The sequence below is a fragment of the Larus michahellis genome, chromosome 4, assembly GCF_964199755.1.
Source record: "Larus michahellis chromosome 4, bLarMic1.1, whole genome shotgun sequence".
Classification (NCBI taxonomy): domain Eukaryota; kingdom Metazoa; phylum Chordata; class Aves; order Charadriiformes; family Laridae; genus Larus; species Larus michahellis.
Window position 1 is genome coordinate 56,594,275 of NC_133899.1, and position 144,179 is coordinate 56,738,453.

General features: G+C 39.2%; 4 protein-coding genes across 11 annotated transcripts in view; 1 reads left to right on the forward strand and 3 right to left on the reverse strand.

Annotated features, from left to right (window-relative positions):
- Positions 1–932: 932 nt before the first annotated feature.
- SCG5 (secretogranin V) lies at positions 933–31,209 on the reverse strand. Of its 6 annotated transcripts, XM_074585002.1 has the most exons (7): positions 30,690–31,209; positions 29,959–30,026; positions 29,190–29,422; positions 14,778–14,927; positions 11,688–11,800; positions 6,155–6,208; positions 933–2,398 (listed from the first exon to the last, which is right to left on the reverse strand). In XM_074585002.1, the coding sequence occupies exons 2-7, from the start codon at positions 29,976–29,978 to the stop codon at positions 2,303–2,305; spliced, it is 666 nt and encodes a 221-aa protein (XP_074441103.1). In that variant the 5' UTR covers positions 29,979–30,026; positions 30,690–31,209; the 3' UTR covers positions 933–2,302. The 6 variants fall into 6 exon arrangements, with proteins under 6 accessions (XP_074441103.1, XP_074441102.1, XP_074441106.1 ...); XM_074585001.1 differs by lacking the exon at positions 29,959–30,026 and having other exon boundaries at positions 30,690–30,988; XM_074585005.1 differs by lacking the exon at positions 6,155–6,208 and having other exon boundaries at positions 30,690–30,766.
- A 1,193-nt stretch (positions 31,210–32,402) lies between these two features.
- On the reverse strand, positions 32,403–46,069 carry ARHGAP11A (Rho GTPase activating protein 11A). Of its 2 annotated transcripts, XM_074584997.1 has the most exons (12): positions 45,704–46,069; positions 43,085–43,155; positions 42,666–42,762; positions 41,871–42,121; positions 41,192–41,352; positions 40,936–41,082; positions 39,141–39,215; positions 38,331–38,498; positions 36,870–37,005; positions 36,413–36,521; positions 35,476–35,623; positions 32,403–35,067 (listed from the first exon to the last, which is right to left on the reverse strand). In XM_074584997.1, the coding sequence occupies exons 1-12, from the start codon at positions 45,833–45,835 to the stop codon at positions 33,482–33,484; spliced, it is 3,081 nt and encodes a 1,026-aa protein (XP_074441098.1). In that variant the 5' UTR covers positions 45,836–46,069; the 3' UTR covers positions 32,403–33,481. The 2 variants fall into 2 exon arrangements, with proteins under 2 accessions (XP_074441098.1, XP_074441101.1); XM_074585000.1 differs by lacking the exon at positions 39,141–39,215.
- Positions 46,070–89,142: 43,073 nt separating this feature from the next.
- RASGRP1 (RAS guanyl releasing protein 1) lies at positions 89,143–133,498 on the forward strand. Its single transcript, XM_074585007.1, has 17 exons — positions 89,143–89,753; positions 92,092–92,261; positions 108,364–108,469; positions 110,632–110,694; positions 112,528–112,659; positions 113,747–113,900; positions 117,189–117,362; positions 117,985–118,101; positions 119,835–120,110; positions 122,393–122,473; positions 123,086–123,190; positions 124,254–124,363; positions 124,999–125,143; positions 125,841–125,877; positions 126,488–126,634; positions 128,425–128,798; positions 130,261–133,498. The coding sequence occupies exons 1-17, from the start codon at positions 89,722–89,724 to the stop codon at positions 130,393–130,395; spliced, it is 2,358 nt and encodes a 785-aa protein (XP_074441108.1). The 5' UTR covers positions 89,143–89,721; the 3' UTR covers positions 130,396–133,498.
- Positions 133,499–134,440: 942 nt separating this feature from the next.
- FAM98B (family with sequence similarity 98 member B) overlaps positions 134,441–144,179 on the reverse strand; it is a 17,534-nt gene continuing 7,795 nt past the window's right edge. For both annotated transcript variants that reach the window (XM_074585009.1, XM_074585010.1), the window contains exons 5-8: positions 142,686–142,766; positions 142,175–142,291; positions 139,638–139,805; positions 134,441–138,130 (exon numbers count right to left, since the gene is read on the reverse strand). In XM_074585009.1, the coding sequence (XP_074441110.1) occupies positions 137,762–138,130; positions 139,638–139,805; positions 142,175–142,291; positions 142,686–142,766 (735 nt within the window). In that variant the 3' untranslated portion in view covers positions 134,441–137,761. The remainder of the gene's footprint in view (positions 138,131–139,637; positions 139,806–142,174; positions 142,292–142,685; positions 142,767–144,179) is intronic.

Genomic DNA, 144,179 nt, shown 5'->3' on the forward strand with positions numbered 1-144,179 from the left:
TAAGATGCATCATTTTATTGTGCAGTGTAAAGGGGTTTTTTTTGCTTGCATTTAAAGACAAAAACATCTCTAAATTGTGTAATTTTTCCTTTGCCTGTTCTGTGCAGAGCTATCATAGACAGAAGGGCAGGTCCTCAGGCCCCACCAGGGTCACAGGCGGCCACTGGTGATCCCTGATACTATCAGGCAAACGTTACTTCTTTGCCCCTCTCTTTTTAATCCCCCCATTTACTGTACACACTACCTTTTATTATATGCTGGTCCTTACTAAGACCTTAAAAAAACGAAATAAATTGCCTTCATGGTTGCTTCGTCTTTGTGATTGAAATGTATTTTACTGAAGCTCGTAAGAACAGAATGTAGCTCAGATTAGTTTAAAAGAATTGATAGGAAAGTTGAGTACCTGAAGAAACACCATTTTCCGAGGAATGGAAATCTAGCCTCTGACCAACTGGAAGCCTTGTGGCAGCACCAGCGGCTGGCTGTGGGGTTAGGTGGGAGGAATCACCATTTCACACACTCTGGACCACTGAGCACCAGTGCATTCCAGTTTCAGAGTCACGCCATGATAGTCCTTTTCTGGTTTTGGAGACAACCTTTGCAACTCTGCAACTCTCAGTACCTGTGTGAAGACTAAGCAGAAGTGCAGATAAAAAGAGTAAGCTTAAGAAGCAGAGAATACAAGTTCTCTCATGTGAAGGGCTGGATTACTCCCATCCCATTCCAGGCACTGGAAGTGGAAGGAGCTCTTCACACAAACTCCTCAATTTTGTGTCACATGTGAGTATAGACCCTACCGCATTGCATACTATTTAGTTTTCTCTTCCAGTTTTTTTTTTCTTAAAGAAGAAATATGAAGAAAGATGTGGTAGTTCAGCCTAGAATGTTACAGCTTTTTGCAATCTACTCATAAATGACGTGAGAGGACCAACTCTCTGCATACATAATTTATTAGAAATTATTAAGTTTCTCATAGAAAAAGCAAATGCCACACACAGTCACATTTGTGCCATCATATTAGCTTTAATCTTACGTAGTTAGGACCCTTAGTTTCTGTTAGTTTCTTATCTGTTTTTTCTAAGGGGTCATCATTATTTTACTGTGTCTTTCTGTAGGACAGGGAAGGAAACTACAATTATTTTTTTTTCCATAAATTCTAAGTCCAAAGCTGTAAAGTAACGCCGTTTTCCATAATTCCAATGCCCCATGCACATGGCTTGAAACATTTCAGATGCACCCTGAAAATAACAATTTTTTAGGTAATTTTATATTCTCATCTTTCAGAAACGGATAACCCAGCTTTCTGGAATATAAAATTCTTCAGTCTCCTCAGGAAAAAAAGGCAATGTAAGCTTCGCAGAGCAACTCCAAGAGCCATGATAGCTCCCAGTGTTATTAGAGTATCATAGTTTTTCAGAAGCTCATCAACTGTAATGACCTTCATATCCTGGATTTAGACTCAGAGGATGTTGACACAACCTTATTAACACAGACAAATGTCTCCATCTTCACTCATAATGTCCCAGGGACACATAATTTAAGAACGTTATAATGCACAAATGCTGGTCTTACTAAGACAAAAAACAGCGGGGGAGATTTATTTCCTCACAACAGTACCATTGATAAGGAAGAAAGATGTGCAAGTGTTCACAAAAGTTATGGACAGGGAACGATTAAAACTAACAGAAAAATATTCCAGTGGATAAGAGTCAAAAAGCAGTGCTTTAATTTTTAAATTTGCACAGCAATAACTGAGACAAGTGAGCCTCTGAAATATTTTGGAAAATGTCACTTTGCAAACCTTGTAGATTGCTTAAATGTTTATTAAAATGGACCAAAAGCCAAAATTCTCCGGGTAAAATAAATACTTTGTCTTTGCTAAGTAACAATATTTGTGAACAAACCATAAAACTATAATTTCCATGTGTCAAACATAGTAACATTTAAGATTAAACGTTGGAGTCAGACCGGGTATTTTTTTTACATCTTCCTATTTACAAGCTGCTCATTAAGACCATTTACCTCACGTTAGCTATTAAAATGACTAACATTTTTAAAGTTTGCTCCATGACTAAAATAAAAACAACAGAAATGTCCTTTTACCATAACTTAACAAAAAGCAGAGCCATATTTTTGTTATCTAGGAGAACATACTGTTATAAATACAGCTGTTTTTCATCTACAATTATATAAATAATAAACATGCTGCCATTCACAAGGGTTTTAATAGATGATTATATATAAGCAATACTATGATCTAGCAGAGGATGGCATGAGTTTTCATAATTCATTTTTATTGTACTTATTCAGGACCCTTGTCTTCATCTGAAAAATGTGGAACAGACTTCTTTGCTACAACATTATCCAGTCGCTGTCCTTGCAGATACGGGTTCACACTCTGAAAAAGTTTAAAATTATTTATGCTTATTAGAAACAGGGAAACATATACAAGGTAACCAGCATTAGTGGATATATATTTCTTATCTGTCAAATATTTGCAGACCGGGGCGGGGGGGGGGGGGAAATGCTCCCAGGGAGTAAATCTAAAAGTCAGTCAATGATTTGTTTGCTAGTAATTTTTGCGTGCAAGAATTTAATCCAACCCACTAAAAAGAATACAAGTGAAGGAGGACTATTGAGAACATAGGCCAGTCTGAATTAAACACTGTCGTTTTGCTCCACTCCTCCTTTCCTCAGCTCAGCAGAGAAGCGGCAGCAGATCTAACTCCCTCTATTCTTGAGGCAGGACAGAACTTGTTGGAGAAGTCCAGGTAAGCTTTAGCTTAAATCACTAACCTCTGACGGACCTTATGCTGGGAGACAAGTTAGATACCACGATACCATTTTTGACCAAAGTCTCTTCTTCAGCCCATCTCCTCTCCAGGAAACCCCTCCTTGCTTCCTCTCTTGATGCCGAGATAAAAAACTGCTGGCACAGAAGCAGAGCCAAGCAAGGTTTTGGCATAGGAAATGGCTCTCCTACCACTGCCAGAACAAGGGAATGCTGGAAAGAAGATCCCCGGAGGGGGTTTTAACTTCACTTTGTGCCATGTAAGCAGCACAACGTGAGACTGAAGAAGAACAGATCCGGTCTCAAAACTGTTTGGAGATCATAGAAATGTAGGAAGCCTAGGCTTGAATTTTATCTATACCAACGGAATAAAATGTATTTACTGTAATTGCAAGTATCAGGCAGTTTAGTGGACCTTCAGAATTAACAAATACTATTTACACCCACTTTCTGGCCTGTTTCAGTGTCAGCGTAAACAAAATTCAAGTACATACTTTCTCCTTCATAGATATAGACAAAAATTCTAGTGTGCTGGGTTTTGATGCCAACAAAAATTGTTTGCCTAAGGACAAACTTTGGAGGAATGCAAATTTTCCAGTATCTCCTGATTCTTGTCAGGCTGGCTGTATCACAGAAATCACTTGTTCTTGAGATACCTCTACGCTTCTTTCACCAAAACGTAGGAATTGAAAACTACACTCCCCACACCACGCCACAAACAAACAAAAAAAAAGCTTTTAAAATAGGCATGAGATATTTATTTTCAGGTATCTCGGGTACTTGTCAAATTCCTGGAAAATATGTGGGGTTTGTCTGTCTTCGAATTTAAGCCCTTGGGTTTCTCCAGATTTGTAGATGTTATAATTAATACTTAATCACAGCGTAGAGCAGCCCTTTCGCTTACTTCTGGTGTTTTTTGAGTGCTTTGCCTGCTGCAAGTGAAAACATAAAAATATGAAGAACCAGAAAGGAATGTGGAAAAATCTTTGAAAACAAAACTAACACTAATTTAATGCATTAAATTGTTAAAAATAAGACACATGTAAATGATTTTTTTTTTGTGTTTGTTTAAAGGAGTTCTGTTTAATGTTAATTTAGTGAAATTCGGCTGTTGCATAAACTTCTAGGAATTAATTGAAGATTCTTAGGAAGATTAACTTTTTTAGTCTTTTTTTTGGAATGGTACTTGCTACTTTTTGAAATAAAGTAGAAGAGAATGAGAATACATAAAAATTTGAATCCTTCTCAACTGACAAAAGAAAACTCCAAATATAACGCAAATTTTTTGGCTGATTTAACCAGAAAAATGTTTAATCCTATACAGCTGTGCTGAATTCAAAGTAATGCGGTTCCCGAGTACCTTTGTGCACAGCTCCAAGCCCACGGCAATGTGAGTCAGTGATTACAGAAAGCTCCTGTCGTGTTTGGGGTATTAGATTCTGGACAGGGCCATGCTCATGCATAGAAATTAAAAAAAAAAGGGATAATTGCTAGTTAAATCAGAGGTCACTGTAGGCTTCCTTGTCTTGCACTGCAAACACTGCACAGAATAACGCAAATGGTAAATACAAACCTTTGCTATATATACTGACTATTGTATATACGCTTGTACGTGTGTTTATGTACCTACGTATAAATATATAAATATACATACATGTACTTAGAATATGTAGTTTTGTAGACTCCAGTCACTCCTCTGTGACTGTTACACTACAGCATCGTATAGACACAACACAGTTACCATGCATGCAGTTACATCAGACTTGCTGTAAGCTAAAATCGGGATATTCCGATCCAAAAGACCAATCTGCCGCCAGAAGCTGCCCTCCCTAAACTCTCTGCCTGTGCAGAAGGGCATGGAGGAGCGGCAGGGACCGCAGAAGGCAGGAGGGGAATCCAGTGGGCTTTTTGGTTTCTGGAAAAATACACTTCGCTGCCGAAAGCTCTAGGTTACCCTTCTGATGATAAAGTGAAAATTCGGAATGGTTTGTTAAAGCATTAGTAATCATTACAGTATTACTCTCAAAACACTAAAATACATTAAATCTTACTGAATTTACTATTAAGTGACATGTCAGTGCTAAGAAAATAAATCTGGTGCAAAGTGAGAAACTGAAGCTTCACCTCCAAAATTCTGGGCTACCCCCGCCACATGGCTGCCACGCCTCTCCAGCCATTATTCCTTCGGATCCAGCGAGTCAGTCAGCACACAGGCAGAAAATGTATCTATGTTTTTCTTTTTTTCTCATGTATATATTGCACTAATCCGACTTTAACATCCTGTTGTAGCTATTAAGAAATATTCCACGTAACTATTTCCAGAGTAAATTCTACTTACTTTAGAGTCAAAATCAGGTGCCTACCCTTTTTCCTTTTCCACTACCAAACTCAAAAATGTGGGAGGCAGATATTAAGCTCCACGTAGATCATTAACTTACGGTTGAACAGTGTTTATTACCAATGGTGTGTGAATTGGTAAGAAATCAACTTGTCCTCTCCCTTTCTAGCAAAGACTTTATGTTTAAGTGTTAAATAAATAAATAAATCATCTTCACTCATGCTTCCGTTATTTTAAACCAAGTTTACTTAATTTACAATATAAACCATGCTGTCATATTTTGAAAAGCTACTTTCTGGCAGAGAGCTAGACTTTTTCTTCTTGTAAAAAAAAAATAAATACACCAGCAGCAAAGTTAAAGACTTCTTCTCTGCCTGAAAGTGATTTTTTTGGTAAAAGAAAGGCTGACACTACCAAAAAAAAGATGACAGTGAGGTGGACTGTGCAGAGGTTCTCTGTGATATGTGGATTGCCTTCCTTGATTCAGGGGCAGAAAGATGAGAACCCGTTCATCTCTGTCTTTCCAGCAAGTGGGACACAGAGGCAGGAATCTAATCTGAGGTAAATCCAAGTATGTATGTGAATCAAATTACATCAGCTAGAGGACTGGTTCTACTGTCATGTACACCCAAGAATATATTCACATGCCTGTATAGTGGTAATTAATTTTACCCATATTTTTAGTAGGAAACTTTTAAATTCCGTCTTAAAGACATTTACATAATTTTAAATGGTTTTATGCATAGAGGATCAATTTAAAACAGCAAATAGTATAAAGTTTTTAAATTAACGCTCTGCATTGAAGCGTATCTTGTGAAAGCAACAGGCTATTTAGAGAACTACTTGTACTCGGTGGACAGCCCCGAAGCCTGCTGTAGTAGTTTATCACAGCGATTCCCTGACTTCACGCATTATCTAAGGTGTAACACAGATGCATTAGACTAACTCTTCATTTCAACAGTATGATTTTAATTCTTATTAGCTCTCTAGATGAGACAGGGGCTATAAAGTATTCTGATAGTTACCCTCTTTCTTCTTTTTGGACCACCATTAATCTTCTCAAAGAGTAAATTCTTGCTCTGGAAGGGGAAAAAAATGCAGCCATCAAATTAATTACATTCTTCTTTTAAAACACCGTTTTTGCTGTTAAATACTAGCAAGTTTAGAGGGGTGTGTAGTTTTAGTGGAAAGATAAACCACAAATAAATATTTGGATATTCCTGCTAACGTTTTGAAATTCTTTGGGAGCAGTCACAGTCTTATCAACAATTAAAAAGCCAGTAATTTCCCACTATGTTGCTATATTATCATCTGTGTTCAGGCAATAAGCGTTTCGAGTACATGCTGGCATAGTAATATCGACTGGATGTTCCCCGTCACATGATACATGGTATAAATACGTATTTAAGGAAGAAGGAATCCTGCCTGTGGTACCTCTTTCTATACATTTGAGGTGACAAAAGAACTGCAGCAAAAAAATATTTGCTTTACAAGGCATTTTCTAATTCCTTTTAAAAACAGCAATCGGTGTCGTTCCTACTGTTTTGTTGTCTTTGCTTGTTCCCTTCCAGATATCAACACTTCCCCGTGCAAAGTTCTGCTGAAAGGAGTTCAGCGCCAACTTTTCCTTTGTTTAAGTAGTGCCCTCAATGAAGTTTCTAAAAACCATTTGGTCTATAACATTTTTAATGGCAAACCTTTTAAAAACTGCCAAAAACATCTTGGCAGAAGAGAAAGTTATGATGATGAGTAAAAAAAAAAAAAAAAAAAGCCAACACAAAAAAAACCCTCTGACCATAGTTTACATAAGTGCATCCACATATTGTTGTATTTCATACAAGTAGTGAATTCTAATAAAGTCTGGAATAACACACACATGCTCAACACATTTTGTTTCAATTGTGTATTATGAAGAAAAACAAAACCAAACCCTAACCTGAAAATGGAAGGAGAGAAGAATTACATGTATAAAAGCAGAACACTGTATAAACAAGGCCATTAATTCTGCTATAAACAACTGACCTAACGTTGATTATATAAATAGAAAGTGTAATTCTAGCGCAAGACAAATTCACCAAACACTTCTACCCTCTCCGCAGCCTTGATATGAGAAAAAACAAACATTTTCAAGTGTTACAATGAAATCTGCCAAAATTGTCTGTTTTGTACTTCTCATGTTCATTAAACCCCAAATTCACAAGGCCTATCTCTTGCCCAACCTCAGTTATTTTGTCTGAGCTGTGCCAAAAGGGAACAGAGATGAAGCTGGCCAAGGGAGACATTCTTGGCTAGTCATTTATGCAAACTCACTTCGGGAAAACTTAAATTTAACATTTTAAAGAAACCCACGGATGCATAAATTATTCTCTTCAGGAAACAAAGCACCGCCGAAGTCTCTCTTTGTAAAGTATTTGACCTTATACTTTTCACAAGAGGAAAAATAGTGTTTCTGAAATAAAAAGAATTTGATGACTACTGGCGCTAACATTTCTGTCACTCGGGAAAATTCCTTACAATTGAACTGTTCCTGCTCAGGAAGATCGTATTTTGTTTAGTCTGTTTGGGAATGTTTTAAGACAGTAGCTACTACTTAAGTGTTACGTGGAGTGCAAAGCAAATGAGGTTACGGAGCACGAGCTAAGAGTGTGCTTGTGCGGTAATAGCAATCCTGAAAATATGTTCCACTGCGTAAGGGCCTGAACTCATCAGCCACCAAAATTTGAAGGGCTCACCGTTCTCATCCCTCACCTAGGAGTTGTTAGGAATGAAGGCCCAGAGTTTATCCAGTTAAAATACACCTCTTCTGGAGACGTGCTGCACAGCAATTGCTACTTTACCCTCACTCCCTGAGCTTCCTTTGCACCCTCACGGCTGCTTGGATTAAGGTACTACAGGTTGGGATTTGGGTGGAGAAAACTCAGAAGTTAAAATGCTTACAAACCAACTAACTAATGCCAGAGAAATTTACCCTTAGATCTGTCAGAGTTTACCGAAATTTGTTGAAGTCAGTAAAAATCAGCAGCTCTGTAATTTGGACCTGCACACTGAAAGCAAAACTGAAAAGAAAAATTGCATGAGCAAGGTTGCACCCTCTCGGGAGGGCTTTTTTTTTTCTTTTTCTTCAGTCAATTTACAGCCTTATCAGGAATATCGAACATGACAATTTCTATTACACTGGACATACTACGCTGAATCGAACTGTCTGTATTTACTGCCTGAAAGTGGAGAGGGGTACCAGGCCTACCATAACCCATCCTAATAATCACCATTGCCATCCAGATATTTAAAAATGTCAGTTGTCAAAGAATTATGCACTTAATGTTGCTCGCAATAACTGAAGGAAAAAGAAATTTATGAGGGACTAGCTTCAGGATTTCCTTAAAATTAGGAAGCCATAGATAGCAAGTTCCGTGACAAGGAGTGGAATACTTTTATCCCTGCTTCCCATTTGCCTTTCTTTGTACTGTCTTGGATCCCTCCACTGTAGCTGACAATCAAAACTGGCGCTATTTCTACCCTAAGAGTGAAATATTATCCACCGCTTCAGTAAAAAGAAGTGTTGCTGATAAACATAGTTGCTTTTCGTTTTCCATTTGTACTGATACTGGTGTCAGAAAACACAGCTGAACTTCCCTCCTCTTTTTAATGCTTTGGGTTTCAGTAAATATACAACTTACATATAAGTGGTTTTTAGATTTGTATTGTAAATTGTGTATTGTAAACTATCTTTGTGCAAGACTTTCTGGATGCCAACACCGCTTCTTCAGACCATCTGAAGAGTCGAGTTGCAAGATGTGGAAAAGGCAGACTCAAATGGAAAGTACCTGTCTCCTGCAAGGAAAAGTCTGAGCTGAGGGGGGGGGGAAAAAAACCATCCCAAAACTTCTACCCCAAAATCATAGAAACTATAGTGGCACACTAAGGTAGAAACCTTCCAAAATCCCTTATCTTACTATTCCCATGGTCCCCTCTACATTTTCCACATATGAGGAGAAGAGTCTTCGGGGCTGGGGAGGAGAGTATAAACTCTGTATCTTGCCCTATAAACAGAGCCTGTTCCCAAGACTTCCCGCATGTCAGCATATTGATATATGGAGAGTTCTCCCAAAGACGGGAAAATTCTTCCTCTTTCTTCCCTCTCCTAACCCAATAGACGTGATTTATATATTCGTATCTTCATATGCATTAGCAGTAGTTACACATAATATTTAGCCTCTAAACAGAATCATACACTTTGCTGTATGAGACAGTTTCTAGACTTGTTTAACCCTTATAAAACGTGTCTGCTATGCACAGGGTACTGCAGAGGTCCCACAGCTTTGTGAGCGCTAGAGTCTGTCACCAAAACAAACCAACCAACCTGTTTCTCTCCCATTATTCATGAACAAGCAGGTCTTTTTGGGTTTGTTTTTTTTTTTTCCTGACCTGCTAATGTAATTTGGGTTTTACTGTGGTTACGCTAAGGAATGCGTGCTGGCTCCTTGAAAGGACAAGTCAGTGGGAACTGTAACACCGCCTCAGCAGCTCTGTGGCAGGAAAAGGCAGGGGAGACGCTGCCCTGAGAGCTGCGAGCCCACGCCAGCTCGCACAGGTCCAGGAGACACGCTGGCTCCGAGGGCTTCAGACAGTGGTGACAGCCTAGCGCCTGCACGGCACGCAGGAGTTCGGGGAAACGCGGTCTGTAAACGCACAGCCGACACAGCCCCTGGGGCATTCGGTCCCAGGCTCTTCTGCGGGAGAAGGGGCTGCGGCGGGCAGAGGGGGTTTGGTGGCTGGGGGCGGTGGGAGGATGAGGACGTGGGGTCACCCGCTGGGCAGCCCCCATCGGCTGTGCTGGTCATTTACGACCTAATCCAAATGACAGCGAGCGACCCAGAAGATCTGATCTACTTTCTCTCTCCCTCATAAAGTCTCAGGCAGCTAATTTTTAGAGTGCTTTTCTGCTCTTATTTTTCCAGAGAGACAAAAATAACAAAACCCACCACAAAACCAGGTATCGTCGTATTTATCTTTTTAATGTGTAGTAATATACAGTGAGGAGGCAATTGGGGCAATTCTCCTGGATCTCGGCAGAACATTTGCTCATGCACATTACCAGCTGTTTCATCTCTAATTAAAAAGATCTGGAGTTGGCCACGCTGCAGCTAGATATGATTACTGTTTAGTACCTAACAGTCTGTTTTAATCCATGCATGAGCAGGTTTTTCCCCTGAATTAGTAGTGATGGATGGAGAAATGAAAAAAGGCCAGTATTCACTAATGATTACCTACCATTTGTTAAGTATATATGTTGCTGATGACAACACAGTATATACGCTTGATTCTGAAATATTGCTATAGGCCAAAGATTTACAGAAGTGCTTTTATGGTCTTCAAAAATGGTATTATGAAAGTAAATAACTTATGAATAATAAGAAAACTAACAGCATTATCTGGCATAAATAAGAAAGTTCACCATCTGGTGTTTTTAAAATGAAAACCTTTGATGGTAATTACTTAGAATGCAACAAGAGTTTCCAAAATATGGATTTTTGGCATGATTCTCTCCAGAAATTTAGCACTCAAACAAGTAATTAAGACTATAAATCTTACACTGGTTTGATTATGAACGATGAATCATTGTCTCACAATTACAGCAGGAGAAGAGGCTGCCAAACATGTCCATTTATCGATATATGCTTACAGAACGCCGGTTTAGGGCAATCTTAAGTAAAGTGTTATAACAATGTAAAATGAGATTTCATGATTTGCTCTAGAAGCATAAATTATGATCATTGTTATTGTTTTCCTGGCGCCTGAAGATGGATTTGGGATTGGACATTTAACTGATGTAATGTAAGATTAAGCGGCAGAGCTCTCTTTGGAGCCTCTAGCCTGCAGAAATAGTCTAGCTGGAGTTATTAAAGTCCTTGTATGCTCAGAGCAAGATTTTTGCCCTTAGTGTAGCTCGCTATATTTATTATATGCAATGTGTAAAATAGGTTTTCAATATAATATAGTGCACAACCTGAATAGAGGAAGAAGCAGCATCAAGTCCTCCAAAATCCTTAAACCAGACAGGATTCCTTAAAGCAAGATGTCTGGACCTAGATGATTTTTTTTAAGTTGTTCAGACACTGCTGTGCTCCATTTATATTTTTTTTTTAGCATCTAAGTAGCTGAACAATGGATAGTCACTGAACCTCGATAATCTTTTGAATTAGGGCCCTGTTATGTTTTGAAATCTTGTGCCATAATCTGCACTAATTTTGGTTACATGTCCCCTGTAGTTTGAAATGCGGTTTGTTGTAGTTATCAAGCACATACATAGTTGTCATGCCCTGGGACAGGTAATAGGACAAGGATTTCTGCTTTCTATTTTTATGTATTTTTCATCAATCACAGGCATTATTTCCATATTTTTAAGGGCAAGTTCACCTTTTGGAGAAGTTCCCCTTCGGGTGATAATCTTTCCAGCAATATGCACAGTATTCTCCTTGTGGTTTCATAGTATCCCCCGTGCAGCAGAGAATACCCAGTTTCACATGCAACAAAAATCAGCAAGAAGCACGTACTCACCCACTTGCCCATGTTGGGATAGTCATGCTCTGGATCAAAAAGGTGTTGGTGCAGCTGGTATTCCCTGCTGAACTCTGCTGTGTCTGGGGTGTTTTCTAGACACCCATCATCAACTGCAAAAGTATGTTACAAAGCAATGACTGCTTAGTAGCTTTGAAACACACAATATGTGCCACGTTAATCAGCAAACTTCTTAAATACAATTATGCAATTAAAAAAAAAATTTAAAGAACTGGATGACTGGAAAATATCAGTTTGTGGTTTTTTTTTCTTTTGAAGGGAGTTTTTCAGGATATATTTAAAATTTAAAAAAGGCAAAATCCCACAACTTCATGAAACTTCAGAACTAGACAAATTTATTTTGCTAGCTCTCCCCCTCCTTCTCGTTTTTCTTTTAATCTAGTGATTGAGCTTGATTTTAGGTAGAACTGCATGTCATTCTGATTCAGAAGGGATCCTCTTTTCATTTTTAAACGTCCACAGGAAGTTGTAGAAATTGTTCAGGCAATACTTTTGAAGCTCATGGTAGAAACGATGCTGTGAGCAAAGACAGAATTTCCTTCAATGGGTAGCTCTTCATAGAACTCCATTTCTGGTTTGCTATTTTGTTCAAAATGGCTGAAAATCATTTACGCATCATAAGATCTCATAAAAAGGTGGTGTGGCAGAAGTTTTATGCTGAAGACATTTTTGCGGATTGGTAACTGATCTGATGGGTCCAGAAACCTCCTTTAATCACAATGGATGTTTTTGCAGACAGTGTCACATCAAGGATAATACCCTTTTAAAAATCAGCTTATGAACTTTTTACCAAAATATGCCATCTTTAGATTAAACAGAGATTCAGCAACTTGAGGCCAGGGTAGCTCTTTGGATAGAGTCTGCTTCTGGAGCTCCCTCTGCTTTGTCAGCACATGGAACTTGCAGTCCAAGTTCCTCTCAGACATAGCCAAGGAGATCCTACCACCCGGGGCACGATGCCGGGCATCCAAGCAGCTACGTCTGCCAGAAGGCAGGCAACTCCAGGGGATACACCTGTGGACTTTCCCTTCTGTCCTTGTGTGATCATCGTGTAAAAAGATTTGCAGATGGATTATCTTTTTCCCTTAGATGTGGGAAACAGTAAAGTCTTGACTTAAAAATGAGTTCATTCAATGACCTGAGGAGGTCATCCAACAGATCCTGCTTTCTCTCTTCTCTCCTTAGAATGGGGAAAAAAATGAAGTTGCCAATAGGAAACAAGGGAAAACTAACCATACTGGCTAAGTAACTCAGAAACCATTAAAGTTAACTACAAGCACTTAAAAATTATTTCAGTCTCAGCAGGGACAGGGTCATCTCAAGAGAGAAGCAGGTGACAACAGAAATGTGGTAGACCTCCTCAGAGTGTCTGTGCCTTTTGGTAGAAAACACAAAGGGCAGTTGGACATATGCGTGCCCTCTGCGACTGCTAATCCAAAAGTCTTCAAGCTCAAATGCTCCAGGCTTATGTATTCCCGCTGTGGAATGTGCATATGTAGACAGTGACTGGAAAAATTGTTTTCCATTAAGCAAGTCCACAGACCTGATTGAGGAAGGCCTCCAGTAATTTGTATGCATAATACAGTCACCACTTGAATTTCCATTTAAGGCTCTGAAAAACATTTTACTCTAATCCTAGTAGATACTATCTTCACTCACAGCGTACCTACGACAGAGCCATTTATCTGAGCAGGCAGCACTTCCCTAAGAAATCCCCCTGTGTTCAGATCTGACTGTATTACCTTAGCTAACAACTTTTATTTCACCTAAGAAAGAAAAATTGAAGGGATTTTCACAGGCGTTTCTCTCTGGATGCCAGGTTTTAAATTTATTTATCTAATCACTAACAGAACTCTAATGGGCAAGCACAGAAGATAGAAAGTCTGTGTGTGTGAGAAAACCTAAACCCATCATTTGCAACCTGTCAAACAACAGCTCTATAGAACAAAATGGAAGATTAGATATTATTTCAGAAGAGAGGCAGGCACGATCCCCAAATGGGCTGTGATAGAAAACAGTAAGGGAGGACAATTCAAAATTTTGTCATATTTTTGAATGAAACGTAAAAACACTGTTTGTAAAACTGTTTTGTGACAAATATTTATATTTTTTGATCAATTCTAAGCTAGTTAGAACATTTTTAATAAGAATACAGACAACTGGTTTGCATTATCCAAATAACATAAAAGAAGACTAAACAGAAAAGATTTTGAAAGGGTCTCTTAGCTCACGAATAAAAAATGAGAGAAAAATAGAGCGCTCATTCCCAGTTCCAGCTCCCAAGGCAGCCAATGGGTGTTTTACTACTACTTTCAGTCCTGGAAGTCATTCCTTGGCTCAAATAACAGGAAAAAGATCAATTCCCTTAGGTTATGTGTATATCATGCACACGCAGTGCTGCTTTAGAGACCCTTCAGCACGAGCCACCCGCATGGCTTGGTCTATGCACAGCTGTGAGCCAAGGGGTGTACCGGGCATCTCGGGCACCGTACTGGTCTGGCACTCTGAGGCTGCACTGGTCCTCCACCAGAGCGAGCCTGCGTGCGACGCGTTGGGGTACATCCACGTAGTTCTCCATTTCTTGGCACAGATGCACCCTCAGTGAGCTATAAAGCCACATGGATTGGAGCCAAGGTATCTTAAATATTGACTCATGGTCTGGGTTGGAGATCAGGGCAGACAGTTTCATTCCTCTTGGCACAATGAAAGTCTCTAAAATAAGGGTAAATCTCATCTGTACAGAATGATAACTTTTTTCAGGGGCCAGCCTAAAAATGAACTTCCCTCAGGAACAAGGCACTATCATAAATCTCACTATCTTCTACCCTGAGGTCAAGATGATTTCTTCCACCTGACCTTCTCTAGCAGTCATATAGCAATACAGAAGGTGCACATATTAAAAAAAAATATCTTTCTCTCTCTCATCTAAAACACCTGATTGCTCAGCAGTTCTGCTGCTGGGTAGAGGATGAAAGAAAACACCCATTGCTGATCAGGCGTCGTACTGCCTAGTGCAGCACTGAAAGATGTACAGTGGAGACAGAGGTGCGAAGGCTACAGCATCATTACCTGTTTTTCCAATAGGGCAGGGATTTGGAGGGTCAGGATAGCCTTGATCTTCACTGAAATCCTTTGGTACATTATCTCCTGTCAGCTCAGCCACGATGTTTGGGATGTTGCCGTAAGGACCCAAGTGCTGGAGACCCTCATGCGCACCACCTAGCAAAGACGATTTACATACACTGTCTTTTTACAAGATTAAAAGTGTAAGTGCTTTAGTTGCTTCAAGTAATCCTGGCTTAGATTTAAAATATATGTATAATTGCTACAGAGACAGATCCAAGTTTAGATTTCAAACGTCTGTTTTAGAAACATAACCCTGTGACCTAAATCAGATAACTTGGGTAATGAAAAATGAAACTAGGAAACAAGATCAGCCACTTATTATTAATCTTAGGGTTGGTTTTTTTCCTTAACTATATGTTATAGGTAAGAAAACGCAAAGAAAAAGAAACATGAGGCAGTAATGGAACTTAATATATTTACTGCACAATCATCTTCAGTCATTGTTACTGTTCATTGTAGCAACTAATAATTGATATGGCAAGACAGCATCATGGCAAGAAGACAAAGTTAATGAAACTGTAGGAAGAAATATGTACAGCCTAGAAATACATTCATAAATTAAGTCATGCGAGAGGACCCAAGATGCAGCAAATTTGGTTGTATACAGCTAGGAAAATCATTTTTAAATCAAACCACTTCTTAAGGGCAAATTTGAGTTTCCTGCAATAATGGTAAAAAAGTGATTAAGAGTCCTTATTGTTGATGGGAATTCTTGTGCATGTACACCTACACAGTAGTCATTACGGTATGAAACATCACATTCCGTGACTTTTACACCTTTACTTAATAGATCAGCTCTAGAGGCAGGCTTTTATATTTGCCCTGCGGGACTCAGAGCACCATCACTGCAGGGTTACAACGGCAGCGTGCCGCAAGGTTTATAACACGATGACGGGCTTTCTGTTCTTGGGCAAACACACGCAGAAGGGGTGTGCTACAGACTTCTTCCACGCATCTCAGCTCGCGCACCTTGCCTTTGACAAGTAGGGTCTTCCACTGAAGGTTCGGGAACCAAGCTCAGGCCATTCTCTCAATACGCCTCTCCACAAATATTTATCTGCTCCAGATCTTTTCTGCACACATTACTGGACAAATGTATCTACAGGCTAAAACCTAGCTGTTTGCAGAGTTTTCTAAATACTATTGTACAGTATTATTTTGAATTTCACACAATCAAAACTTAGTTTCAAGCATGCTCTTTTTCCCTGCCGTAAGACAGCCACCGCACACGCTGCAGCAACAGCTAATGTAGTTATTGGGTACTGTGACAGCAGACCAATATTTTTGTAAAACCCTATGTAACAAGGGATAACAACATAAGAGTCAACATATAAATTTCACTAACAATGAATGACAGAGGAAGGGATTTGAATGATTGGAAAATGTGAGTTAAAGAGTGAACACAGACACAACTGTTTGGGTAAATTAACATGACCACCATATCACCGAATAGTCTTGTTTTCAATTTCTATAATTTTAATACATCCAAAAGATTGGAATAAAATTCTGAACTTGAAAGCTGCTTCAGAAGTACTCCTGTCCCAGCTCACAACTAAATACTACCAGCCTAAATGGCCTGTTTAACCTGGAGAAGAGAAGACGGAGAGGGGATTTTATCAATGCTTATAAATATCTAAAGGGTGGGTGTCAGGAGGATGGGGCCAGACTCTTCTCAGTGGTACCCAGCGACAGGACAAGGGGCAACGGGCACAAACCAGAACACAGGAAATTCCATAAGAACAGGAGGAAAAACTTCTTTACTTTGAGGATGGCAGAGCACTGGGACAGGCTGCCCAGAGAGGTGGTGGAGTCTCCGTCTCTGGAGACATTCAAAACCCCCCTGGATGTGTTCCTGTCCAGCCTGCTCTGGGTGACCCTGCTCTGGCAGGGGGGTTGTTCTAGATGATCTCTAAAGGTCCCTTCCAACCCCTACCATTCTCTGATTCTGTAAATCATCTTTTATACAGGTAGGCATTGTGAGCTAACATAATCACTTTCAAAAATTGCTAACATAAGGCAGTCTTGACAAATTTTGTATTCATTTTTACATTAAGAAGTGGCAGTTGAGTCAAATTCTCTATATTTTGCAAATAATCACTTGGAACCTGGCATTATAGTACCAGAAGAAAGTTAGTCTATAAGAACCTATATTTCAGTTTTATTTGCATGATGGACTAAAATCTAATCAACATGCTAATTTTCCCCCCTCAAGTACAAGTTTCTTATTCTGTAATGCGATGTTGAAGGAAACTTTTACAGATATGTAATGAACATAAAAGTAGCCCTATAAAAATTTTGCATCTGTGTTGTATGAGGTTTTCCCTTGTAGCTGACCATGAGACCTGGTCCTAAAACCAGAACAGCATTATACAAACTATGAACTTTATTACCCCTTTACAGTCCATAGGCACCAGAAAGGTGATGCTTGTAAGAACTATATAGATTCACAATAATGCTATGGTGATGAGGTTAAAAAAAACCCCGTACAACACACATTTAATCTAATGCCATTCAATCTAACATCTAGTGTGCAGCATAAAATATTTCTTTTGTACTGAGCTCCTTCACATGAAGATTGATTGCATATATGTACTTAAAAGCATCAGGTTATGATTCTGCTGTAAACTATAGAACCACATAATCAATACGTGTTTGAACATCCTGTATACAATGTGGTTCACTATGGGACAATCCATCAGATAGAAGCATATCTACGCTTGTATGTGGTGCAGACCTCTTGGCACCAAAGCTCCATCCATAAAGAAAACAGAGGTACTTAGCAGGCTCCAGTGTGCTATATATACATGTAAGTTTAAACTGACTGCCAAGAATTCCCTTGACTGAGTACAAAACAATCTTTTTATATTAATATAAAGGATTGTTTCCTTTAGGTTTAAATGTCCAGGATCGTTTAACGGTTTTACCTTTCTTTCTAAAAGAGCTGGAGACAATAGCACCTGCTCTGGTTCCATAATTTAGCACACTTGAGTGATTTAATAGTGTTAGCAAAGCTCATTCCTTATAAACTCTGACAAATAGTGCACTCCGTAAAGACTGCAATAATAAAAATCAAATGCTATAAATATACCAAATAGGGGTATTATGTACAGTAATTCACAAGCTGCATTAGTTTCGGTATTGTAATGTTACTGATTTGAAGAAACGTATTAGGATTAAATACGCTGCAGCTACCAAGTCAAAATACTGTAATACAAACATACACAGTCAGCTACAAAAATAGCATGAGATGGGTCTCTTGAGCCTTGAGGCAGAGACTGAAAGAAAAAGACAAGACTACTAAACATCGAGAAACTTTTCATAATTTTCTATCCAAGGAAGCACGAGCACCATTGTTAAATTATTTGAAACTGGACTAGCAAAAATCCGAAAGAATAGTCTAGAGAACACCCCTGTACTGAGAAAGGATGGGCTAGATAAATCTATGTTTTTCCCATCTCTCCTAACTTCTTATATAAATTGGCTTTTGTGTGCCACATACTAGCAAAAAAAACCCCAAACCCACCAAAACAAAACCAACCTCCAAAAAACTCAGCTCCCTTTCATGTGCAGAATTCCTGTGCCCGTGTGAGCATGTAGTTATTTTACATCCCTGCAGGATAAACTAGAAGTTTAAGTCTTTTGGACTGAGGTCAGTATTGTCATAAGTAAAATTTGGATTTCATTTAAAATATATGCATACATGTAACCCTCTTCTGGCACTGGTCTCGAACCGTTGCAGGGTTGAAAACAAAAATGGAACAATGCCTCTCCCCTTCCTATAATTCTGAAAAGAAGTCTTCAATCATCTCACCAACGGCTGGTATCATCTCAATTAGAGATACTTGGAATGACTGAAAGTTTAAAGGGCACACATTTTAGCTCATTTCTTTGTAGGAGCAATAGTGTCTCTATAGGTGAGAGGACAACACAACCGCTCTGTTCTTGGAGAGAAAAAAAAAAACCAACCAAAAAAACTCCCAGGAAAATAAAACACAAACAACTGTTTCCCTACCAGTATTGAATATTCCCCTGATCAAACACATCCAATGGAAATGCTGTTGGTCCACTAAAGTTCTAGTTGCTGCTACCCATCTACTGGCAGTATAAAGCACAACTGAAACAAATCTGCTCTCAGAAGCAATCCTCCACATCGAATGCAAACAGGCAATGCTGCGCCCCAGGAGAATCATTTCAAGAAAGCCAGTGAGAATGGATTTTCAAAAGTGTGAAACGATTGCAGAACATTTAAAAGACAAATAATGGGACAAATTTGCCTTCAAGTCTGATTGGAACAGTTTCCCACGTCACAGTGTAGATCAGGTTACCCCACTTCCAAATTCAGAAAAGAGGTGGTTTGGCCAATCTCAGCAAGGAGGTATGAACTGGAACGGATCACAAGGATCTGTTGTGAGTAAATAAATCCCAGATCCTAAATTAAAGCCCTTTACTCAAAGAGTCATGCTAGATGCCCTAGTTTTCGTATTTTTGCTCTTAAATGTCATGAAGCAGATTCTTGAAGTGTCCGAGCCCTTCCCAGATGCACAGAGGAATACTCCCCCTAAGAACTGCACCTGTTAGGATCTTGAGCTGTACAAACTCCAAGCAAATACAAGCTGCAAGGGAAGCCTGGTATACCTTATCCCATTTGTGTAAGATTCCTGAGCGGGTAAATAGATATTAATCAGTGATGCAATACTATCTTTGTTACTTTGCAAAATCTTTTGTTAATCTAGACTATCAGTTTTTACCCCTGGGAAAAATCTTCAAAATTATTTCCAGTGTGTCCTCTCTGATACAGAGACAGCTCTTTTTCCTTTCACTGTGACAGCTTTCCATGCTATTGTGCACTTCTGTCCCCAGTCATCTTGCGGCATCTACCTTTGCTGTGTCATTGTCACATTCAAAAGTGACATCTCACCCCTAATCAAACTCTGCAAGTTTAGCAGAATGCTTTCTGGTGCTCTTGTACCTTAAAATGGGAGACCATCCACTAACTTCCTTTTTCCTTTCCTTTGTTATCTGCAAGACTCCCCACCATGTAATTTGATTGATTCAAACTGTCAAAAAAATCCTGAACGCAAAAAATGCATTTTCATTTTCCTTACCCTTTCTAACACCACTAAAAGCTTTACAGTCCCAATGCCATTTCCCCTGCGTGTCTTCAGGTAGCTTCATCCTAGAAAGTCCCATCCTGGTTGCTGAGATTGATCAAGATCAGAAAATGGGAGGCACTGAAAAAATTATAAATTATCACATTTTCACTATTCCACAGAAACTGCTAAATAAGAGAATAGGGAAGGAGAAAGAGCATAGGAGAACCAAGAACGGAAAAATGCAAATGTAGCTAACTTCCTTAACCATTCAAGAGCATGCCTCAGGAAACCCAAGGAAACTACAGCTATACATACTTAACCATCCCAGATTCCAGAGTCAGCTTGTCTTCTCCTTAATGACACAAAGTTTCTTAAAACTATAAAGATTAATTTTCTTTTTCTCTGCAGAGGGACAAATTCCTTTCAATATGTTTTCTCAAGCTTCTAGCACACACATCACACAATTACTGACCTTGCTTTCAGTGAATAATTCCATCTTATCCCATATTTTAATTACAAACAGTACAAATATTTAAGATATGAAATGCTTTTATTGTGAAATGGTTAGGACCGAAGTCACACCCATGCCCCCCTCACAAGAAATTTATAACATTAGCTTATATGCCATTATTATTCATTACCCAAATTGCAGAAACAATAAAAAAAAAAATCCAGCAGCTCACTTGCTGACAGAGCGCAAGAGCAATCTCTTATGCCTCCCTTGGTTGAGCAGTCCCCTAATGAGCTATATTAATTTGCCCTTCGGTCTGAACAGAAAGCTTTCACACTTCACCATGCCAGCCACCACGCATCAGGGGAAAGCACGTCCAGCAAACACCACACACCTGTAGCTGCCACAACATTGCCTTGTTAATGGCCACACGCACAGCCCATGGCTCTATGAAACAGGGCAACAAGAGAAAGCTGATGACCTATTTTATCCCATGACGGATGGGACACTATTTCAACCCTATAAAAGACTGGAGCACTTTGTCCGCCTGCATTGACACCAGCTGCATGAGAAGCCCAGATCCTCCATCAATACCAACACACTCAGAGAAAACTCCTCCTTTCGCTCCTGTAACGTGAAGCATGGAGGCCCCAGAGTCGTCCAGAATGGGACCATGTTTTCTGTCTACTGCTCCACTGACCTTCACAAAGTTTTCCTGTTCATTTCCCTGCTCATATTCATTCAATTCCATTTTCCATTTCCAGATGGCTCAAAGTCCCAGCTGGTTCTTCAACAGAAGCATTTCAAAGTTTCGTGTCCCTGTCTGACAGCTGTCACCAGGGTAGATTTTCTAACTCCCCCAGACGACCTCACTGTGGACAATAGCCGTGTGGGGCGACAAGGCTCCCAGGTCTCTGCTTTGGTGAGGCGGTGTAGCCTCACAGCTCCAAAAGCAGAGGCCTTCCTATTCTTCTGCCAACACGGCCTGAGTCAAGATGAGGTTTCTTTTGCACTTGAATAAAAGCGTTGGCACATGATGAAGATGCAATAGAGCGGTGAGATGAAGAGCCCTGCCAGGCAAGGCCAGGCCCAACACTGCTCTTTGGTGCTGCAAGAGGGACTCAGGCCAGGTAACCTGAGGTACTGAAGGACCCCAAGGGGAGAAACCAGCTTCTTCCTCCCTCCTGTTCAGCAGCTGAGAACATTCCTCTTCTCATTCATGCCTGCAGCAGCTGTGAGAGCACTGCTGAAAGCACGCACCATGGGAAGCACAGAGTATAGCTCAGAGAATAGCTCTGGAAACCTTCAGAGCGTGCCAGAGATCCTATCTCCTGCACATGACACCACGATCAAGAAAAGCAAGAATCTCCTCTTTGTCTAGACTTCTAAAATATCTTTTCATAGAATCAAATAAATTTAAAAAGCTTTTCTTACTGCAAGTTAATTTAAAATTCAGATGGGAGCAGGGGAAACACGATTTTGAGAACAATTACAAAAAGGTATAAATCCAAATTAATGTGCCCAAGGATTTATTTTATACATGTGAAAGACAAGCAGGGAAAAAAATCTTTGAAAACAAGAGCTCACCAAAATTTGGTCAATCTTCACTGGCAGATTTTTAAATACTAATGGACCATATTCCATTGCTAGATAAAATTTTACAGTTTCATATTAAATTTCTATAAACCATCTGCCAACATTAGAAAACAGAAGTACTATAAAGCATCAGACAACACAGAAACTATCATATTCCCTCTCCTCCTCAGGTTTCTTACCTCTCTTTTTGGATTACTTCCCTCTAGTACCATGTACGAAAAAATAATTGTGGGTACAAATCCCATTCTAATTGATTAATTGCCTCTAGGTATGTGACAATCTTCATAATTCTAAATCCTTACAGACTTGCCACCTTTCTTCCCTGAAAGAGTCCCATCTCAAACTGCTTTGTCCTTTGGTGGCATCTTTTAAAGATGACTTTAGGAACAGCAGCAGTAGTCTATGCCACGTAACAGTGGTTAGTGGGAGGTTTTAAGAGATAGAGTCACGTTATCCTCTTTGTTGCTCAGAAGAGGGATGTGACACCTGCACTCCCTCCTGCAGCCATGAGAAGAGGACTGCTGTATGCACATTGTTTCAATAAAAGGTTCAAAGCCTCAAATCTAAACAGGTCCCGTAGTCTGACCCACAGGCAAATAACAAAGATCTAGAGAGAAACAGGGATTAACACACTTTTCTCCTTGTGCTCCCCATTGGCTGACTTCTCTGCTGAATGGACTAGTTCTGAGAATTTTCCCTGCCTCTCCCCAGACTCAGCAAGTAGACAGGAGCGGTGCCTGCACACCTCCTGCGGCACAGGGGGCAAGGAAGGGCAGGTCCCGAAACTCCAAAGTGGCAGAGCCCACAGTGGTAAGACCCACAGCCTTCGCCAGATCCTGCCCTTGCTCCTCAAGGGGGAAAGCTGTCAAACACATTGAGGTAACAGAATCACAGAATGGTTTGGGTTGGAAGTGACCTTAAAGATCATGTAGTTCCAACCCCCCTGCCCTGGGCAGGGACACCTCCCACTAGACCAGGTTGCTCAAAGCCCCATCCAGCCTGGCCTTGAACGCTTCCAGGGATGGGGCATTCACAGCTTCCCTGGGCAACCTGTGCCAGTGCCTCACCACCCTCAAATACCTCAATACCACCTCCACGTAGCAATACAAACACAACTTTGCTGTCGTATTATTCACTGCTTGACATGGCTTATAAATCTATACAGAAGCAAGGATATTATGGGCCAAATATTCAAACGCTGGTCTTTATTAAAGAACAAATAAAGTCATACCACCTCATTATTTTCTTGTTTGTGGAGTTACATGTATAATTGTTTTACCTCCTATTTCTTCACCGAGCTGTGCCATATCACTTAAAGAAAATCCACTGTAAACTACTGCTGTTATTTGGCAGTGTCACTTGGCACTGTCATTAGCTTTTAAATTCAGGAATTAGCATTCTAAATCGCCTCTCTTACGACATGCACCACTGCCTGATACTCAAATTCTGGTTACGTTTGACATTACAATTTGGGGAATAAAATACAAAGAAAATTATAGGTATTTTTAGTCAGATCTATACAAATCCAGATGTCTAGCATATTAATGTATAAAAAAGTGTAGCTTTACTATTTTCATTTTATGTTACAAATTTGAGATGTCCATATTAAATTTTGAAATCATATTTCCTGGGCTATTTCAGCAATTTAAAAAAAAAAACCAACAACAAACCAAAAAAAACCCACCCTGAAAGCAGAGACTAGCAGAGTGATGTTGGGATTTGATTTTGTTTGTTAAATGTCAGGCCCATAACGCAGCGTTTGATTAAAGTCATGTGTGCTTCAAGCAAAAGCAGTTCCAATGTGAGTGTAACTTTATGATGTCTCAACTGCAGCAGGACTTTCTCTATGCAGCAGATGCAATAATCCAAATCCCAAATGATTGTGTGGTCTCTTTGCACTAAATTCACACTACAAAGTGGCCCCGAAGCAGAATTGGCTGTGGCCGGCCCAGTGGCACGCTGCCAGCCCAGGGACGCCTGCACTGCTACCACCAGATGCTGGCCCAGGGGATGTCAACTGGAGCAAAGAGGATGCGGCCATTGCATTGCCATGTTTGCTGATCCCCAGATATCATACTCCTCTGTGTCAACGGTTATCGATTCTAGTCGCCCAAGGAAGTCCAAATATATTTGGGTATAAGCACACACTAGCCTAAAAGCAAACCAGTGCGAAGGTCGTTTCTGCGCTGGTTTCACTGGGCGCATTCCTAAGCAAAAGTTTTGGCAACTTACTAATGAGAAGATTTTACTGTCCTTGCAGGAAATAAGTAGTGGTCTTGCAGATATGTTACAGGCCAGACAGCAAGGTAATCCAGCACGGTCTGTCTTAGTTTTCTTATTAGGAAAATGTAAACAAAATAGATATTATTAACATGCATGAGTAATCTGCACAATTTTGCAGACAGTAGATTTCATGCAAAGTGCTATTTGTACAGAGTCTCTGCTAACAAGTCATTAACTACCAGTTTTTAGTAGAAATATTAGCATAGTGCTCCAGACTTGAGTTTTACCATCTCAATCAGGCAAACAGCAACTACCTTTTTCTAAAACAATAAACAAGTATTTATTTCCTTTCAAAATAAACAAATAAACCCCAGCCTTTTCTCAGTAGCTGTACGCAGTCTCTGCAGAAGACTCAAAAGCCTCCCAAAGAGACATCCTAGTTTCTTATTCCTACAAACAACTGGGATTTAAGAGACATCACTTAATGTTGTCACTGAGGTTGACAGCATGATGCCTCTTTTGCAGATTGAAAGCTTCAGACTGGGCCGTCATGCCAGCACCTTTATCAACCATCATCTTGTTTGAAGTGTTTTTAAGGAAAAAAACCAAACCAGCAGAATCAAACACAAACAAACAAACCACAAACAACCCCAACAAACAGAATTTTTGTTGTACTGAATTGTACAGGCGGCAATGAAAATGCAAGGAGATGATATTTGCAAAATGAAAACAGGACTTCACATTTCCCATGACGAAGTTAAGTGCTATAAACTGCCCGAGCTGGGCTACTGGTGCCCCCGTGTGTTTCAGTGAGATTTTACTCCCTCCTATGTATGGTATAACAGTCCTAAAATCTGCATTATACACATTGCCTTCCCCTCGCCCCCCCAAAAAAAACCCTTAAATATTGGCACAAACTTGTAAGCATGCAAGGAAAGGGAAAAAAAAAAAAAAAGCATGTGGTCTCTTACTTCATAAACTCCCTGACCGGCAGAAAAAATAACTTCATGTTTTGGAAATGCTGAAGGCATTTCTTTATGTTACTCTTTTGTCCTCTATTAATGTAGATAAAGCCCCCTTCTTGTCTATAGAAAACATGAATATAGCCCGTCAGTGCTTGTACAGTATTCTAGTGAGAAACCTGAACAGTAACTACAGAAACACAGCTACTTATTAAAAACTCCTATTTTGCTTTTCTATGTTTTTTCCCTTCTTTTTATAGATACTGCTAAGTGACTCCAATAGAGCTTTCTGAAAAGAAAAATTATGAAGGAGAGTGAATATTGTTAGAGACATTAAAGCAGTCAATATGGGTTTATTACTTGTAGGAATTGGGGGGTGTGCAGAAAGAAAACCTATTCAGCGGTCACAAAAAAACAGCTGCTCCTGAGGTACCACCTCAGGTGTTAAAAACGTCTTCGCTTGACGCTCATGACGCGGGACCCGTTCGGCTGCTGACACGCCACGCACCATCCGCGCTACACAAGTACAGGGGATCAGCCAACGCATTCCCATTTTTTTGGGACATTATTTATCTTGTGAACGGCTCCCACTCAGCTAGCAGAGCCCTAGCAAAGGAGCAGAGCTGACGCCGCCTCCCCACCTCCCTGCGGGTCGGGGTGGAGGAGAAGCCACCCTCCCCAGGAGGCTCCCACCGCGATCCCAGGCCCCTGGACCTCCCAGCTCTCCTTGGATTACACACAGCTCCATCTTCACAGTAATCTCTTGGTATGTTAAACTCTTTGTCAGGCGTTTTCTAGACTCTGCTCCTGTTTTAGCAGCTTGACCTGAGGTAACAGGTAAATTCATAAACGCAAAGGGACGAAGGAAAACAAACCCCATGTATTTATAGATTTCAACATAAGAAAAGGCAGTAACTTTCAATTAACAAGCTGCACTTTTTTTTTTTTTCCCCTATCCATCAACAAGAAAACTATCTGGTCACTCAGGAAAGAGAACACACGCTGGTGAATGTATTTTCTGAAAAGTGTCCATCTTTTAGTTGTCTTTAGTACAGGGCAAGTTTGTGACTTCGCTTACCCCAGCCAAGGCAGCCTTAAGCTTTGTTTAAGAAAGGACCAGGGGAGAAAGACCATGTATAGCTCCTTGCAACACATCCACCCTCTGGTTTCTAGCATTTTAAAGTCAAAATATGATGATTAACACTGGAAAAAATGTAGATAGCTGAGATGGAAAATGGGCATAATTAGGAAATCTGCTTACGAACTAACAGCAATAGTATTTTTGTTACATATAAAATTATTAAGATCTTATTCAGCTGGAAAAAGTTATTATAATAATCACTCAAATTCGCAAACATTTCATCATAATCAGGCTGCTAGTATAAACTTGTCTATATTATGGCAGCCTAAATTTGTTTCCAAATTCCAAAGCCACAGAAATTAATTTTTCCTGACAGCACCTCATTTGCAAGTGTACACATGTAATGGGTGAAATCTGGCCTTTTGAAAATCAGTGGTACTTCTGAAATCCTGGCTCGGGTGAAGGTGATGGCATCCGCAGCTACCGACACTGCTGCAGATCTATGCTGCTGGGGCAATTTCTGACAAAAACATTTTGTGAAGTAAAACAATTTTCTGTAGGAACATACTAGATTTATTAAGCTCTTTTTGATAAAGGGTTTTTTTGGGTTTTTTTTTTGTTTGTTGGGTTTTTTTTATGCTGAGATGCGTTATTTGGTCAAAATGAGAAAGAGATGCACTCCAGAACAGTCAGTGCGTTGATGATGAGGATGGTGGCATAGGATGACCCAGGTTTTATACTGTCTACACCGGTCACTGCAACCTACGCTCTGAAAAATGGCTGGAAGTCCACACTCCTGGCAGTTCAGATTTTCTCATAAATAGTAAGAGTTTCGTACTCAATTCTGCTCTCCACTACTTTCAGGCAAAAAATCCCAATGAAGAGAGTGCCTCAGGAGAGTAATTAGTCAATTACCACTTTTCCATGACGGTATTTAGGATGAAAACCCTATTTTTCTGTGACATATTCCAATTATTGTTAAACCTCTTTCTTCCCTTCCCCCTTAGTTTTCCCCTCTATTACCTTGCGGGATTTTTTTTGAGCACTTGCACACAGAATCACTGGCAAGTGATAACAGGGTAACTATGTTGTGGAAAGCCCATAGGTGAATCCTTCAGAATCTGAAACCTTGTATGGATGCACTCTAAAACTACATGCAGTTATTTTTCCTATAGCTCAACCATAAATTACCTATTGTTCATGTGGATACCACCGGGGACATCAATCACCAGTCCTCTCTCCATCCTCCTCAATACTCCTGTCAGCTGACACCTGTGCTACAGGCACAGGGGTTTTTTTTGCTTAAATATGACACCCTGCAACACCGTTTCTTGCGCCGCTCAGTTCACCTCCTTGCACGCTGGCCGAGAAGTATCTGAGACACAAGCGAGCTGTAAGAGCTCACCACCATCAGAAACATTTCTTCTTCCAGAAAGTCCTGCGGGTCTGTTTAGCAGAGCAGAGGTTGGAGCTTCCTCCTCTGAGGAAATTCTGTTTCTACATCCCATGATGGAATTTCACAAAATATGGGTGTAAGATCCCGGCCCCACCCTCCCCGCCAAAAAAACCCAAAACACACCAAAAAAAGTCACTTAAAAGAAGAGATTCTTAATCTGCTTTTGCTAACATTGTAATTAGAATCTAATGGCAAACAGCTGAGAAGAAATATTTGTCATAGATCCAGATTTGCTTATCTTTTCTAAGGTTTAAAAGAACTATATTCTGGGGAAAAGAGGGAGATGGAGAGTAAACTTACTCGCTTCTACCAGTCTGTCACAGTTTCTCTACATAAAAAGACTCATAAAGGAGGAGGAAAGGACACAGACAAAGTTTTAGTCCTTAAACCCAATCTCTGACATTTAAGTTTGCAGAAAAGTATACGTCCATCAAAGTTTCTTTAGCAAATATATAAACTTAGGTCTGCAGTTACCTGGTAGAAATGCCTGTTCAGCTTTAAACCTCTCCTTATCCTCCATTGAGGCAATTGTATCTCTCTGGCTAGGACAGCCTGTAGATTCAAATAGGGGCAAAATAAAGGGCACAGACTTATGAACTGGGAAGACTTGCTGTGCTGTGTCAAGTTGGTTTAATTCTGAGAGGTTTGAGAGTTTGTGCCCCGTTTCGATGTTTGCACATAAACTACAATATTTGGAGTTGCAGTCCTTCAACCTTTTGCTGTAGCCCCAAAATAAAAGTTAGTTTATTACAATTCAAATAGCAATACACTGCAACATCATCCATTTGAGCCAGATTTTTCGGGTTGTTTGCACAGTTATGAAAGACTGATTCCAAGCAAAAATCTCACACAGAGCGACACCAGAAGTGCTGGCCAAAAAACCGAACCTGAGCCCAGATCATTCATCACAGCGGCCCGGTGCTGAGGTGCTACTTGTGGATGGGGGTAGAGGAGCACCCATGTCCCTTCCACCCCTGCGCGCCCAGCACTGATCCTGCCCCAGCGAGGGCTGCACGGGGGGCTGCAGCACGCAGGAAGAACCCCCTGAATAACGCTTCTCCCTTTATCTCGCATGACACCGCAAACGTTTGATCTCTTCTGGTCTGCAAACGTTTCAAAAAACCCATGAGATTTGGGCTCTATAGCTCACATTTGTCTCATGTGAAAAATATATGCGATATATTTATGCACACTACTGGGGAGAATTTATCAAACCCGTTGTTTTGAGGTACTAGAGACCAGACACTTCTAAGACAACATGACTTTTTCTACAAAGCCTGTACATTAAAAAAAACAAAACACTACTTAAGTCAAAATAATTACGTTATGGAAGGTATGAGATGGATGATGATTTTAAAACAAAAATCAGGTAACAACATGGTGAAGAAGTCCACGATTTTAAGCTCAGGATATTCTGCACGTATATGCAGAACAATAATTATTACCAAAGGGTACTAATAAATTCATCATAACCCAAAGTAGAGATTAGCTACCTTCAATGCTCTGTGGACCAACTAGATTCATAGCCTGGTGCGCTGGATATTCTACCCGGGGTCTGGCAATGCCCAATTGCTCCATAACCCCATGGAGGAGCCTCTGAATATCTGCTTCAGAAACCCTGTCAGGGGTCCTAGGGCTGTGGCTAAAAGCTGAAGCCAATCCAAACGCCAGCAGAAATAGCATGTTATAAAGCAAAGTCGTCGTCATTCTGGCAGCTGCTTGTATCCTGTGAAAAAAGAAAAGAATTTGATTATAAATGAGAGTGGGGAAAAAAAGTCCAGCACGCATGCTAGAAATAATCTCTGCTCTTACTACTGCATATCACAGGTTACTACCACAGCTTCTGGGGGCAGCTGAGAACTTGGGGGGGGGGGGGGGGGGGGGGGAGGAAGGGGAAGCAGGGGAAATAGGGTGGATAGACTGTTCTCTTAAAAAAAAATAAAAAAAAAATGTAGCAAACTGCAGAAATCAATTTTCTGATTTGCATTTGTCCATAACATCCATTCACAGTCACTGCAAACAAAATGGCCCCACTGCTTAAATTAATGAGAATATGTTTCCCCTCCCCCCGTACAGTTATGATGCTAATTTATAAAGCTCTGGGATAACAGCAAAGCATTATTTAGCCAAGAACTGTATTTCCAAGCTCTGTTCTTGCCACTGCCTGAAAAATGAATCATTTGGAACTGCCGAACAACCTGCGTATTTTATATGTAGCTTAAGACAAGAGGCTTCCTATTCTACACGCATCATCTTCCCCACCTGAAGCAAAGAGGTTTCATTTGCTTCCTTGAATACCTTCCGCTAAACGGCTGCACGGGGCAGTTTAACTAGGAAAAAGAAGAAAAAAAAAAAGAACAAACAAACAAACCAAAAAAACCCCAACAAACACCACTTACTGTCCTCTTTAAGATGCTGAATTTTAACCAGAACGCTTGTTTCTGAAAGCTTCTTCCCCCCTCACATCACAGAATAACTAAAATACCTTCCGATCCCTTGGATAAATAAATAAAAAACCCTCAAATCCCCCTTGTCTTCCTTAAAACACAGGCAGCTGCCCGATTCCTCCACGCCAGGCGTTTAAAGATGCTGCAGCCGCCCCGCGCAAGGCACCTGAGAACGGCTTTGAGGCAAAAATGGCTGAAATCCGCCCCCCCCCCCAACCCAATGCCGGAAACATTCCCCGCCCCCGGCTCTGCCGCCCCCCACCCCCACCTCCGCTCCATCAGCCTCCTCAGGAGAGAGCTGCGCATGACGCCAGCCACATTTTTCCCGTTTAAGAGGGGAAAAACGGAAAAAAAAACACACACAAAAAAAACCCAAACCAAAACAAAAAAAAAAAGAACCCGCTTTCTACAAAATACTCCCCGTTAACCTGCAGACGAGCGGGGCCCGCCGCCCGCATCCCCGCAAAGCTGGACCGTGACCCCCCCGTCCCTTCCCCCGGCGGCCAGGGCAGTTCCACCGCCCCACCGAGACCCCCCAGCGCTCACCTCCCGCTCCCGGCTGCGGCGGCTCCGCGGCCGCGCATCCTCCGTGCGCAGCCGCGGCCCTTCACCCCCCCACCCCCCACCCCAGCTTCTCGCAGGTGCCTGCCGCGGCCCGGCGCTTCCTGCGCGGGTTTGTCCCGTTGCGATGACACGAAGCTCGGTGTGGGGAAGGATAGTCGATATTTGGCTTTTCAGCTAAACACAACGGTCTAAAAATGAACTGAAGGTTGCTGACGGATTAGCGGTGACAGAAATGAGAGATTCCGTCCGTTTTCCCGCTGCAGTTTCTCTCCCCGGAATACGATCAGCGGTTTACTTAGGGAGCGACAGTATCAGCCAGCTGCGGGGTTGCAAGGTAACAACGTGGCAACTGTCTCCAGGCTCTTGCAGGCAAAGGGCTCCAGGTTAAGCAAATCTGTGGACATCATCCGTAGCAGATGTTAACAAAAAGACAGCTATGGAAGGATCCTGCTAAATGAAGCCTGTCATTTAATAGCACTTGGCCAAACGGTCATTTCTGAAAGCTGTTTTTTGTAACATCTTCACTGCTACTGACATGAACGTGAGATGTTCCGTTTTAGGATAGCTGCCTACAGAAAAGCTCTGAGATTATGCCCCATAAACCACAGATCCATGAACTATGCTTTCAAACGTAGATTACTGTCCTTTTGCTGGTCTCTGGTACATTGCAGGAGTAACCAGTAAGGACCTCTGTTGGCACCTAGTGTTTCTAATCCTTCTCCAAAACATCACCAATTTCACATAAACGGATGCATGCTTAAATTGTTCTGTAAAACCTCTAAAAACTGAGCCTACAACTTTGACAATCTTTCCTGGTGTTCAGGGGTTGGTTTGTCAGGGCCCTACCAAACTATCTTTTTCCAACACTTGAGGCTGCTGGTTCAAGACCAGCTTGCATTGATGATCAAAAATAGTTTACTGCTCCAGCCATGACACATTGTCAAAGCTACCTTAGCATTCAAAATATTTTGTACATGTTAGCAGCAAAAAAAAAGTCTTAAGTGTTGCTCTTTCAAACACGAATTGATGTGACAGCTCATTGTTACAGGAGTCATCCCATTTTCTTCCTTGTGACATTCCCTTTTTTCTCCTTCTGTCCTATTTCCATCTCCCACCTCCTTGCATCAGCTATGACAGCTGGCAGTTGCTTTGCTGAGCCATACTTACCTCGGTGAAATGATACAAAACGTGGTGCTCTGGTGCCCACGTTCAGCCTATGGCAGCAGCACGTAGCTGAGAGGAGAAGCAGCCTCCTCTTTGGATGGTGGTGAACTGTTATGTTGGTTCCCTTATTTCATGAAACTGAAGCTTCCAATACTTAACCACAACACCAAAGGATTGCTTGCTGTTAAGATCCTCTCCAGGCTGTTTCCCTAATGTTAGATCTTAACAATAACATAGCAAGAGCGAGGCAGCTGAGCTGGGCTGATGGGGGCAGGAGGCCTCCACCAGAAAGCAAGCAGAGCTATTCCTTTCAGTAACACGTCACTCAAGAGCTTTAGAATTCTACTGCTGCTAAATTATGTTGCACCACACCTTTTGCTACTTGTAAGAATCACCAACATGTATCTAAGATGAACAAAAGGGAGAACCAGAAGAGAATCACTTCCGGCTTCAGACTTACTCATTTTTGATGTCCACAGTTTGCATATGACAACATAATCTAAATTTCTAAGTCAGTATAGAAGAATGGGCTCAGAAAGGGGACAAAACCAATGGTTTTATTAAAACCAAAAGTAACCAGTGCTTTCAGGTCTTACATTTTGCCAATAAGCAATTCGCACATACAGAAAGCTAATGAACAGTTTCAAGTGTTTACTCTTAAATAGTTTTACAACTGATGACAGACAAACAGTTTTAATTCCAAAAGCTGTAAACATTTGCTTGTGCAAATCAACTTTTAACAAACTATGGCTTCTCACATTCGTCTCTTGCAACATTATCAGCATCTAAAACCTGCTTCCGCACCATCTAGTTAACGCTATACTATTGCTCTAAAAATAAGTTAAACCCATCCTTTCATATTAAGATAAAACATTTTACTGCTTACAACTTAAAATACTTGGTACCTATTACAGAACACATCACTGGACTAAGTTTTAAGACTTTTCACTTCTTGAATAAACTGCACATTTGCCTTCTATGTGTTCTAATAGCTGTCCAGCGTGTGCGTACATGTCAAAATCTAATTAATTTACCTACTCAACAAGGAAAATACGCTCCCAATTTACTCCAATAGAAATAAAAAACATAGTCTCAAAAGAAGTACAGCTGGTGTAAGGTCCAACTTAAATATCAAAGTAGTGCTAAAATACACTTAAAACTAAGTAGTAAATAAATTTAACTATCAATACTCAGCATCAAGATATTTTCTTTCAAATGGCTGTTACTTCTAAATGTCTGAGATTTTTATTATTTAAAAAAACCCCTTGGTACTTAGTCTAAATACTGCAAAAACTGTTTTGGGAGAACACAGCGTGTTTTTAGAAGCTGAGATAATCAAATATGAGATCTAACACAAACATTTCTAAAAACGGGTTATTTTTGTTTTAGAAGTCAAATTAATTTGGATGAACTGACTAGCATTTACAAAAGTTTCGGTAAATGAAGAAAACCTCAACATAAATTGTTATTTGTACAAGTCCATGACTCATACAGCTAAAAAAAATAAATCAAAACACAAAAATTAGAGCTAAAAAAAAAAATCATACGAATTTAGATTTTCCGAAGGTTAACCAAGTTACAATAAGCCCATTTAGCCATCATATTTGATCTTATAAGTCTACTGGTTTTGCAGTTCGTAGCAGTTTCACTGTAGCTATTGGATTCTTTGGAGAGCCTCTATAACGAATTTTTTCTTTTCCTGAAGCACTTCTTGTGATTGAAGATTTTTCTGGGGCAGCACCTGGGATATTTATATGTGCATTAACTTTTACGACGGATTTCACTGTTTCATGATTGGTTAGATCTTCTAGAACAGACTTTGATGGAGGAACAGTTGCTTTCTGTTCATGGATTCCAGCAGTTCTGACAGAAACATCAGGCTTCTCTGGTGGATTTAACGGCCTGCAACATGATTTGGATCTTAATTCTAGCTGCTTGCGAGACATAGAAACTTGGTCACATGCACTTTCACTCCTGAGTGGCAAAGCCATGGAATTCTTTGAGGGCTTTTCTGTGCAGGAGAATAGTGCAGAATCGTAGCTCGAAGATTTAACAAGTGGTGAACCAACATCACTTGCTTTAAGGAGCTGAGAGCTTACAGATCGTCTGTTAGCCTCCAACAAGGAATTAATTCTTCTTACAGACTGTCTAACAGGAGTACGTTGAAACTTAAGAGGTAGTTTAGTTTTGCTTGCAGAACTTGGATCATTTAATGAAAGCTTGTTGAACCATTGTATGTGGTCAGAAACCTTCCCATGTTCAGAAACAGTTGATGTTGTAGTTAAAGTTTTATCAGAATTTTCAGCTTGCAAGTATTGGTTGCCTACTTCATTTTGTGATTTAGGCAACTGCAAAGTAGGAAGCTGTCCTGCCGCAGAAAGTTTAACGGTATCTTCTTCCAAATTACAGCATTGTACCATGCAGTTTTCAGCTGGTTTCGAGTGTGTTAATTCTATTTCCTCTTTTCTTCCGAAGGAATCCGATTTGTATAAGTCATCTTTTGATGAACTGTTCTGAACACTCAACTTGTCTTCCCTGGGCAGTACTTGAGGCACAGGAAGTTCTGTTACATTTTTTATATCTGGTTTTGGGACCTGAAGTTCAATCTTAATAGAAGTTTTGAAGTTTTTTTTCTCCACAATTTGAATTTCATCTTTTTTTGATTGCTGTTTATCAATAGCGTAAGATTGACTAAATTGGTGCGGCTCTCCGGATTTTGTATTTGCTAGATTTTCAGAAACTTCTTCAGCTGACAATTCTTTCTCTGGGCTTAGCCCTTTGAGACACAGAGTTTCATTTAATGTTTCGCCTGCTACATCTGAGAAGGAAGATTTTGTATCACCTATCAAATTGTGAAGATTACTTCCAGATGCAGAGAAGGCTTGCTTAACTCTCAGTAATGTTTCTGCAGTTGAATTATTTCCCTCTTCGCAAAGCAAAAGTTCTAAACTCTTGTCCTGTTTGCTTACAGTTGTGGATTTGAATTCATCCGGAACAACAGGTGGCTTTCCAAATATCAAAACAGATTCTGAAGAACCGATTCCTGTTTCAGGGTGTCCTGGCAGAATTCCCTCATTCCTGCTGATCGCCTGAGAATGTGTAACAGTAGGACTATACCATGACATTCGGTGTACTACTTTATCCTGACATTTTGGAGTTAGCAAGTTTTCTTCTGACTTGCTCACGTTCTTTGAACCTTAAAATAAACATCACAGTGTTTAAGAATAATATCTTGAGAATTTTAGTGATCATTCTAGGCAAAATTCTTGCTACCCCCCCCCTAATTATCAAAGCAGCACTGAATTTAAAGATGCCGTTACTCCCTTAAGTTTCAGAGATGTGAAAAGTCATAATATTAGGAACTGAAATCACGCATCTCATGTTGTTTAACTAACAAAAGAGAACTACTAAAATATGCTAGAAACACAACAAGCCTCTCCTAAACCAATTCTTTTTCCCCAGGAGCCATTAACTTTCAAGTAACTTTACTCATACTATCTAGAAGCACTTTTAATCCAATTGCTTTTATACCTTTATCCATAAAGTTACTTTTGCTTTACAAAAGCAAAAGTTTTCCCCATCTATTATGTTGTTAGATACTTACCTTTCTTAGGGAATTTTTCATTGACACATGGGCTGAAGAGTACATCTCTCTTCACACATTCAGTTCTGCTTTCCAAACCTTGTTGACTCGCAAGACGCCTTCCAATATTTGCAGATCTATTGCCAGCCGCACATCCTGATACAATATTCTTGAACAAACAAAAGGTGTTAATTGCTTTCATATAAACTTTTAATCTGGAATCTTATTCACAGAGGAACCTGCAGGAAAAGGTTATGCAAATCAGCCACTACTCTTAATTCTCTGTAGACCTAGGTAGGGAAAAAACCCACCTGCAGTAAGGTGGGCTTAACCATGTTCTGAACATAGTGATTCTGCGCATAGGCTCTATCATATCTGAATTTCAGGAACTGTGAGACCTACTGATCACAAGTGTGGTGTTTTGACCCCAGCTGGCAGGTAAGCTCCTGTCCAGATGCCTACTCACTCCCCAGCAGGATAAGAGAGAACTGAAGAGGCAAAAGGAGGGGGGGGCGGGGGGGGGGGGGGAACACACCACAACAAACAAACCCACAAACACACAACTCTAACTCACAAGGGATGCAAAAGCGATGCGCAGTCACAGCAAACAGATGGATGCCCAGCCAGTCCCTGAGCAGTGGCTACTTTGCAAAAACTCCCCTCATCCCAGTTTTGTTGATGAGCATGACATTATATTGCATGGAATAGTTCCTTGGTCAATTCAGGTCAGCTGTCCCCTCCCCCAGCCTCTTGCCCCATCCCAGGCGAACCCAGTACAAACTGATCAGTTACTGCTATGAAAATAAACCTAGGGCTTCTTGTACTTGATAGCAGTTCCAGTTATGCTGTGATCCCTCCACTATACCAAGTCTTTCCTGCCACTGAAAAGCAACACACAAAATTTAGGATTAAAGTTTGCACGGTAACAAGAAGACTGGTTTAGAGGCAGAATACTTACCATTTCTCTGTTGCTTTTCCCCAAACCAAATTTCAAACGTAATGACCGACGAACCATTTCTTTTCGGCTAATCTTTGGAGAAAAACAGCCTGTCTTTCCCGATTCAGCCCTGGGAGGACAGAAGGGAAGAACTGACACATAAAAAACTCTTTAGGAGGGCAATGAAAACATCCTGACATTTATTTATAGTTATTTCCTGTACTTTTACTTCTTCTATTGCCTTCTTGCCAAGCTTTTTTAATAGGCACAGGAGACCACTATACCAGATCTAATTTTGTTTTGAGCTCCACCTTGCCACATTGGAAGATCCGATGATTTTAAGGTTACTATAAAATTTTGGTATATTTTGAACAGCAAAAAAGATCATTTTAAAGACAGGTTGAGATTTTACACGTCATTCATCAAGGGGTCTAGACCGACCTTTTCAAATTAGTTTTTGAGAGGTAAGGCAGATTACCTGTATAATTTTTTGCTTGCATGTCTTTTACTTCTTCTGTTCCCTGTACTAGACAGATGATTTTCACCACCAGTTGAAGGAGACAGTGAGGTTTGCGATGACTCAAGAGACACACAAGGGCTTGCTTCAAACTGAACTACAGGAACAAAATGATGTTTACACAATCTTAAAACAGTCAAATTTTTTCAGATAAAGACTTAACAGTTAATACAATCAAGAATAGGCTTTTAAACAGCACAGATTTGTTTGCATATTTTGTGGAATGCTGGCTTGAAATTACTTTGACTTCCACTTTCATTTAATATTAAGCTGTTGCTTGTAGCATCCATAGAAGTATCCGGATTGTAATCAATTGCATGCTACTTATATTACTACCTCAATTAAGTTTTCCCATTGCTATCATCAGATCAGTTCCTCAAATTTAAGAGCTTAGTAAGAAAATATTACGACTGAATCTAATTTATTTGCAGTGTGCTTTTTTACATACCTAGCCAGAACAGTTAAAGCAGCAATAAATGAAAGAGTTGTTATTCTACTACTAAACTTTTTTATGAAACAGATGCATTACTACTATCTTTAGAAAATGTCACGGCTTTGGTTTGCTTATCCATAGAAACAAGAATTTTATGGGGAGGTGTCCCTGCCCACGGCAGGGGGATTGGAACTAGATGATCTTTAAGGTCCCTTCCAACCCAAACCATTCTGTGATTTAATAAACAAAAGCAAGAAGTTTTATACCACTCGACTGAGGGGGGGGGGGGGGGGGGGGCAGAAATCATCTTCAAGCAAAACAAATATAGAGTAAAAAGAAATTTCTAAATTGGCTAACTTCAGTTGGCAGCACATTAAGGAACCAAACAAAAATAAACTAGGATTTGTAGAAGAGCCTGACAGTTGGAAGCACTTTAGTGGAATGAAGTAGTATTAAAACACTGTCAAACAAAAATAAAACTTTTTATATAGAATTTTGAGATTAATTAGCATCTAGAGAAAACAAGAGGTGATCGGATTCAAGAAAGAACCTTTATAACAGCAACAATTACATTTTACATAGAGCTAAGACCAGCTATTTATGTATTTAGGAGACAGAAGGCAGCTACAAGTTTTAAGAGGTTGGAAGTATAGGCAGTCTTCATGGATTTGCGTGCTAAAACAGAAATGTGAGCATAACCTAGGTGATACAGAGGGACTGAAAAACATAAGAGAGACATCAGGATTACAGATTTGAGAGATTAATGTAACAGAAAACAAGAAACAGAATTTTGCTCTTGCTCAATCCATGTAACATGACAGTCACTGATGAACATAAACAGGATTTATCAAAACAGGAAAGCAGTGCAAGGAACACCGTTAAGTGAAGATTATCAATGACTGCCTAACATAAACAAAAGTCTGTACATTTAAATTAAAACCCATAAACAAACCGCTTCAAGTAGCAAGGAAAAAATGAAGGCACTGTACCTGATGCTGGTGTCGAGCTGCTATTAAAAATACTACTAGGTAACAATTCAAAAGCAAAACTATGCTTAAAAGATCTTCTCTTCTTGCTGGACAAGCCCTGAGAGCAATCAGTTGGAAGTTTACGCTTGGTGCTTGGAGTAAGAACCACTGGAGTCACTGATGAAAGGACTGAAATTAAGAAAACAAATTTGCAGTAACAGCTTAAAAAGTTGAGAGTTTTACTAAAATAAACAGTTTTGTTTTTTAAACTCTGAAAGAAAGTTGTTGTAAAAGCTTAGCAAAAGTACATGCACTTTGAACAGGCAAAGCAGTCAGTATAGCTTAGGGTTTGTTTTTCTATTTTGCTGGGGTTTTTTTACAAGTTAGAGTAACAGAAAGGAAAATCCCAAACCACACATAAATAAAATATAGGCATTAGGAGGAAACAAAAAAGTATAGTAATCTCCTGTAAGTTTAAGGGACAGAGTAAGAGTGATAGAATTCCAGTCCTGGCAAATTCATTCCCAAGATAAAATGCTGCACTACTGCACGGAAGCCTTAGTGTGCATTAGATAAAAAGCGCAAGTTCAGTTGTGCAATCCTAGAATCGCACAGCCCATGGCTGTGGTGACTGTAGCTGCTCCAAGAACTACAGTAAATGCAGTATCCTCAATAAATATGTATCTATATTCAAAATTTTAAACAACTTCAGCATAATGACTTAACTTCAACTAAGTTTTTTTCTTCAGTTAAAAAAAAACGTGGAATATAGTTCACAAATCCAGAAGATACTGCATGGGCTTTATTTAGTACAAATACACCAATACCTACCGCTTCTGTCTTGTTGAGGTGTAGTGGAGGGTGTTCTGTTAGATTTAAATTTATTCAATGCTCCACTAACAATATCTGAAATGCAAGACACACCGAGCAATCAAGTTTAAATATGAAGTTTGTCTTGCTCCTTTTTCAATTCAAGTTTAATTTGTATTCTTTCAGAGAGAAATAAACCATTTAAACTGATATGCTTTATGTGAAGAAAACTATAGTGCAGATCTTCTCACCAACATAGTTTTTGTTGCTTTCAAAACAACTGAAAAATTCTATTTTCCTTACCAAAAAAAATAATAAAAAAATCCATGCACAGACAACAGAAGTTTTTTGTAGACAATTCTACTGGTCATTATAAAATTAAATGCCTTCTGGTTTCTTGTAGGCAAACCTACAAGGGATCCATTGAAGTCTTTCTCACAGAAAGTCTCACAGACATTCTCACTTTGCTGGACAGTCGTCTTGAAGCTGAAAAAGCTCTTAGAGCTTTGAAGTTAGGCCCGAATAGAAGTATGAAATTTTGGTCTTACAAAGAAATAACGTACAACTTTTCTGTTAACTATGTGCTTTTGTTTTGGGGTGGTGTTTTGGTTTGTGTTTTTTTTAAAAGTCAAAATTAAACCCAGCAGAGTATATGCATGAAGTTTTACTTGTTTTCTTACTTTTGAAGGTGTAAAATGGAAGTATTTTTAAGTGCTATTGCAACCTACAGTTGTATTTCCATGTGTTGATAACAAAGCTTAGCAAACTACAAGCCTATGGTACTTCTTTTATGGTGTCTGGTAGGTATCAGGTAGTTTTTAAAAACTCATCTTTGAAAATAGATAAAGTGTAGTAATACTATATTTTACTCTATCTGGAGAAAGAGTAGAAGCTGCCTACTACTAGAACCTATTTCACAGAATTAACAAATTCTAACTGTTTCTCCTCAAAATTTTAACTTTCATAAACATTTATCACTTTGCAATTCCAGGATGATCTCCCTTCTTCAGAGTGGAAAAGTATATTACACAAAAAAGCCCCATGCCTTAGCTAAACATATACAATAATAAAGCCTTAAATTCAATTGTGTTAGGTTTAACATGCCGAGTCCATGAGCTAAATACATACTCATACTTTTATAGCAATGCATACAATCTGAATGTTATAGTGGATTTGAATCAAGTCAAGTATACGTATTCCATAGTATTTCCTCAAAGACAATGCAGAAGAACAGAGAATATACCATTTGATTGCCCACATTTGGCAAAAAAACCCCAAACCACCCTATTGAATAGGAACTGAAAAAACCTAACCCAAACAGATCCATGATCAGAGCACATGTTATCCAATAATATCCAATTCAGAGTTACACTTTAACATACAAATTAGTTACTCTAATTCAAAACACACATGCCATTTATATCCTTGCGTTCTCGTGATCTGACCTGTCAAAGTATACGATATCTTTGAGGGTCCAAGTACAATTTCAAAACTAGCAAAAAAAATATAAATCTTTACTTTATCAGTGATCTGAAGTTGACTCAACAAAAAGCTGGAACATTAATCTGGCTTCACAAATCCGAACATGAGCAAAATAGCTTCTTCAGTAGACAAGAGACACATTAGAATAAACTCAGAGTAATACACAACAAAGTGATGTGATCACTGAAGTCTTATATAGATTTCGCAAATCAACACAACAAATTTCAAAGGCATCTATTCTGCTTGTGGAAGAAAAAAGTGCTTAGGATCAGCATATCTGAAGTCTCAAAATAATTCTATTTTAGTTACAGAAACTTTCACACAACATACCTACCCCCAACACTTCGGTGCCTCCTCTTCTTACATTCACTGGGAGACTCATTTTCACTGTCTTCGTGGCCCCACAGTGAGGGAGTAGATTGAAAGGTATCAACACCTAACATTGCAGGAATCTTTTCCAAGATAAATGCTGGTACTTGTCCTGAATTAGTTGAGAAATATTTTTTTTTTTAGTTACTTAAAAAGTTGAAAAGAAAAGCTATAGACAAATATGTACAACAAGGCATTTTGATAAACATTTATCACCTTACCGATTTCTGCTGCTTGATCAATAAGTGTTTGCACAACAGCGGCTTGCAAGCGAATTTTTTTTTCTGTACTGGCTGACATCTTTTCATTTTCACTCGAGTGCAAGAGGTTGGGAGCAAAAATCACTGCCAGATTACTGCTATCCATTCTGTTTTCATTGGATCTTAACAAGAAAAGGGTTTATTTGTTGGTTTTTTACGCAAAATATCAGGACATAAACAGTGGAGAGAGAAAAGACCTAATAAGACAAATGCAGTTGGAAAAAAAATAAAACACAGTCATTCACTTGAGTGCTCACACAGCGAGATTAATATGTAGACATGCACCCCAGGCTAGATAACCTCACAACTACGTTCTTGAAATCAAGATGTTATAGACCCTGTACAGTTTTGGGGAATGCAAGGTATCAGTTAGATTATTTTACCAGTCACTCCTTTTGCTTTCCAAAAAAGAACAAGGAATACAGCTATGAAAGAACGGAACACAGTCAAGTCTCCAGCAAAATAAGGTTTCATAAAGAAAACACTTTGAATTCATGAAAGAAAAGACTGTGACTGAATTCTAGTGAATGACTGCAGATAAGAAAGTCACAAGCCACTCACAGAAAGTTACAGCAGTTGCCTGGAAAGAGAATTTGTTAAGGAATTGGGAGCTGTTCACAAGCACTCTCTTTACACTGACCTTAGGGACACAGTTCTCAGAAAGTTGAAAAAGTATCTCAAAGCTTCAATTGTTCTGTCGGCCATCAAACACGACAGCAACACAGTTGCAGTTTTCTTCTCATTTCCTAGCTGCTGAGCTTTGAGAAGGCCTTCCTGCAGGTGGAGTGGGAGGATGGGCTCTGGCAGCTCTCTAAAGAACTGTTTAAGCAGCCCTGCAACATCACACGGCAGTGCAGTTGAGAGGCAGTTTTCACCTTGATCCAGTTTACTCTGTTGATAAGAAACATGATCTGAAGTCTTCAACATGCCATCGGATTTCTAAGTTTACGCATTAATCCTCTGGCCTGTATCAGAAAAGACAGTCATATCTTCCCCATTTTTAGTTTCAGCCTTGTCATGTTTTACGTAACTACAGTATACACAAAAAGACACAGGCGATGTTGTCAGGCCACGTGTTGATCTACATGTTTCCCAGGTACACATCCTTCTGGGAAAACACTGCTAAACAAAAATCCTCACAGTATCCAATGTGCATAACTGCTAACAAGTTTGTTCAGTCACAAGTGTATTCTCACCGTCTGGAAAGCTGAAAAATTTCCTAGAAAAAAAAAAAAAGACAAAACCAAAACACCACCACCACAAGGCCAGTTTCTGGACTAGATCTCCTCTCATTTCTACAGTAGGTAACGTTACCAGTCTATGTCCAATATTGGAACTCAAATATGACTGAAAAGAGTCCAAAACCTAAAACGTGCAGATGATCAAGTGAAATGCAGCTCATTAAAAAAAAAAAAAAAGGGGGTTTAGAGAATACCTTTAAGGCTTTTAAACGAACAAGAGATCCAGACTTTCTGAAGAGTCCCTCTGTATGAACATGTTCTTCCAAATATTCACAAGTATCAACAAGAAAGCTGAGGAAAGAACAGCAACATAATTCTGACATTCAGAATAAAGCTTGTTTTTTCCAGAAAAACTATTTCATTATAAATAGATAATATATAGGATAGTTCTCCAAGATTACAAGTAGTATAAAGAAATACAACTGAACGATAGCTGTGGCTCTGAATTCCCCATCTCACTTCTGCATACCTCCTTCCCCAACTGAAACTATTCTTATATCCCCCAGAAGCTTTAGCAGACCTGGAACAAATATTACGTTCCCTCTTCTGACAAGAGTTTAATACTATAAAAAGAACAAAGTAAGAGTAAAACTAAATATACAGTGTAATTTACCTTGGAATATAACCATATTCTGGCACAAGTGATTGTGGCAATGCGTGAAAAGATACTCCAAAGATTTTACCCTAAAATACAAAATTCAGTTAATATTATACAAAAGTTGATAGGATTACCAACTACATATTACAGAAAAGCACGTAGTCCACAAAGCACAAACAGAAGGGTAGTTAAGACAAAAAACAAAGTCTTTCAGATAAGAGGTATCGCCAGGAAAAGCATTATCAACTCTAGATATCTGAGCCTCTGCTGATTCTAGTTACAGGTAACACCCTAGATTACTGTTAAAGAATAGAATTTTCTGCACTATGTTTTTGCACCTATTTTACAAGGAGTCAGCTTTCCCGTAAGGCCACCAAATCAGTAAGGATATTAAACACACTGCTCTGGAATCTCATCTTACCTTTTCAAATTGACTAAGTCACCCTTAAGTTTTTCTTAAAATCAACACAACATACGTGAAGTAACTTTTGGGTTGGTTTTTTTTGTTTGTTTGCTTTTTTAAAGTGTTTTCTTCATCTGAGGCACTCAAGATTGCTGTTTCAGGGAGGATTAGACTCAACAGAATAGTCTGGAAAACTGTTCTGAACTCTCATATTTAGCATTTCTATCTAGGAAACTGTTATAAATCCATTGCCTTATAGCAAGGCATCAGAGCATCTGTTACATATTAGAAAACAAGCAATTTCTTCAGTCATTACTACTGATGCTCACCAACAGCGTTTTTTCTAAATTGTTTATCTGAGGTTACTGCACAGTTGTTTCAGTTATAAAAGCCCCTATTTCCATGTAACAACTTGCAATTTCATTTCTTTGCTCCACCGCTTTTCTATTTATATTTACAGAACATGCAAGCCAGGCCCTCCCCCAATCACAAGAGGACTGGGGGAGGGACTGGCTTGTTATCAGAGGCGAATGCAAACTCTTGGTCATTTATACCTGAAATTCAAAGTGCTGACCATGTTGATAAAATAGTTAATCAATAACTAAGCCATTTGGCCACCTTCGGCCTATCTGTCCTAGAGAAAACAAGCATAACATGATAAGAAAAGAGAAGCAACACACATTTGTCATTGTATTCCAGGTGCTACTAAAAGTACAAAAAGAAAATTAACACCAAGATATAATATTTCTCTGTATTTACAAGATTATGTAATAGAGAATTCCAGTGGCTTGCAATTCAACATTTAAAATTCATAACCAATATCCTCGCTTAACTAGGTTTTGTTTGAAATATCAGAAGTCATGATTTAAGTTCTTAAAATAAAGTTATGTCTGGTCCCTTAAAATAGAAACAGAATTCCCCCAGCATAAAAAAAATAATGTTATTCTATACCTTTTCCTACCTTGCTCAGTTGTTAATTAAATACATGTTTTCTCCCTTGTATAAAATTTAAGCACTAGACAGCTATATAAACATCTTTTATTATGACATACATCTATTATTCACAGTTCTTATTACTTTCCCTTCAAATGGAAAAAAAAAAAGTCTAGAACAAGATGCCTGATATTGACAAGGGGGAAGAAACTAATTCTGACTTTACTTTTGTTCCCTCCCTTTGCAAACAACCCAACTCAAGCATGAGTTTTCAAAACTTCTTTGGCTTATATTGACCAAGGGTTACTGCAGCATTTTGTAATATATTCTCAGCCTTACAGAAAGCTCATTCTGAGAATGCTCAGTTCTGTGCCGTATCAGTTGCACAGGGATCTTGTTTAGGACTTGAAAGTGTTCCATGCTTTATATATTAGAGTCTACCAGAAGATCAGTGTCCAGAAATAGATTTCAGTGATGTATAAACTAGCATCTATTATGATACTTTAGTTTTAAATTAAAGTCCTGAGACAGAAAACGCACTTTTCCTTCAGTGAATGCACAGTAGGTATTTAAGATAACAGTACAGATTTAATTCCTCATCGCACAGGCAAATCAAGGCCAGATCTATCTGTACCAAAATACCCATAGTCATGTCTTACACTAAGAAAGCACGTAAATAATGCTCTTCAAACCAAAAGTCTAAGGAATCAAGTAAAATAAAAGACATAAAGCTTTTAGAAACTACAAACTAGCTACAGATTCCAAGAAATAATACAATGACTAAGACTTAAATTCCATAGAGAGTGACATCAAGCACAGTAAAGCGTAAAAAGCTCTCACATAGACCAGAGGTACGCGTTAGAGAGAGTATCAACTACACTAACAAAAAGAGGAAGACGCCTCCTTCACCATCTGCTCTGGCTGGCAACATTCAAGTCCTAAACGGGCGGGGGGGGAAAGGCAGCATCACTGAACCATTATCTCACTAAATCACAACACGGCTGTCCTGACAGCCGCCTGCACCATTCGCTTTCTGAGGAAAAAGGGGGAAAAACACCGACTTTCCCCATTGCGGGGATTAAGACGTTTCCCCCAGGGGCTGGCAGGGGAACAGCGTTGCGGTAACGGCACTGCTGCCGGAGCCGGTGGCCACCCGGCCTGGCCGGGGGTGGAAGAGCAGCTCCCCGGGCCTGTGCAACCCTTGCTCCCGCAGCGGCAGCCGCCGCTCTACCCCGGCCCGACGGAGCCCGGCTGCCCTCCGTGAGCACCGCAGCGTTACCGGCCCCCCAACCCCTTACCTCCGCGGCCGCCGCTCCGGGCTGCTTGGCCGCCGGCGCTAGGCAGCTCCCGCTCTTCACCTTAATCCCGTAGGAGGCCCGGAGCTCCTCCAGCACCGCCAGCCGCACCAGCCGCCGCCTCTGCTCCGCCATCCCAGCGCCCGCCGCCTACCCCCACCTCTCTCCCTAGCCGCCCGCCGCCTACCCCCACCTCTCTCCCTAGCCGCCCGCCGCCTCTCAGACTCTGCCCGGCGACATCGTCACCCCCCGCCACCGGACCAGGCCCTGCCGCGCTGCCCCGCCGCCGGTTACCGCCTGGCTCAAACCCAGCGCCCTTCCCCGCCCGCGCCCCTGATTGGGCCGCTCTGCCATTCGAAATCAGGCCCCAGCCGCACAACGGTCAAACAGGGCTGCCCCGGGCAGCGCCTGAATCCTGCGCCGCCCCTCAGCCTCGCCGGGCTCCGCGCGGCGCCTTCAGGCAATGGCGATGGCTACTTAAGGGCCCTGCCCGCCGCCTGCCTGGCGTGGGGGGTTGCTGTGGTCGATGGCCGGGGGCTGCCGAGCGTTGCCGGGGCTGTGCCGGTGTCTGGGGGTGGGAGACGGAGCGGGCCCGCAGCCGGGACGGAACGAGAGGCGCAGCGAGCGGGGGAGGGCCCTCAAAGGCGGGAGCACCGCCACGTTTCCTTCCCTTCGTCCCCAGCCAGTGTCAGGCCGGTGTTGACCGACGTTTGGGTAACACAACCGAGCTGTTTTGGTCGGTTGTTGCCTTGAAAAATAAGTATTTGTCTGTTCTTTTGAGAATAAATTTCAGTTAAAAATAGTAAGCCGCCGCGGTTCTGTGAGTAAACTGAATTTTTCAAGGAGGAGTAAATACACGATGTCCTTACATCCTTAGAATACCTTACTTGATGGTAATGGAGGTGTATATTGGGATAGAGGAAAAACCCGAACACCGAAGGATCCTCTCATCTGCTTTAGTCAGTGATATTACTTTCTCCTGCATTGGCTTTGGCCTGTGCAGATCCGTCTTGGATGATTCATCATTTTCTGTAGACAAAACCACAATTTAAGTGGCAGTTAAGCCATTAGCACCAGGTTTGTTTGTACTTTCTAAATTTGGGTTTGCTTACCTATTCCATACTATGTTCTCATACACCTTTTCCAGGAGGGTCATTTGGGGTTTTGCACTAATTTGTTATATGAAGAACTGCATTTTAGTTTATTTTAAAAGTTTCTATTCCAGAGGTAACTCTTCCAGTGTAAAACAACAGCCAAATTAATGAAATGCAGTCTTTCTGTGTACAGTCATAAATAAGTGCTGCAGCAAAAATAAGCTTTCCAGCTTTTCCTTTAGACGTGCTCTGGTAGTAGCTCTACAGTGAGTCTTCACTGAGAGAAAGAGAATACCACAAAGCTTAGACAGAGGAAGATAATAACCACATTATGGTGTTTTGAGCACCTATGGACACGAAAACTAGAGAATAAAACAAGATGAGAATAGCTAGAGTATTTCCACAAGTCACCAAAATATAAACAGAAAAAAACACCTAGAAAGTTGTGTGGAAGAAAGACCCAGCAGCAATAATAAATAGCAGATTAGACGTTAACTTTGTTAAGTAAAACACCAGGATTTTTATTATGGATGCCAAAATCATGTCATTGAGCAAAAGTAATATTTATCTAAATACAGTTTTAATGCAGCCTTACTGTAAGTATTGTTATCTGTCCTGACATTGAAATTACATGAAAATACAAAATTCCAGAACCTAAAATACCCCTGATAAGAAAAGTAAAAGTAAAGGAATAAAATAAATAGGTACGATAGAATTACTTGGGGGTGCTGGTAGATGAGAAGCTCAACATGAGCCGGCAATGTGCACTTGCAGCCCAGAAAGCCAGCTGCATCCTGGGCTGCATCAAAAGTGTGGCCAGCAGGTCGAGGGAGGCGATTCTGCCCCTCTACTCTGCTCTGGTGAGACCCCACCTGGAGTACCACATCCAGCTCTGGAGTCCTCAGCACAAGAAGGACATGGACCTGTTGGAACAGATCCAGAGGAGGGCCATGAAGATGATCAGAGGGCTGGAGCACTTCTGCTGTGAGGACAGGGTGAGAGAGTTGGGGTTGTTCAGCCTGGAGAAGAGAAGGGTCTGAGGAAACATAGCAGCCTTCCAGTACCTAACGGGGGCCTACAGGAAGGATGGGGAGGGACTCTTGATCAGGGAGTGTAATGACAGGACACAGGGTAATGGCTTCAAACTGCAAGAGGGGAGATTTAGATTGGGTATCAGGAAGAAATCCTTTACTGTGAGGGTGATGAGGCACTGGAACAGGTTGCCTGGGGAAATTGTGGATGCCCCATCCCTGGAAGTGTTCAAGGCCAGATGGGATGAGGCTTTGAGCAGCCTGCTCTAGCGGGAGGTGTCCCTGCCCAGGGCAGGGGGGGTTGGAACTAGATGATCTTTAAGGTCCCTTCCAACCCAAACCATTCTGTGATTCTGTAATTTAGTTTAGGCAATCCCTATCCAATTTAGTTTTCTGTAGTAATAATGAACTACACAAGAGGGAGCTGTGATCTGATAAATAGACCAAAACTATTCACGTCAAGTATTTTCTGTTCAGTATTCACGTAAGAAAAAAATACATGATGACAGTATGTGCTGTATTTTTTTCCCAAAAAAGTGACAGAGGTAATCTTTTTACATTTTGCAGGAGATATTTAAAGCCACAGTATTATCTAGTAATTTTGTCAAAACCGTATGTCAAATACTTTAATATCCCTTTAGGTGACTATTTTAACATATTTCTGCTTTATTTACAGGTAGAGACTGGAGCAGAAAAATTACTTTGTAAATAAGAGCTAGGCATCTAATTTTGGAACCAGTTGTAGCATCAAATCTATTACACTTTCAAAATTGAGTTAGAAAATATAAACAGCTATTTGGCTACTTCCTTCCTCCGCCCCCCACCCCTCCACCTACCCCCCGGAGCTGTCTATGAATTGACATACCAAGCTTCTGGCTTTTTAAATAATTCTAATTTTCAGAGGCTATCGGTGAAATCCCATCCTGAATGAATTAAATGGCATAACTCTCTTTTGTCATCAGGAGGGCCAGGCTTATACTGCTTTTCACATCCAGCGGGTAATACTTAGATATATGTTTACATTTTGGGAGAAAAATAACAAACATGAGCACCTACATTTAGTGTGCCGTTTTGTGCATTTTTGAAGCTAATCCAGAAATGAGAGCTTTAAAAAAGAAGTCAAATGTTTACTAATAGTCTCATTTCAGTAACCACTCAGAACAGTCAGTCGTCAAACCAACCAGAAACTCAGCCAGAGGAAGCAGAAAGAAGCTACTTCAACAAACGGAGTGACATCATGAGGAGTATGGAAAACCGACCTTACTCCGAAGTACCCCTCCCTGAACAAACTCAGAACTCGGTGGGAAAGAGTGTAAGTATCCCTCATTCTGGCAAAACAAGGGCTGGTTTTGCCTTACTTCTTCAGCCAAACAAGCTGGGGACAGAAAGATTGTAAGGGCCGATCATGAAAAAGAAAGATCGTGAGGGCATGAAGCCCGACCATCCCATCCAGGAGAAACTGTGAAAAGTGGCTGCATGAGGGACGTTCACACGTTGATGTCCTCAGAGCCTGACTACTAGTACAGTTTATTCTGAGCGTCCGTACTCATTCTTGTCACTTCCTGGCTTTCTCTCTTAATGAGGAATTATTTACTCCAATTCCTAGTTGTCATCTCTGCATGCTGTTCAGCCTGCATTTATGTTATTTATGTCCCTTTTCCATTTCCCACCCCCTCTGCTGCTTTGTCTGGTCTTCAGTAAACAATTTGGCCCAGGACGGAAAGTGTTGGGGGGAAAGAGTCTCATGCAACGGTGTCCCTACTTGCAACCGCTCAGAATTGTGTGAGAGGCAAAACAATCTGGATACTCTGAATACCTTCAAGATTTAAGGTTAACTGTATCCCCTACCTCTGTGACTAGTTCCGGATCAAGAAAATAGTAAGGACGAGGATTTAAAGTGTTTTTGAAGTAAGAAAATAAGGCTACATTCAACATGAATGTCCTCTGAACCATGGTTTGAGGATAGAATAATTCTATTTAACCCATGTTTGATTTGTGTTACAAATTTGGTCTCAATTTACCATCTTGTCATTTTAGGTTTTTGAAAAGACTATTCCAGAAAATAAGATACGACGATCTTAAAACCTTAGTGTCAATTGTATAAATTGTTAATTCTATAGCTGAGCTTGCTCCCTATACAGATTTCTTGGGGACAGATTATCAGAGCTAACTCATTCAAGTTTGAATATTCCACACTAAGAATCATCAGTTTTTTGTATGAAATATTCCCAAACTTGATTTTGTGAAAAGTAGTAATGGAATGATTTCTTTATTTTTACATTCACTAGTGCTGTAGTCAGATAAGTTTTTCCAATGAAATTTTGGGACAGCTCTTGGAGAAGAGCAGTATACAGCATACCTTTCCTCCATTTACTCTGCAAGACCACGTGTTTCAGGAACGGAAGAATCACCACGTGAGGGAAAAGATAATATCTTTTCATCTCTATGTAGGTGAAACTTTGTAAAAGTTCCTGAAGATTTCATAGGCAGATTCTGACATATATGATTTCCCGTCCACCCTATGGGAAGAGTGATGGGTTGTGTATTTTTCTGCTTTTGCAGACTTTCAAGTGTCTTATGTCTGTTATATGCGTACCGTAGTTCAAGAGACGTATCTTCCCAGTTCCCACTTCAGTTGGAAAGATATGGACGCATTGCCCAGTTAGCTTGAAAAATGAACTGAAGGCAGTACGGTTTTGTGGTGGGTTGACCCTGGTTGGATGCCAGGTGCCCACCAAAGCCGCTCTACCACTCCCCTCCTCAACTGGACAGGGGAGAGAAAATATAATGAAGGGCTCATGGGTTGAGACAAGGGCAGGAAGAGATCACTCACCAATTACTGTCACGGGCAAAACAGACAGGAAAGTTAGTTTAATTTGTTACTAATCAAATCAGAGTAGAGTAATGAGAAATAAAACCAAATCTTAAAACACCTTCCTCAACTTCACTCATGATTTCTCTACCTCCTCCTCCCAAGCGGCGCAGCGGGACAGGGAACACGTGTTGCGGTCAGTTCATCACACGTTGTCTCTGCTGCTCCTTCCGCCTCAGGGTGAGGACTCCTCACACTCCTGCCCTGCTCCAGTGTGGGGTCCCTCCCACAGGAGACAGTCCTCCATGAACTTCTCCAGCGTGGGTCCCTTCCACGGGGTGCAGTCCTTCAAGAACAGACTGCTCCAGCATGGGTCCCCCACGGGGTCACAGGTCCTGACAGCAAACTTGCTCCAGTGTGGGCTTTCCATGGGGTCAGAGCCTCCTTTGGGCATCCACCTGCTCCAGTGTGGCGTCCTCCATGGGCTGCAGGTGGTTATCTGTTCCACCGTTGACCTCCACAGGCTGCAGGGGACTCCCTCCTCCGGCACCTGGAGCACCTTCTCCCCATGCTTCTTCACTGACCTTGGTGTCTGCAGGGCTGTTTCTGTTACATATTCTCACTCCTCTCGCTGGCTACTGTTCCGCAGCAGTTTTTTTCCCCTTCTTAAATATGTTATCCCAGATGTGCTACCACCGTCGCTGATGGGCTTGACCTTGACCAGTGGCGGGTCTGTTTTGGAGGCATCTGGCAGTAGCTCTATCAGACACAGGGGAAGCTTCTAGCAGCTTCTCACAGAAGCCACCCTGGGAGCCCCCCTGCTAGCAAAATCTTGCCATGCAAACCCAATACAGGTTTCTTCTCTGGAGGGATATGGTTTTTATCCACTGAAGTAATCATGCTGAGAATGCATCACTGAAACAATGCATTCATTGTGAAGACCTGCGTTTCTAGAGTTTAAGGGTGAATAAAACTTCCTTGTGAGGAAATAAAAGCTTCAGACTGGTATAATTCTGTACATGGACAGGAAATTAAGATTCCTCGTATATTACTCCACGTTTATAGAATACTTGAGATCAGAAGTTCTTGGCAAACTATGTATAGGACTCAGCTCACCTGCTGAAATCCTCAGTCAGTTGAAAGCCCAAAGGCATTGACTTAGCCAGACCCCAAGGCAACAATTAGATGGGACACTAATACCACGTCTTGTGTCACAGAACTTGTCACAAATATTCCAGAAGGACAAGTTTTTAGTTTTTCATTGTTGCCTTAGCAAATTGTTGTCACGTTGTGAAAGTAGAGACTCAGAGGTAAAATGCCTTATTTATGTATTTATGGCAACACCTTAGTTTTCATAGATTACCATAGAGTTTAAAGCCAGAATTGACTCTTAGATTGTCTAGTCTGACCTCTTGTACATCACAATCCAGCAATTTATGTACTAAAGGGTGGCTAGACAGTTTTTCTAATGGGAGAGTGATGTGTGACTCTCTTTCAAAAAGCGAAAATTGCATTCCTTGGCAAATGCTATAACTGTTATCAAATTGTATAAAAGATGGGTAGAAACCTCTCCTTCAGCTATACTGATCATAAAGCAAGAATCTGAAACTCCATTTTATAGCCTACCCTGTCCTATAGGCCTATTTTGAGGAAACCTGTCAGATCATCACTGGAGGAAGGTTTACACTAAGGAACTAATTTCTTAATTTCAGACAACCTTTGATATGAGGTAAAGTAGACAGGAAAAAAAACGCCTCTTCTTCTGGCACATCATCTGGGCAGGTTCATATTCTAGGTGCCCTGAGAATATAAAAATCAAAGAGCAAGAAGTTTGGATACTTCTAGTCCTGGGTGGAAGCTGAGTGGGGGTTTTAAAGTTGCTATTTTGGGTTTGTGCCTACAGTGGGATCGCAGGTGGAATGCAGCTGCCCAAGTCTTAATGAGGCACCCAAGGCTTTAGTCAGATATGCCATAGCGTGTTTGAAGTAGGAGCTCTTCTTTAGAAGTTTAGCTCCAGACCTGAATCTTGATGTTTTCTCTCCTGACTTTTGAGCTCTCCCTTTCAATCGGTGTGGGAAGGAGAGATGGTAAAGCGAGCTGTATATGGGAAATTAAAATGAGAACAAAAGCCTGTCCAAATTATGCAACAAGGATCATTATGCTATAAAATTGCTCTTCAAATGTGGCTGTCATTGAGAGATATTAAGATTTCAACAGTTATTTTCTTGATGAAGACTTAATTTCTTGCATAAAAAGGTTTTTAAGCTTAGAGCTATGCCTACACAATTAGTGTCCTTTGGTTTTGGAATGTTTGAAGGGTGCTAAAGGATTTGAATGCTACACAAGTATTTTTCATCACTACAGATCAGTTGTCTCAAACTAGTTTCACAACAGCCTTATAATTTAAACGATTTATGTATGCAATGTGTCGCTCGATACAATGATCACTAGATCATTTTGCAATTAAATGTATGTAGTTTTAGGAACTCAGAGCAGGCTTGAGGGTCCTGCTGTTGTATCTGGGGTAGGGTTGGACAGAAATGAGCAGTAAATAAATTGCATCTGCCAATTCAAAGGAGAACTTTACTGGAATACAGAAGAGAATGAGTCACAGATTCCCTTTTTTAACCCCATTCTCTGTTTGTCTTATGGAATGGGGTTTTCCTGTGTGCAGTGAGGCAGAAATAAGCTATTTTAATATACTAACAGTAAGAGTGTTCAAAGAAATAAAATCTGTAGATAATATTCGCAATGGTGTTGTCCTTTAGTTTCATGGACTGCATAGTGATGTACATGTCACTGGAGGGCTCTGCTGTGCACTCTTTGGCCTAGGAACAACCACCTAATGTGTGGTTTTAAGCAAACTTATTTTGGAGAGCACACACAGGCTTTCCTTCCTCGGTTTTCCCCCTAGCCATCCAATACTCATCAGTTACATAGTTTTTCGTTGTGGGGTTGTTATGATACCCCAGTGCTTGGGATGGGAAATCTGGCCCCTGTTTCTAACTCTGTCTTCCTTTTGTGTTGTCCTGGGCATCTCTTAAACCTCCATCTCTAAAAGGCTGTGTTGACTGAATGTTTAAAGGACAGTAGATAGTTATTTTGTGGGTTTATTTAATATATTCCCCCGATCCTTTTTCTATTCTTTTAATCTTTGGAGTTGCTTTAATCTAATTTCTTTATACAAATTCACTTTTTTCCCCCCCTCCAGCAGGAAAGATAATTGTATATGAACAAGAATACTCACTGTTATTTTTGTTACTTCTTTTTTTCTCTTTCCCTTTTTTCTTACACATTTATATTACAGATGTGCCTGCTGGACTTAGCTAGCATTTTAGCCTCCCTATGCTAGATGCTACATAAATCCAGGAAGAGACAGGACCTATTAGGAAAAGCTTGGAATCCAAATAAACAAGGCAGCACATATTATTAGGTAGAAGAGGCACAGATTGATGATAGGGCTTATCTAGGAAGGTCAATGTCTAACTATAGAATCCAGGTCTCTTGAAATTCAGTCCCACTAGCCATGCATCAGCCTACGCAACCGCTTTTTTCATAAAGCATCAGTAATTCTAACTGGGTAGAAACGGTGCTACTGTGTGACTTAGACACACATTTCCCCTATACGGTCCGATGCTGTTACCTTTGTAATAAAACAAAGACTTCTAATGGCTATTGAGGCCAGCCCATATTGAAGAGCAAATTGGTAAAGGGAGCATACCTTCAAATAGGCTTATGCAAACAGTTTAACCAATGCACCAAGTACATGTTCACAAGTCGGGACTGGTTAGTAAATATAATGGAGAAAAAACCAAACAGACCTCAATTTAGACAATAGTGACTGTTTTAAGAGACCACAGTGTAACTTCTTTATCACCCATTTTCAGATCTGAATAGCCTGCCAGAAAACTTTTATCGAAAACCATACACAGACAAGCAGCATTATTGTTGGCGGCAGCAGTAAGGTCACATTTATTACTCCTGTTTTCATTACAGTTACTTTTACAAATAGCACTCACATCTCACTGCCATAAGGGTTATATGTGACTGTAGTTAGGAACAGTCTTGTTACTTACAAAGCCACAATCCTGAAACCTCTTACACATATAGATACCTTTCTATTATTTGTGGGTGGATCTCAATCCATTTCAGACTCAGCATGTTGAGAGCGCAGAGAAGCTCAGGTCAGCTTTCTGTGTGCGGCTCTGGGAACTGGATCTCTGCAGTGTAGCTATGTCTGACACGGTCATATGTGACCCAGCCTCGGGGGACGGGGTTTGTCACTTGGGAGCGGCACCACAGACCATGGCTCTGCAGCTTCCCTGGCTGACACACAGGGACGTGGCATGCCTCCTCCTGGGAGCCTGCGGGCTTTTGAAACTGTCTGCACTTCACAGCTAAGTGTTCTTCAGTGGTTAATCTTTTCTTCATTACGTCTCATCGTATATTCTTCTAGCTTTATTACCTAAGTATTGTATTATGTATGTTTTAACTGCGTTATCTCATTCCTCATCACCTTAGATAAATGAAAACTGACCGTATTTAATGTTAACATAGTCAGCAATCCTGTTAAAGTAAGCTTGAAATGTAATGTAGTAAAGCTGTTTTATTTTACAGTGCTAGAATTAAGTGTCTGCTTATCTATTATTTTTAATTATTTTAGAAGAAAATGTAAAAGATGACTGAAAGAGACTAAATACATTGAGAGTGAGAATTTAAGAGAAGGCAGCAAGTCTGAAGAAAAAAGAACAGAAAAGTTTCTTGACACAGCTAGCGAAAGAGGCAAATGAGAAGCTACTGCTCTATACTGAAATTTATTCTGTTCTTTGCGATCTCTGGAATTTTGCACCGTCTTTAACATGACGTTTCCAAATATCTCAATTTTCCAAACTGCCATATTGGACTTTTTCACAGCTTTACTCTACTAGGCAAGCTAGTTCTAACTATGTATATATAGCTGTTTTTACATACACCTTATTTATATGTTATTTTAAAATTTATTTTATTTTTAGTTACTTACTTTTGCTCCTAAAAATACACATAAGATCAGCACTCATCTAGGAAATGCAGAAGTTGTTTTGTTTTTTTTTTATCTCGTGACTGAGTACCAGTAAGTTTAGATCCTTACTGCATCGGAAAAAAATTACCTGCCTTCCACTTGAAGGCATTCACACTGGTGTCAAGATGTGTCAAGATCTTCTGCTGTGCCACCTCCAGTGAAAGGCTGTCAAGGTGAAAACGCTACATATCATCCTACCTTCCCACGCTACATCCAATTTTAATTTACTCTTAAATTGCCACAATACCTTGCAGTACTGTATTCTAGCAAGTAAATGTTTATAATCCATGTTTCCTTCAAAAATTAAAAAAAAAAAAAAGGAATACAGCAAAATAAAGAAATACTGCACTTTTCAGCTTGTGGTATTTGTAACTGTTTTCAGCAGAAAGGAAAAGTGAAAATGAGACATTTCCAGTAGAAAAAGACTATGAATCGTACATGCTGTCCAAGGAAATTTTGGCAGGAATGGAAGACTGGCATCCACCAGTTCCAGTGTCACAGCTGTAGGACTGCTCTTCCCCTTTTCAAATTAGATAGTTTTCCCTTTATCAGTCACATGCTTCTTTAAATAACCTACGTCATGTAATCCTCACACAAGCAAAACTTCCCTCGTTCGTGTTTTAAAGGAAACAAAGTTATTATGCATAAGCATATTGTTGCTTGCATTTGGTTTCAATCTTTCATAAATATACAAGTTCTCAAGACAGCTAAATGTAGAATAATAAAAAAAATCAGAATGTGAAGAAATTCTCATTTCAGCAATTTCTACATCCATTTATTTATAGCTTTATGAGATATTTTCAGGTAGGTACAGAGATGCTTAACTCTCTCCGTTGACTCTGCACAAAACTATCCGTTTAAAAACCTGTAAAGATCAAACAATTCCTACGTTGGTTATGTTAGCTGCAGAAAAACCACCACCCCTGAAGCTGATTTCCTGCTCGAGAAACCATAAGCTAATTGCAGAACAAAAGGTACGTTCTGCGAGGTCCTCCACTTTCAGCAGTTGCTGCGTTAAAGCGTATCTGATGCAGAGCAGCTTGTAAATGTTTTGCACGTTCTGTGAAGAAGATATTCTGGTTGGTGTATGCTGTTAGTACTGCTGGATGTGATGATGTAGCATGAGACAAAGCAAGCTGCATCCTTTAGTGTCAAAATTTTCAGATTCAGCTGCTCCCAAGAGCATGTGTTTGGGTAAAGAGTAGGCAGCTGCTTTTTTTTTCAGTCAACTGTCATCTTTACCAAGCCACTTTCCACCTGCTGCTTTTTTGAAAAAATTAAAATTCTTCCCACTCTCTTCAAGTCAGTTACGCAGATTCAAACCCGTGGTGCCAGGATAATGTCTGTTACATGACTGACAATGAAAAGAACAATGCGAAGAGAGTAACAGGTAACTTGTACTACTTAGCAGATTGGTTTTGTGTTTTTAAAAAAATTAAAATATGTTCATTGATATCCATTATTTATTTATTGCCTGGTGATGATGACTCCTAGTTTTCTACTCGTTTTTCAAAGCCGAATGTTCAGTGTATTTAATGTCCACTTTAAACTTGGGTTTTCCCATAATGAGAATGATTATGATTAATTAATGAAAAGAGCTTGGACTTCAACACTTCAAAAAATACATTTTCAGAAACCAGCGTCGTTATCTTAGGTATTCAGCTTCTGAAAGTGTTTAGGCAATACTGCATTCAGTGCTGCTAGACTTGTGCGAAAATGAGTTTCATTTCTGAAATACGATAGGATGCCCTTAAATCCAGACCTTCTAACCGTCCTCATTAAAGGTCTCTTAATCAAATTCCCAGGAATTTTGCTTCATGCCAGGGCCTGAAGTCAGTGATGTGGCTCTGCTCCTGTCTCCTCCCCACTATGTGTCCCCACCCTGTCTGCGTGTGAAGGTCTTGAGCATCGGAAGCCATGGCTTGCTGGTCCTGGCTTCCCATCCATCTGCACTTCCCTCGCTGCACCTCTGCAATGCAGTCCCACCATGGAGGGACATGACTGCTTCACGGGGCAGGGGCGGCTCTATCAGCATCGCCTGGCCAGCCGAGGGACAGGGTACAAAGAGAAGCTGCACACGGGAGAGAAGAAAAGGGGTTAAGAGGGCTTCAGGTGCCGAAAATGATCTCACCGACGGTTAGCACAGTCAAGAGTGTTACCGTTTAGCTCCTACCACTAAGACCTGGGCCCCAAAGTTAAATGGATTTCATAAAGTTGGCTGGAATAGCACTTAATAATTAAAAGAAGGGCCATAGGGTTTCAGGAGCTGTTGGAATTTAAATGCCATTTTGACTGATTATCTCAAAATATCTGGGACCTGATGCACAGCAATAGTCAGCACAAAGAATAACCGGTGTAGTCACTAATGGGCATCCCCAGAGACCTGGATTTGCCAATCAAGTGCAGAGAAAACTGAAATATCTAGAGTGACTGGCACTTTAGAAAACAAAGTCCAGATGCAGATTCAAGGTTTTAAATGCTCTGATTTTATCCATTTAAAGATTTTCAAAACTTGTGGGTGTGGATATGAAGATGCTTCTCATCCATTATTATCAGCACTCTCTCATTTTTTCCTGGTTCTTATTGATTATGAGCCTAATTAACTTGTAAATCAACAGCAAGTCCATTAAAATCCTTCTGGCTTTGTAGTTCTGAGTGGTCTAAGACAAAATAAAATACTGTCTAAATGTCTTTAAATTTATATAAATATATAGTTTTATACATACACATATATAAGCATTTCAATTTAAGCTAAACAGAACTCGTAAAATCTTGGTGAAATAACTGAAGACTTTAATATTGTACAACCATGATTTTATGGAAGTTATAACACAACTTTTGATACTTTTGATATAACTTTTGCTACAGAACTAATATGGTTGTTCACACGCGTCAACATTAGACACCTGCTATCAGTAAAGCTGAGCAAGTTGGTTTATATTAACCAGGTAGGAGCAGAATTTCAGTATAGTCTTTATTGGCCTAGAAAAATATCTCTTGGATGAAGTTCTCTGTCAAGTGATGTAAAATCTGCACATTGTACAACAGGCAAAGATAAATTAGGATCTTCATTCAGTTCTATTGCAAATGTTTTCTCATCATGTGGATTTCGCCGTACCAAGTAATTTCCTTATATACTTTTTGTACAACAGCTTTCCTTCTAAAAGTTCAAAACATCACACAGATGACACAGGCCACTTTTGTGAAAATCCATCCTTCTACAAATCTAAGGGTTAGCAGCAAGACTGGTGTTAATATTTTGTTGGGGTTTTTTAGAGTGATTAAAAAAGCCTGACTTCCCTTCTTATCCTTCGAATCTTGCTGCCATTAGCAATTATTTATACTTTGCTGACACGACAATCCAAAAAGCTCCTACGATAGTGAAAGGAATAAAGAGCACATGTTGCAAGGGGAGACTAAAAGAATTGGCTTGTGGGAAAAAAGGAACAAATTCAATTGTCTAGAAAGGCATTAGTTAGAGAAACCCTTCAGAGACCAAGTAAAATATTATTTAGATTAAGACACAAGTAGATATATGTGGTATGAACACATTTTGATTGTAAATTAGAATAAAATTTCCAGCTGTCAGGAAACTAAGGTTCCAAAATAGCCATACAATAGGACTAATGAGGTAAATAACCTCACCAGCTTTAGGATGGCACCTTACTACTTTACAAAAGAGATTTCATGGTTTCCTATAAAAGGGAACTGGAGTGAATGACTCAAAAGGTTGTTTCTAATCCTATGTATCCAAATTCCACTTCTTTCTTTGGGTGGGGGTGGGGCACAGAAAAGTTTATGTAGAAAAGTGAATCATTAATGTCATGTCAGATCTTAAAAGAAAAAATAAGGTAACGTGTTTGTATTCTCAGCCATCTAAACATAAATATGGAGGAGCGCAGTAAGAGAATGTACAAGACTGTTCAGTTGCAAGTTGAGTAGACTGCAATTGCCATTAAAGTGTAGTAAAAACGATGCAGTAGCTTTTATTATTTCATGCCTGTGAAGTGCATACCTATACTTTATTGGTCTTGTAGAAGGAAAATTTAATAGTACTGTCCAATTTATATGCAGCTACATTACGTTTCTATAAGGGTGAGCAGGCTTCCTAAATTATATGTATTAATGGGGTAAGATGGGAGTCTTCTGTAAGGCGATTCAGACCACCTAAGATGGTGCACCAATTTGCTGTCTGACACAGCTGGTCTGAGTAGCCCCATGGAAGCGCCTCCCTTCTGTCATTGACTGTAGAGCACTAATTTAGTCTTCCAAATTGAGGGTCTGAAATTGAGACTGGAAATAATTCTGCTTCCTCTTCCCACATAAAATCTGTACAGATCTGAATAAGGAAAGCCCCTGCCCTGAGGATCTTCTGATGAGAAGGCAAAGCGTTTCAAACATTTTGCTACGTTGTGGGAAGTTAGTCATTTACAATACAACTCCAATTACTCTTTATCAGATCAATTAAACCTGTACATTATTATAATAAACAATATATTTTTGTGCAAGGATCTTTGTATCAACATCATTATGTGCGTACTTGTGATGGAGTGGAGATGTAGTTTTATATATTTTTGAGGTGGAGATGTAGTTTCATATATTCTTGCAATTACCAATTTTTTATCTAGTCAAATAATGCAAATAAAGCAACTAATGCATGTTACTGCTACAGGACCAGAGCTCTAGTTTATTAATATTATTTCCTCCTTCTTTAGTTAAAAAAGATTTTTAAGTTCCATTTCCTAAGAAATAGCATCCTATTAAAAATGCCTTGCAACTTAAATAGCTGCTTGTCTTTATTTTTAGCTAACTACCACTGAAAGAGTAAGATGGAAAAGGTTTTCTTTGTTTTGCTATGTATCACTTGCTGAAAAATCAGACATATCAAGTCCTATCAGATATACTTCAGTCCAGTGGGTCCTACCAATTATGTTGTCCTTTATGCAACAACAGAGGAGAAACAAACATTAAAATTAAATGAGGTAAAACCACAGAGATAACAGTAAAGGACAGGTAAGTCATCTAATTTTATTTCAGATTTGTTTTTCAAAATATCTAGATACTAACTCAATTTATTTCTTTGAATATATGTAAGCGTTTATGCTGAACTTGCTTATGTGCCTCTGCAGTAGCATTTCATGCCCAACTTTACTTGCTAGGTACTATAAAATACCGAATAATTGAAAGGAAAACAAATTTCACTCTTATAATCAAGAATGTCATTCACATCTGTGTCTAGTTGTGTCGTCTCACGCACGGGTGTTGTTTCTCTGCACAGAAATTTATTTTTCTTCTTCTTTCTTGTTCCCTAAGGGGAAATGAGCCCCTGGGTCCAGAGCTCAGGAGGGAATGGAATTTCCACCCTGCAGCATTTCTCTGAAACCACTCAAGGGTTGCGAATCTCTCCTTCTCTGCTGGTAATGGAATCCCACACACAGCCAGTCTATACTAATGATTTTAGTTGCCTCCAGCACCACTTATGACTAAGTGCAAAACCCTCTCTTCTACCTCACAACCTGCTCACCCTGATGAACCACAAGTCTAACACGATAACCAAGCCTTTTTCTTCTCAGGACTTCTTCACAGTGAAGCTAATTATACACAAAGACATGAACACTTCCTTTGAGAGGTAGCAATAAAGACAACATGTCCGTCTGTGTGCTCTCCTGAGCTAAAACTGCTGCATAAATACGTGTATCCAAGCTAGCTGTGAGTTCCTCCCAGTATTTTTACAACCTGAGGGCTGGAAGGGCAGAAGATGATAAACTTCTGAAAATCTGTATACATATTCTATTACTTTATAATGTTACATATTGCACAATGCCACCCAATGTTGTCAGAGTATTAGAGCTTACTCACAGAAATGTGTTCATTTCAGGTCACGACTGAGAAATTTACAGTATGAGAGTTCTTGTTCTGCAAACTTTTAACCAAGAAGAAAGCTTACCTGTGTTTCGAGTTGAAAGTTAATCATCTGTGTCAACACAATGCAACCCCAGTTCCAGCCAAGGGATCATTTTGCTGTGGGTCTGTCACTCCTCATGTGCAAGAGCTTGGAAAGTTTTTAAGCATTTCTTCACCCCTCATGCACTGCACCAAGGATAAAGGGTGCGTTGCTTTTGTGGAGCTTCGGTTTTGTTATTATTGTACTTTCGTAACTCATGTAACTGTACTTGGACTTTTTAGTTAGCTAGGCTAGTAAATATATCTCTTCCTGATTTTTTTCCCAATTGATTTTCCTTGTAATTTCCCAAGAAGTGTTCCTTAGATGTTTAGGCTGCCAGGTTTCATCTGTTACTTTGTGTGTGAGAGAACCATGCGGTGAACGATGGGCATTCTGATTGCCTTGACTATCTGATAGACTCCTGCATCACTGGAAATGCTCTACAAATCCTTTACTTGGCATGTTCTTAAGGGATGCAAAGCTGCACATACACTTCCTGAGAAATCCACAGGACTGGTGTTGGATGTAGCAGCACATTACCTTTCTGGATATTTCAGCAGGGAACCTAAGAATGTCAGTGCAAGTTTCCTGCACAAATCTTCACTTTCAAAACTGCAGTGAAAAAGGGAAGATAATCTCAGCACATCCTCCCCCTTTCTCTTCAGTTATGTCTCTTAAAGTGGGCACCAGAATCACCCTGATGACAGAGTGTGCACGGATATGCTGCAGAACAAGCTCTCAGTAAATAAGCATATACATATATTAGATCCTAGGGTGACTAGCAAGGCCTTCATACTCTTTTATGTAACACATATTGAGATAGTTAATACAAGCTATGACAGCAAACAATATAGCCATTTTTGTTTTAAACAAAAAGACTGAAGCAAATTATTTCACATACCATGAATCAGCCAAGTTCTGAAAACACACTTGCTCCAGGTCAATGTATCATAAACTTAGCGTAAAGCAACATAAACAGAAATTTCTCTTTAAATATAAATGAAAAATTGTCGTGATTTAGACAGGTGGTTTCCCAGAAAAAAACTGTTTTTAGAGAAAAAAACCCGCCACCAACAAAAAACACCAAGTGTCTCTGGCTCCTGGGTGGCGTTGATCGTTTCTAACTGATAACCTTTTGATCTTCTGGACACTGGTATTGATATACCTTTCTCTCTGATTCCTAGCCTTTTCTTATAAGTCAAACAGGATTTTTCCAGTTTTTCTCAATGGAGCATGGCCAACGCAGTTGCGCCTTCTGGTTCTCACATTGCTTGTTCAACTTTGTTCCTTGCTTTTATTTCAAGGTGAAGATGAGACGAAGACATGAATTTCCAAAAGGACATGATACTCAGTCTTTCCAATGACTTGGATGAGTCATGCGAAGAACAAAGCAGTCTTGCACCTCATCAGTCATATGTCACCCGGACCAAAACCATGAAAATTTTGGAAAAACAAATAAGATGATTGTTTTCTTTGTGCCGGCCAGGTACTGTGCAAAACATCAGTTCTAATCCATTCAATGAGGTGCATGTGCTTTCCAGTATAACACACGTTCAAGTTACTATTGTAAATAACTTGCTCCTTTCAGTAAAATATGAGCTGTTAGTCCCCCGGCAAATGTACTGAGCAGCCTTAAAACAGCAATTCAGAACAAAAATCAAAACTGAGAAAAATAAATTAGGAACTTACTTCTTTACATTTGTATTACTACGCTCTTTGACACTGTGTATTGATTTTTATCTACAGACTCAATTATTCTGAAAGACTGACAATGAAAAAAAAAAGATACACAATTAAAATGTGGCAATATCATAGAATCATAGAATTGCCTAGGTTGGAAGGGACCTTTCAGATCATCTAGTCCAACTATCAACCTAAATCTGACAAAAAACATCACTAAACCATATCACTAAGCTCTATGTCTACCCATCTTTTAAATACCTCCAGGGATGGTGACTCACCACTTCCCTGGGCAGCCTGTTTCAATGCTTAATAACCCTTTCAGTGTAAAAATTTTTCCTAATATTCATCCTACACCTCCTCTGGTGCAACTTGAAGCTGTTTCCTCTTGTCCTATCGCCTGTTACTTGGGAGAAGAGACCAACCCCCAGCTACCTCACTACAACCTCCTTTCAGGTAGTTGTAGAGAGCGATAAGGTCTCCCCTCAGCTAGAAGTAATTTCAAAAAACAGCCTCAATTTATTTTTTTTTCCCTAGCAGTTAATTGATAATGTATCTACTAAAATTTGAGTTATTAATGTCCTGATTTACAACCAGACTTACTCTGGATTACATGCTTCCCTAGTCCAGTATTTTAATTTATTCCTCAACTACCAATGCAATTTATTGTAGCTATACATTAGCCTATTTTTAACACATCAAGCTCATAGTATAGGAGATTAAGATCTAGATCAAAACCCAACAAATTATGGTATGCTATATATAAAATATCATATGCCTGATTAGATATTCTTCGTAACTGAATTTTCTAAAGAGCCTACAGGAATGAAGAGCCTAATGGGCCCTTTACTTCCTTTTGAAATGGGCCCTGCTGTTTACCCTTTGCATCATGCTAAGATTATTTCAGTTAAAAGGAACTGGCATGCTGAATTCTCTCTTACTATGTTGCAATACTGGATGACTGGATAAAGTTGTGCTCTTGCATGCTTATAGAGAAAGCATTTCTAAAATTAAGGATGCGCACCTCAAAATGAGCCCAGAATTCAAATAACATTACAATTTGCAAGAGTCTGGATTTAGGTTCAGAATGACACTTTGAATTTTAGGCCATTTTAAAGTTTTCAACATTTAAAAATTTGCCATGTAGTTAGTATGTTCTCAGAGAGGCCTTTTTTAACATACAGTAAAGATACATGAATATATATTGAAAGATTTAACTAGGTTCAAAGGAGAAGAACACTGTTTAGCAATAGCTTTAAGAAAAAAAATTCTCAGTTAATCCCAGTGTTAAATGGTCTGAGTTATTAAACGTAAAATGACCTCATTAAAGTGATATGACTAAAAGTGGTCATTTTTTTGTCAACCAATGTTTCCATTTAATTAAAATACTCTGTTATTTACTAAGCCATGTGGAGTTTCTGGTGCTTTTATTCAAATGCATTAAAATGGTAGACCTGCTGGAGTCTTTTTGTCTATACATTTTTTCAGACTAGAAGAAACAGATATTACCTATACGCAATATATGAACAGCAAATATTATTTTCCTTTAAAAATAATAAATGAATTCAGAGAAGTAATAAATGCTTATCATTTGGTAAACCTTTTAAAAAATAGCTTGTAACTAAAGAGAAAACACCTCACAGTCAAGTTTTATAGATTTTGAATGTTCTGTTGCTTTCAAAAGATAGTCAGTCTGTTCCATGTAATAGCAGAATATTATTCATCTCTATATAGCAGTGCCTGATCATTTTGCCATATGCTACTGTCTCCTTTTTAAAAGCTCTTTCTCTAATGGCCTTTGATGTTTCCTTACAGAACTTTGTGTTCTTTTCCTCTCTTCCCATTTTAGTTCCAACACACACTCAGGCTGTAAAGGGAACATCTATTTAAGATCTCTTCAGAGCCTAAGGATGCGTATTCTTCTTTGGGTCAATGCTGAGTGACATAGTTTCTTCTTTAATCAACCATTACAAAGCTCAAAAACACTGCTGATAACATCCAAAACTTTATGTACTTATCTTTAGTCATCTCTGAAAATTGCTTCTTCCAAATCATTACTCCTTTGCACTGCTGATGAAAGGTATATAGTGAAGATTGTCTCTTGAATATGTAACTAAATATTGAATGCAAGGCAAAGATCAAAATAGGAGGATGTATCATCTAGTCTGTTCTTGCCTTAGTTTTTGACACCCTGTAGGAAAACAATATTCAGGCCTGTGCATTATGCCATGCACTCAGCAAAAGTTGCACCTAATTGTTTATGGTGTCACCTAAGAGCAAGATGGAGGTCCAAATCCCTGGTCTTTCATCTCAATGCTTGTGTATATATTGGTGGGGAAATGAGAATACAGATGATTACTCTAGACAGTAGGCTACAGTTTAAGGCTGTTTTAATTGAAATTTTTAAATTATAAATGTTACTTATATGCTTAGGTGGCTAAATTTAAAGTAATCAGTGAATCATGGAGATTACAAGGGACAGAATTGTTTAGGCATAGATTTAGGGTAAGAAGGCTGTAGTCTCCCATTAAGCACACATGGCATACCATCTCGGCAGAAAGGCCATGCAAGTCCTTCCTCCTCCTCTACTGTGATGTTGTTTTCATCTATTCTTTAAAGAATGCATAAATTATTTGTTTATATAACAAGGGACACATTTGTGACTTCTTAAAAGACAGCAAATAAATTACTACTCTGAGAGGAGAGGGAGAGCATGTAAGAGAAAGAAGAGAAGTGAAACCAAAGCAATATTTCTAATAGGATAAATTTTGCATTAGGTGAACCAATGCCTGGGAACTTTTTCAATAAGAAATGTGGTTTTGATTCTCTACACAGTGATGCATGCAGCACTGAATTTAGGATCATAGAATTATAGAATGTGTTGGGTTGGAAGGGACCTTTAAAGGTCATCTAGTCGAACACCCCTACAGTAAGCAGGGACATCTTTAACTAGATCAGGTTGCTCAGAGCCTCATCAAGCCTGGCCTTGAATGTCTCCAGGGATGGGGCCTCCACCACCTCTCTGGGCAACCTGTTCCAGTGTCTCACCACCCTCATTGTAAAGAACTTCTTCCTAATGTCTAATCTAAACCTCCCTGCTCTAGTTTAAAACCATTGTCCCTCATCCTATCGCTACATGCCCTTGCAAACAGCCCCTCCCCAGCTTTCTTGTAGGCCCCCTTCAGGTACTGGAATGTCGCCATAAGCTCTCCTCGGAGCCTTCACTTCTCCAGGCTGAACAACCCCAGCTCCCTCAGCCTGTCTTCATAGGAGAGGTGCTCCATCCCTTTGATCATCTTTGTGGCCCTCCTCTGGACCCACTTCAACAGGTCCATGTCCTTCTTGTGGTGAGGATTTCAGAGCTGGATACAATACTCCAGATGGGGTCTCATGAGAGCTCTCCTCCCTCACTCACTCTTCCCTCCCTCAACTAATTTGTTCAATGAGTTAAATATAATTCTCAATTGTAGAATTTCTTAAAAAAAAAGTCTAGTCTTATTTGTTAGGTGTTACATGCCATACAATCAGAAAGGTAGAGTCTATCTGTTAAAGAAATGTAAATTTTCCATGACACTTTTGTTACTGAGTAAGTGTTTACTTCACAGGGAGCCTTGTCTGCACTTTTAGTTTAGTTAGGTTTTTTTAGATAAGTTTAGTTTAGTTTAAGTTTTCATCCCATGGATTTACTATTTGAAATATAGGTGGTTCCTTTACACATAAGCCTGGATTAAGAATGGGACTGCAGCTGTTGCTCATTTAAAATCCATATTTCAATATCTATTTGCTTTTATGTTATTTATTTATAAGTTTTCCCCATTTTCAAACCAGAAACAAGTGTTTTTCAAAGCACAAATCTAGGCTATAAATGGGCTAAAGACTTCTAGATGTCAGAAAGTTGTAGCATATAGCATATACATTCAAGTTATGTTAGTTTAGTTAACTAACTCATTTGAAATCTGTCTGTCACATGTGACTTTTTCAGACTCAATATAAGACCACAGCTGAGTTGGCAAGTAAGTTGGTGAGCAAAATTTGAATTGACAAAATAAAAAAAATTGCAACAAGGATTCATCTTTAAGCAGTCATTCCCAGTTTCCGTAATTAAAGTAACTCGAAAGGCTACCCTTCAACTTACTATTCACTGCTCAACACTAGGTAAAACCAAAACATGGGCATTTGCTTTACATGATACCTATGAGAGGCATATGCAAAAAAGAAGATAATTGTTTTACCACAATTAATTAATCTGCTAAAATTTCCAGTTTTTACCTCTCTTTGAAAGGAATGGTATCAAAAGCAGAATGACCCCCTTGGTTAAAGCATATGGCAGGTGAGCTTGATAAAATACTGTAACATGGGGTTCATGAACATACAAATTCTGGCTTAAAACCAAGACTTCAATAAATATCTGAGAGAAAAAAGAAAACACTTCTCAAATGCACCTGTGCAACCTGCAGCACCTTATAGTCTGAGAAAAGTTCAGGTCTGACTGTTCAGGAATTCTGACTAAATAGAAACTACTTGCACATGACTGAGAAAGAAAGTTAAAGACGACACTGGTATCTGGTGATGAGATTAATGCTCTCTTTTTTGCCAGATTTTACAAAATCACTACCTGACAGGCACGAAGATTTCCCAGAAGCACGCTTTAAAAACACCTATCGTATCACAGTTTTTAGAAACGCTCATACAGGCTGTGTCAAAATCAAAGCAGAACATGTAAGGACAGAGTAAAACCACAGCTTAAAAACAACATTCCTGTCTTTTTTTTTTTTTTTTAAGTAGGGCAGTAAGTGCAATGCTTACGGATTTAGCATTTTGTAAGTGCTATAATGCTTATAATTTTCCATAATAAGAACTTACTTTCTCTTGTTTCAAACTAGCAAACTGCAATGATTTGGGCTGAAAGACTTCATGCCACTGTTTGCCACTAGCTGGGTACGTCTGCAAATTTCAGCTACCACAATGGAACCATCTCTGAGAGTAAAATCAGGAGAAAATACATTGTATTGTCTGTGTTAAATTACATTCTAGACTTCTCTAGACTGAGAAGATTGAATAATAGATCAACCTAGGCACAGTACTAGTGGATATAATCAATCTTTTCATGCCTTGTTAAATTCACCAAGATGATGGTGTGGATTTGCCTGCCCTGATTAAAGCTTGTTTCATCTGTTAATTTTGTAATGACTACAGCCACTTTTACCAAACAGCAATTCACAGTTGAACTCTTTTGTCTGCCCAAGCAATGGTCACAGACCTAGTGTCCAACACAGACATATCCAGAAGTCATTGTTCTATGATATCGTGGCTTGAGGAGCTGCTGAGGTTGATTGTTCCTGGACTCGTGCGGTAGTGCATGTCCCCCTTCTAGGTTCAGCCAGAGCAACAGTTTGTGAGTCATTCTGTGAACTGGAGGGCTTAACGGATTTATGTTAGAAAGAAAGAAAACGTGCACAAATAAGGCAGATTGGTTGGCTGACTTTTAGTTCACAACGTAGTCCCACAGTCAGCTGCACAGGTAGGAGACGGGACATGAACTGCAGCACTGGAGTAATGAACGTCCAGGCACAGGAAAGACGATGATGCCTTAGACCGGCATTACCGCTGAAGCCCTCTGTAGTGGAATTAGGGCCTGGGGGACTACCCCCTAAACTGAAGCTCAGGGGAATAACAATGGTGACTGGTAGAGCAGCTAACAAATGATACTAATTCAGCCATGTTGCCTGATTAAGTCCTTTGCATAAGTTGCATATTGGCACCATTTAAGTTTCAACCCTTAACAGTCACTGTGACATAAAACATTGCTTGGATAAACACCTCTACCTGTTAGGGACAAATCAGGTGAAAAGAAATATCATATTTTGCTACAGCTTAAGCTAGTGTTATAGAATATAGTGGAGGATTTTATATTAAATTGCCTCTTCCATAGTGTTCCTCAATCTAAGTATCACCCAAGATACAGAAAAAAAAAAAAAAAGCACCTGTGGTCTGACTTGCAGCAGAGCCGAGTTTCCTCAGCAGAACTTAGTGATAAGTATGATTTGAATACAAGTTTCTAAATACTTGGAAAACCAGATTATAGATATCTTAGACTGGACACCCAACTTTACTTGATTTAACTGTTTGAGTTTTACTCTCAGTACTGTGGTATTCCATATATACCAGATAAAAAGTTTTTATTTCAAACTTTAGTAAAAGGAATTAAGTAATAACAACAGGAATTGTAAAATGGAAGGTGGCGTGCAGACTGCAATAAACTGTAAATAATTCATGGAGCAGTATACTGCACAAAATAGCAAACTGTTCATAGGACTATACAACTATCAGACCTAAATTATGCTATGGGTCACTAAAACTAATTTCCTGCAATTGCAGCCAACCACATAATCTAATCCTTTTCCTAAATGTTCCAAATTGGTTTTAAGGATTATTGAATTGCTTGCCCATAATAGGAGAAGCCATAACCCAGCCATCTCTAGATTTTACTGAACATTTTGCCAGAAACTTCTAATGCTCAATCTGAATTTATTCCTGGGAAGTTTCTATCTGTTCTTGTGCTAATGTTTTCCTTTAAAGTGAAATGCCATATATTCAGCTAAATGAATGAAGATTTTATGACAGATTGGAATATAGCAGAGAAATGGAGCACCTCCTTCCTTAACATTCGTTTCACTCTGAATTCATCTTTCTTAAACTTGGATGGCAAGAACTATTATAGATGAGATAGCTCCTGCACATCAAATAACACAACTGCTTTCCACCACTGCCGTAACCAATGTCATCTAGTACACTTACCTCTTCCACAGCCATATCACACCGGTGACTCATAAATCGTTTTGTGATCAACCACTCACTACAGTTGTCCCCACCACAGCTGTTTCCAGTCAGCGAGCTCACAAATTAACAGAAACTCTCAGTATTAGCCCCGAAGAGTACTTGTACTTCATACTATTAAATTTCACCCCTTGTATGTTACTCCACTCCTTACGGTCCTCCGGGTCTTCCTGGATATTGCTGCCTTTGTTTGTGTTAATGATAGATGTACTTTTTTGCTATTGGCAAAATCAATTATCACACTCTTGTATCTCCATACTAAGCTTATTAATGAAATTATTAAACAGGAACTCTTTAAAGACTGACCCTTGAAGACCTCCAGTAATCATAATCTTGTAACAGCACTTTCCCTTTCAATGCCACTTGTCATCTTCCTTTTCGCTCACTTCCTCCCTCACAATATCGTGCTTTCAATAATTAGTGAGCATTGATTATCATTTGCACTGAATGCACAGTCATTAGGCAGGAGTGCTGCAGAAATAATATGTTCTTATATAGGTAAAGATTGTCTAATGATGCTTGTTTACCTAAAGACTAAAGTAAGGATTTATATAAATCTAGAGAATTTTTTTATTAATCAGAATTGTCTTTTTCTATTGTACTAACACTATTTGCAAACACTAGTTGAATCTGATACGTAATACTAAGAGGTATGGAGTATTAAACTCCAGTTTTTTGCTATTTTTAAGGCAAAAGTTTTATAAATGATTAAATATTTTTGATGTTTCATTTTGATAAAATCATGCCTTGTTTTATTACTGAGCTAAATTAAAAACAATTGAAGAGACACAAATGCTACATGGAATAAATGAATAAAATTCTTAATGACTCACAATGAAGTATTTTTTGTGAATCCAAACTAAGAAAAACAGATTTTGAGTAAAAAAGTCTTTTGGATTGACATGAAATGAATGTACTTTCTGATTGTTTTGGTTTTGCAATGAAACAACAACAAAAAAATTTATTAACCCACCTCTAGTCTTATAGGCAGCATGAATTCTGGTCTACTCATATGCCAACCCCAACTCTTTGCAGGTTTTGTGATCTTTTAACACAGGCTTTTCAAGACACAATTTAAAATTATATAGCAGTGTGGCAGAGAGAGCTCTGGTCAACAAGGCCAAGTGCTGGGTCCTGCACTTGGGTCACAACAACCCCATGCAGCGCTACAGGCTTGGGGCAGAGAGGCTGGAGAGCTGCCCAGTGGAAAAGGACCTGGGGGTGTTGGTCAACAGCCAGCTGAATATGAGCCAGCAGCGTGCCCAGGTGGGCAAGAAGGCCAACAGCTCCCTGGCTTGTGTGAGAAATAGTGTGGCCAGCAGGACTAGGGAAGTGATCATCCCCTTGTACTGGGCACTGGTGAGGCCCCACCTTGAGTACTGTGTCCAGTTTTGGGCCCCTCGCTGCAAGAAAGACATTGAGGTGCTGGAGCGGGTCCAGAGAAGGGCAACAAAGCTGAGTGGGGTGGAGAGCAAAGTGAGGGGTCTGGAGAGCAAGTCTTATGAGGAACGGCTGAGGGAGCTGGGGTTGTTCAGCCTGGAGAAAAGGAGGCTGAGGGGAGACCTTATCGCTCTCTACTACTCTGTGAAAGGAGGCTGTAGCGAGCTGGGGATTGGTCTCTTCTCCCAAGTAACAAGTGATAGGACAAGAGTAAATGGCCTCAAGTTGCACCAGGTGGGGTTTAAGATGGATATTAGGAAAAACTCTTCACCTAAAGGGTTATTAAGCATTGAAACAGGCTGCCCAGGGAGGTGGTTGAATCGCCATCCCTGGAGGTGTTTAAAAGACGGGTAGACGTGGTGCTGAGGGACATGTTTTAGTGGTGGACTTGGCAGTGTTAGGGTAATGGTTGGACTCGGCGATCTTGAAGATCTTTTCCCACCTAAATGATTCTATGACTGTGTCACACTATCCGCAAGCATAAATTCTGGAGAAGGTTGGACTAATGAAGGAGTGATAGTGCCTGCAAATCTCCCCAGTCTCTGCAAGAAAGCATTTCATGCAGGGACAAATGCAGTGCCATGTGCATAAACAAGCCTGTAGTTCTAAGATGAAGACACAGGGGCATGTATCAAAAGCCATATGCACACCTGAGGTAAGGTTTTTGTACTGGTCCTCAGAAAAAGCTATGCGAAGCTTGAAACAAAGATAAAAATGTTGACAAGAGTGGGCCAGGGAGGAAGAAAAGAAGTCAAGAAAAATCACCCAGGAAACTATTGTGTCACACGCATATGGCAGAAATAAAAAGTTGTTTACTGAAATGGAAAAAAAAAAAATTGTCATACGTATCAGTTAGGAATTGTGTACAATACAACTCAGTATTTATTTGAAGGCAGAAAACGTCATGCTGTTTTGCATGATTAACTACTGGCAGAAACATTTATTGAATAAAAAACCCTACAGATTTGTTCATTATATACTTTAAAAAAATGTGTTTCTAGCAGATACTTTATATGTCAGAGTGATTACATGTACCCTAGCAACCAGGATGTTATTGAAATTCTACATACAAGTGCATGAGTCATTTTAAGAGATGTAGTAAGTCTAATAATGAATGTTTAATGAATGGCAGAATCAGTAAGCTACAAGCTGGATTTTATAAATGTGCAAAGCTTGGTAAAATAATTTTGTTCATAAATGTGCTGATAAAAAAGGATAAATATCTGTGCTATTTTTTTTTCAGAGCAATGTTAAGTAATATTTTCTATGTTGTCAAGTTATTTCTCTTATTTATCATCTGAAGCTTTTTACACAGCAACTTCACTTATCTCAGTTGGAAGGATTTGTTCTAAGAACATACATCATACCTCTCTTATCCTGCCCAAAATCTGAAAAAGATTCTTCTCTACTGCTGTGTGGGTACAAGTGTCATATATCGAAGTTACAGAAAACATCCATATAGCATATTTTACGTGCCTTCCCTGACACCATTTTCCTGATGCTTCAGCTCTGATCTTCAATATACAGAGGCATTACCTGTTCTTTTTTTTTTTAAAACAGAGTGTTTTATAGTTGCTGCACACAATTTGCATGGTGTGCTGCTTCAAAGATCATCATGAGGCATTTGAAAAAAAAAAAGTGGAAATAGAATTAAGCCCCAAAGTAAAATTTCTTTCCACCTATGAGATCTGAAAAGGTCTTGTCTCATGACAGTACTGTTGCATTGGTTCCAAGGTTGAACACCAACTACTCGGGGTTCTTTCCTAAGCAGCAGTTGAAGTATAAAATAGCCTATTATAAAGTCTACAACAACACAGGATGGAAATGTTTGCTTCAGTAAAAAGTAAAACCGCACTTTTTAAAAAAGTCTTGCTTGAAGTACTCAATGTATTACATGAATGCAAGGTTCAAGGTTGAAAGAGCATTGATGCATTCTAGAATGACAGTTCTCACATTCGTAGTACAGACAACATATTTGCTTCTCCGTACTTTTCCAGCCCCTATTCATCACCTTAACTGTACTCATTGCTACTGTGTTTCATGCTGATTTGCATAGAGCATCAGTTAATGCCAGCTTAAAGATTTTTTTAGTACTCAGCCGTTAATTGATGCTGTGTATGCTAGTCACATCTTGTTGTCAAAGTTTTTTTTTCTTAAAATTCTTTTTATGCATCAGGAAGAAATTCTGATTAGTTATCAATCAGGTAGGAAAATTAATCAGAAGTTTCTGAACGTTGGAAATTCCTAGAATAGTGCATGAAAGAGAAATAGGCCTTTGTAAACACACTGTACCTAAGGAGACCTAAAAGTAATTGGAGGAAGGAGGTGGCTTTGACAATATAAAACTTGTTACTGATTTAACATAAACTGAGAATGATAGACATCTAATCCAAACTAAGCTCAAGTTTCACTGACTGTTCCTCATAATTTGCACAGGCGTTGTGGGATCACTGTTATATTAGTCCAAAGCACAGCACACATTTTTCATGCAAAATGAGACTACGTCAGTTATGGTTAAGCCAAGGATGGCTGTTACACAGTCCAGAACCCTTTTTTATAGACGTTAAACTTGAGGCACAAACCCATTCTTTAAGTCTGTGCTGAAAGAAAAGCAGAGGTAAACAGCATCTCAGCAGTGTGAATGAAAACCTGTCACTGTTTCTGATGTAACTGAATCTAGGGTGTGGTGCACGCTTACTATCTTATCATAGAACCCATCCCTTGGTCTGTTTACAGTAAGGCACTGAGCAAGCCAGGTGTTTACAGCTCTTTTTGAACTAAAAAAATTCAACTACAGTTATAAGCACTTGCACCACCAGCAGCATCAAAACTAGACAGAATTTCTCAATGTACTTTTCATTTTCAATTTAGAAAAAGGAGAAATAGTTAAGACCGTAATTCACTCTCAGGATCCTTGCATTTTCAAAATAGCCAAAGAAATGAGTGCTTAAGAGGAGAATCCTTAAGAAGAGTGCTTAAGAGTAAAAGAAACTAGTAATTTAGATTAATTCTTCATAAGGAGTAATTTATTTGATTTTTTTTTCTGTTTTTAAATGATCCAGAAAAAGACGTTTAAAATTGTCCACAGAGTCGATAAACAGATCCCCTCTAATATGCAGGAAGACTTCAAAACGTTAGGGGTGAACAGCTCTATTTTCTGCTGTATTGGTGACTGAAGTCCTCAGATGTTGTTTCTGTTCTGGTTGATTATACAGCAATCAGCTAGAGGAATGCTGCACCATGTATTTGAATTGATTTTTAGAGTCTTTCGTGGGAATCAGCATGCTAAGCACTGTAAAGACATGGACAAAGTGCATGCTCCTGCCTGACTGAACTGTGTCTAAACAGGCAAAAGGGGAAACGGGAGACGAGAATTTGACCAAAATTGCACAACTGACTAATAGCAAACAAAGAAATCAAGATTTCCTGCGTTTGAGACCGATAAGCAGTGTGTCAGGCTGCTTTACGCCTGTAGAATTTACAGGGGAAACTAAATACTCCATTTTTTCACTTGCTAGAATATGGGTAGCATAAGCATATTGGATTAGGAGACACAATTTTAAGTTCTCTGGTTTTGCCTCCTGTTTTCAGCGTGGTTTCCTAAGGAAATGAAACTTGTGCAATCAGGGTGGGCGTGTATGGGTGCCTGTAGTAACATTTGAACCTGTTGCCAAACTGTAGCAAAACTGGACACAAAGTATTGGTCTCGAAGATAACCTAATTCAAAGGTATAGGTCTCAAATGTAACGTAACACATAGGTGAAAATAGTGCGTCAACTGTAGGTGCCAGACTACAGCCTGAGAGCAAGGAAATTCATGTGATAGAAATCATACTATTTTGGTGTTGATGTTAGTAGCACCACTCACTGACCTCTTCAGTTACATTTTAGAGTTTTCCTCTGTATTAAGAAATATATTAATTAAAAACCCAACAACACAATGGAATCTCATGAAACTATGCAATGTTAGGAACTGGAGCTTAAAGGAAGAAATCCAAACACAGTATTATTCATAATAAAACAATGAACTAGAGTAACTGCTTGTGCATGGATGGCATGTGGATGTCTCCTATCAGCCTGTGGGCATCACATCTTTACGAATACCCAAAAGACCATTCAGATCTCCTCTGTGCTTCAGAAGGTAAAAATGGTGGTAGCAGAAAGTCCTACTGCTGTATTTAAAGGAAGAAGGAAGAAAGAGAGATGAAAACTGGGGTGAAGCTCTGTTCACAATTGAGAATATTTAGTTAGTGATACCAGGCATTATATTTAAGCAAGGTCTACTGAAAAATATCAGTGTAGACAAGGCCTCACTGGGGCTCAGGGAAGGCAACGATTCAACTTCTAACATTAGAATATGCAGTTTAAGCATCTGTTTCATGTTGGAACTTACTTGCTCCTTTGCAAGCACTGCTGCTCTTCCTAGCTGGTGAGATACCCTGCCAAGAGCATGTGAATGAAGCTGAAGAGATGGTACAAATTTTAATTTGAGTCCTGCTGAGCAAGTCAGAAATTTTCTTTCCATTTTTAAAACAACGGTTCCAGTACAGTTCAGTTTTTCACCCTCAGTAATGTGAGCAGTCTTCAACCAAACAAAAGCACAGAATTTCCATCGTGTCACACACATTCACCCAGCACAAGCATAAAATGGAAGGAGAGAAGCTGAAACTCTAAGAACTTTTTACATGGGGTGGGCTAAGAAATGTTTTTATTCTGGTTGCTATAGTAATGAATACGGAAAAGGCTGATTGCACAATCACTGCAATTACACATTTCAAGAGGGTGGCACTTTCAGAGACTAGTAATAAAATTGCAATGCAAGAAAGTACTGTAATCAAGGAAAGGTGGAAGCATGAGTCAACAGCATGCTTGTGACGTATTTGTTGGCTTATGATGGAATATTTGAGAGAGGAAGGCTGGCTCTTGGATAAGCATCAGATTTTTGACATCTAAATTCAGCATTTTACTCTTCCACAGCTTTCTTTTGTGACCTTGACTATATCATGCAGTTCAGATCCAGTGAAACAGTGTTGACTAAAAGTTATGAGTAGAAACGAGGCATTTTAGGTGCTCGGCCATGGAGTAGAATCCAGAACCTTAAGTTACTCAGATTGAGTAACAGGCTGCATTCTGAGCTGGGAGCAGCTGAATGTAGTCTACTAACGTAAATCCTTCTGAGAGATCGTATCTTAAATTACATCATATAAGGTACATAAGTGGTCTTTGGTGAAAGGAGGCACTTCTTTCACTTGACATTCTGGAATCTCTCCTCAAGATAGGTTCCTTTCAAAGGGCAGAGAAGTCAACGCTCTGTTTTTATAATGTATTTATATTCAATGGCTCAGATGCTAGGAGCCCTCATGAAGATGTTCTCACTCATAGAGAGTGCTCTAGCACTCATGATATCATTAGACGAGATGCCTAGGTTCAATTCCTTCCACTGTCTGTGGAAATTCAAATCTTACCTCCCACATCTCAGTGTAAAAACGTCTTAAATGCCAGGCTATAGGATATTTAAAAGGGAAGGGTGCTCTCACACTCTCCTGTTTAATAATTAAAGAACTTGTGTGCACAGGGAATGCACACAACAAACATTAACACAAACAACTACCAGAATACTTTCTTGGGAAGAGGAGAAATTAGGTTCCATTTCTGTTATATTTAATATTAAGTAGTCCTTGGATCAAGCTTTTCAAGCAACATAGCCAGAGGAGCAAAGAGCTTATGGATTTTGATTGCTGGGGACTTACTAGCCAGTCCAGAAACAGAGCTTTAGATGCCACCAGGTTGAGGAAGCAGCTATGCCAGGATATTAAGAATTTTAACTTGGATCTAAAGAATTTGGAATACAAAATACTGTATGGACTGAGATGTCAATCTCACTGAACAGTTGTCCATTAGTAAAATGACAAGGTTGGTAGTTCCCTACCTGCCCCAGGTTCTGTGTTATTAACTACATTAGAACTGTGAGAAAATCAGAAATTACCACCATATGGCCATGGAAGATAAAAATACAACTGACAATGATTTAACAAAGTTAAACAGCTTCAAATGAAAAGATTCCTTTAAGAAATTTTTCAAAGTATCAAAAAGATTAAAAGAATTTAAAAAATACAAAAAGCACAGTATTTAATCACTCAAAAGATAGCACAAGGTCTTTGTACAGTGGAAAGTTTTTACTGTTTTTCAAAATATATTCCATAAACCTATCGCAGAGCACTTTGAGTAATTACCTTGTTAAATAGTTTGCCTTGTGAGAGCCAAAGAAAAAGAAATAAAAAAGGAAATGGAGATATCCGTACAACAGATAAAATTAAATCTAAAAAAACTAGACACAATCTGGTCTATACATAAATGGCAGAAAAATGAAAGAGAGAAGGCACGTGATTGAGATAAGCTTGTTAAATAGCCAGGGTGACCTCCTGAGTTCCCTCTTATCCCTGATGTTTCCAAAAACACCGAGATTAGAATTCAGGGAACAGGAGAATGAGGTAAATGATGAAAGTAGTGTTGAGGGATACAAACAATGATTGAAAAGGTGGTTGCATATTAACTTGAACTGTATATAAATAAGTACAGGCAGTTAAAATAAAACATCAAAAGAAAAGAAAAAAATCAAAGAAATCACTCTTTTAGTCCTGCTACCTAAGCATGTTCTGCAATCTGCACAGCTCCAAAGGAACAACTTCCTATGAAGCAAGTCGAACGTTAAAATTGTATCTGTTTATCTGAGCATCGTCACCACAACCATTAGCATGGCGCAGTCTTGAAAATTTGTATGAAAATGAAATGGTCTAGCACATCTACATACTTACCCAACTTCTTACAGTGATGAACAATGTTGTAAATTCACCATGGCATGTGAATGCTTCCTACTGGTGGGTCAAACTGGATCCTCAGTAACTGTTGTGTAAATACACAGTGTGTCAGAGGAATCATAAAAGCTAGGTAAAAGAGGTAAAAGGTTCTGAATCTCAATCAGCAATTACTCCTACAGGGTGCTACTATCTATTTTTTGCCACCTATCCTGCAAAAAAGCTGAGGGATCTACCGACCTATTTTGTTTAAGTGTTTGAACTATGTTTTCATTGCTGCGACCACAGACTGAGACAAAAACACTTAAACAACCTTCCTGCCTGAATACAAACAGTTTCCTCCTTGTAAAATAGTGAGTGGAATATTGGTAGAGTCTGACACATCCATTTAAGCACAATTTTCCTACTTTAATGTCATTTCTCTCTAATGTGGAAATATGCGTTAAACTTTTTTTGTCCACATTCATAAATACTATTCTGTAACTAATGTGGAGAATAATAGTGCTTGGCATGTTCTTAAAAGCGATGTAAAAAAATCTGCATTAATAATACTAGTTCAGTTACTCAGACTCATTGGTCATACAATTTATTGACAATGTTTTTCCCTTCTCCTCTTTGTTTTCTGACCTTTTAAAGATAGATACCACTGAGTTTAAACTCAAGTTTTAAAATGTGCTTGTATTTGACAAAGAAATAGCACGCAACAGTTTTTTTTAACTTGTGAGTCGTCCTGAACAAACATTAACAACGCTTCCTTTCAAAACTCCAAAGATGTGATAAAATAGGACAGGTAGATAGGAAGAGAGAAAACACACCCAAACAAACACTTTTTAGACAGAAATAGAATCTCTAATTTTAACTATCGGATTATTTTCAGATTGTCGTAAGACTTCGCTGTTGGTGTTTATACCACAGGATTTTAGAAGTTTTCAAAAGCGTTAAAGAAATGTACTGCTAACTCTTTTTTACAGGTGATTGAACAGACAAAGTAGAAAGCTGCAAACTAACAATTAAAAAAACCCAAACAAAATCAGAACAAAACAAAACAAAAACTTCTAGTGGAGTTTACAAAAAGTTTTGGATATTTTGCCTAACCGTCCTGTAGCCTGACTACCAGAACTCTTAGCACTAAAGGTGCTCAGTGTATCCTGACAATTGTGCATTGTTTTCTCAGTTAGGTGTTCACAGAGACACCTATAACTACAGACTATGTTCCTGAACCTAACAATGTACTTGGGCTAGAACTTTAAGAGAACCCCTTAATATTGCCCGTCAAGGGGCTCCTAACAAATAAGGATTTCTTTTAAACCAGATTAATTTTCATCACATAAATTTGCAGCCTGTCCCTGTTTGCCATTTTAAAATAAAGAGTGTGTTTGGATGTGTTTGCTGAATTGGTGCCTAAATACCTTCAAACCATGTGACTATTGATATGATACTAAACATAGGATTTGGTATATGTTCACAAATACATTCTGTTCAGTACCATTATAGCTACTCTCCCTGATTAAAACTAAATCCAGCAATAGATAATGCTTCTAATCTAGAAAAGGGACAGTAATGCTTGACAATATTGCTATTCTGAGCAGCCCTTTAAAACAGGAAACAATATACATTGCTTTAAAGCTTGGAAGATAAGGAGCCTTAAAACCGTGAGGAGAAGGAAAAGATCTTGGGAGTTCAGGAAAACCTGCATGATTTAGATCTAAGTAATTTGACATCTCCCTGTCTTCATTTTACATCTAGCCACAACAGACCACAAACGAAGGTGATCCATTATCTGTGCTTACTCAAAATTTTCTTTATTGCATTCATCTGCCTGATCCTATTCCCAACATAATTTATTGCAAAGTGTCTATTAAATCCAGCAAACTGAGGTACAGGTCTTACATTCCCTTCCTGTAAGTAGAAGTCTGATGGTGTCAACATAGGCGTGTTAACTATTCAACTGTAAAGAGTCTAAGCACAGCTTTGCCAGTATTTTGGTCACCCACCTCTTCAAGGTATTTTCTCCATTCATGCTTAATATCCCTAAGAAATATAGAGACTGACCAGTGCATTGACCTATCCTGATGATATTCTTCAGGGACAAAGTAGAACGTCAACAAAGTACTGTTGTGTGTAATGGTTTTTGTAAACTGCTTTGTAAAATAACTGGATTTTTTCTAACTAGCTCCAAATACATTACGAAATACCAGTTTTGTTCAACTGAAAAGGCACCAAATAAATTCTTCAGTCAACAACCCTTCCTTCTGTAGTACCTGCAAAGCATACAGCCTCCAGGTCGAGCCATATGTATACAGACTAACTGAGAACAAGACAGCAAATGAGGTACAAATGGAGTCCTATAAAGATTAAATTTTTCCCTTAATGCATACAAACAGCTGGTAAACTCCCCATTTTCAGCCCACGCCTATATGTTTTGCTTTTAAATAATGGACAATTTGCTGTTAATCCTTGTATCAATAACAGACCTAGGCAGCCACTGCTATTATATGCAGCCACGCTGCCTTTATTCTTAACCCTGTTCCATTCCTGCTGATCCCCCAGCACCAAGGGCTCGGTGGGTTGCTGGAATGGGTTTGAGGGAAGATGCTCTTCCTCCCCTCCGGTCTCACTTCCTCTTGTCCCCAACTGACTCAGAAACTGAGCATACTGAAAGAAACAGCGAGAGGCATAAGCAAAACCTGGTGAGAAGGGAGAAGAGCATTTCCCTTAAAGCGATGCAAAAGGAAGGAGTCCTTCAGCAGAGGAGGAGTATGCCTTATTTATGTGGCATGGCGTGTCACGTCCACGTATATTTTCAGCACTCAGTCCAGTATTGAGTTCAAATCAGCACATCCTTGCACTTCAGGGTGAAATCCCCTTGGAAAAGGCTCCTGCCCTGCAGATGAGATCAGAAAGGGCAGAGAAACACCACTTCTTACACACCCACGCCCTGTGAAACCCCAGTGGTTACTCCTCATTTCTCCTCACCTCAACTGTCACTCTTGACACAATCCCTACTTTGTCGCTGGAAATAACAAGGGCGAAATCACTAATACTGGCTTCAGCCACTGCAGCAGCAGAATTAAATTTTGCCCACTCAGTTTGGAAATTTTGAAGCAGCTCTGTCAGAAAAAAACCACACGGAAATCACATCTGCATTTCTTTCCAACTTGAAGGAGCACTGTAATTTTAGCTGCTATTGGCTAAATAGAAAAAATGTAAGTAAATATTACATTAAACAATCCTCCTCCCCTGCCTTCTGCGAAGGGACTGCTATATCCACAACAATTTATCTGTGAAAACACTTTAAAAAGATTAAAACAATACACTTAATGTATTTCTAGTGAGTGGTGTCATGCCTCTTGCTGCTGACCAAGAGATATCCTGTAAAGGAAGTAGCTAATCACTGTCTCCTTGGAAAATGTTTACAAAGGGACGTTTGGGATGATGTTATCTACATCCTGTTTAAGTAGCTGTTTTGTTCTTCTAAAGCAGATGGTGAACCAAAAAGAAGAATTCTTAGTAGTATTGTTGTGCTTTTCCTTTCTGTATCTTGAGCCTAACTGTTTCTAGGCAGTAGTTCTTTCAAGGGTACCAGCTGATTTCCACCTTATCTTTCCATACTTTATACACATGCAATTTAAGAAAGAAGGTGTTGCAGCATGGTTGGGGTTTTGGGGGGAGGGGGAGGACGAAGGGAAGTAGATTCATTTTTGTGCCATTCTTAACAAAATCAAATGGTAAATTGTATGTACATATAAGCATCCTGAAGAACTGAATCAAAATTGATCAAATATCTTAATTCTGAAAGACCATAAAGGATAGAAAACTATTTTGCTATGGACTACGGGAGGGAAATAGAAGTTATGATGACAATGCTCTTAGACTCGCTTATAGTAAGTAAAAGCTTTTATCTGCCCCTGATGCCAAAATTAAATGTGCTTTTGGTTTTAGTGATAGAGAACACAAATTTCAGTTAGCAATATCAATACCTTTCACTGCATACTGCAGTATCATAGTATCTCAAAGACAGCCCCACTACGTGCTACATCTGAAACAGGTGGACATCAATTCAAGGTAGGTAGTTGATGCTCCTAGGCAGATTATCAGTGCTTACTGTATTTCAGCATTCCCCTAAATAGGAAAACCTCAAAATCTTTAATCAATACAAAGGCTGAGGTATTACTTGTAGGACTGAGCCTCAAAGCCACAGAAATCAAAGTGTGCTTCTACTCAGAAGAATGCCACCAGCTAATAACGTCTTCTGACTTACCAGAATTGATGTTTTTATATATTACCAAGATATATGTTGATTGCTTTTCTTACCGGAACAATTAATTTTAGTCCACTGTTATTTAAAGTCTTCCAGAGTAAAAACAACAACAAAAAAACCTAACAGTTTCAGTTACATATAGCTGACAGTGCAAGATTGTTGCCAATCAGCAGCTTGCAAATTATCTGTACAAACAACTAATGATAAACCTAGGCATGGTTCTTAAAGTAAACTTTAGACTCTTTGATGACTTTTAACCCCTTCAGGGAGTACAGGGTGAAAATACAAGAAAGAGAAATTAAGTTATTAAAAATTATGAAATATCTAAATTTTCCTGGACTGGCTCACTTCTTTGTCTGAAAAGAAGAAAAAGGGAAGAAGAATTTGGCCATTTTGGAGGTGTTAATCTCTGCCCAGAATCTCAGCCAGGGTACTGATGAAACTCAGGTACTGGTGCACTGTTATGCACTGCCTGATGCATATATCCACCTATCAGTGTCAAATTTCCTGGACTGAATGCCAAACCTCTAATTTAGGTTGCAAAATCATGCACTTGTGTATAGTGTGCATCACTGGAATATATGAGCACTTTCACAAGCATGAATGCAATTATTTTCAGCGTATTACTAAGCAATTGGATAAATTCTTACCAGCACAGCTGTACGTCAAGAAAAGAATTTATCAGTCATCTTTGTGAAGTACCTGAGATTGTTTTTCCCATTTCACACAGGGAGCAGAGGCACAAGGGAAAGGCCACAGAAGTTGCAGTACTCAAAAAGAGACAACTATGAGCTTTTTATTCAAACAAATTAATTAGCACTACTTAGTACTTTGCATTATCTAAGTACATGTTTTTATTTAATTTTCACTAGTGAATGCTCATATTTATGGAGATAAAAGAATGGCCAGTCAGCATCCAAAACCTCAGGAATACAGTCAATAAATATGTAGAAAACTCTTTTTCAGCATTACTGCTTCAAGAGCAAGGGACTGTAGGAGAGTCCATCAAAGATTCACAAGCAGTTTTCAATTATCTCGGCCATCAGACCACATTTTTACTTCTACAGTCCTCTTTCTTTAGTGATTACAAGCTGTTTACCTTCTGTAACCAAAGCAGTTGAAAACAACAGCTCCCATCAGTGTGCCTCCTTATTTGCCCCTACTACATATGATCATATACTATGATCTGAATGATGCAGAGATGCTATGAAAGAGATTGTATCTTGTTTCATAGTTAAAGGCAATATTGACATCCGTAGACACAGTGAGACAAATGATTCTCCTAATTTTGGATTGCACAGTTCTTCACGAGGCATCTCTACATGGTAACACTGTCATAACTGCTGTGGCTTAAGGACACATATAAGCTGTATAGGTAGAGATAAGGCCTTTTATTAGACTGACTAGGACAACATAGGAAAAAGTAGACTGATTTCCAGATGTTAATATTTTTAAAGTTTAGTAAAGCTTTCAACATAATTTCCTACAATATTCTTGTATTCAGTTTGGGACATTGATATCTGGATGGGTGGACAAATAGATACCCATCTGGTAAAAAGCTGTTTGAATGGTCAGGCTCAGAGGGTATGGGCTGTACTCTAACTGGATGCTGGCAGCGAGTAGCACACAGACCTGTCCTGGGATCTGTCCATTTTAACACTGTTAAACACTGTTAACAGTTTGGGGGAGGGGGGACAATGAAGTGCACTCTCAAGTGCGCCGGCAGCATCAAATTGGGATGACAATTCCGTACACTTGAGGGCAGGGCTGCCATCCAGAGAGACCTAGACGGGCTGAAGGAATGCACTGACAGGAACTTCTACGAAATTCAGCAAGGCCAAATGCATAGTCCTGCACCTGGGAAGGAAGAGACCCTTGCACCAGTGTAGGCTGGGGACTGACCGTCTGTGGAGCAGCACTGCTGAAAAGGAGGTGGAGGTCTTGGCAGGCAGCAAGCAGCACACGAGCCAGTGGTGTGCCCTGACAGCAGAGAATGCCAACAACACCCTGAGCTGTATGTGCAGGCTCAGAGCCAGCAGATCAAGGGAAGTGATTACACCACCTCTACTCAGCACTCTTTAGAGTGAATCCAGTTCCGGGCTCCCCTCCACAATAAGGACACTGACAAACTGGAGCGAGTTCACCACTCCACTGAAATTGTTGGCAGCTGGAGCACTTGCCCTGTGAGGAGATGCTCAGGGAATTGGGCCTCTTCAGCCTGAAGAAGAGATGGCCTCAGGGGGGGTGTAATAGCAGACTCATAGTACTTCTGAGAAGGTTACTGAGAAGGAGCCAGGTTCTTCACAGCAGTGCATGGCAGGAGTATGAGAGACAACCAATAAACTGAAACAAGAAAAGATATTGATTGGACATAAGATAAAATCTTTTTCCTTTTTTTTTTTTAACTGTGAGAGCAGTCAAACATTGCAACAGGTTGCTCAGAGAAGCTGTGTAGTCCTCAGACTTGGAGGCGTTCAAGGTCCAACTGGATAAAGCCCCGATCAACCAGGTCTAGTCCCACAGCTGGCCGTGCTTTGAGCAGGAGGATGGATCTGAGGTCCCTTCCACACTCAGTCATTTTGTGATTCTGTGATTCTCTGCAGAAGCCCTTTTCAAGTCTACTCAGAACCTTGTCTTCTTCTAACTGTGCTAGTTGGTCTGATAAAAGATATTACCTTTACCTACAAACCATGCCTTGCCTATAATTTCCAAGACTGAAAACCACAGATGTTCCATCAGGTGGTGGCATATTTATACCTACATGGGTCATTACTAGGGCTGGACACAATTCAATCCATCCCACAGACCTTTGGCATTTGAGCTGATAAAATGACTCAGAGAAGCTGTAATGACAGCCTGAGTGTTCACTGAGAGTGGTGGAGAACTCATGGCTGGCAAATAAGCTAAGAAATGCTCTGGCAAAATCCAGAACTAGTGAGACCCAGGTACTCCATGCTCTACTCTAGGTTCTGCAGAGAAGTGCTTGCTAGTAGTTCTAGACCTGCCTGAGAATTTTCCTTTCCTTTTCCTCTTGCATAAATTCTAGTCTTGTCTCTTTTCCACCTTGTTCAGCTCAAGGCTGTCTGCTGGACATTAAAAGGTTTAACAGAAGCAGCCTTTACAGAAGAAATGTCAATAAAGAGGTAGACTGGATAGGTAGATCTGTTAGTAGTATAGCTACTAACTTTGTAAGATGTCTTGCATATAATGTACACAAACCTATGGTCCTTAAACATGAGGAGGCAGCGGCTATTGGGTGCTCTCAATTCCTTCTGTTCTTGCAGAAAAGTTGGAACCTCAGAGGTACCTTACTGACAACCCAAAGCACTCAAATAAGATTAGTCCGGTCTTCTTAATTCACCATCCCCTCTCTCAGTCCTATTCTTACACTTTCAGGTCCCATTCTGCAATCATAAGTATGAGTCTTATTGCCTCCCACTTATAAATGAAAGCTCGAGTTGTCCAAAAAATCACCCTAGAACACGCACCATTGAAGGAAGATATTTGTAATGAAGTCACAAAAACTAACACTGTTAAGAGATCACATTGCTTCAGAAAGTGGAACATTCCATCCCTAGACACTATGGCAAAGGTGTGTCAAGAGAAAAACAGCAAGAGAATTGCCACTACCATTTGGTAGTGAACCAAAACCTTCACTAACACTACAACTTTCTAAAAATAGAAATGTTTGAGAAATTAGTGAAAGCACCCAAAGCCTAGATCATCCTAATCAAAAGTTATGACCCAGGCTTGGAGCAAGACACTAGAAACGCTCTACTAGCTGTAACAGAAATCGACACTCACACCAACAAAAACTGTTCTAACAGCTACAAACTTTGATTATAACACAGAAGTATATTTAGATGATGCCTTAAATAGGGCTGTTATTCCTATCAGCTATACGGGATAGCCACACTTTTGGCTTATCATAGCTTAGATGAAAGAAGTTTTTTCATGTGCAATTGCTAGCAGGCCCTCACTGACAACAGCTTGTTAAATACAATGATTCTGATTACTAGCTATTTGCATGACGTATGTTGACTTTCCATACAGTGACTCTTCACGACTTTCCATGTGCTGTCCTTCTTTCCAACTATGTTAGCAAGATTTTCCGCTTTTCTGGACTTGCTTCCTACACTAGATTGCCTGGCTTGCCTTTCTCATGTTGTCTACTGACCCCAGCCCTTAGCAGATGCTCTGTCAGTGCCAAGGAACCTTCCCATTCACGATCCCACAAGGACTCTGAAAAGCTTTCAGAATCAGGTTGTGATTTTACAATGATCTATGCAGAACAGATCTAAGTGAAAGCTACTGGAAAAAAAACGTGGTCTTGCTCTTTTGCCATTATTTAGTTGTGGCAGCAGTTGAGCTAACAGGAGTGGGTGGTGAATTAAATAATTGACACTGTATGGCAGAACATGTATCATTTTTAGTTGGGTTGGGTTTTTTGCCATGATTAATTTTTGTGTGCAACTCACCATGTGGCTGTACAAACTCCACTAGTTGGCCCATTGTAAAGAGCAGGAACATGGACCCAGGAAAGATGGCAAGTTAAAAGAGCTTGAAGTAGGTATGAAAAAACAGCTTAAGAAAATTATTTTCACTCCACTTCAAGGCCAAGCTAGGTTTTTGGACTTGCACTAACTTGGAGGGAGAAAGGCACATCTTGCAGTACAACAGAACTTCAAAGATCCGGCTTGCTCTGAGGCAGTATGCTGGTCCCTTCACTTGGTTCCAATGGTAAAATCCAATTTATAAGTTACTATCGTTGTGAGATCTTCCAGGAATCTGAGCACAACAGTATAAAAACGCATCGTTGGTCATGTTCTCTTGGGAGCAATATGTCCCATCCTAGTCATCATCATCTTCCAACTCTGTTAGCGTGGCTCCTTTGGATCAGAAGTTATATTTTGAAGTAATCATCTACTGATTGAAGCTTTGAGAACAGCAGAAATATCTTGCCTTTCCACAGAGCAAATCTCTGATCCTCTGAGGACCCAAAACAGTCATGAATCTACTTTACAGTAGGAGGCCATTTCATCTGAAGAATGTCACATTCAAGGATCAGTACGTCAGAGTGCTGTGTGGGCACGTAAGTTACAATTGGATTGTCGTATGAGATTGTGTACTGTAAGATTTGCATATGGATTACCTTCTGACCACAAAGCTAGAGAGTATTCTTTCCGTCAAACCTCCATTTATTGGTGTGTGTATGCATGCACATGAACTTCTCAAGGAAAATGTGTTAAAGAAAGCAAAGATAGCTGGGATGTACTTCTCTGAAGTAGAATTCGGACAGGAGATTGACTTAACAATGTAATTGCTACAGATAAGAGCACAGACCATGTGGTCTGTATTCTCAGCTATATATTAATGTATTTGTATGCCTTAAACCACAGTGACCTTCAAGCTCTACGCGAGGAATGAGTTTAAAACTTACTCAGAAGAATATCACCTACTGAATCACTGATGCGATTTCCAGGAGTATGTAGGGTTTTTCCTTTTCCCTGGAGGTCTTCTGCAAAGCACAAGTCAGGTTGGCACAGCTCCTGTTCTGATAATGGTAGTTACAGCTGCCTCTGAGAAAACGCCAGTGAGCTGTGTCCGCTGCAAAGTTGATCATTTTGGAGACCTAAAGAGAAATGTGCCCTCATTGTTGGCAGAGAATTACTTTGAATACCTGAAATTTACCAGTTAGTCTTAAAATTAAAGAAACAGTTTATGAAAATTGTCTGGAGCTCAGTGTGAGGCATGATGGCATTATGGTGCCTAAGTGATTTTTTAGAACTTAAATTGAGCTCTCAAGCTGTTTGACAATGCAGCAGCCAAGGTGCCCTGTGACCCAGTACTTTTGTACTGCTCCGTTGAGTTTATTTCCCAACAAAAGACCATTTGGTCAAACTGTAAGTTACAGGATTTGGGGTGAGTTTGCCCATTTCGAATCTTCTGCCCGGTCATTTCTCCTCAGAAGTGACGGAGCTGTCAACGTTGAGTTGGAGGAGCTCTCAGAAACTGGTCGCTGTGCTACAAGGACCATGAAAACTACGGGCTCCCCTTTCCTTGCTCCGCGATTAAACTTGGAGGCACAGCGGGAGGTGCCGAATAAGCACAGGGGCTTTAAAAATAATAATTGTGAATGTGTCTCGGTTTTGTGCCCCTGCTCCATCGCTGGCTGCCAGCTGCGGAGTACCACGGCGGGGGGAGCCCGGTGCGTTCCTACCGAGCAGAGCCACCCGGGCACCTTCCCCTCAGGCCTCTCGCCAGACCCCTGCCAGCCGGGAGGGGGCCCGTCCTGCCCTCGGCCTCCCAGTCTCGAACCCACTCGCCAAGGCGAGCGCTCGCCAACCCCCCCAACGCCCCCCCGCCTCCCCTCGACACCCCGCCCCTCCGCCGGCCCTCGGCGAGACAGCCAATCAGCGCGCGCGGGTCCAGGCCGCGCGTGGGTCCACCCCACCCGCAGTCACGTACCCGGGGGGGGCCCGGTGGCGAGGTGTGCCTGCGCCGTGGCCCCGTTTGTCCCAGCGCTGGGCTGCGTTTGTCCCGCCCCGGCACAGGTGGCCCGGCGGCGGCTGGTCCCCGGCCAGCGGGCGGGCGTGTGTCTCGGCGGCCGCTGCCAGGCACACGCGTGAGCTCCGGCGGCTCAGCCCGCCGCGGGGAGGGGGCTCGCCCTCAGGGGAGGGCCTGCCCGGCCCGGCCCTGCCCTGCCCTGCCCGAGTTGTGCCGTGGAAAAAGTTGCGGCCGCTCTACAGCCCGGCGTCGTGAGCGTGTTTCGGTACCTGGTAAATCCGGTGGCTTCAGAGAAGAGCAGCCCGGCAGCAGCTCAGTACTTCCTTCTGCTGATAAGATCTTCGCTCGTCACGGGTGGCGGCTGCCGCCGCCGCTGCCCCACTTGAGTCTGTTTCAGGCTCTTCCCGAGGCGAGACGGGGAGCGGGAGCGCGGCGAGGCGGGCGGAGGCGATGCTCCCCCCGACCCCCTCCGCCCCGCGTCTCCCCGCGCCCTGCGCTGCTGGCGGAGCCGGCCGGGCGGCGGAGCCGCGGCTGGCGCGGACATGGGAACCTTAGGGAGACGGAGAGAAAACCAGTGAGTTCGCCCTTGCTGTTTTATTGCCCTGTTGCCGCGGCGTGGGGCAGGCGGCGGGTCCCGGGAGTGACCCCGGAGAGCGCGGGGTGCCCGCCTGGGGCGGCGGGGACGGGCGCGGTGCGCGGCCGCCGTGGTGCCCCCGCGGCGGGGCTGGCGTGGGCATCCGTGGGGCGCGGTAGTCGGGGCGGCTGGGGCTCCCCGGGGGCCGTCCGAGGCCCTCCCGGGTGGGAAAGGGAGGGGAAAAGAAGCGGGGGGGGCCGGCTAGGCGGCCGCCCGGGCTCCGGTTACCTGCGGCAGCGCCGGCGGTCTGCTCGGGGGGGAGGGGGGGCGCGGCGGGCGGGGAGCCGCGGCCGGGGCCGGCGAGCCAGGCTGGGTCCCTGCTGGCCGGGGAAGTGCCGCCTGACCCGGGGGCCAGTTCCCGAGCTGGTGGTTGGTCGTTTGTGGCTTCTTCCCCACCGCCAGATCGCGTGCGGTGGAAATGCGGGGTGCTCGTCGTCCTCCCCCCGCCACCCCCCCCAGCACAGCTTTAATCTATTTTTCATGTCAAGTAACTGCTGCAAGGGGATCTGTGCTAATGAATGGTTAGTTTCAGGCGTCTCACCGGCTGAGTTTTGCCTGTCCAGTGTTGCCAAGTCGGCCACAGTGTTATAGTAAACTTTTTTGGGGGTGCGGACACTTTAGTTTTTCTACACTGTGTCGCCAAGACCTACAGTATCTTCTGCTGTAACTCCTCCTTTATTACAACTGCATTGCTAGGGATCCTCTGCCCTGTGTTGAAGAGGCACTGAAAAAAGTTAGGAGAGGGGTTTAAGCTTGTAGAAAGAAACCCCTGAAAGCTGCTTGGGCCCTTGCTCTTTTTATTTTAGAACAGGAAGTCGGATCACAAAGCTAAGAGGGAAATTTAGAGAAAGGGGGAAGGGAAGAAAACATTCTTTGTGTGGCCACTGTCAGCTTAGGGATGGAGGAGCTGAGTGATGGTCACTGCCTCTGCAGGATCAGGCCCATATTTCCTGACTTCTTCCTGAAACTATGGAGGCCTGGGGTCAGTGTTGGGTTCTAAGCGGCATCATGTGCAGTTTTGTGGCTTTCTCAGCGTTCCAATGAGACAGAAATTTAGGATAAGGCTTTTGAAGATCACTGGGATGAGGTAGGGTCCAGTCTATCTTCATAAGGCACGCATATTTCCAACTTCATCCAGGAGTGCCTAACTTCATTCAGGGATGTTTGTGTTTTTACCTTCCCTATCTGTATGTAATGCATACTGGATATGTTTCTGTGCCTTTTCTTCCCACGACTGTCAGCTTTATTAATAAAGTCTTGCATAGTGTTCCAAGAAAAGCTGTATCAAGGTTTAAGATAGCGTCTTAAAGATGCTGGAGTCACTTGTTTAGGAAGACAGTGAAATGTAAAACGTCCCTGAAATAAACCCAAGTTGTATTGAAACAGCAGTGGTTGTTGTCCTTTTGTGAACTTTATGGTTACGCTCGCAAGTCAGATTTTGAACTGGTTCCTGTTATTTGCAGGCAAAAATCTTTCAGCACTTTTCATTGACATAGCAATGTGCCTATTTACTATTTCATAAAGAATTATGAACTTATATGCAAATAATGAACAGCCTATAATATTATCTGTAAACATACACATTCTTGAGCACTAAGATATTATATGATCAAAATACAAGCCTAAAACTATATATGTGCTTTATTTTGGTCTGTTTTACCTTTATTATTAAAAACATTAGCATGTATGCAACTATAAAACAACTTAGTAGGTAATAATAATATAGAGCAGGTGCAAATTAATATTTTTTTATTAAATTGTGAAATACTCCACTGTAAAGTTGTGCTGATATTTTGTTTGCTTAATAATAATTTTTCCAAATGAAATTAATAAAACTATTCTGGTGTTTTCCAATGTGTGTAATAGTTGATCATAGTTATAATTTTTTTTTCTCCTTTACTTTTGGTGGGCACGCAAATATGTGGTGGTAGATTACTGTATAACAATATTCCTGTTACATAGTTTGAGGAGTTTTTGTGTTTGTGCTGTAATCGTAACTCCCCAACAAAGACACAAGACTTCTGGTAATCTTGACAGATCATTCAAGGAACTCTATAACTGTGTGCTCTACAATCCAAATTTAGCAGAGGGGAAAAAAAAAAAGTCCATTACTGAGCAGTCTCTTTGGTGTACGTATTAAGTGGGAGGGTTATCTCTTAGAGCACCACTGTAGCTACAGGGAGTTAATTATCCTTTAAATCTCTCCTCCTTTCCCATGCAGTGTAAAATTTACCACTCCATCTTCTTGTATTTACTTCGCTATTGTGCTTTCTTTTAGGCAACCTGCCCAAGCATGCAGCACTGCCCCTGAATCAGCGCTTGAGCTGAAGCAGATCAGTCATTCTCCCAGCCTTTCAAATCTTGCCCAGGTCACAATGATGCCGTTGGGGCACTTAGCCAAAGGGGCCACTCTGGAAGATCTTCTTGAAACCTGCATTCAGTCTTTTGGTGAGTGTCTGGAGGTTTTTAGAATTGTATTAATTTGTTTATGTTCTGGCTACGTTTAGGTCACTTGCTGGTGAATTACAATGATTTATCAGTGGAGTAGAAAGGCGTAACTGAGAATTTTCTATACTGTAGATGATGGCATGTTTTTATAGGTTTGTGGATCTATTTATGCATGTGTGTATAATATATGCGAAGAGATTAGTGTGGCTACTGCTTTTTCTTGAGAGAATAAGACAAATGCCAGTTATTTATACTTCTATGTGTGCGTTTTGTTGTTCCTTCAAGCACCAATTTGGTAAAGTTTAGCAAGTAATCATTATATTTTGCATATTGCAGGAATATTCTCATAATGTGTGTAAATAACTTGTTTAATGTAAACATTTTGAAATAAGCAGGGCTATTTTTAAATCAGGCAAAATAACATTTGATTGCTTCTTGCATTATCAGTGTAGATTTAAAGTTGATTCTTTACAAAAGGGAAAGAATGCAAACAAAAATCACGGCTGTATGCCTTTTTGAGCCTATCAGTTATCCATTTGTCTTTTTACAGTAAGAATTGTAATATATGGACAAGCATGAGTGTTGCCTGAGACCTATATCCCTAGTTTCCTTTTCTAACTTTTTCATTCGTAAATGTGGGGTTTTTTTATAGTGTTAAAATGTGTTAGTACTGGAGTCAACACGATTCTGAATAATTTGCTTGTAAGTAGTGCATCTGTTTGTTAATGCTGTCTTTCAGTGCTATGAGCTGTTCATAAAGCATATGTGGCAATGTCTTAGTTGCAGAGTAGTCCTTATAAGTGTACTTGAACACCCACTAAGCTCTGAAATAATTAATCTATATAGTTAAATAGTAACACATAGTGCTGATCTAGTGATACAGCACATAAATACTGTATAAACAATGACTAATCTTTCACATTAATTGTAAATCTTTTTTTTTAACTTTAAAACCTACTAATCAGCATGTGCAGAGAAATGCACGTCTGAGAAAAGTTGATGAAACATGTAATTGTCAGTAACGTTTTGTTTCTTTTTGGCATCTTTTCTCCTCCATTTAATTATTGATAAGAACATATCCACTGAACTGCTATAAATCCCTAATTCCTAAACAAATGTTGATTCATATTCTTACAAGTTTTGGTTCACTGGGAGTGAGATAAGACATCTAAAGTGTGTGTAAGACCTTCATACAGTTTTAATATTGTGACTACTTGACCAATATTAATGTGCCCACATTTTTATGAAAAAGGTATTGTAAATATAACATTACAAAAATCTAGGAAAATGATTGCAGTGATTAATTTCAAGTAGTGTAGCTGAAACTCTGAATGGGAGGTTATTGTTGGCTTAATTATCTTAATACTTTTTTAATACTCTATGCATATCAGCATACACATGCTTATGTGTTCTCAGATTCCTGCGCATCCATATATTATAAGGACTCAGGTGACAAAGAAAAGCAAGTGTACCTGTCCAGTTCAGCTATATGTGTGTGTGAATCTTTCTAAAGGGTTTCATACTTCAGTTAGAAAATTTACCATAGCCCACTAAATAGGGTTTTCTTGGACCTTGACAAGTGGTATGTAGGTCTAGCAAAGCGAGTTGTGGTGCATCTGCAAACAATCGTAAACTCACTAAGGACTGCTAGAATTATGATGTGTGCTGCAGAAATTTAGACACGTCATTGGGCAATTCATAGTAGCATCTGTATTTGTACATCCTCTATGATATTATGCATGTTCTTAAGCTGTGTTGGAATTCCCCAGTAGGGTATTTAAATAAATTGTAAAGTGCAACTGTTACAACTATAGATAACCTACATAATGAAGTTCCTTACAGAAGGTTCTCATGGCTACCAACAAAAACACTGTGCAAAGTTCATTCACATCATCATGCCAATAAAGGAAGAGATAGAAAAAATTTAATCTGGGAGTTTGAGGAGGGGTGGGGGTAAGCAGAAAAATGGTGGGAAAAAAGCATGGTTGCTGAATGATTACAACTAAACTTGAGTGAGTTTCTTGCCATTTATAGTACTAAAGTAAAGCTATTACACTGTACTCTAATAGTTCTATCCATACTGATGTTATATCTTCAGTCTCAGATCTGATGACCAGTAATATTTTGTATATTATTCTAGAAATTCTTTATTGTATCTGAGCAAGTTTTATTCCATTATTAAAAATACAGAACCCCCCCAAGACATCAGCACAGATTTCCTTTGTATATTTTAAGTTTACTTTCTAGAAAAAGTGCTTGACTCATATGCTCTCTAGGGTTAAGGAGAACAATAGGCAGTAGACAGAGATGATAATGCATCACATTTCAGAATATATACTGCATCATGTTAATATTATACTGCACTTGCTAGTATTACATATACAATTACGAATACAATTCCTATACAAAGTGTGCAGCTGAATTTATGTTCCTAGACTCAATTATGCAAATTTGAAAAAAGCAACTCGTGTGTGGAAGAGGCTACTGTCAACAATGATATGTAAGGGGAAGTTGGCAGCCTTTTGCTATATATGCAGAAAATATCACAAGAAGGTCTAACCAAGAAGGCATTAAGAATTAATCCTCAATTACAGCTGTGAAGAACGCAAGTATAAATTATTTACCTTACAGTATGGATAAGGGGAAAAAATGAGAAAGGGGGATAAGCGAAGTTGAAGTTAAGAGTGAGAAGACTAAGCTTTGTCACAGTGCTGTAAATGGATTCCAGGGTGTTTTGTAGAAGGACAAGTTTTGTCCAGAGAGCCAAGTTAATCCAAGACCTGTGCTAAGGAGGCGAGGAACAAAGATTGGATCTTGGAGTTAGTGATATTAGTCTGTGGGTCTACAAAAGCGCTGGGTAGAAGATGACATTAGAATGTGGACAGAATAGTGTGAATTACAATGGTGGTGTTTTACCTGCTAATTACAAAAGCAGAGAGTTAGGAGGCCTTTATTTATTTATTTATTTTAGAAAAGACTAAAAGCTTATTCAGTGTAACTAACTTAAACATCTACTTTGGGATGATTAGTGTAAGCTCTTTCACCTCTCAAATTTGGTGTTCTTTAGCTTGAACTGGTGAACGATAGGCACATGCTTTAGACACAGAAACAGTGAACGTCATAAGAGGTAGCATGAAGTCATGTAGATGATCACTACATCTGAGAGATTGGCATTACACCAGTGTTTATTCAATAGCATGATGAGAGGGAGATGCTGAAAGTAGAGGTTTCTTCAAGTCCCATGAAAGGTTGCATCAGGATGAGCAAGATGAATCATCCTGCAAATGAATTGCTAAAAGCAAAGGCAACAGAAAAGCCAGGATGTAAACTAAGGGAAGAGTTCAGGAAAAATAGCGTGATAAGAGACTGAAGGCAGGAAGTGTCTTAAAAAAGGATATTGGTCCTGAGATTAGGAGAAGGTTTGTAGAGACTTGAGACTGCTCACATCAATTTAAAGAGGAGAGACTTGATTATATAGGAAAGTCAGTCAATACATGTTCTACATGACTTGGAAGATCTCTCAACATTATAAGTAGCTACAGTGTGCTGTTACTGCTATGATCTGGATTGACATGAGGAGCTGTAGAGCACAAGGAAATGCATTGCGTGTGATTGCTTTAGAAAAGAAGGGGAAGTGTAGCATGTAAGTGGAGCTAACAATATCTTTTAAAGATGAGAAAGTGATTGTGCGGAGAGAAAGAGAAGTCACAGTAGGGAAGTGGAGGAAAAGATAAATCAAAGAAGGGAGGAGAGTGCATAAGGAGGAAGAACAGGAGGTAGGGGTAAAATGATTGAAAAGACTAGAAAATACAGAGGCTGTAGAAAGGTTAGATTCAGTGAAAACTCCCCATCAGAGGGGTTAATTCTGAACAGAACTAATTTATTCTAAATTAATCTATTCTGGAGGAAATCTTCTTTAGTGACTGTGATTCTGGAGTGGAATTGTAAGTAGAAGAGTGACTTTAACTCCTTGAATCCATGTTTTTCCATTAGGTAGTATATAAAATGCCTGGAAAAGAAAAGAATGTACTTTCAACTGGCAGACAGTTCTCTGAAATTCAATACGGCTTTGTCTCCTACTTTGTCCCCAGTTGTAAAGATACTTATTCTATCAGCTTTGTCATTGAAATCAAAAAAGTAGGGTCTAATTTGCTGGTCCACGGCCATATTGACTATTTAATGCTGACAGTTCAGTAGAACACAGGAAGCATATGCTTAGTAGCACAGCCCTACTTCTTGCTAGTTCTTCTTATGGCAATCTTTGTAAGACTGCCTAAATCCATGTTAACATATATTTAGTCCAGAAAGCGTTACAGATCAAAGAGGAAAAATATGCCAGCAGTGCTCACTTCACTGGATATCTTAATTTATTAACTGTACATCTGCTAACTATAGAAATGAAATAATGATTGTTCATAACACTTTTGACCCTAGGCTATGCTCATGCTACTGTGAGCTTGATGTTTTGACTATGTGTTAGCAAGTCAGTTTTTATTCTAGCAGATATTTTTTTCTATTTGTATCATCACTATATGTTTCTGCATGGTAAGAGGTCCCTTTTTCCTTCCTTTGGCTGTAAGCGCCTATCTTTATCTTCTAAACGTACCTTTTTTTATCTTGAGTAAAGTTTAAGCATACTTATTATTTTAAACAAATATACCTTTCAAAGATTCAATTAAATATTTTTACATGCATTCAAGCTTATACACCATGTAGGGTCGGAGGGCCTTTTCCTTGCCCACACAAAACCTTTGTTTAAATTGTTTTTACAAGTGGTTTTTTACGTTATTGCAATCAGGGCAAAATGTATCTTCAGCATAGTGTCAATTTGCTATCTCCCTGCTTTGTCTGCAGTAAAGTCCTGAAGTGTTACTTAGAACTGCCTAACAAACAATTCTGAGAGTGCACTTGAAAGTCATGATTTATACAAACACTTGTGTCTTCCTAAAAGCATCTGAGGGTCATTTAAGAGCTGAGAAATCCCTAAAGTCTCAAAATTTTTGATGTTATGAAGGTATTTCTGTCTTTAGCCTTTGACTATGAGATCTTCTTCATTCGCCTCTTACATTTAAGTACTGGAAGCATGTTTACTGTAGCACACAGAAGACCTGTGCTTATCCTACAATTCAGGCACTTCAGTTACTGCTAGACAAGATGAGTGCTCAGTGGAAAAAAAGAAATCACGAAACACCATCTTTAAATGCCAGTCACCGTGTGTTATCTCTGTGTCTGGTTTCTTAAGAGAGCTGTAAGTAAAGGGCTTAAGGAAAGCAACCGGAATATTTCCTAGAGCCTGTAGCATAATTCTATGTGGCAGCTCAGCCATGATAAACTGTTTGCAGTAGAGTTAGTTGTTTATACCGCTATGTCAATCTTCAGTATGGAAAAAAATTAAAATGAGATTTAAACTCATGGCTACTACTTTTCAAAGAAGTTAAAAATCATAACCTCGAGGATTAGCAATGTTCTTAATAGAATTTATGTGAACCTAGTGCAATTTGCAACTTCTAATGGTCATAATACTCTTAGACAGCTAGGCCTAAGAGTAGGTTGTGATGTAAATTGTTCTGCAGTGTTTGGTCAGTGCTAAACTAGCGTGTTGCCTTAATGTGTGATAAAGTGAGATGTTTGTAAACAAACGTTAGAAATTCTGGAAACCACTTCCAGACTGATCAGGATGAAAGATGCCACGGAATTGTTTTGATAGAAATCAGAAATGTGTCGAAGGTGCTGGTGCTGGTTGCTCTTAGGTGCTAGCTGCCTAAAACTGTACAAGTTAATCATAGGTAACATTTTCTAAAATAAAAAGTAACTACATTGGCAGAGCTGTCTAGTTCTGTGAACTGATACTATTTTTACAGCTCACTTTTATATCAATATTGTGCAAAATTATATTGAGTCTTTAAAATTCTTTGATAGCCATAGGTAAGTATTGCATCCATTTTACAAACAAGGAAATAGAATTCACTCATTAGGAGAACAATAGCCATCTTCTCCTCTAAATTTTAAAGATTTATCCAGTTTTTACCCTTTCAGTTACCTAGAGAAACCCACTGTACTCTTAAGTACATTCTTTCTGTCTAGTTACAGAACTAGTAACAGTTCAACTACTGACTTTATCCTTCTACCAAATGTACCATATGCCAAATTCTAACAGAATTTTGACTCAAAAGTGTCTTTCAAGGCATACGCACACCCACAGAAGGCAACTTTGGTCATTTACTTTTTTCTGTTACATTTGCCTGAACAGTCATTTGGTTTTATCTCACGCTCCACAAACTTGCAGGGTTCCACCCACCCCCTGCCTCTGAAACCTGGGCTGAATGTTGGGTCTCCAGTCCCCCCAAAAGTAGTTAAAGTTTGTTCACGGTATTGTTCTGTGTTAAAATGTTGTTGATCATCGTGTGTTAAGTAATCTGGCTGCGATTTGGTCAAATACAGTGCAGAAACTTTAGTATTGCTTGGCAACAGAAACTACGTTAATGATCAATTAATGACATTGTGGGAACAGAAGAGTCATTACTGCTCTGTAGAATGCATGACATTGTGGGAACAGAAGAGTAGTTACTGCTCTGGAGAATACTAAGTGCTGTTTAGCTAACTATTAAAGTTAATTGTGATTGTACCAAAACGAAAATAGATTTCTTTATTAACCTGATGTCTAGGGAAAAATTTTTCCCAAAGGAACTTTAGATATCTTTATATTTATTTTAAACTTCTATTTATCTAATTTAACTTCAGTCTCTTTAATGTAATTTTCCGAAGTCAGGAAATAAGTAATAACAGAAAATGAAGAAAACTTAGACTTCTTGCTTTATAAAGCAGTCTCCCATTTACTTGTATTTACCACAGGGATATGACAGAAAAGTCTATCTTTATACCTCTAAATATAACTTCAGAAAAAACAATATCACTTTTATTTAGCAATGCAAAAAAGCTTAGATAGCAATAGAAAATAATCCATTCTCCTGAGAATGTTCTGTGAATTTAATTCTTTCTCCTTCTCAATCTAGGTATGAAATTGAAGCAAGAAATAAGTCACTTGTTCTTTAGGCTTCCCCATGCATTTTAATGTCTATGTTATTTGGTTTGGTTTGTGTGTGCTTTAGTGTGAAGTCTTTCAGTGTTTTGCTGTGTATTGCCAAGTGTGAAGACATATTTTTGTATTGTTTTAAAAAAGTCTGAAAAAGAAGAGGCTTCCCTTAGACTGTTATGTAGTTCAGTAGATCTTTCTGTTATGCAGGACAGGCTGGAGATTAAAAGCTAAGATAACTTTCTAAACATGATACCAGTTTTTTTTCCCCATTACTGAGGTGAGAAGGTCCAAGTGTAATAGTTGGCAAAAGGCAAAGATAAGAGGGTATCTAATGGGAGCTATTAAGATTACACTATCATTGGAGATGACTTCGGGAATCCCTGAACACTGCAGTTTTAATACTCAACTGTATATAGAGGTCATGTTAAGAAAAATGCAGGACCTTGTGCCACCTATAATGTGATGAAAGATCATTTAGAGATAATGCTGCAATATCTTTCTTTCGAAATACGGAACTCCTCTGGCAGTTCCTTTCTATTTTAACCTTTACTTTTTTTTTTTTTTTTTTGAAAAAGGTTCACCTTCAAAGTATTCACTTTGGGCATGGGTGAGATTGTCTTCTCCCTTCCTTCAGGAGAACCAGTTATGTTTAATGTCGATCTCCAGTATGTAGTGTTACTCTTTTTAAAGTATACGTTAAAAACAAAAACAAAACCAAAAAACTTGTTTAGGTTGAATGACATAGAAAATTATCAGATAACTTTACTAATAATATTAAGAAATGCCCTGCAACAGTACTTTGGACACATAAGCTCTGTGCTAGACCAACTGATACAATGGGGTCAATAAAGCTTACACTTGAACACACGTGGAGTTGTTTCTCTGATGAGAATTTGGCACACTGCAGCTAGCTCAAATCAGCAATTGGGGAGCTGCTTCTGTATGCAGATATTTGATAGTGCTACCTGGTGATTAGGTATGTTTTAAGTTTCGAGTGAAGCTAGAGGGTTTTTTTGAAACTTTGGTTCTTTTGTCCATGGTGAACAAGAGATGTTTCATCAGCCAAGCATCCACCTCAGTGGGATGGGGGAGAGAATTGGAAGGGTAAAAGGAAGAAAACTCGTGGGTTGAGATATAGGCAGTTTAAGTTAAAAAAAAAAACCAAAAAAAAACCAAAAAAAACCAAAACCAAAAAAAACCCACACCCAAAATACAACACCAACGATCATAAAACCCAAACAAAACCAAGATAAACATGTGATGTGAAAAACTCTAATTGCTCATCACTAGCCAAGTGATGCCCAGCCAGTCCCTGAGCAGCAGCAGCCCTGGCAAACTTCCACCCAGTTCTTATCGCTGAGCACGATGTGATATGCTATGGATTGTCCCTTTAGCCATCTGGGGTCAGCTATCCTGCCTCTGTCCCCTCCCAGCTTCTTGCCCACCCCCAACCCACTTGCTGGTGCGGCAGTGTGAGAAGGCATGCCCCAGCTGCTGGGTTAGAAGGTAGTTTGCCAGAAAGTCTGTAAACACTAATTCCAGAAATATATCTAGAAGCTAGAGCAAAGACTAGGAAGCTGAGGTGTGTAAGGCAGGGAAACCTGAAACAGTAAGTCATAAATATTAGAGCAGGAGTAGATTGGAGCATGCGTCAGTAATGAAAACCAAGGCCAGGAACTGAGATCTAAGCGATCTGCAATATCTTCAAGTCCCTGAGAGGAAAGCAGCTTGGTGTCTGATAGTCCCTTACTGTTTGAACCTTTGGACGGGGCTGACTTCGTGCTTCCTTGGATCTGATGACTGGCTGCCCCAGCACCAATCATGCCGTTAGAGAGAAGCTTATTATAAAACCCTGCAGTTGTGGGATGAGTAAGGGCTAAGCGTGCAGCTGGGTTCAGTGGTCCCATAGTGATACCAGCCTCAGAAGTTTCTGATTCTGTTCTGGGAGTCTCATTTGTCTTATCCATCAGTGGTTATGCCAGCACAGCTGTGTTGCCAGGCATTGCACTCGAATTATTCAAGAGTTGCTTGCAACTCAAAAGCTGCACGTGGCTCCAGTATCATGATTTAAAGCTTTGAAAAAATCTTGAACGCTCAAATTACGTTTGTAGGCTTTGGAGAAAAAGACTATTTGATTAAAAAGTTCTCATCTAAATTTGCTCAAATCAATATTTTAAACATGCTGTAGAACAATGTATGGGGGGGTGGTGTTAACTTTTTGTCTTGTTCTGTGTACTTGATCTGAATTTCCAAGGCTAATGGAATGCTTTCCACCCACATTTCATTTGGTTTCTCTCGAAGTACATTTTAATTTCTCAAAATCATCCCATTTCCCCTTGACAAGAGCTTTTATCTTCTTGTTTTCATTTCAAAGAATTACCCACCCAGAGCTCTTTCTGCAAGATGTAGCTTTCCAAAAGCTGTTTCTGAGAGAGAGTAATGGCTTTCCCTTGAGGTTTTTCTCCCCTAATGTTCCCTACCCTCACACAGAACAGTCTTATTATCCTTTTTGGATGCATATTAGATTCACTTGTGTCTTGGATATATCTGTATATCTGCATTGTTAATGAGTATTTGGAGGAACAGCAGTAGGTCCTTGTTGTCATCCCCCCATTCTGTAGGGAGTTTGAAGGGGGAAGCAGACTTGGAGAAAGTCAAGTTTATAGGGTCTCTTCCAACATCTGTGTTTGTTTGACTTGTTTAGGGTTCTGTTGGTGTGGGATGGATCACAAAGTAGTATGATTCTTTCCTCTCTGGAAAATACTGATTTGATATCATTTTCACTTTGGAGTTTTTCCTCCTAAGACCAATTACATGTGTAAATAAATTTATGTATGACTCAATAGTTACAAGCATGTATGGACAATAAGCCAATTTAAAAAAACATAAAAAAAGAAATAAGCTTTAGGCACAATTCCCTGAGTATTGCGGTGCTGTCTGGTAAACATTATAGCATTCTTGTTGCACGAGGGGAACCACCACCATCCTGTATAGAATTAAATGTAAGTTGGAGAGCTCAAGACTCTACCTGCTTTCTGCTGCAGTGAAAATTAAAACAGTCATTCTTTTACCTAATTAGTGTGTCATCTTTGTAAGGACATTGTAATTAAGTTATGTTATTTCTGAAAGATATTAAGCGCTTAAAATAATGATCTGAAATAAAGAAAAATTCACTAAGGACAAGTACGAAGTTCTACAATTATGGTAATCGGTGGTAAAAACAGTATGGTGAAGTCCTTGATATACAGCATTTCTGCAGAAAAGGATCTCAGCGTGAAGATGGGTTTTTAAACTGAAAATGGTTTAATGATATCGTACCACTGCAGAAACTCTAAGAAGATAAGCATGTGCATAGAGGGATGTGTGTGCTTATTTTTATTTTTTAATATATACACATTATAAATGCACATTTACATTTATATAAATTTTATATATGTATTATGTACAGGATATTAAAAATAATATTATAACTCTGATGCTAAGACCTCCTCTGGAGTACTGTATTCAGGTTTGCTTCATAAAGGTGCAAGCTGCAAAGGGTTCAGAAAAGGACATCAAAGTTGAGCAGAGATCTAGAAAACCTGTCTTCTGAGGAAAAAAAATTGGGTGTTTTCTAGCTTAGGAAAGAGATGAGTGAAGCAATCCTTAAATAGAGAAAATATATTGATAAGGGAAAGAGAATGTTTTTTCTGTCTGCTGGGGGCCAGGCATAACGGGTTTAGGCTGCCCAAGTCACATGAAGTCTTTGATTAGACAGGAAGGAGAACTCTAGTGAAGGAGAAGCTGAAGTGCTGGAATAAATCACCTACAGAGGCTATCAAATCCTCATCCCTGTAGAATTTTAACAACAAATTAAACTGGTTCTGAAGCATACTGGCTTTGAGAAAGCTGATTCTGCATTGGAGCAGGGGAATAGAGTACATTAGCTCCTAGCTCTGATTTCTGTCATCAACTGAGCTTTCAGCTGTCATTAAAAAATAAAGGCTATTTCTAACTCAAAAAGTAAACACCCTAGTCTAAGTTGAATCTGCTTGGTGCCCCTCAGTGGTGGTGTCATAACTAAGGGGCAGGATGGTGGCTTCTTATGAATCTGATTCTGACCAAATGTGATCAATTTATTGGAGCTAAATGACTGCCTCTGATACAGGGGACCAAATTCTAAAGCAGCAATAATAAGCCTGTAGGAAGAAGACTACTATGTGTGGCGTAAGGTTTAAACTGAAGGGGAACAGTGTTTCCTATTTGTGAAGGGAGGTTCCAGGAAGTATCCATGAAATACTCGAAATATTTTGTTCCATTTTGGTTGCTTCTACCCGTTCCAAGGTTATCTTGTAGAACTGCACCTCAAGTATGGGGCAGAGACATTGACTTATGTCTGTTTCAGTTCAGTCACTAAGCCCTAGCATGTACTTCTACATGTACCTCCATATTTCATACATGTCTGTGTGTTTCATCAAGGTCTTTGAGACCTTAAGAACATCAGTTCCCCCCGTTTTCAAATCACACGCTGCTTTAATAATCTTTGCAGACATCCCCACACCATCTTCTTTCAGCCACCAGAAAAAAAACAACCACTTTACATAAATCTTGAAGCGTTCTATGTAGCACACCAGTATAGCAACCCATGACTTTCAGCTTTGCATTTAATAAGACTGCCTGGCAATTGCTTGATGCTTTCTTGCATTGCATTATTTGGTGGTACTTTTGATAGCCACTGGAAGACTTAAGGGAGTTTACAAAGAGTTTTTCATGTTCTTAGTAGCTTAGTCACTGATCACATGGTATCAGTGCTCTGTGATTCACTTCTGATTCATTTCAAGCTGTACACTAGGTGATAGAGTTGGAACCTGCTTATGAAATAAAGACAATGGTTATGAAATAAAGGCCTCAGACCTAGAAAAGCTAGCTTTTCTTTCTTGCAAAATTCAGTTCAGTTAAGACATCCTTGGCATTCTTCCTGTTGCCTTATCGTTGCGCTCACGAGTGGGAAGGTCTCAGTACAACATCTTGTCTATTGAACATACTCTTTCTGTTAAGTATATTTACCGCAGGCTTGGTGGTCATCAGGACATCGTGAAAAGCAGGCAGTTTGCTCTTAAAGCCTTGCTTACTGGCTTTTGAGTGCTTTGATTCTTTCAACTATTCTAGGAACAAGTGATACTTCAGTTATTTCTAAATCACGGATTACAGGGAGCCACCATTTGGATTGTGCAATGGAGTGGCTGATGGGCTTAGATTAGGATGTTCTTGCCCTTGTGTGTTCTGATTGTCACATACGCAATGGAACTTTTGTAATTGTAGTTTTTAGTGGCTTTGTGTTACTACATAGATAATAAAATATTTAGCCCTAAATGTCTTTGTGCTTTCACTCATGTAGTTAAATACTGGAAAAGTATATTCAACTCCTACTTCCTTGTTAAAAACATCTTCGTACAATAATGGCACTTACAGGAGGAAAAGCATGTAACCAGTGGGTTATTTGTATCTTGCTGCAGTGAAACAAAGCTAAGGCTTATGCAGTATTTTGCAGCTTTCTTTAAGGTAAATTGACTAAGTGAAACACACCCATTCCACTTTATTTAGTATTCACATAGTGGTTTTTGCTCAGCAGGGTGTGTGGTTAGAAACAGGTATACAAACGGAAATGAAAATGAGTCGCAGCAAAGTTTTAAAACAAACTGCTGGAGGTTCAAGAGACGGCTGCAGAGGCATTCAGAGACACTTGCAACACTGTCAGAAAAGCCTTCTTATTGGCTCCACCATTTGCACAAAGGTAGTTTACCATAACTTTTGTTACTTCCTTACACACAGCTCTGTTTAACAGATGAGCTCTCTGAAAAGAAGTGACCTAGTGGGCAGAGGTGCGAAAGACCCAATGACAGTTCTGAAACCCAAACTGAGCTGGAGTCTCTTCTCACCTAAGGGCCGTTTTTACCAGTTTAACTCCACAGAGTTTTTTGAATTATGAATTTGTGAAATACAAATGGAAGAGGAATGAGACTCAGTATTTTTCTTTTTAGTAACATTTGCCATATCACGGTGTATGCACTTGAAAAGTGCTTCCTTTTAAAATTGGGCAGGAAGGTGACGTTAACTATTTGATACTGCATGTGTTTGTAAAATTGTGTGCTGCTACAATTCCATGCAGGCTTGCTGTTCAGTGCTGAACTGTACGGGGAACCTTAAGAACTTTTGCTGTAAAGTGTTTATTTTGGTTTTTGAATCATCACTAATACAATGTTTTTCTTTGTGGAGATGAGCCTTTTAGTTGGGTGAGAGAATGGATAGCACAAAACATAGTACTGCTTTAATGCGTGCAAAATAATTGCATGTCATCATAATGAAGTCTATCTCTGTTGTGCGATAATTAGGTCTGGATGTTGTGAAGCATAAATGCACCTCTATTATGCAAGAAAATACCATAAATGTGGTTGACCTAATCACTACTAGTAGGGAGCATGCTGTTTTTCTCTGTGTCTTTGTAAAATGGAAAAGGGACCTTCTAGAGGACAGGAATTCAATCTGGAACCAGGTGCCAGGTGGTACCTGTGTTATGTTGTGGCAGAGGGTTTTGGAATACACACGGAGGAGAAACTGCTAGGAGAGTCAATTATTTGCTCTCTTTGTCAGCTGGAGATGATCTATACTGAGCACTTCTGAAAAGCTGGTGATTTAATTACAGCTGTATATACTTAATAGTATGTGTGCACATAACCATTTGGCTTCCAAGTTAAGCATATATTGAACTGCTTTTCTGATTAAACAAGAGCTGTTGGATGGAGGCTCTGGCAGAACACCAAGTTTTGTAAAATAGATGAAAATTGATACAGGCGTCTGTGTGCAAGAGTCTTCAGGTAATGAATGAAATTATGTGAGAACATGAACAAGGAAATCATAAACTTCAGTTCATGCTATAAAACTGAGAACTTGTAGTATAAGTCAAAAGGCAGCTCAAGAACTTTTAGTTACTTGGGGTCTATACTGCTTTCATTTATGGGGCTGTAGGACAGGCAGACTTTTCCCTCGCCCATATCACTGTGGATAGAATTGCTCCTTACAATTTAAGCGTAACTACAGAAGGTAGAGTCAGAAAATGGTCTCTGATGTTTGCTGTTGAAGATCACCTGATGCATAAAGTTGTCATTCTGGGCTTGATAGTGCTGAGTGGGTTGCTGCATGTTCACGTAGGCTCTGCCAGAATTTACTGATCAGGATTTTTCTGCTTGTCTTGCCTGACAGTCTGGCTGTAGTAAGATATTTCAAGACTGTTTATTGTAATGAGTTTCCTCCAAACCAACTATGCTTTTGCTAGAAGAATGGAGTTACTCACACCAGGTATGATACCCAGCACATCCTCTGCTTTCAGGGCTTCAAACAGTCAGCTAAAACAATAACTTTGCTTGTAAACTACAGACCTAGGCTGTTCTGAGTTGCCTTCCCACTCAACTACACCTACTCTGCATGAAATAGAGTCAGCCTGTCTGCCAGCTTAAACTAAATTTGATGGAAGGGTGGGAATCTCAAATAATTGCTTGTGTAGAAGAGAGACATCCAGGTGGGTGCCCATGTTGGTGTAATGTCAGCTGTGTGAGCCCAGCATTGGTTTGACTGGATCTGCTGCCTGTCCAGTTGGCCTGGGTTCAAGCACAGCATCTATTGCTTTTGTGTGGCTGATAGCTTTGAGCACGAGTGAGGAGTTCTGGTATTGTTGTGGGGAAGAGAAGAAAAGGACTTTCAGGGGAGAGTGTAGTGATAAAGGGCATGAATTTGTGGAGAGAAGAATAGAAGAGACAGATCTAGAGGAATTCAGGCTTTATTAGTTTTACCAAAGACCCTATTTATTGTTCAAAAGGAAAGGGCTGGGCTTTGGGGTTCTCTCTTCACATTTGGTACCTTTCTGTAGAAGGGCATGGAAACTCTAGCGCAATGACTAACGTGGATTATATTGTTTTGCAAATGGGCTAAGTTTTAATGTTCCTTTTGGTGTTATGCAATTTAGTATTTCCACCCTGCCTCTAGTAATAGATTTGCAGCACGTGAAATAGTGTCTGTTTCACCTGTCTCTTCCATTTTGCCTTACTATGCATTGCTTCTGTGTATTGTTCCTATTATTGCTGCTTTAAGTAAGTGATATTTATCCTCGTAGAGGAGAGCATATTTAAAATTATTCAAAAAGGTAAATTTTCTTCTGTGTTTGAACGGGTGTCTAATTCCAATTCAAGCTACTTAAGTTCACTCATGGCAGGCTGTAGAAAAACATTACCTGTTAATATTTACAAACACTTTCACTACTGTGTTTGTTACAGAAATGGAAACTTTTTAAAATATTCTGCTACATTTGATGTCCTTGATCTTTTCTGAATATGGAAAAAAAAAACCTCTCAAGACCCAGAAGATAGATGTAGTCTAAAAAACCTACTTCATGTGAAATCCTTGTAGCGCATAGTTCCAAGGAATGTGTTAGGACGTTTAGGTACACCACCAGGAGTATGCATAGGTTGACCTCTGGGCTTCTGCATATGTTATATGTCATTCCGTGCACATCTAGGTATAGATCCCAACCTGTGCATGTACTTTAGTGTCACGTATGTCAGCTGTACAAAAAACCTCACAAACACTTCAGAGTATTGCCATTCTGTTTGATAAGCCCAGTCATGCCGCTGACTGACCGGTATGGATCAGTAACTGAATTCTTTTGCTCCGCAATTCATTAACTTGTTTCAAAGGTTATACTCCTCTGCCTAAAGCTAAGCATTTAAGTGCATTGCTGGTCCAAGATCATTATGTATAATTATGTGGATATTTTGAGTGCTTTTGAGACACACTTGCTTTTTTTGCTTGCCTTTTTTAGTTTTGGTAAGGGTTTTCCAAATCCTGGTACTGAAATATAGCTGTTGTTATATAGCTCTCATCAGAACAATGATGAGCTTCCTAAGTTACTGCTGTTTTTTAAATAGTGTAGGTCAACAGGCCTGATTAGAATTAATATTCTGGAAAAGCCTCTTGCAAGTTGTTTACCAAAGGTGTACTGAGATTTCAATATGAATACTCCTTCTTTTTTTTCAGATTTAGAAGGAAATGCATATCAAAACAACCAGCTGCTAAAGATAATTCTGGCTATGCATCAGTTTATCATCTCCTCTGCAGACATGCTCCAGAAACTCATTGATCTATATCCTTTGTAGTATTCGCCTGCTCTTAAGGTAATATTAGATAGCTTGACAACTTTGAAATGGGTAAGTAGAGGATATTTAATCAATGGGAGTATTACTGTTCCACTAATTAAACAATACACTTGTTCTTTTCAGTTTTTGGTGCTATAGTGTGTTTTTGTTTGGTTTAGGGTTGGGGTTTTCTCTTTGCCTATTTGGTTTAGTTTGTCATCAAAAGAGAAAAAGATGGAACTCCAATTCAGATTTTAAGTAGGATAAATCACCCTCCATTTGCCATGGAGGGAATACCTAGCAGGTGCTAGGTTAATGTAGGCACCTCAGTTAGGTAGAGTGAACCTGGGCTTAAGTTTCCGATCCCTTTCTCTCTCTTTCTGTCCTCCATACAAGTAGAAGAGCAAAGAACAAAAGAGTAATTTTTGAAAATATTCTGATTGTATCATCTGGAGATGAAAACTTTCAACAAATATTATTTCTCACTCACACACTCAAAATTATGATGCAGTGAAATAAATCATAAGCTTTTCCTTCCTATTTGTTCCCATTTTGAACTGGCTGGTGGGACTTACACATGTGTGTTTCAGGCTCATTAGATTTTTTACAACGAGGCTACTAGATCAAATTGGCAATACTAGCCTTTCTTGGGAGTTTTTAATTGAGGAATATATTAACTGACTTCTTAGCTTTACAGATGTTTACTCCTAATTAGATGAGCACATTACAGGAGTAGCAGACCTGATGTGCTAAAAATCTCCAGCCAATTTTAGTACAATTTGATTTCGATAATAATTTCTTCTCCCAAACTCTGTATCTTATTGGCTTTTAAAAGCAGCATCATTTACAACAGAGCTTTACTGTAGTGGTGGATTCTGGGTGTCCTGCTGCTTTTCTAACCACAAGTGTTAGATCAAGCGTACTAAGCTATAACTGTGGTGTAGTGTTGCATTTAAATTAGGCTCATGTACTCTTTGAAAATGGAACAAAGTGATTGCTTGCATGTTTCTGAGAAGTAATGCATTCTACAGTCAGAGAAGTGATCCAAACTTATCAGACGTGCATATTTTCTAAGCTTGGTTTTTGACTCTGTGTATAGCTCCCTGTAAAGAGATTGAAAGGTAAAGACCATTTTGGATGGATCAGATAGTCTGGGTTCCTGTATTTTGAAAACCCTTGCAAATGTCCTAGTTTCACCATTTTCCATCCCCAAAATTATGTGAGTGATTTTACAGGGCTATGAGGGATCTGAAAGCCATCTAACTTCAGACATTCAGTTTGGGGCCCTTCAAAATATTTGGGAACTTACTCGCACCTCGTTACTTCTATAGTCAGCCTAATTTAAGCACTTAATATGGGTGCTTAAACTGTGGATGGTATGTCCCCTCAGCTGTGGCAGATTTAGGCTGCAGTTAATTTCAATCAGATTGTGGGAGGATCCACAAGGTGTTTTCATTAAATTATGTTTTTTAGTACTGAAAATACATGTGTAATCTACAGAAGAAGAATCAAGGTATGCATAATACATTTTCCAAATGGATTTTCAGTGTCTTCAAAAGACATTGTCTACAGTATCAAAATATGTTTTATAGAGCTAATAGACTAAAAGTATTGGTATTTCTTTCCAGTTATCACAGCAAGTCAAATGAAAACTGTCACGGAGTTAGAAAGGTGAGGTTAGCAAGGAGAGGCATTTCACATTTTTCACTACCATTGTATACAACTGGTTATGTTTAAAAGAAAATAGCATCTTTTTTGGAAAAGCTCCAATGAATCGTACTTAACCAAAAAGGATTTCTTCATAAAAGCAGTACTTGATAAATTTGGTATTACTGTTTAAAATTTTAGTGAGATGTGCAAGTGCATAAGATTTATTAGAAATTTTGAGACATGTCGCAAAGAAATATAGGTAGAAAGCAGAATCGTTTCAGTACTTAACACTACTCAGTACTTGGGCAGCTACATCAGTATTACTTATGGTAGTTATATTTACAATAAACTTTTGCTAATGATCTTGGAATATACTTCGTATACACTCACGTAAAACCCTAATCTGATATTATATGCCATCAGTAGAATGATTCCTACTGTTTACAGGTAGGGAAGTATCAAGCATGTCGCATTTCATATCATACGTGAATGGATGTGGTTTTCCTTAACGCTTTTCTACCTATCTTAATGCTTTAGAAAATAAATCTTCCGTTCTGTGTGTAAAGATATGCTATTTTGTGAGGTAAGAATATTCTTGCGTGATAGCTATTACTCTGCAGCTATCCATGTGCCATATGTAGGAATGCTTTTCCATACCTTAAGCTGACATTAAAAAGAGAAACAGCTATACTGCTTCCATTTTTCAAGGTTCACTTTAGCAGCTTTACAGAAAAAGACCCTATGGGCTTTGCGCGCATCCATTGAAGTCAGTGCGTGAATTGTTGGGTCACAGTTTTGAACTGAGTCTGTGTGAATGTGTATCTTAAACACTGGTGAAAATTGACAGTGCTCAGGAATTCGTGGCATTGTGTCTAATAGTATTATATAGATCCATTAAAAAAAAATGAAATGGGATATTGCAGCTATTTTCATATTAAGCAAAACTGTTGTATTCAGTAGGTAATTCTACTTCGTAATTCTAAGTAGTCAATTGCAATGATCCTGGATCACTTTTTTTTTAATTAAGTATGGTAAAGTTTGATTTCTCAGTTTAGAGAAAACTAATAGATTAGCGTATGATATTTCTTTTTTACACAAAATGGGAAATAAGTAGTAACATTTAGGAGTTTTAAATGGTGATTTTATTATCTCAAAGCAGATTATTGGTTAGGTCAGAATGCTTTTCGTATTATGCGTGATCTGGGAACATTTTTGCTTCTGGGCAAATTCATACATACTTGCATTCATAAGAATGTGCATTTCCATTTTTCCAGCAAGCACAGACTTTTACATGCATGGGTGTATTGGGTCTAGCTGGGATGGAGTTAGCGTTCTTCATAGCAGCCCCCATGACGATGTGCTTTGTGTCTGTGAGTAAAACACACCAACATTTTCGTTCTTGCACAGCGTCTAGACTTTCTGTTTCTCACTCTGCTGCGCCCCCCCCCCCCAGAGAGTAGGCTGGGGGTGAGCTTAAGAGCTTAAGGCTGGGAGGGGACACAGCTGGGACAGCTGACCTGAATTGCCGAAAGGCGAGTTCCATGCCATATAGCATCATGCTCAGCAATAAAAACTTGGGGGGTAGTCATTCCAAAATAGCTGTTGCTTGGATACGGGCTGGGTATCTTGTGGGAGATGGTGAGTGAGTGCCTTTGCATCACCTGGTTTGTTGGTTGGTTGGCTGGCTTTTTTCTTTCATTCAGTTATTAAATTGTCTTTATCTTGACCCACACGTTTCTCTCACTTTTGCCCTTCCTATTCTCTCCCCCATTTCTGCTGCAGGGGGGAGGAGTGAGCGAGCACCTGGGTGGGTACTTAGTTGCTGGCCAGGGTCAACCCACCACAATGGGTGACAAGTCACATATGGGAATTGAAATATAGAATATATGACTGAAGCAATTTGAGTGCCCAACAAAGTGTAGTTCTCTGAAAGTATTTTGTGCATGTGAGATTGAATCACCTCTAAACTATGAAATATATTTAATTAGTAAATTTTTCTTTGGTTAATAGATAAAATTCTGACTAGCATAGTGCATTTTTTTGATGTTCAGACCAAATAATTTCAAGTTTTAAAGGAATATATAAAATTATATAGAAGTTCATGAAGAAAAAATCAACATGCGTATTATCTAGAATTAATGTGAAAGTAGAAATTTAAAAATTGAATTTATTGCAAACATATACGTAGTATAGTTCTATATGGCATTAAGCCAGGTAGTTTCTAATTAGTTTTTAATCTTGCAATTTTGATTTTTGATAAAAGCCTAGCAAAAGCATTTATAAGCATGATTTATTCCCTGAAGCTGGTCAAGAAGAAATACAACTCATAAACAGGAGCAACTATCTAAATTTCAGCCTTACTGATGTGAAAACAAAACCTTTACTTTTGTGTTTCTGTATTCTCAATGTGCAATAGGTATTGGATTACAGAGTTCTGGGTTATGTTCAAAATGGACTCTAAACTATCCACAACTATGGAGGAATTTCAAGAACTGGTTAAAGCTAATGGTGAGGAGTTACACTGTCGTCTAATTGACACAACTCAAATGTGAGTGCCAACGTCTCAATACGCTCGGAAAACAAACTTTTGCTCCTAATTTCCTTTATTCCTATACAGGGTCTCTCTAGTATAGCAGGATAATGGTTCCTATAGTGGGTTAATTTTAATAAGTCATATGCTATCTATCTTAGAAGAGCTTGTAGACCATTATAGGTGAAATATATCTATTATCTAGAGGAACAGAATGCCTTTCAAGAATGACTTAGGTTGAGTGTAACTGCTGTGTAGACTTTGTGCTGATTCTCTATGCTAGATAAATTTTACTAATCCAGGGAACAGAAAATTTGTAGAGGCCTGATGATTTTAAAAGATCACTTGAAGTCAATGAGAAGGGAGAATACGTTTTGACTGGGTAACAGCTGAGGTAAAAAAAGTGTGTTTATTTTTTTAACACCAAAGGTAAAAGAAGTATCAAACTCTTGATACTATTTTATATGACTTTAGTTATAAAATTACTTGTCCGGTCAAGAATAAATCCTACGGCTATACATCACATAGTTTTCTCTTGGGAAGAGAACCTTTCTTGTTATATGAGAGTAAGATACTTCTGTGGAACGGTATAACAGTGTCAGTTCACACTTTGGTTGGAAAGGCACAGGCAAAAGCAGAGCAGAATTTGGCATACGCTTTATATATGGTTGTGAAAAAGGATATTTAATTTTTGAAATCCGATCAAATTTCATTACTCCATGGGTGAATAGCATAGGGGGACGTTGCCTACTCAGAGACTGGTCAAGGAAGTCTGTAAGAATTATTAAATGGAGGAACACTGGATGTGTTCAGTGAAGACAAAGTTATGGACAACAATTCTGGAAGTGCAATATATAGTCTTATGCTGTTTAGTAATGTAGTTGTATTGTACTTAACGTGCCACATCAATATAATAAAGACTAACAATAATGTTTTGTCATATAATCTCTAATTATAAAAGGAGGTTGCTGTTTAGAAATTCAAATAATTCACGTTTTTTGCAGTAAGGCATGAAAACAATGTTACTTTTCTATTAGGGAGAGAGGAAAAGTTTGCTCTTCAGAAAATAACTCAGGATAATTTTGTTTTAAAATTTGTCTGAAAGAAATTCTAGGGATTGGTCTAGAAAGCTGACACAGCGTGTAAAGGCCAACACCAGTAAGAAACGGAAAGTCTCACTTCTTTTTGATCACCTTGAACCAGAGGAGCTGTCAGACCATCTTACCTACCTTGAATTCAAGTCTTTCAGAAGAATATCAGTAAGTTATTTTTATTTATTTATTTATTTATTTAAAACAAAGATGTGAAGGACATAAAAAAGATGAGAGAGGGTAGTATTACAGATTAACCCTGCATTGCAAGCTGGTGGATAAGCCGGGTCTGTGTCCAGATTCTTTATGTTTTAGTACTGTTGAAGGTGGCCGGTGGTACTTACTCAGAATACATACCCTTTTGCTGCAGTCATTTGACAGAGGGTGAGTGAACCTTTTAAGCAAGCGTGTAACAGAGTTGGGGCAAGGTCAGTTGGAAGGAAGAGGAGTAAACCATTTGATCTTCTTCCAAGAAGAACTTTTTAGAACAAGTGGTGTCATTTGGCACAGAAATAAGCAGCCTCCTTTGACTCAAATCAGTAATCAGGCTGAAAATGGGATGACGGAAACTTGGAATATTCTCCTAGAATGCTAACCTCCTGTGGCTCTGCAGCATTCTTGTGCAGTGACTAAGGGACTGTCTGTATAGAAGACTTCCACTGGACTCTGCTTGCCATTTTTCATTTTGCATAACAAATTAAAGACTAGGCATGAGAAAGCACTTGAGAAAATGCCATTTTTTTAATGTAAGAGGGGTTTAAAATATTTTTTTACACAAGCTTTCAAGTACAAAAACAGTTCTTAAGGATTTATCTCATTTATGTTTTCTGTCATTTGATTTGTTTTCTCAGCTATGTTGGTAGCTGTTAAAATGCTAACTTCCCTATGCACCTTGGCTTCACTTGCATCCTTGTATGCTACAACATGACTTCTATTCAAACTTGAGACAGTTCACATGTAGAAGAGAAAAGTGAACATTAGACATCAAAATCTAAGATAGTTGCAAAATCAGTGTGATGACAACAGTGAAAGCAAAGTGGGATTTTTATGTTTTTTATTTTTTTTATTTAGTGTTTTGGGTTTTTTTTAGAACATTATAATGTAAAGGTGAAGTCTTGCGAGGAAAGGGGCTCTCAATAGATTGTGGAAGATTTCACAATCGTGTGAAATCATGTTTCACAGTCATGTGTTAAGTGTACTTTATTTTGAGCTGACAGTACATGACTCTTCATGTTAAATTCAAAAAGCCATAGAACCAAAGTCATGCACAGATTGCTGCCTGTAGGCAGTAATAATATCCAAAGCTTATATAACTCTTAACATTTTCAAGCTCTGTGCAGACATAAGGTTATGATTAATGAGCATAAGAAGTATGATCACAGTCAGACTGTCAGGTGTGTTCTAGAGTTCCAGCAGTTACGTACTTGTATACATTTTATATGCAGGGTCCCTGTGTAGGTTTTTGTATAAATTGAGTTTACCAAAACTTCAGATCAGAAAATAATATGTAATTAATAAATAGCTAAATTCAATAACTCTTTGCAGAATGTGTTCATGATGTGCTGAGACACAGAATCCTTTTGTTATTCTAACATGGCAGCATATACCAGGAGAAAGATTGCAAATGGTCAGAGGTTTGGTCATTTGAAAGTCAGAAAGGAATACTTGATCCCCTGAACATACAGAGCACACAGTAAAATCTTCCACAAGACACCATGTATCTTGCAGCAAAGAAAAATGCAGAGAGTGGTGTTCACAGGGTAATGACTGCAGGTGTGCTGGTGTTTGGGAACCATTTTAATTTATAGTTATAAAATACAGGGAGGTTACACTCTTTTGTAAGAATCTGGATTCTGCTTTCCTGATGAGGCTAATAAGTTAGTCATTGCAATACCAGAATCTTGCATTATTTAAGTACCTGGACTTCTTTACCGTATCCGCCACTAACAAGCTTGTTACAGCTGACCTCATTAATAAATTCATGCACCAAAATTGTTTTGAAACTTTAAGTAGTATGTTAGATACAAATTTGTTCAGCATTTAAAAAAAACCTTTTCTGAAGAAGAGAGCTGTTGAGAACAAAATATAAACTAATCAAACTGATTCATAATTTTACTGAAACTGCTATGAAGTCCATAATTATGTAGTCAGATACTGAAAAATTATCTATCTGTATAGAGTAGTTGCTTACATTTCAAGATCCAGACAAATCTGGCTGGGGTTCAAAATTCAAACAATAATTATAAGTAAGTACTATGTAATCTCAGAGACATTATTACTGTTAATGTTCCATTTTTAATTTAATAAGAGGAGAAATCCAGAGATGTCTGCTGTCATACCTGCTTTTTAAAGTGTTAATAGTTCTTGTTAAATGGGTGGAAAAAGTTAAAAAGTGGAGAGAAAGTGAGAGAGGGAGAGCAAGAAACAAACAGCAGCCTGACAATTTAGGGCCTTTTCTTAAGGATCAGTGCCATTAAGCATATTCCTGTGGCCTTAAGAAAGGAATAGGTGTCTATTACAGCTATGACTGTTTTTGATGTTAATATTAGTGGTCATAGTAAAGATTGGATGTTTAAATCCCATGTCAAATTTTCTGATGATTCAAATTCTTGTGTATACTTGTTAACAGATGAGTCAAGAGAATGAATAAATATTGCATCAACAAAAACAAATTATAGAATCATAGAACGGTTCAGGTTGTAAGGGACCTTAAAGATCATCTAGTTCCAACCCCCCTGCCATGGGTAGGGACACCTCCCACTAGACCAGGCTGCTCAAAGCCTCATCCAGCCTGGTCAAATGATTGCTTCTCTTTGATCTCAGTGGGAATAATGGCTTAAAAAATGTATTTGTCACGTACAGGTGTCTACTGAAGAATTTTAGATCGCTTTGCTTAAATAAGAGAATCTCACAAGCTGTATTAAAAAATATTAAGGAATCTGTATACCTCATTTCTAATGGTTTTATCTCAATTTTGTAGTAATCTCATAGAACTTGCTTTTCGTATTAGTGTCGCTTAATTCAAAAGTGTGCCCTAGCTACATAAACTGAACACTTAACTGCCTTAAATTTCTTTAAACTATCACACTTTAAATTCAGTTTAACCTTGCCTGTAGAAGCCTAGATTCAATGAATATATGGAGCCACTGAGGGTGGGAGGAAAGCCCCAATTCTACTTATCCTAGGGTTTATAAGAGGTTTATTAGAGCCAAGGTTCCTGAGATATACATGATGCAAATGATGGGATACAAATTACGGAGAAAAGATGCTTTCAGTTAATTCAATTGATGCTGCGTGCTTTGAACTGAACAAAGCTTTGACAAAGGAGAGATTTCAGTCTTATGGATATTTAAGGTGTAAAATATATCTTGTATATTTCATTTGAAAAGCAGACACAGATCATGAGGTATATGAAACTGTAGATGAGTTTTTGTTGACGCTTTTTTGTTTTTTAAGTTCTCAGATTATCAGAACTACATTGTGAATAGTTGTGTGAAGGAGAATCCAACAATGGAAAGATCAATTGCTCTCTGCAATGGTATCTCTCAGTGGGTGCAGCTAATGGTTCTCAGCAGACCAACACCACAGCTTCGGGCTGAAGTGTTCATCAAGTTCATTCATGTTGCACAGGTCAGTTAAATTTTGACACACGTGGTGTTTATTTTGTCTTTCACTGATACAGCCCTTTAGTTGCTCTTCCCACACTACTACTGTAGGGTCAGCTGAGAGTGTTGGCACTGGTCTCCTGGTTCATGCATGCAGCATGCATATTTGCATATGCTGGGGTTTCCTACCAAGTGTTCAGATAGTACAGTATCACGACAACATGATTTTCTCGTATCCATTCTGAAGAAGCTGTTTTCACTGGAAAACTAGACTTGCTTTTCAATCAGCTTGTGAGATTCCAAGCTGTGACTGCATACCTTTCAAAGCATGAACCATTATGATATCTTTGGTAGTCTACCCAGTTGTGGTAGGCTTTCCCCTAGTTGCGGGAAGAGGGAGCAGTACTGAGGAAGTACTTTGAAGACTCACTGTATCTGCAAAATTAATATCTGATTTAATAACAGTAGGATAAGTACATGTTACACCCTGTGAAATCACAACTCAGTGCCAAAATGAATAAAGTCAGATGGATAGTGGAACAAAACTTGTGAAACTTTAGAGGAAGACGATAGAGGAAATGTAGAATTTGGATGTGCATATTGAACCTTTAAATTATAAATACTGATTTGTTTGTATCTCAACACAGAAGCTCCACCAGCTGCAGAATTTCAATACATTAATGGCAGTGATAGGAGGTCTCTGTCACAGTTCCATTTCCAGACTCAAGGAAACAAGCTCATGTGTTCCTCATGATGTAATTAAGGTTAGTATTGCTTCTCTAAGTTTTACAAATAAGATAACCTTTAACTTTTTTTGTCATCACACACACAAAAAACAACTTTACTTCATTGGATAAGATGGAGAGAAAGACAGAAAAAAAAAAAAGGAAGACTTCCTTTGGTTTTGGAGGGTTTTTCTTTGTCATTTCATCTCTACGACACCGGTTACTCCTACACTTCCAACCCCACCTTTCTTCAAGATTTGTATAGCTTCTCTAAAGTTTCTTTTTTAATACTCAGATACGACAAGCTGCATTTTCATGTATATGCAGTAGTACAGAATAGCATTCAAACACAAAAGCAGGGAATTGCATCCTGGAACATTTGAGAACAAAACTATTGTCATCCATAGCAACGCTGACCATCCTGAGCCTATGAAATGCTAGCACAGAGTTCTGCACTTTGAATTTAAAACTGAAAGGACTGGTTTTGTTCATCTGATCTTTCCCTATGACAAATTTTATCTAGTTCACACTTGAACAAACTTAGCCCTAATACACACACATTATAATGCAGTGGAATGTTAGGAATCAGTTGTAATTTCCAATTTAATTATTGTGAAATACAGGTGGATATATTTTTTGCTGAGATTCTGACTACTAAAACTGTGAAGGAAAGAATATTTTTTAGCAACGAAATGGCTTCTTAAGAAGCTAATAAGCTTTACTATTTTATCTTGTTTGGGGCCTGAAAGATTTCATATAGGTATCTAATGAACCTGTTCTGATCACAGTATGATCAGCTTGAATGAACAGTGCATACCTGGAGTACAGACCAGAAGTATGATCTCCCACTGATAATGGTTGCAGCTCCTCAGGATCTATAAAACCAGTTAGCAAGCTTATTTTAGAAGCATGTTTTACAAATGTTGTCATTATGGGGAAAGGACGGCATACGTGTCCATTTGAATAACTTTTTGCATCGAGAAATTGTATACAAGAGCTAATAGAAAGCAGGTAAATAAAGACTGGTAATTAGTGACTTGAGAACACAATTTAAAGTTTAACTGTAATGAACAATTTGTGAAGGTTAAAAATCAAGCGGTTAGAAAATTCCACGAGAAAACATTGGTCCATTGATTTTATAATGTTGAGAGTCAGCTTTGTACCTGTTTTAAACAAGGGAAATATTTATACTGCTAGACTTAAGATTCCTTTGGCCTTTACAACAAGTCCAATATATTGTTTCTTCTTCATTCCATAGTAAAAAAGTTTTCTTAAAAGCACATGTGTGCCACCTTGAACTGTAGTGGGAGTTCTGGTCATGCTGTGATGGGACCATAGCACAGTGTAGGGTTTCTCTGCCAGGACTTTCCGATTCCAGCTGGTGACCTGGAAGCCAGAGGAGTGCATTCCACATTTTAAGGTGACGATGGTTGCTTTGATGAAGGTCAGAGAGCACGTGGTGTGCTTATGCATTAACTGCATACACATCCCCTTGATTTGAAGGGATCCTATTTCTTTTCATTGACTAAATAGGGAATGTAGGAAGACCAGCATTACAGATTAGGCTGTAATTAACTGTCTATAACTACATATTATGGTTAAATTAGGTGCGGTGAATACCTAGATTTCATTTGAAGCCTAAAATTTTAAAATCCGTTTCAAGAGTCATTCTGAGTAAACGCTTTAACAGTAACAGGGGAAATTCTTGTGCTGTATGACCAGAACAAAAACAGTAACTGAATTTGATTTTTTTGTTTTCTTTTTATTTTTAGGTGTTTAATGAGATGACGGAACTGCTTTCATCATACAGAAATTATGATAGTTACCGACGTGCCTATAACGAGTGCAGTAACTTTAAGATCCCAATCCTTGGGGTCCACCTGAAAGACTTGATATCACTTTATGAGGGCATGCCAGACTACTTAGAGGACAAAAAAATTAACATATACAAACTATACTCTCTGTATAACCACATAAATGAGCTGATACAACTTCAGGAAATTCCACTTCCCCTGGAGGCTAATATGGACCTTGTTCATTTGCTTACGGTAAGTCTGTTAGATGAGATAAATGCCTCCATTTAAGAAATAACTTCATATACCTCCCAAACAACTAAGTAGAGAATTCCATTAATTATAAATATATAATATTGTAAGATTATTTTTTTTCTTTAAGGAAATGTACGTTAATAGAAGAAGAGAAAAAGTTACTGATACTGATTTATCTGGTAGCAAGGGTAGATAGAGGTGCCAGTTCAGCAGTATGCTTCCGATTATTTCTATAAGGGAAGGAAATGTTTATTTCTGCTTTGCTATAGTAGTATGCATCCTGTTTGTACTTTCACTAAGGAAGCGCTCTGAATCCTCAGCTGATTACGCCTAAATAGGGAGAAAGATAGAAAGCTTTCTTAGATGCATCTTGGAGGCAGAAGACTGCATGCAAAGCTTCCTTGTGTTGAACACACAAACTTTCATGTGAAAGTTCAGTCCCTCGAGATGTGTAGGGTTAAACATACCATGTTTCTAGCCAATTTCTTCTGGTACTAAAAAACTGCCTGACATAAACGTTAGTCAAATATAGTTGTATTACTCTTCCAGTTGTATCTAGTCAGTGCCATGTCACTAACAAAATTGATAGTACCTAGGATGTATGTCACAACAATAGTTTTATCTTCTCCTAGTAAGTTAAAATCCTGTATTTTTTTTGTTTCTCAGTTTTGTTTGGCCTTAACAAGTACCTCAGCATGGAAGAACTAAGTAGGCTGCTTCCACTTCCTGATTACAAGCCCTGTTTCAGCAAAAAGCTAATAGATAAAAATGCTTCTGTGGTTGAGGTTATTTATTCTTTCTGGGAGCACTTGTGTGTGAAATTGAAGTGCATATGCCCAAGGCCTGAAGTAGAGCTACATAAAGTGGTGAATTTCTTCCTGCTAAATATTTTAAATGTTTTGTCTCAAATTATTTTAATTATTTAATTTTATTTTAATTATTTAATTTTTTAATGTATTTATTTTAAATAATGTTTTATAAAAATGGCTATTACAAATATGTAGAATTTTGGCCACAATTTCATGCAGCTATATATGACAGAACATAAATTAAAAGAAATACTTCTTTTCAAAACAGGAGCTTCTTATTTGCTAATATTCCAGGGTGCATAATTCTCCTGTTTGTTCCCTGATTTTTTCCAACAGTCTTCTTCCTCTTTCTGTTTCCTTAGTCATATGCTTTCCCATTAGCAGGCAAATAAGTTTGAAGTGGTACTAGTTAATTACATACATAAGTCAATAATTCATAGAAGTGTCCTAACATTTGGACTTTTGATTTTTAAGTGTCAGAAACTACTTTAAGATTTCCCCTAGAATCTAAAATTACTCACTGTTATGACTACACCAGTAATTCTTGCAGTTGTTCACAAGAAGGTTATTGCATATCTGCAATTTGAGTAAGGTTATTCATTGGAGAAAATAGCATATTTTCATTCCTTAGTTTATATACATGTGACTCTCACGATCTTGACACTCTGTAATAAGTCTGTCTTTTCTTTGGACTTGCCATAGATTGAGGCTTGTATCACATTTACATCTGGCTTTTCTATTCCATCATGTCTAGTGTGAATATTTTCATGTAAATATTCAAAAAGTGTGGTGTTACCAGTCTTCAATCTTAGCTTGAAATTTGTTCCCAGTCAATACTATATTTGCTGTACTATTTTCCAGGGCACACACAAAAGCAAAAGTTTGAATTTGATAATTTTCTCAAATTTCTTTATTTACCCAGGTATACTGTTTCTTGCTTTACATAATTGCTGTTAACAGCTGAAGGTTCCCCATAAATGGAACCATCCCAAAAAGATGGACTATGCAAGTCCTTATCATATACTTTTTAGTTCAACATGGTCACAGCTGGATTGGGTAAATATGACATGTTTAAACAAGAGTTTTTTGACAATTTGAGTTGATGGACAGTTTCATTGGAACGGTGCTTTTCTGCTTAGTTGCACAATAGACCACTTGAATATTATGGGAGTAACAGTTTTTTCCAGGTTACTTATTAACCGAGTGATAATTATGCCTACAGTCACTTGCTATGCTAATGACTGTAGCTGTGTAATGTTACAGATTTCCAGATAATGGCAATAGCAGTCTGGAATTTAGAAGAGTACCCATTTCAAATCACTGTGAGCACCTGTGCAGGTCAAGTGCATTTTTCTTAGGTGCAATCTAAATTAAAAATGAATCCACCAAAAAAATACTCATGCACGTCAGGAATAAGTTTATCAAGTAATAGTGACTGTTTTGTGATTAAACTAATGTTGTGTTTGTTTTCAGCTGTCCCTTGATCTTTACTACACAGAAGATGAAATTTATGAGCTTTCCTATGCACGAGAGCCACGAAGTCACCGAGCTGCTGTAAGGGCCTTTCCGGATTCTTAACAAAAACATTTTTTTAATGAGTAAAGTAACTTTTATCCCTTGAATTCATTTAATTGTATTTTATGCTACATTGGAAGCATTTTAGCTTTACGGACTGAGTAAAATCTGTTAAAGCATAAATTGTTTGGTTGATGATGAAACCTAAGCTAGAATGTATGGGAGAGCTAGCACCATATCAGGTTTTATAATATGGAAGCAAATGAACTTACTTGTGTAGAGCCATGACATCAGGCTCTATCTTGGCAATTGATACTGATTCTTTTAAATGAAGAATTCTTATGTGATTCAAATGATGAGACCCATGAGTGTTATATTGTATGTTTGTTCCTGTTTTATAAATATGAAAAACACGGTGAATTTACAGGGCTGTCAGTGAGCTGTGGCAATTTAAGGAACAACTGGTGTTTTGGACAGTTCAGGGAAGAGCTTCCTCTGAAGTACCACATAATTATCAAAAGTCTGGTGTTGGATCCAACAGGCCACTTCCGCAGTCCTGTGTCACATAGTCCATTGTCACAAATGAAAGAAGTGTAATACTGAAAAATCTTTCCATGTGGTACTGATGAAGTTGCATTCAATTTATTCTAGCCTTTGACACCTTCCAGACCACCAGTAGTTGTAGACTGGGCTTCAGGAATAGCCCCAAAACCTGATCCAAAAACCATCAGCAAGCACGTTCAGAGGATGGTAGATGTAAGTATGGTTGGCTTCTTTACCTTACATATCAGTCGTAGCCTTAATCTCTAGGTATGAGAAGATACAAAGAAGGGAAAAAATACTGGACACATTCAAAGCTGTGCTGAGTCGGTAAGCACTTCTGTCCTCACAAAGAGATATTTCTGCCTAGCTGTAAATAGCAGCAGTGGCCCATGAGGTACGGAAGGTAATTCCTTAAATGGCTAAGGATCCAGTGTGGAGTGTGAATGCTGGTTTATGTAATTCCATTCTTCCAAGAGGCCAGGGAGTCCATTTCTACCAGGGACTCCAACATCATGTTACTGGTGGAGTCTGAAAGTGGGCCTCTCAACGGCTGTGTCACCAGCAGCCACTACTTTTTCTCTCTCTTTTGGGTCACCTGCTTTACTGGAAACCATCAAGTAGGCTCAGGTGATTGATTCCAAAACCGACGGGGGGAGAGAGAGAGAGAGAGGTAAAGAGCTTGTCTTTGCATCCCTGCTTCATCTCTTTTCCTTCTAAACACTTCTAATATTGTTAGGTGTCCTTTGATGCATGCTCTTTTGGAATATATTTCTAATTTGGCCTAGGTGTTCTCCTTGCCTTAGCGCCAGAGGCAAACAGTAATGTTGTTCCACAAGTGGAAATATGTGTCTACATGACAATTCTGTTATATAACTACTTTTCACATAACATTGACCTGATGAAATAAGCTAGTCAGCTACACTGATTTGGCTACAGAGATCATCACTGAGAGCACTAATTGAGAGCATTAGTACAAGTTATATATGTAGGCCCGGACATAATGATCTTAAAGTGAAACTAAAAAAGAGCTGTCATTGTGTAGTGAAGCATTTAGTCCAGCCTGTGTAGGCTTATCTACATTTTGCTACAAATCAAGAAATCATAATGCTGCTTTAGTCTCAAGCGAAAAAAGCAGTTAGGCTGTTGCACTGTTTAATAGATACTGGGAGAAAGTGGGAGAGGAAATCTGTAAATATTGTGGACGCTTTCTAAAGTGGTATTTCAGCCCACCCATCCACATTATAAACTGTTCTACTTAAACTGTTATCTTGCACAGTCTGTCTTCAAAAATTATGACCATGATCAGGATGGATACATTTCCCAGGAAGAATTTGAAAAGATAGCTGCCAGTTTTCCATTCTCATTTTGTGTAATGGCCAAGGACTGGTGAGTACCTAGTTTGGCTTATCAACTTTGTAGCATCTGTTTTGGGAGGGGATTTTGGGGTTTTGTTTTTAAATTTTATTTCTATCATTAGGGTGGTAAAATCACCTTCTTGACCCACAAATAGAGGTGAAATCGTAACTGACAAAAGCATCTTCTATATGTGTTGTGAATGACATCTTCATGAGCGTACATGTGGTAACCAGGCTGATGTAGGAGGAAGAACAGATAATAGAAAAAGAATTTTTTGAATGATATTCAGTATATACTACTAAAGAACTTTTCTAAGATTAAAATAGAGAATTGTCAAATGTATATTTTGGTCAAATTAAGAACATTTTTCTCAACATATTAATGTGTGGAAAAATACAATAGTGATTATTCAGAGGTTTTGTATGAAGTAGTTTTGAGGATGCATCACATATGCAGATATTTCGTTTATCCTTACAGGCTGCATTTTACATGGATAGATAAGCTTCTGTAGACTTTGGGAGCAGTTGACAAGATTACTGAGATCACTGTAGTTTTTTGGCCCATGAAACTATTGCCATATAAATTGTGAAGAAATACATGTTTAATTCTCCTTATGCTTTAAAAAAAGCTATGTCTCACAAATAACTATTCTTGTTTATTTTCAGGGAAGGCCTGATTAGCAGGGATGAAATAACAGCTTACTTTATGAGGGCTAGCTCAATCTATTCCAAATTAGGACTTGGCTTTGCTCACAACTTCCAAGAGACCACTTACTTAAGGCCTACTTTCTGTGACAACTGTGCTGGATTTGTAAGTTTACTTTTTGGTAAATTCTGTTAACGTTGTTTAGAATAATGCCTTTTTTAATGTCATAATCACCATATGATTATTACAGAAATAGATCTGTATAAAACCAGTGAAGCTATACAGAACACCAGGCTTCTGCCTGCGTAGCTATCTAAGGTACCATTTACACCCTTTTGGCAGTACTATTATCTGTTTAAACATGGCTCTTACCTTGTGGTGTTCGGTTGTGTCACCAAACACAGTCTCAGGCAAGACTTCCAAATCCAGAGCCTTCCACTCCGTGGGGCTCTTAGAACTCATGTCCTGGTACAGACTTGACATGCCCCCTGCCTATGGCACAGAAAGATTTAGTAAAACTGACTGTCCCCAGTTTAGCTGGCATCAACCAAGGGTGCTGAGACAGAATTCTCCAGCTCCTCAATTCCTCTGGGGGCTGTCAGATCTGCTGATGTATTCGCAAGAGACTAGCTCAAGGTATTTTCTTTGTGATTAAGGAATGCACATAAAATATTCTGTTTATCTTATGCTAAAGAGGTAAATAGTTCATATTTTGATCTTACCTTTAAAAGGGTAGAAAACCAAGATATTCTGCAGGAGCTCAGATCTTAGAAATGAGTGGAGCTTTTAGTGGATTTTTATATCTGGAGGTTTCAAATGTGCAGAGAAATATATTAATACATAGTCTTTGTTTGAATTTCAGCTATGGGGAGTCATTAAACAAGGATACAGGTGCAAAGGTAAGGTACTTTATACTTGGTTAATTTTAATCTATAATTGATGGTGAATGAAAAAAAAACCTGGTCATCCTGAGATCCATTGCTATGTCTATGGACCTATTTAATCTGACCTCTCAGGGAGGAGAAGTCTGATTCAACAATAGTGTGACAGACAGATGGTCCAGAAGAAATGCAAAGATGAAGGAACTCATAACTGATAGCTCTAACCCTTTGCAAAACATCACTGAATTCAGAAGGTCTGGGAAAAGACCCTTCTATTCCAATGGGCACAAACACCAATGCTCTGGAAACTGTGCAGCACATTCACAACATGTATTTTGCAGAGTTTTCTTCCTCATGCAGGTATCTGCTTTCTCTGCAGCTCTTACAGTCAAAACGCTGTTGCGACTGAACGTTGCTATTTTGTATTTTCACAATAAAAAGGAGTTTTAGGTGTATATAGCAAAGGGATGTTGCTGGTGTGTTTACCAGATGTATGTTGTTACAGGTAATACATGTAGAGAACACCAAAGAAGCTTTCTTCCTTCCTGGGGAGGCAGCATGGTGTGAGAGCTGATCTTAGATGCTACAATGGAGCCACTGAATCGTGTAAACTTTGTTTTGTTTACAGACTGCGGAATGAACTGTCACAAGCAATGCAAAGACCTGGTAGTGATAGAGTGCAAGAGAAGACCCAAAACTTCAGTGGCAGACAGCAGCCCAACATCTGCTCTTGCTTCAAGCCTCTGCCCAGTAGGAGTCAAAGAGCAATTCCATGGTGAGAAAAGATCACATTAAAAAGATCAAAAGATCTAGATAATCTTTCCTTCGCTCCTTTTTCTTTTAAAGCTAAGTTGTTCAGCAGCATTTTAGGTTTCGTTAGTTAACTGCAGTGTTTCATCAAAATATAAACTAGAACCAGGCGTAAGTGAGCCTGTACCAAGTAACACCGTTCCAGTGCTAGTCTGAATAACTAAGGACTCCCCTTCTGGGGTATCTCTTGTCACACTACACAATATGTGTGGTGCTCAAATTCCACAAAAACTGAGTAAATCTTCTGCCAGACTCTCATGAGAACTAGGTGCCATGAACTGAACAGCTGACAGGTTCCCTTAACTCTCTCACCTTGTGACAAGCAGGTCTTGGCACATTCTAATGTTTATCACTGTTGTCACATTAAGTGACTACTGCACTGTTACAATTCTTAGATTTCAATGTGGAGTTAATCAAGAAAAAACCAAGAAATGATTGTGTTTATTTTTTCCACTTCAGTAGCTGAATCTTAAAACTCCTCTATGTACCTCCATCTTTCATTTAATCAGAAATGAAAAATCTACACATCTCTGTTCTTTTTTCCTTATAGGAAACAAGCCGTATAAACTTTTCATATTGTGTATTACCACGTAGGCCTCCAAAGGAGGAAGCATTGTCCTTGAATAAGACCTCAGACTGCTTTTGGTTTGTTTTTCTTTTGATTTCGCTGTTCAAGTCTCTCCTTACTGACTTTCTTTGAATTTCTGTCCTGCTCTTTGCCTGTATCTGATGTTCTTCAAATCTGCTTCTCGCTACTTTGATATTAATCTTTTGCATTGTATTTAAGATTCATACTGACGGATTTGATCTTAAGCTTCCTATTAGCACTTATGTGGAGCACAGTGCAGACAATTTCTCCTGATAACTGACCATGTGGGTCTCTGTGGTTGCACCTGCAATGGCTGCAGCACTGGTAACAACCACCTCGCGGGATGTCATGCGCTTAGAGAGGCTGAACTGTAGTCTGTTGCCCCATCATCACCCCGTGCACCAGAACGTGGTACCTCTCAATGCTACGTCATGTCAAAGAATGAGAATTCAAGTCTAGGTTGAAGGTGTAAGCCGCATCTGTTCGTATCTTCATTTAATTCTCCAGAGCCTGCAGCAGCTACTGGACGGACTTTGTTCTTTCCCCTCGTGTGTTTGAACATCCAGTCTCATTTTGTTTTCTTCCTAACAACAGAAATTAGTTTATCTGAAACAGGTCTTTTTTAAATCCTTTAATCACATCTTTTGCCCACTGCTTCTAACACTGTGGGGTTTTTTCTTCCCCTCCGTCAGTTTTTACTTTTAACTGCAAAAGTAGAAGTGTTTTAGGATGACCCGTACAAAAGCAGCATAAAATTAAAAATGTCATTATTTCACCTTTATAAAGTGGATGAGATAAGTTGTATCTTACAGCTGCAAGTTGTCACAACATTGAACTAACACCCAGGTTTAATCTTCCAGTCCAACCACCAAGGTCCATGGTCTATATAAAACCTCTTAGCCATCGAGAGGTTTTTCTCTAGCTGACCTTGATGGTACACCTGTTTTCCTCTTCCTGATCCATATTTATGTTACTGAGGCATGGCAAAGAGTTGTTCCAAGAGACAGAACATTGAGAAACTTGCAATGACACCTAATTTAGAGAGCAATAAATGTAAAACTAATAAATGTTGTTTTATTTATGAAAATCATGTTTAATTACTGTGCCTCGTGTTTCTCCTTTCCTGGGATAAGATCTTGACTCAATTTATCATATATATTCTACAGGACAAGAAGAAGGGCCGTTCACATTTCCCAATGGAGAAGTAGTGGAGCACAATGAAGACAGCAAGGACCGAACCATTATGCTCATGGGTTCCTCAGCTCAGAAAATCTCAGTGAGACTGAAACCAGCTGTAGTTCATAAAGGTATACAGACTGATTCTGTACTCCTGGCTGGTGATGTATCTCGTAGGCAGACAGAGAAGAAAGAACACAGGATGCCAGAAAATCCTTATCTCCAGGCAGCTCCACCATCCCCATGTCCAAGCCCAATTCTAGGTCGCAAAAAGGCATATGTTAAATGGGAAAACAAGGACTCCAGCCAGAAAATGAAGGAGGAGCATCACAGCCGTAAACCCTCATACCAGGAGCTTGAGCAGGTACATATGCAATGAAATAAGTTCTGTTCTACACAAGAGTACCGTAAAGTGGTTGGAGGGTGTGGGGGAATGGCTGGGTGGGAAGGTGTCACCTTAGTCCAGTGTCATTAATTGCCAGAACAATCCACGAGTGGCATCGTAAATGCTTAGCCACTTCAACACCAGCAATGCTTCACTTCAAGCATAAATTTTAGTACAAGTACAGGGAATAAATTTTTTAGTACTAGTACTTAGGGAATAAATTTTGAAGCCCTTGTTATGATTACACTGATCCCTGTCAGTCTTAAAAGTGAGAGGCAAGAATGTGAACATAATGCAGTCGCTTAAGACAGGATGTTACTCCATAAGACAAGTAACATAGTCCTGAATTTCTTCCTGCTTTTGGTGGCCTCTGCTCCCCTAAGTGACAGAATATACGGGGCAGGGAGGGTGAGGAGCTCTGCTTTTGTTCAACTGACAGTGAATCCCTGCTTTTTTTTGGTACCTGTAAGTCACCAAGAAATTTTGCTGTGTGAACAGACATGATGCCTCTTGCTAGATTTCACCTGTATCAGTCCCAAGGGTTCTGACAAAGTAGCTATTCATAAGACTGTCACCTCAGATTTGTCCCAAATTCAGGTTTGTAGAAACAACACCTTCCAGACATGTTAAAAGACTATCACAGTATCAACAACACAACTGATGGATGGATCCAGATATGATTATGAGGAACAAAGGCGGACTTATTTTTATACTTATTACTATCACTATTCTGAAATGGACTAACATGGAAACAATCCAACAACAGGAGCACAGACTGATCTTTGAAGGATCAATATAACTTTCAAAGTATGCTTTGCTGTTTATAAAACGAGCTCATCTTTTATGAAAGATGATTGGTTTATTAAGACAGAGATGAAGGCAATTAGGAAGAGTCTTCCAGTACAGACCACTTCTCTTTCAGTCAACAGTACATTCAACATAGACAAGCACGTGAAGTGTGGATGTACTTGTAAGAACTGGTTCTTTAAAATATCCCATTCGTGTGAATCCTCCAATTTATACTTGTCTTTGCCTCCTCAGCAGATCCTGACCTCAGTTACTGAACAACAGCTGATGTTATAAATTAACGTATTAGATTATTGTACATTAATTTCCGCATTAGTAGAGCAGTAAAGTGTGTGTTCTTGTTTCCCCTGTGTTACTGCTGTTGTGAGAGGAGCAGTGGAGGGTGGATAAATGCAGGTTGTGAACCTGACTGTCAGATACCAGCTGCTGGTAAGTTTTGCGAGAATACACAAAGGATACACCAGTGACTATGGAAACATTCAAATAAGTTACTGGTTCTGTTCCATTGACAAGAGTTACACCAACTTACTTTTATGCGGGTCAACATAAACATGCAACCGGACAGTCCTGAAACAAATTCAAAATAAAATACCATTCTCTGGTGGTTTGTGTTTTTTTTTTTTTTTTGGTTTAGGAAAGAAATATTCTAAAGGCAGACAATGAAGGTTTAAAGATCCAACTGGAACAGGCACATAAAACAATTGAATCTCTCACAATCCAGACAAGAAACCACGTAGTCGACAACCTACAACACAGAGACTGCTCCTAGCAGGCGAGAGAGGAAGGCTCCTGTGGAAGAATGTAAGACTGAAGGAGGGGTTGCGATAAAGCTGCTTTACCAACTGACTGGAGACAGACTCTGAAGGATGTTAAACAGAAATACTCAACACATTTCCATATTAAACGCGCACTCCCGAATGCATACATCCATTCCCTTGACTTGTTACGGTAATTTAGCATTACCTGTGCAATGAATATTGTATCTTCTGGGGTTGCTTTTAAAAGGAGTGACACTGTTGCTGAAATTTCTGTTCATGATGAAGACCACGTGGATTCCCCAGGGACTTGGCTGCCGGCAGCACACCTTACTCTACAAGTGTTGTGACGAAGTAGCTATTTGTGAGACTGTGTCACCTCAGATTTGGCCCAAGTTCAGGTTTGTAGAAAAAAACGTTCGATAAAGCTGAGTATTTAAGTAAAACTGTAGAAATATTCCATTAAGAGAAAGTTCCTTCTCGTTGTGGCTGAAACAAACTAAAATCATGAAGTGAACTGTCATCTTTACTTCCAAAGTTTAACAAGAATATTAAAATTAGTAGTTAAGCTAATGATGATATTTGATTCTTAGACTTTGTTAAGATAAACTGACAATTTTTTGAACCCTCTTTCAGAGCTTTAGAAGTCCCGCTGCTCAAACGTTTACCTTTGTTAAGGTAAAATAGACGAGACTAGAGTTTCCATTGAACACTGCTTCCATTTTTGTGTTCCATGCTACAGCTTGTAACACTCAGCCCTACTTATTTGGCTTATGGGATAGCTGGCTGTCCGCAGACGGTAGATATGGGACAAGGCTGATTCTTCTTCTCTCATGTCAAAGAAGTGGACGCCATTGTCGAGCAGGACCTTGAGGGCCATCTTATGAGGGAAACTGTACAGTAACCCCAGTGCAACAGTTACTCTATTCCAGAGCTCCCACCATCTGCTGGTTCTAACCATTTTCTCTCCTAGATTTCACATGCACTTTAGGTAAAGAGTCGAGACGAGCGTGCTCTTATGAGGTGTAAATTTTGTACAGTAAAAGGTGCTAGGGAGGTAACTTAGATTTCTTAAATCTACAAGGTGTACATATTGTTAAGAGACAACAAAACAGTCTTTTAAGTTACTGATAAATCTACTTGTCAGACTAGGCAATTTTAAAATCGCATTTGCATACCAAGCAAATCCACTTACAGTTGTATAAAACTTGCTTGCGTTTATCAAACAGGGATTTGCTGTCACACATTTAAACACCAGAAACTTAAGACTTCTTGAAATATTTATTTACAAAGTCCACTAGTGCTCCTCAAAACTTGTAAGTTAGTTTATGAAGTCTATTACAGACTGAAATTTAGTCAACCTATTACAACAGCATGTGTGCTTTGTGTTCAAAGTGGTATAAATGTATGTTCCATTCACAATTTACAGACATTACCAAGTATATGAATGCTTTATTTATAAAAAAAGTCTATTTGAAACTATTTGCCAATTTAGTGATTCTAAATTCTTGGTTTTGAACTTGGATTGTGCTTGCATCTCCGTGTCTAAGTAAAAACAAATGGAGGGAAATAGTAGTAGTAGATTTTCTGTTACCTTACTGTAAATACATATGGTATGTAAAGAACTGAAATGCATAAGACAAAAACCAGCAGCTGTGAAGATTGTGCAGCTTTTTTTCCTCATACACTAAACCTGAATTATTAACAATTAACATGGAATTGCACTTTGATCAATCAAAATGGCTTTCAGGTCATGTCTGCGAACTTCTTTGCCCATTACCTGTAAGCTGCTTGATTTTTTCCTCTATTCAGGGAACTAGAGCAAGGCCTATTTCTAACAGGCATTTAGCAAATAAAAGTCTGTTTCTGCAACAATTAAAATAAACAAGATAAATGTCGAATATATTTTCACGTATTTCAAAAATAGCTCCAAAGAGCAGCTAAGCCTGGTAAATCTTGTTGTGCAGCTATGATAACTCGGCTCGCTTCTGGTCTAAACTCAGGATTCTAATAGAATTTGTGTGTATACATATACTTAGTCTACTCTGGGGTGTGGAGATCATGAACAAATTCTTATTTAAAAAGAAAAATTCCCTAATGTCAGCAGCTGGCCCAAAGGCTGCTGTGTTACTAAGTTATTGAGTACTAACTTTGAGTACTTAGTACTGAAAATGGAGTTATGACCATAGATTTGTACAGTCCTAAATGCTAACTTAATGTTTCTCTGTGTTGTCGTCTTGTTCCTACAAACGATCGGAACGATTTAAAAGGGACCTGTTTGCAGGAATATCTTACAGAAACAGCGTGTGGCGCTTCATATATGCTGAAAACTTCCTGCTTCAAAGAAGTCAGTTGATACCTGGAGAATCTCAGAGCTCTCCAAGTACCTTCAGGTTCTCTTTTGTTTGCCCAAAGGCCCTTACAGCTGGGCTTGGTTGGTTTGTTTGTTGTGGTGGTAGTTCCTTATGTCCTTTTTCCTGCATGAAATACTAATAGCAGAAACTGACGCTCCTGGGATAGTGCTGAAACTGACCAAGCTACTGAACAAAGACCAGTCGCATCTCTCTTAATCTTCAAGCTGCTTTATGCTAGGGAAAAGAGATACAATTAAAGTACTAAGTGCTGTTAAAAAAAAAGTCATGTTAACGAACACCGATATTGAAATTTATTTTCTCATGGCTAATTTAAATGAAGAGCACTCACCTTTAATCCTCCTTCAGGCTCAGCTGTCTTTTGTGTACATACAGAAAGGAAGAAAAAATAATTTGCCCCCCCCAACTACTGTTTATTTTTAAAGTGTGAATTCTGATCCTTTAAAGATAAAAGTAAATAGACTGAGTAACGTAACAATTAACAGGGCACGGCTACTGTTCATATTCAGATTAAACACAATTGCCTTTAAAGTAGCTTATACGTGTTTCTGGAAATACCTTTTTGTTACAGTAGCAATCTGTTATTTTGTTGTAACTGATCTCTGTGGCAACGTGAAAATTTTTGGTTTTAATGCTGTTTGCAAAGATTGAACAAGTGTACAGATTGTAAAGATTTTATATAAATTGTAAGATTTTTGGTTTAATATTTATAATAGAAAAAGATATTAAAATTGCACTTCATGCCTCCGAGTTTGTTATCTGAAGGAAATCTGAAGAAACTATATTCATCTTCCTTGACTCTGTCACGTGAGACACTTCTGCAGGATTAACCTGGTACCCGAGTTCCCAGTCTATGGGGGACTAGTCCTGTGAGCCTTGCAATGGTGCCTGAGAAAATTTAGGAAGCTAGGTATTTGCAGATTATTCTTTCAGTATTTTAATGGTTGACACAGTACAGACACTGTTTTGCTACTCACTACTCCAAGCATTACAAAGCGCGATTCTTCATTAGCACAATCTCTTGCTTTTGTTAAGAACGCTAACTGACAAGATTTCACAGGATGACAGCTAAATTTAAACTGTAGCGTCTGCACACGCTGGCTATTACACAGGCACCACTGTAGCACCCTAAAAACTTGCTATTCTTGATCTCGTAGTAAACCTCAAAATACCTTATCTGAAATATGTTTTTACATGGGGTAATGAACAGTCATTCAGCTATCTTCAGTCATCTGAGGGAGGCGAGGGAAGAAGACAAGGAGCGCAGACTAACTACGGCAAACACCATTCCTCTTTATATGGGCAGAGCTGCTCTACAGTCTTGCACATACAAAACAAGAGGTGTTTTACTTCATAATTATAGAAATTAAAAAAAGAAAATTTCAGAAGCAATTAGAGGATATTTCCTTAGTTTACATAAAGACAAAAGTAATGATCATATAGACCTATGTAATTTTTTTTTTCTATGGTAAATATTAACTGAGATTCCTTAGTAATCCCAGACAATGTTATAGGGATATATTTGTGACATGCACCATCTGTTGACATTTTCCTATATTGTTATCTACAGTCTTCTCCATTTTGGTCAAAATATATCGCTTATTTTTCATTACCATAAAAAGTAAGTTTCATCACTACTGTAAGTCACCAGCAGGAATTCTTCCTTACAATCACACTACACAAGTGATGCAAGTAACTTCAAATACAGTATTTTATTCCTTAGTGTTTACAGCTGTTAACAAAAGTGTCTCTCTCACATCCTGAGAAAATCCCAACCTATTTTTCAATTTTTGATCCAACAAAACAATATTCAGGTAGATATTCACCAAGTGTGAATAAACACAAAAATGCTCACAAATACATATATGAAAAATCTTCTACTTACTTAAAACAGAGTTTTTGAAAATACTTCTTTTTCCAAGACAAACATACAAAATTTGAGAAGTTTAACTCAATTATTTTCATGGTATTATTGCATCTTTTGATAAATTAAAAGCATACATTCTGATAACAGAGGACTAAAAGATACCTCTACGAAATGTGGTGGTGCTTGCTTTAGTTTTCAACTACTGGCTTCACATTTTGGAATTATTTAAGAAAAACTGAAACAGCCAGATTAAAAACCAAAATCTCCAACTTATTTAAATTTTCATCATCTGTTACATGATCTACATGAAGATAATTGAAATATGATAGTGAAATAATTTAGCTATTGTATGTGGCCATGTAGCTGGTTCACTTGATGGTTTACTTCATTCCGAGCTCTCCTGCCCTGATGAGTGTAAAAGCACCAAGGCACAGCCGCAGTTACAACAGTTCAACTAAACCAGTGCAACTTCGCGTCTTAAGACCAATGAAATCTTTATGCATAGCTAAAGCCATTTGATTTTCCTAGCATATCTCCTTGGTGAAGCTAACTAACTGCTTGACTGCTGTTCAGAAATTACTTGTAGCAAAAAATAACATTGGGATGAGCAAACAGAATTTTCTATTAAGGCTTTGGTTGCTAAAAAGTGTTCTCTCTATTCCTTTGTTGACTGACGCTTCACCTCCAAGGCCAGCGGTCTCATTTGGTACGTCATCAATTTTATGAGCTATTCCAGAGCATGAGGTGAAAACCAAGCTCAAAAGCAAGAACACCAGTACTACGTTCCATGAGGGTCTCTCCATAATGACTGCAGAGGCTGACAACAGCTTAGGCCAGAAAGGAGTGGAGAAAATAGTCGGCAGAAGAACTATATTGCTAACGGTTGGGTGAAGTTAAACCATTAGTTCAAGAGTTCACATCCAAGCAAGGAAAACTCCTGCCCTTTTTTATTAGGCAGCTGCTGGGACCCTGAAGTATAGGTAAGGCCATATCTGTCACAACACAAGTAGCATTCGCAAGCAGAGGATGATCAGAGAGGAAATTACTGGAGAGAAACTTCCAAAGTTTATCTGGATTAAAATTTCAAATGAAAAGGTTGGTGATTGCTAATTAATAAAATCTGACACAGGCTTCTGAATGACACAATAATTTGATTTTGAACAGAGCTTTACATTCACGCATAAAGCTGCCTATTAAACAGGACACAATGCATGTGTTCCTGAAGATAAAATAACATCTTTAAAGCATACCAAATACGGACACCAATAGGAAGTTTGTGCAGAAAAGAACTCGTAACTGTGGAACATAAAACCAAAATCAAATCCTACAGTTCAACCTGCAGTTAAGCCTACGGCTACATACTCAAAGTGCTGCATGGTTTCTGTGCTATGCAATCAACAGACACCCCCAGGTTTATCAGATGCCTTCCCGAATCTGTAGTAACCTGACCCTGATAAATACTCTATTGAGTATATATTTGGGCATCATCTCCCTGTTCCACCTCTGTACGTGTAAGTGGCCTCACAGCAGGGGAGGAGATCTAAAACATGCCGGACAACAGAAACTGTCTTCTTTAACTGACAGCCCTAAATTTACAGAATTACACAGAATCACAGAATGGTTTGGGTTGTAAGGGACCTTAAAGATCATCTAGTTCCAAGCCCCCTGCCCTGGGCAGGGACATCTCCCACTAGACCAGGCTGCTCAAAGCCCCATCCAGCCTGGCCTTGAACACTTCCAGGGATGGGGCATCCACAACCTCCCTGGGCAACCTGTTCCAGTGCCTCACCACCCCCACAGTAAAGAATTTCGTCCTGATACCCAATTTAAATCTCCCCTCTTTCAGTTTGAGGCCGTTACCCCGTGTCCTGTCATTACAATCCCTGATAAACAGTCCCTGCCCATCCTTCCTGTAGGCCCCCTTTAGGTACTGGAAGGCTGCTATAAGGTCTCCCCAGAGCCTTCTCTTCTCCAGGCTGAACAACCCCATTTAATTCTTGTCTACGTGTATTTACAGCAACAACTGTAGGAAAGCTAAGTCCTTCTAGAGTAACGCTGTCTGTGAAGAAGGCACCAACATACCATATCAAGACAGAGTTTCTTTTAAGTTATCAGACCAATTGGTTGGCAGAGTAAGAGAGAGAGAAGTAACTGAGGAAAGACAACTGCTGTGTGAGATGTCTTATGAGCTGGGCAGTTGGTGATTCCCAAACAGAGAGCAGGTGGGGGAGAAAAAAACCAAACAAACCAGAAACAGTATGTTCTTTCTCGAGAAGATCAGCTTATTCAACCTATATGTCTCAAGGCTCATTCAGAAGGAATATATAAATGAGCTCTTTCCAGACATGATGGCTGCAGAAGTTTCCTGCCCAATCTGATCTTAAAATATTTCTATGAAACACCAATAAAAGGGAGAACAGGTAAAATGAAAATAGATACTATCAAAACTCACCATGATTCTGAGTTTACGGTACACACTCTGACCATAAAATAGTCTCTGGTATACTTATGAACATACAAACCAACCTGATTTTATTAGTTTCTGTAAAATATTAATTCAGAATGTTACTTTTATGTGAAGTTCTGGAAGAGTAAGAAACTTAATTGAATAATTTTGACCAAAGCCTTAAGGATCTTCACATTTGACATTAAAATTCGTTTACACGTCCCACATGAAAACCAGATGAAGAGAAAAAGCCTGAAAGCAGCATTCTAGAGTCTTTTAAAAGTGCTTCCATATGGTTCTCAGGCCTATTTCGTTTTTTCTACACAGCATTTTGGAGCAGGAGAGTGGACATGCAACAAGCAATAATTAGAGAGGCCTGAACATTAAATAATATTTGTTGTTTGTTTAGAAAGGGTTTTATTCAGTTTTCTGAGGCTTATTTTAAATAAAGTGACATATTAAAGAACACCATATGAGCAGTACGAAAAACAAGGACTTCAGTCATCACATTTTAGTATAAAAGTTTTGTTCAGTTAACTAAAGGAATTCAATGACAACATCAGTTGGTCTAATGCAATGATTCATATGATCATACTTAAGTCTAACCTAAACCAAATTTAACATACATAAATTCCTGATACCAGTAAACACCACCACTATATTTTGCCAGTTACTCTGTTAATATTTACAGTATTTTAGTATCTTCGGTATCCTCCCCCTCCTCTTCCACCATATGGATCACCATAACCTCCCCTGCCACCATAACCTCCCCTGCCACCCTGGAAGCCACCTCCACCCTGGAAGCCACCTCCACCCTGGAAGCCACCTCCACCTCTTCCACCACCTCTGAAACCCCCACCTCCAAAACCACCACCTCCAAAACCACCACCTCCTCCTCCTCCTCTACCCCCTCCACCCCCCCAGTTGCCCCTTCCACCACCACCACCTCCCCAGCCACCTCTTCCACCACCTTCTTGTCTTTTTTGCCAAGGAGGCATTTCGGGAGGAGGTGGTTCTATCTCTGTTGGTCTGCCTCCACGGTCAGGTACTCTCCCCATCAGAACCTATATGGAAAAATAGGTCATTGTTAGTTTTTTAAAATAGTAATAATAACTTGAAGGGACGCAGGGTTCTTCTATGGACAAAGGCATGCTGTCTGCTCTTCACAGGCAATATTGTTCCCTCAGTCTGGAGCTTGACAGCAGAATTCCTATTTCCTGTCCTAGTTACTTGCCACAACACAACAGAACTCCAAAACTGGTCCCATTTTCCCCCTGTAAAACTGAAATAACTGCAGCTAGCTAGCTTATATATTATTTTTGTGAAATCCTTATGAAGAAAACTACACGCATGTGAAGTATTCGTATCACAATAAGCAATATGCGTATTTCATATATAATATACATGAATATATAAATACATATTCATATAGAAAAGACTCCTTATGATGCGGCTCTTCTATTTAAATTTCAAAGTTCAACTTCCAACCCAATCATCTGGCAAAACCCATAAACTGGCAAACTGATGTGCAACTCCGAAAGAATGCCAGTTTGCCTTAGATTAGAAACTACTGACACTCGGTAATGTCCAGTCAATGGAATGGACAAAATACACAACTCTGCAGTAACACTTTAAAGAAAAAAAAAAAAAAGGGATCTTGACTTTGGTAGGTATTACCCAGTGTAGAGAGAGACTGTACTGGACAAAGTTACACAAAACATTAAGTTGAATACCAAAGAGGTATTCAAGTAGGTCGTCGTCTTCTTGTTTTTATATTTCCTAAACTCTCTGTGTGATGAATGTTAACATACTCTGGTCAGTCCCCGGCACTCCAATTAACGTCCTCTCAAGAAAAAACCAAAACTTTCTCTGACATTCTACAATAACTAAGAAATTTCAGAATCTTCACGATCAAAATGTATTAAAAGGTATCTAAATGAAGCACAAAACTGTAGAAAAATCTGTAAATAAAGGATTAATAAAAACAGGCTTAGTCACCATTTGAATGGTGAAACTAATGTTATTGCTCATAAGCTTCAGCTTTTATCATACACAAGAAAGCAGTACAATGTTGATTTATTAGTGTAGCCAAACCAAGTGATTTTACTTTGCAGCAAAAGGACACTTCCACAGAAACTTTTGTGATTTATAATACACTGATAAACTAAAGACGCTGGTTTATGAACTGAACAACATAATCCTGGCAACAGGTAGCCCAGGAACTGATACCAGAAAGACTTGCACGTACTCTTAACTCGAGGTGTGCGGTTCCACTGAACTCAAGATGTCACTTAAACACACAGGCACGCGCACGTACACATACACCCACCACCACTGTTCCTTCTCATCTAGACTACTGCTTCATCCTGTTGCATCACTGACTGTCTAATAAGATAAAAAAGAAGTCGTTGCAATGTTTACCAGAATGCTGCAAACCTTCCTTCTTAAAGCACCAAGTATCTTGCAAAAAGAAATGAAAGTATTAAGCAAAGAGTACAATTCCAGAATTACTTTTGGCAGGTCTGTAAACTCCCACGTCTTTTTACCACAACCCAGAAAGAAAAAGTATACCTTGTTGATTGCACAGACTGTATTTTCTCGTGTTGATCCACTACTTGTTCTTATGATCTTCGATAAATCTTCTCGAGCAGCAAGAAGGTGAGCTAAGGTAATAGTTGACTTCGGAGATAATGCATAGCGCTTGGGCTGATAGATTCGTGCTATGTCATCTGTTTTTACCTAAACGATAAAAATCAAACACAACTTACTTGCTAGGCGTAAAACAGAAACACACTTACCGTAAACCATGTATTGGCCTCAGTAAGTTTCAATTTGAATGCAGCGTGTAATGTCTGAAAATCTAGGTTATCTTAGAAAACGTAGTGCCAGTTGTTACAAATTCTATTCATACTGATGGAGCCATTGTACAAAAAATGCTACTGATTAAGTTTAATTGATGCTGAAGCATAGCACCAGTACAAAAGAAACTCTCCTATCCACTGGCACCAAACAGATCCTTTGATGTTTTCCAACATATCTGAAGACTAAAATTTAAGAGTCCACTCTCAAGAGCTTTACATAGAAGTGATCTGTTAAATATGGCTATACGTGATGAAAACAGAGCAGCTTCAAAGTAAGGCCAAATTGTGGAAAAAAATTTAAAGCATACCAATGCCGCAAAACACTTGTGCAAGCCATGAAAAAGTGAGACTGAGAAGGGGAGAAAATAAGATTTTTTCCAAACACACTTTGATGTTTCATTTGTTTAACAAAAAAGAAAAATAAATGCACTTCCTGGGAAAATTTAGAATGATCTTCAGAGCAGGAAAAAAAAAAAAAAAATTCAATCTTGGATGGACGAGACAACAGGTGCCGTTGCTTTACATGACTGTTTTGCTAGGCAATTAGTCGATGACTGAAAAAGTTAGAAAAAAAAAAATCCCCCACAAAAAATGCCACACCATCAAAAGCAGAGAAAGGTATCAATACCTATTTAATGGTGGGAAAAAGAGGCAAGCTAACAAATAAATTAAAAATGGACAACAATTTGCCTCTTGGCTTAAAAAATAAAAATAAATCTGAATTAGATCAATGCCAAAACATTTTCAATCCCCAAAACCTTCTTGGAGAAGTTATAAACAAATATTTCTACAAGAGAAATAAGGAAAAAGATTCAAAATCATAAATAATTTTGAATTGCTACGTAGCCTAGTTATTTCTGTAACTGCATACTATTTCACATCAACAGTCTTTAAAAGACATGAAAATGAATCATCTTACTACTTTATCATCACTAAAAAAATTTTAAAACTATTGTTCTATTCTGAAAATGTATTAATTTTTTTCCATGTTGTTTGAATGGAATAATATCAGGTGACTTAAAATTTAATCTCTTTAAGTAAGTCATCAGTTGACATCAACTACATTTTAGAAGTATACTTTAAATTTGAAAATATACAGTTGTATATATAGCTATAAGGAAGTTATACATGTAGGGAGATCTCCTGGCTTCTGTGAGCTAAATACCCTCCTTTTCATTTCTGGCAGCATAAAAGCATTCACAACCCCTGCAGAAATTAAATAGCGAGCCGCTCCAAAGGAGCACAGCAGCATCTAGACTCATGACTTCCAGTGATACTTAGCAAGCTTCATGAAACTGATTCTGTCTGCGTATGTCACAAATTGTGACACCAGAAAGACTTGTAACAATCCACACTTTCAGTAAGCTTTCAAAGTTTTACGACTTATCCATCACAAGCTTTCTACACAAACCTTTGAAAGGGAAGGTGATCTTGCGGCTCAACAGCAATAACATCTGCCTCCAGCTTCCCGCATGTACACTTACCAAATTACAAATGTTTTGTGTGTATGGGAGATAACCCTACTCTCTTGGACAGAAACAATACGTATTTGTATTTCAGAAATATCAGACTGGTTAAATCATGATTATTTTTTAATATACACAGTGCTAGGAAATAGCACAAATAAAATGATCACAATTAAAATTATACCAGGAGAGAAAATCCAGAGGAGTGGTTTGGAATTTATAGCCACCTGAAAGATTACAAGTAATCGTGTGCTTTTCTTGTACCAGCTGCTATTCAAATAACCTGTTCAACTGATCATCTGTTTACTCAGTAGCTTTGAATCCAAGATAGGTCGCAGTCACTGTGATCTGACTGTCTTTATGGACAGTCACTCTTTGCACCCAATCTACCTATGTTAAGGCCCAGCACTTGTCTTCCTCTTTCATCTGCATGAGAAACGCTGAGGTTCCCTCCTAGTTTGCTTGATTGGAGGGGGGTGGATACAGGAAAGAAAAAAGGGGAGATGTAAACTTATTAAAGTGAGAAACCCCATCAGAGGATGCTAGAATTTATATTTGTGAAGCTATAAACAGTCACAAAGGATGAACTGTGCCTTCTGGTCAAATCCTTCCCCTTCCTCAATATCTAGGAATTGGATGTTACAATCCGAGATGAGAAACTGGTTGAAAAGAACACAACAGTAAGAGAAGTGTATCTACGTGTTATGCATATTCAGTAGGAAGACCTGGGGAATTGTAGCAGACTCCCACCTACAGGAAGCAAAAATTACAGCAAGCTTACCTTTGCTCTATCAGACCAGCCAAACGACTGTACTGTCACATCTAGCCTCTTCATTAACATACGACGGCGACATTCATACTCACTGCGAAGAGCATCATTGATTTTTTCCAATCTTTCCTGCAGTGTTACAACCAAAAATCCAAACATTCAAATCTATTAACTTGCAGAAGTCAATTCACAGTTAACCCCATTCAGCAACTAAGATGTCTATCCCCAGGTGACCACTACAAACTACAACAAATTAGGGGTACATCTGTATAGTGTTACAATAGTATGTATATACAAAATATTTTGAAAGTTAGTAAGTGCATGAATCAACACAAAGTCTGTTTTATAACATTAATTCTGGAAGTAACTGATCAGTATTGTTAATATTTAACAATTGAATTTTAGCATTAATATTTAGCAATAGAACAGTGACTGTAAAATGGACAAAGTTAGATGAAGCCGTATGCATTAATTTTGACCATCCTGTTAAATACAGAAAAGAAATGGAGAGACTTTTTTTTACCACTTGGTCAGAATTCAGAGGTTTTGTTAGCAGCGATTTCCCCACATGGTTATTTTGAACTTTTGAGAGAACGTCCTTTATCTGAAACAAAACACATACTTCTTCTCAGAACACAAATGATATTTACATTTATTTCAGCACAATTTGCTGCAATCACAATTTGCTACTCGTAGGATCAAACATAACGCACTTGTTGTAGCAGACTCATAAAACCAAACACGCATCTTCTAGCTTATCATCCATTACAAAAAGAACTCCATCCATTACAAATATTTTATGGCACACCACTTTTCCTCCCAATTATAATAGAACAATATCTATATGGCAAATTTGTCAAGTGCATATAGGCAGTAGACTACTTAAATTACTCATTTTACTTAGTAGTAAGTAATTACAAGAAAACTCATTACAAGAAACCTCTACCTCCTCTTCTTGAAGGAACTTCCTTTGGCACAGCTCTTTTAAAACCATTATCATCAACGCCCACAACACTCGTACATAACTTTCCAGCCAACTGACTTTTCAGCTGGAGCAGACTGCGTGCATATTATTGTTCCTGCAAGTTTTGTACAAAGTCTGATGGGGAGAAGAACTACACCTTCATTTGCTTTTGTAAATAATTACGGGGAACCAAGTCAAACAAGACTAAAACTATAGTTAATTTTCTTTTACATGTCGCAAGGAAGGATTAAGGTAGTGCATGATCTACAGTAAAACCTGTAGCTGAGGACAGCCATTAGACACATTTGCAAGGATCATAAGACTTCATGTAGACACGCAGGCATTTACATTAAATTTATCATAAAGGTATGGTTCAAAGCCCACTCTTCCAGCATTATCTTAGTCCATCTTGTCAGAATCTGATCTCAAATTCTGTGTGAAAACCAAGGTGTATATTTTGTTCTTTTTACATCACCTTTGGGAAGCACTGTGGCAAGTTAAAAACACAATACCCCCCAGAAAAAGTCTGAAGTAAAAATTATTGTGCAGTGAGCAAATTATGGGAAAAGTGTTTTGACTCAGCAGAAGAGACAGCCTAGTAGTATCTGAAAAGCGGCCATCTAATTACTGTAATATTCCCTGCTATAATACTCCATCCGTATCAAAAAAGAGGTTATAATAAGGGGTGAAGTCCAGTTCCACCCTGGACTTCCTAAACTCCTGTTTTTCTACTAATTCTTGCTTCTTTGCAACCTTTCTTTCCTTTACAAAAAGCCCTCCAGGGTTGTCTGATTTGTCTGTCTTCCAAATGTAGCCAACTTGTTTTGGTTTTAGTGAAGCATGTATAGGATGCCTCTCATCATCTGCTTCAAAATTCAAAGTTACCTAAGTACAAACTATGCTTGAATTTAAACAAATGTCTGAAGAATCAAAAACTAAACTTAACAATCAACAATATAATAAAATCAGCATGACAGCAAGGGATGAAGAAATCAGTAATTATTATAGAAGAAGGAATAAAGAGCAGATGAATTAAAGATTGTATTAGGCAAC

Coding starts and splice junctions, on each gene's coding strand:
- SCG5 (XM_074585001.1), bottom strand. CDS start 30,727: ATGCGCGGCCGCGGAGCCGCCGCAGCCGGGAGCGGGAG. Junction 29,423..30,689: donor GCCGCAGCCGGGAGCGGGAG/GTGAGCGCTGGG, acceptor CTTTTTTCACAG/GATACAAGCAGCTGCCAGAA. Junction 6,209..11,687: donor ATCCCAACATGGGCAAGTGG/GTGAGTACGTGC, acceptor TTCCCCTTCCAG/AGCAAGAATTTACTCTTTGA.
- ARHGAP11A (XM_074584997.1), bottom strand. CDS start 45,835: ATGGCGGAGCAGAGGCGGCGGCTGGTGCGGCTGGCGGTGCTGGAGGAG. Junction 42,122..42,665: donor TTCGTTTAAAAGCCTTAAAG/GTATTCTCTAAA, acceptor TCTTATCAACAG/AGTAAACTGGATCAAGGTGA. Junction 41,353..41,870: donor CTGAGAACTGTGTCCCTAAG/GTCAGTGTAAAG, acceptor TTTCTTGTTAAG/ATCCAATGAAAACAGAATGG.
- RASGRP1 (XM_074585007.1), top strand. CDS start 89,722: ATGGGAACCTTAGGGAGACGGAGAGAAAACCA. Junction 113,901..117,188: donor AGTCTTTCAGAAGAATATCA/GTAAGTTATTTT, acceptor TTGTTTTTTAAG/TTCTCAGATTATCAGAACTA. Junction 128,799..130,260: donor CATACCAGGAGCTTGAGCAG/GTACATATGCAA, acceptor TTTTTGGTTTAG/GAAAGAAATATTCTAAAGGC.